Below are 144,179 nucleotides of genomic sequence, written 5' to 3' on the forward strand. Positions count from 1 at the left end.
CAAGCTGGATGAATCAGGTAATGTTGTAAGAAACAAGGCAAGTCTAGTGGCTCAAAGATACAATCAGGAGGAATGTATTGCCTTTGATAAAACATTTGCTCCTGTTGCTAGACTTGAATCTATATGAATGTTTTTGGCATATGCAAGCTATATGGATTTTAAACTATATCAAATGGATGTTAAAAGTGCTTTTCTAAATGGTTTTATAAATGAAGAAGTATATGTAAAACAACCTCTAGGTTTTGAAAATGAACATTTTTCTGATCATGTTTTTAAACTAAAATGTGCTTTATACAGATTAAAACAAGCACCTCGTGCTTGGTATGATAGACTTAAAACTTTTTTATTAAAAACTGGATTTTCTGTAGGCAAAGCAAACTTAACTTTATTTATAAAAATAGTGGATGCTCATACCTTAATCGTTCAAATATATGTGGATGATATCATCTTTGAATCTACTAACAATAGTCTTTGTCAAGATTTTTCTAAGTCTATGCAGAAAGAATTTGAAATGAGTATAATGAGAGAACTCACCTACTTTCTTGGATTGCATATTAAGCAAACCAAGGATGAAGTCTTCATCAATCAGTCAAAATATGCTTATGAGCTTTTAAAGAGGTTCAACATGAACTCAACTGCTTCAAAGAATACACCTATGAGCACAACCACTGTATTGGACAAAGATAAAGATGGTAAGACTGTTGATACAAAATTATTCAGAGGTATGATAGGATCACTACTATATTTAACTGCTAGCCGTCCAGATGTCATGTTCAGTGTTTTCTTGTGTGCTAGATTTCAATCAAATCCAAAAGAATCATATCTTAAAGCTATAAAAAGAATAATGAGATATCTAAAAGGAACTGTTGATTTTGGGTTATTTTATTCAAAATCATCTATATTTGATTTAGTCTCATACAGTGATGCTGATTTTGCTGGTAGTAAATCTGATAGAAAAAGCACAAGTGAAACATGTCATATGCTCGAGCACTCACTAGTTTCATGGTTCAGTAAGAAACAAAATTGTGTATCATTATCAACTATTGAAGCTGAATATATTGCTGCAATCCTGGCATGTACACAAGTCATCTGGATGAATCAAACCTTAAATGATTTTATTTTAAAATTCAAAAATACAACTTTTTTATGTGATAACACAAGTGCAATCAGTTTATCTAAAAATCCTATTCTTCACTCACGAACAAAGCACATACAAATTCGATACCACTTCTTAAGAGAACAAGTTTTAAACAATATAATTAAACTTGAATTTATACCCACTAATCAATAATTAACAGACATTTTCACTAAACCTTTAAAACATGAAGACTTTATATGAATTAGAAGAGCATTAGGAATATGTAAATTAAGTGATTTATAAGCTATCATTAATTTAATTAAATTCATCTAATCTAATATATGACTAATTGGGATATAGTAAAACCATTCTACACGAGTTCAGTTTTTCAAATATTAAACTATAATTTTACTATAAACCTCCCTTTACGAAATTTCTGTTGCCTCTCTAGTAAATAATAATTGAAATTTGACACATAAGCATGACAAAACACTTTATGTCAAATCACCTTATGTCTTCCTTCACTCATTTACGAAATGTATTTTAGACTATCATACATTTAAATCATATTTTATATTCTTGTATTTACATTTATATTATAATCTTGTCACTCATGTCACTCACTTTGGTTCATTCATGCATTGTGTCCTTTTAAAACCAATTATTTTTTTTGCTTTTCTCGCCACTTTTGGTATACTCTCTCTCTCTCAAAATACTCTACTTTATGTCTCATCATTTTTACACTCCATTTTTTTAACATCTCTCCACACTATTCAATGACATAATATATGTCAAATACACTATGTCTCTTTCTAATTTACGTATACACATATAAGCTACAAATATTAACTCACTTTAATCATGACAAACTCTTTATGTCATTCATCTCTTTCAAGTACACATCACATGATTACCCCATGTCCTATCTCCTTTCACACCTATCTATAAGGTCTATCCACATTAAAATAAGACAATCATGACTTTCCTTTATGTCATTCATCTCATGTCACTCTTGTCTTCTTCTCAAAACATCTCTCACGTGAATTTAGCCTATCGTCTTTATTTTGCCTCAAATCAAATGTATCGACCCATGCCTATATTCTAAATTTCAACTTGTTGTTTGTTTTATTAGGCCATTATTGAACATCTTCCTTCACGCCCAAATTTAATCCTTCTGTGTCACATATCTCTTGCCACAAAATTACAAAAATTCACTCTTCATAAATAGTCATTCACGAATAATGTACCTTGCTACGAAATTCCAAATCCTATCTATTCCACTTGTCATTCATAAGCTATCAAGTTGCTATTAAAATACACATCATCCTTCTATTTAAAGAGATAGATCATCAAGCTTTTCATCACACGAAATTGCTTTCTTTCCTCTCAATTTAGTCAACTCCACTCTAAGTTTTCTATCCTATTCTTAGTCACTCGAAATGGCCTCCTCTTCTAAATCCTACTCTAATGACTCTGACATGATTGATTCTTCAGATCTGCGATATCTAGATCTAATTCACCACTACAACTACGTAAGTTCACTTCCCATCCAACCAGGTAGGTTAGTGCACTTTGAGGACTTCACCTTATTCGACCTCGAGACCTCTCTTTCCGACTTCACTCACATTCTAGGATCATCAAATCAAGCCTCCTACCATCCAGATCTTATCCAACTATTCTATACTAATCTTTCAGTAGATGACAATCATCAGAATATCTCTACCATGATCCGTGGTCATCGCATCTCGTTCGACTATCACGCTCTAGGGCTTATTCTCAATCTACCCTCTTATGGCCTAGAACTTTCCAACATAGTACCTATAGACTTAACAGTTCTTTCAAAAATTCTGAACTCCACTCGTACGACCAAATTTCTATGGCACTCAAACAATCTGAAACCACATGCGAGACTTCTCGCAAAGATCCTCTCCCACAACATTTTTCCCAAACAAAACTCAAGAGGCTTCGTGGCAAATGAGATCTTTCTTCTCTTGTATGCCATCTTTTGTACTCTTCCTATAAATTGGTCATCAGTTATTTTTGAAAATTTAATCAATTTTAGAGTCTTTCGCATTCTTCCTTTTGGCTATTACATATCATGTATTTTTACCTATTTCAACAATGCTCTACACAATGAGAACGTGGCCTTCTCCACTCAAGTCATCAATGTCTCCACCATCTCTCATGTTTGCAATCCCCAACAACCAGCGGACGATCAATAATTTGATGAAGATGTTGATAGCACATCTCAGACCAACCTGTTCTCTGTTCTGGTAGATGTCCAAGCTACGCAAGATCTTCTAATGCAGAATCAAGCCTCACTTATGTCGGCATTTCAATCTCTGAAGATTGGCCAAGATGCTCTCCTTCGACAACTGCATTCCTCCTCCAATTCAGACAAATTTATTTTTTTTGGTCTGTAATATTTAACTTACCTACTTTGATCCCTCCTTTTTGTCAATGACAAAGGGGGAGAGAAACCCTACCACCTCTCCTATGTAGGAGAAAAACCGATACACACACTGTTTATTATTGTGTTTTCTTTTATGATTGCTATTTTTTTCATAAAATGCATTTTTTTGTTTTGATATCATATTTAAAACATTATATATATGGCTTATTGACAAGGAGAGCATATATTGTCATCATAAAAAAAGGGGAGAATGTTGAGAAACTATGTTTTGATGATACATGATAAATATGATATGCTTTCATGATGTATATACATGATATATGATAAATATATGATATGCTTTCATGAGATATGATAAATATGATATGCTTTCATAGTTGAAACTGGATATATTATTTTATGACTAGATAAGATGTGCTATGTATTTAACATGTATTTGATGCAAGGTTATTTCACTTAAGAAGAGTGAAGACAACTTGATCAAGTGCAACAATTTGATGCAATCATACTACTCTAAAGAAAAAGCTTGATGAGCCAAAGAGATGCATTAAAGATTATCCAAGAAGATTAGCTACTTCAAGATGAAGTATTTTTTTCTTTAGAGTCATATGTAACAAAACCTTCAGAAGCATGCATATTTCATATTAGACTATATGCTTTGAAATCATACAAGCCATTCATTTACAAAAAGTCAAGCTTTCATAAAAAGATACGTTATGTATATTGTAGTATTTCAAAAACACCTTTTTGAAACAAATCATTGTACTTCCTACAAGCATTTATGAAAAAGCCATTTTGACAAGATATAAAAGCTCATGATATCGAAAGCATTAATTACAAATATTTATAAAAATGACATTTTGACAAGATATAAAAGCTCATGATTTCAAAAGCATTTATGTAAGAAAAGACAAAAAGCATTGGCTCATAATACATAAACATTTATGTTAGAAATTTTGGTTCATAATATATAAACATTTATATAAGAAAAGACAAATTGTGAAAAGATGTATTGGTTCATAATATACAATCATTTATTTGAGAAATGACTATTTAAAATATAAGTATTACTCAAGCATTTATTGTACTTCAAATCATTCATTTGAGAAATGACGATTTGAGAAAATAAATATTATTTTATACACAAATATTTATTGTTGAACAAAACAATTAGTTTAAGAAATGACCATTTATTTCTTTAAGCATTAAATACAATTTCAAAAACACTCACTCAAAAAGTGACGACTTATATTTGAAGTCATAATTCTTTTAGTAAGCATTAAATGGCACTTCAAAAGCATTTACTCAAGAGATGACCATTTGTAAAATAAAGTACTAAACAAGCATTTATTGTATTTACATACATTTAACAAAGAAGTGACAATTTGTAATAAAACAATTAATGTACTATAAATCATTTAATTGAGTAAAGACAAATTACAAAATAAATTACATTTCTAAATACTTAAACATTCAATGTAGTACAAAACATTTATTTGAGAAAAGACCCATTACAAATTAAATCTCATTTTTAATTACACCAATATATATTGTACCTCAAAATATTTAATTTAGAAATGACGACTTGAAGAAACCATCATTATTTTAATACACCAAAAATTTATTACTTAACAGTTATTTAAATTATGGAATGATGATTTTTTGAAAAAGCAATATAGTACACATTATTTCACACCTTTCTTATAAAAGTTGTTTTTGAGATGTCCTGGCATCTCACATCACTAAAGGATAATTATTTCAAAGCATTTCAAAAAGCAACGACTACTTTTTGAAGGTCTATATATATACAAACAAAATAATATTTCAAATAATATACTTGTGAGCTTTCAAAGAGAAATATTCCTACTCGACACACTGAAAAAGAGCTTAGAAAAAGAAAGAGAAAAAGAAAGAGAAAAAGAAAGAGAAAAAGAAAGAGAAAAGCTCTCTGACAAAAGAATCAAGTCTGTGAAAAAAAAGGAACATTTTGTTCTCCTGAAAGATTATTCTGCCTATTTTCAAAAGAGAGAATATTTTGAGAGAATCTTGATACGTGCATTCATACTCTGCATATCATTCTGAAGGTTCCATAGGAAAGTATTGTAACTTTCTGTTTACTGTTGTATCCCTTCTCTGTTGAGAGAAGTAGACCTCTGAGGAAGAGGGTGTTTCCCTTCTCTGGTGAGAGAAGTAGACCTCTGAGGAAGAGGGTGTTTCCCTTCTCTGTTGAGAGAAGTAGATCTTTGAGGAAGAAGGTGTTTTCCCTTCTCTGTTGAGAGAAGTAGACTTCTGAGGAAGAGGGTGTTGTACTATTTATCCCGTAACACGGATTTTATAGTGAAAGGCTCAAGTGTTTTACTTGGAGACTGGATGTAGGTTAGTAACGCAGCCGAACCAGTATAAATCATGTGTTTATTGTGTTGTGCCTAATTGTCTTATTTCTTATATATTATCGATTTGCAATGAATTTTATTATTCACCCCCCCTCTAGTGGAATTTCAAAAGATTGAAATTTAAAAGCATATTTCATTCTTTAATAGAATTGAAATAAGATTAGAATTATAATACATTCATGACTATGGTCACAAATGTATTATAATACAATCTATATTTAAACTCCAATAAAGAATAAAATAAATTTTTGGTGTCTTTATAGGACTTGAAATAAAATTAACCTTCAATATATCCTAACTATGACCATGAATATATTTTAATTTAATCCACATATCAAATTCTGATAAAGGAAGAAAATTTTAGAGAAATATGATGATTTTCAAAAGAGACCTAAGTGAAGGTCAAATGTTATTTCATAAACGATAAAAACCCTAAGTATTGTTCACATTTTGACTATGGCCATAAATGTGAATCGTTTACTTAGGATTAATTACCTCTTATTAGAAATGTGCACCTACCATTCGTGTTTCACCATTGTAGATTTTTGAAAATAAAAGGAAAATAATATGAAACGGGCAATTTGTGATATCTACATGCTCATGCATTCTATTCTAAGCTAGAAATATAAAAATCTCATTGATATCTATCTATTACAACATTGAAATTGAAATTAAAATTACAAAAACCCCTAATTTAGGGTGGAAAGTAGCATTTTCAAGATATTTCCTGCAAAAAAAGTGAGTTAGTACAAATATAAAGAGATGACAATATCACATGGGATCAAGAAGGCAAATGATGAAATGGATTTAAAATGCATATGAGATGCATATGTTCAATGATAACATGCACATGAACATGTATAGGGAAGGTTGATATTGATGGAAATGTGTAATGTGAAATATAGGTGTAACAGTGTGTTATGCAACTAGAATAGATGCAAGGGAAAGTGCAGGGAACAAAAAGCGTATGTTTACAGCAAGGGTGTTGGGATGTTGTATTGAATTGCAGCAGGGCAGCAATGTGAGTAAGGTGCCTATGGGTGAAGTAGTGAAGATGTGGAGTGTAATGTTAATGTATTACAAATGCAGGGAAAATGTGTGTAACAGGGTGTAGGTGGAGGTAAATGAGGTGAGGTGAGAAGAAGCTATAGATATCCTAGTGTAAATGGTAGCTGTGTTGAACGTGCAAGTGCAGTGGTAACTAATGCTGGGGCTGGAAGTGAAGATTCAGTAGGAGATGCATACAGTGGTGGAAGTTCATATTGTGTTGTGGATGGAAGGAAAAAAAATATATGCCTAGATGTCGTGGCTGAAGTGATAATGTGCTAGGTGAGCTACAACGAGTAGGTGGTGCTAGAGTATGAATGTGCTGCAAGTGGAAATGATGTGAAAGTTGTGCTTATAAAACACAGGAAAACCACAACAAGGATGTTGTAAAGGTGAGGTGATGGAGATGGTGAAGAGGGTGCTGCTGTGTTGCAGGAGTATGGTGTGGTTGAAGGAACTATAACAATGCCCTGCATTGCTGTGAGTATTTGAATGAGAAACCTCGGTAGTGCCTTGGCACTGGTGTGGTGAAGCATTACAACAATGCCTCAGCACTGCTATAAGTTTTGTGAGAAGCTACAACAGTGCTAAGCACTGCTGTAGGTGAAGGTGGTAAATGAGAAAGGCGAACCTGGTGAATGCAGTAGGATGAGGAAATGAATGTTGTGCATTTGATGGAATGTTGGGCAACAGGTGGTACAAAGGTGGAATGGAGAGGCAATGTGTTGCAGCAGATTGGTGTTGTGGAGATAGCAACAACAAAATAACAGTGGGTGTAATGTTGTGAATGGGGATACAATGATGTGGTTGCTGTATGACAGAAATAGGCTGGAGGAGCGTAGTGTGGAAAGTGGGAAGTGTATATATAAAGGTGAGTGAATGTACTGTAGGTAAATATGATGTGTGATAATGAATGCAGGAGGCTACAAGGTGGGTTGGGCTCGGGAGTGGGGATGAAATAATGAGTGTGGGTCTTGAACTCTAACAAAGAAAAGAATTATATATATGCTTCAATTGAAAACTTCAAATGTAACGATCTAACCACTCCACCAGTGGAATGTTATCATTGCAAATTTTTTCCCGTCCCTGCGGGAGAGAGGGGAAAATGTTTCTGCGAGTCAAACTTGACCAGAGTTTGAAAATTGTTTTGAAATACTCACCTCCATTTTGAAATTGCGGGAAATATTCTGTGGAATGGGACTCGACCTGTCGGTACGAGGTTCGACCGTTCCTAGCGCCTTTACCAGGGGTAATCAAACCAAGGACCAAATGTGTGCTTGACTTAGCTAAATTATCAAAATCGTGTTCTATCCAAAATGCACAGAGAATTCCGGCATGTGCTATGAAATTTTGTAAAATGTAGGTAGGAAAACATAATGTATGCTTGGAAAATGCTTTGGAGTTGGAAAATGTTTCTAAGACAAAGATGGGAATCAATTTCTCAAAAAAGCCCTCATAAAAGGATTTTGAAAATCTTAAGAAAGTTTTTGGAGATTTTGAGAAAATTATGAATGGATGGAAATTCTCAGAAAATAGAAAGAATTCTTGGGAAAAGATAAGCATTTGAATGAAAAATATTCCAACTTTGAAAATCGTCTTTGGAAAATGATTGAAGATTTGTAGGAAAACGATTTTGAGAAAGGAAATCAAATCCTAGGAAATTGAAATTCTGGGAATCCGAGCCTTGAAGATTTTGAAGTCAATTTGACTCTGGAAAATGATGGAAAGTTTTCATTTGAAAAATTGGAAATGAATTCTAAGACAATTTTTTTTTTCAGGAAAATCAAGGAAAACATAGCTTGGGAAAATCAATCTTTGAAAACATTTTTAGAGCATCTTGAGAAATCGATTACCTTGAAATAGAGTTTTTACAAAAATACACATGATTTCGTGATATGAACTATCCTGAATGAATGAATGTCTTTTTATGAAAACATCTTTTCAGGAAAATATGCAATTTTAAAATTAAACTAAGGTAATATTACCACATATTCTGACTATGGTCGTAAATATGCTTGTAATTTACTTAGTTAATTCTAAAATATTTAGTAAAATTGAAGATATGCAGTGAATTTTGGGAGATAGCCTAAGAGTGTAGGCTCGGTGTGACTAGTAGAAAGATGCTGAATCTGGGTCTCGTCCATATTCCGACTAGGGCCGTAAATATGGACTCCACCGAGTTCATCAATTCCCTAAGAGTTGGTACACGTGTCATTCGTGTTCATACACAGTGATTTTCTAAATAAAATGCATGAATCACATAATCAGGATATTGCAGAAAATTAAACTATATGATATGCATCCTAATCTAAGCAGAAAAGTAAATCTCTTATTCCAAAGTTACATTATTACATCACTAAATAAAATGAAAGAAAGAAAATTGCAGATTTTAGCTCCCTCCTTTGAATGTCCCTGCCAAGCTTGAAATGGGCTTAGCTCAAATATGTGGGGTTTTCCAAGGTTTTCAATAATATTCTGAGATTATTGGATTGAGTTGGATATAAACCCAATTTTCATACTTTCTTGATATTTGAAATGATGCAAATGCAAGAAAATCAAGTAATACATGATTTGAAATTCGGAATTGTGGTCAAAATGACCAAAATACCCCTAATATTGAGGTTATACCTTTAAAATCAGGGTTTTTGAAGGAATTTTGATAAAATTTGAGATTTTTGAAATTTGAATTAAACCTAATGATGATAAAATGCATGATGAGACATGATGATATGCTGCTAAACTTATTAGGACTGTAAAAATCAGAATTGATGTTTGAAACTTGGCCAAAAAAATGAATTTCGCTTATTTTTTGCCTGGATCAAGGTCCCGCGGAAACCCTAATTTGATGATACGGCTAAACCGATCATCAAACGGTTCTGCAATCATGCCAAATTCGACAAAGAGTATCCCTCTACCCTTAGGAACAGTATAAGATAATAAAATACATGAAATTGTATGACCTAGATGCAAAATTTCAAAGAAAACTCTAAAATAAGCAAATTCCGCCTATGGGTACGAACCAACCTTAGAATTTAACGCAATAATGCTGAAATCCACTATAGAAATGTTTGATATTTTGCAAACTGCTAGAGGACATTGAAATGAACACATTTGGATTTTACAACCACGGAATTTGACCTACGGTGAGTTTGGTAGTAGAGATTTGATTCTGACAGGACTGAAATCAATAGGATCTGCTGTGAAAATAGATAAAAAATAATAATTTACCACCAAAATTTCCTAAAATTAAACAGAGGACTACTGACATGCATATGAACAACTTTCATTTGTATGGGCTTGGCATTTGAGCAACTGATAGAGAAAAAAAATATGATTATGCATGCATAAATCAGAAGAGTAGGTGTAAGTACCAAGACAATAGACTGAAATAAAAAATACAAAAAAGGGATGAAAACTATCCTTAAAATTACAAAATTTTGGAATCAAAGAGAGGACATTTATAAAACAAAGTTCTTATTTTACAGATCTGGATTTGGAGATATATTCAGAGATAACCAGTTAACTCAAATCGATCCTCAGTCTTAGAGGCTCAAATTGGGCTCTGACACATGTCCCAAGCTTTCAAATTTGTTTTAGGTATCAATGAATTTAAAAAACTCTGATAAAATCAGATTAAATACTAGACTCAATCCTGAGTTCAAGGATTTTTTTTGGATTAGGAATCGGCTCTTCCATGAGGGAGATCTTGATTTTACAAGTTGAGACCCAATGTTCTGAATGTTTCCTGGATTTTAAAACCCGACTTGGAATTTTGAATTTTGAACAAAACATATGAACTTAAACGATTCTTATTTTTTTTGCAGATTATCAGTGACAGCTATAGCACATAATATGATTTTTTTGGTATTTTTGAAGAAAAATAAAAACATAAAATAATGTGTGGACTGACTGCTAAAAACTGAGAATTACAAAAACTAGACAAAATTGAAATAAACACTAAATACAACCTAATTAACTTCTAAAATATGCTAAATTATCAAAATAAAATATGAATTAAATCTAATTAATGCACGAATGCTGAAAAATCATCAAGGAAGCATGATCATACTTAATATATGTTGTTTTATGGGAATAGTTCGATCCACCATTCGGATGAACCCTTTCTTTAAAACAAAAAATCCATGGGATTCAGTATGTAAATTGAAACAAGAACATTATTTCAATAGAACCAATTCGAACGGGAGCTCACCTTGTGTTTTTCTGGTATTTCTGAAGCTTTAGATGCAAAGTTTCAGATGGGACCAAAAGGGGTGCGTAGACTTAGAGAAGAAAATGGGAATTTAAAACTCAGGTTGAAATTCAGATCCAAAGAGAAAAGCCTCTCCCAGACTGGGCGTGGGATAGGGTATTTATAGATTTCTGGAAAAATTTTTAAATTCAAACAAAATGAATCTGGACCCTCCATGTGGCGCCATCTCAGAGGATGCCACTTTGGATTTTTTTGAAATAAAATAAATGCCAATTGTATAAATAAGACACCTAAGGAGAATTCAAAATTTTTTGAAAAGGAGTTGGCTTGATTTTCTCTACAGGAGCTTCTTATGTGGCGCCACCTATGTGTGGGCCCACTTTGGGATTTTGTAAAATAAATAAAGTAGAAAATAAAATTGCAAATTATGGATTTGCGCCACCTCAGTGTAGAATTTAAAATTTTGAACTTTTGCTTTTTCTGGAGGAAGCAGAGATAGACATGTGGCGCCACCTCAGGGAGGCTCCACACTGACATGTGTCAGAGAGAAGAAGCAGAGGAAGCATATGGCGCCACCTCAGAAGCCTTTTGAATTTTGATTTTGCCTTTTCCTAAACGCAAGCTGCAAAGCTATTTTTAAGGAGAGCACTTTTCAGAAATGGCGCCACCTCAAGGGGGGCAATTTTGCTTTTTCTGGAGAAGGGAGAGCTGGACATGTGGCGCCACCTCTTGGTGGTTCCACACATGACAAGTGTCAGCTGCAGAAGGAGGCATCTCAGATGGTGCCACCTTAGGCTCATTTTGAAATTTGAACTTGGTTGGTTCTTTAGGAATGGAGGATGGCCATGTGGCACCACCTCAGGGTGGGCCCACATTGCCATGTGGCAAGTGAATAAGAGAGAAAGAGAATGACATGTAGTGTCACCTCAGAGTAACCCCACACTGACACGTGGCATGAAATAAAGAAGGAGACTGAATACATATGGCGCCATCCCAGAGGAGGCCCCACATTGACACATGTGAGAAGGTAAAAAGAGGAAGATGTAGGGAGGACAAGTGGTGACTAATGGAGGTGCAAGGAGGAGGACATGTGGCATCACCTCAAGGTGACCCCACACTGACATATGGTAGAGAAATGGAAGGTGAGAGAAAGTGACATGTGGTGCCACCTCTGGGTGAACCCCCCACTGACACATAACAGAGGATGGTAGGAGAGAGAAAGTGACATGTGGCACCATTTCTGAGTAAACTCCACACTAACACATGGCAGAAAAATGGAAGGAGAGAGAAAGTGCCAAGTGGTGCCAATTCACGAACAAAGCTACTATTTCTAAGGGATTTCACTTTTCTGAAGAAGGACACATGTGGCACCACCTCAGAGTGGCCCCACCTTGACAAATGGCAAAATGATAGGATGAGAGAGAAAGAGACATGTGGCGTCACCTTAGGGTGATCCCACATCTAGCTCTTTATTGATTGAAAATCGGAATTGAAGGTAAAAGGTAAAAGGTAAAACTAAAAAAAAAAATCTCTTTTTGGAATTTTTATAAAAACCTAAATTAACTAGCAGATAAAAACTTGGCCTAATTATGAAAATCTTGAAAAGAGGTGGCCCCTGTAGGGAAATTTTATAAAAGAATGATATTTGAAATTGCTGACAAAAGGGCAAAATCTGAGATAAAATTGTTAAATTCAAAGCTTCGTCCCCTTCTTCAGGGCAGAGCCAATCCAATTGATAAAATTTAAAAATCCATATTGAAAACTATCCAGATCATTTTCCTGAAAAAATCTTCTGAGATTCAGAGTCCTGGGGGTAAAATGAGAAGGGTTAGCAATTTTGAAGACCCAGGGGGTTTAAAATCAGTTTTGAAAAGTTAAAAACTCGAATTTGGATTGAGAGTTTTTAAAATCAGGAGTTCTGGACCTCGAAATGACATGTTGTGCCGTGCAGTGATATAAAATACTCATGCGATGATATGCAATGACATGTCTCAGGGGATTTCATATTGCCTGAAGAACTGGAGATTTCAATCTCTTGATGTGAATAAGACTTTAAGATTTTGTGACTGGAGATGATTCTGAGCAAAACAATAGAAAAATTTTAAGAATCAGGGATGAAATTGGAGTTTTGTAGGATTCAAGCTCAGAAAATGACTATTTTGCCCTCCGATGATCCTGAAGGATGGTTCATAATGGTTGGTGGAGATGTGATGGAGGTGAGTGAAAATTTGGGGTGTTTACAAATGCCCCTCTTTGCTACTAAGCCGACTTGTGGCCGAGCTTAGTGGCAAAGAAAAATACACCAAATTTGGGCTATATAAAATGCCCCAGTTAGAAGGATCTGACCGGGTATGAGAAAATTGACCCTGATGAAGATGATAGTTATGAAATGGAGAATGAAGAAGAAAGATTCACTCTATGATAGTGAAGTTCAGGTTTTGCCCTTATCCTGGATGGGACGAAAATACCTCATATGGAACAAAGCTCAGGTTTTAACCCTTGACCTGATTGAGGAATGAAATACCTCATCACATGGGGCTCAGGTTTGTACCCTTAACCTGATTAGGCAGAAAAATAAAATACCTCATCAAAATAAGACTCAGATTTATACCCTTAACCTGATCGGGTGGAAAATGAAATACCTCACCAAATGAGGCTCAGGTTTATGCCCTTAACCTGATCAGACGAAAAATGAAATACCTCATCAAATGAGGCTCAGGTTTGTGCCCTTAACCTGATCGGACAGAAATGAATTACCTCATCAAAGGAGGCTCAGGTTTGTACCCTTAACCTGATCAGGCAGAAATGAATGGAATTCTCGAAGGAAGATACCATGATGAAACCTTCGAATTTTGCACCATAAATCTGATAGGGGTTTTGCAAAAGGAAGGAAAATGAGGTCCCTAAAGCTTGAAAATGGGTTGATCTTGGGCTCCTCATTGCTAAGACTAAATCAACTTTTAAAATTGCCTTTTGTGATAAAATGATTGGGGGTTCGACCTCGAACCAAAATTGGACTGTCTATGGCAGGACAGTGGGAACACAGAGAAGTGTGCGAATCTGAGAACCCAAGTGCTCAGATTATAAAAAAGAAGGGTAGGAAACTTGAAAACTCTCGTAATCATGTCCTAAATAGGGATAAAAATTGGTGTCAAGATGTGTAAAAAATGGACATCAATCTCTCACTTCACATCAGGATAGCTAGAAAATATTGTCAAGATGTTGAAAATTTTATTGTTGATTCAAAGTATTTGAAAATGATGCACATTGTTGTGAAAATGTTTCTTCTTTTTCACCTGAAGTATTACCTCCAAACAGAATTGACTTCATAGAATCAAGATTTGGAATTCAAATTGCTCATGATTGACCTTCTTCAAGGAAGCTATCAATTTCTCTGATATGAGCGGGAAAGAGAGACTTTAATATTATGAAAGCAATTGATGAAAGAATATTGATAATAGAATTTCACAAAATTAAAGAAGATTCTTGATAGATTTGGCAGTTTGATATCCTGGGATGCTTCTCTCATGATAATCTTCCTGCACTCTTTTGAGCTCTTTTGGGCTTCAGGGGAGTTTATTACATCATCCTTCATTTTGAAGATGTTCTGACTTTTCTCTCTTTCTTTTCCCTCTCTCTCTCTCTTTCTCTCTCTTTTTGGAAGGGTACGTCACAAACTCCTTCAACTTGGAGATGTTTTGATCCTTCTTTGCCTCAGGGATTATATTGATGATATTGGCTCATGGGTTGGAGATCTTTTGATGATAGCGGAAATTAAATATCTTTTAGGGATTGTCGGGAGGTTCATCGCATCCGCCTTCAACTTGACGGTGCTTTGAACTTTCCCTGGAAGGATCCGTCACAAACTCCTTCATCTTGGAGATGATTAAATCTTCTTTGGCCCGGGGATCTAACTCGCATAATTCGTGTACATCTTGATGACAATTGAGAGATCCCTTTTGCAGATATTTAATTGCAGCTTAGATGATTTGAGGAGATAGGGCTTGGGTGAATTCTCTCTTTTCCTAGCGCTAAGGATATTTCCACTGCCTCATCTTTACAAGAATGGTCTTTAAAGATGTGTCATAACTGCAATCAATATCGATCATTTATGGCTTTGCAATAACATTGACTTTTCCTTGCTGGCCATATCGAGGATTTATCCTTCATCCTTTTGGTTAGCCAATAGAAAGAATTTTAATTTTGAATCCTTCTTTGCAAAAGCTTCGCTCTTTTGGAAGTAATGCTGAAGGTAAACTAAGGTAAAGAATTGTGCAATGAAGATTTTGAAATCAACAGGTAATTGATTGACAAATTGGCAAAATGTTCTTGAAATCCTTAGTGAAAGAGAGCATTTGAAATCCGTCTTAACGCATCCATGACAAAAATTTATCATCTCCTTTCCCTAAAGGAGGAGATTTATGCTAGACTAACAAAGGATTTAGTATTTGATACAAGATCAACTCAAACATTCAATAAGGATTCAGCCTCAGAACATTATCAGTTCAATTAAGAACAACCATCGATTCGCTGGGAACAATATCAGTTCAATTAAGAACTACCATCGGTTCACTGGGAACAATATCAGTTCAATTAAGAACGACCATCGGTTCACTGAGAACAATATCAGTTCAATTAAGAACGACCATCAGTTCGCTGAGAACAATATTAGTTCAATTAAGAACGACCATCGGTTCGCTGAGAATAATATTAGTTCAATTAAGAACGATCATCGATTCGCTGAGAACAATATCAGTTCAATTAAGAACGACCATCGGTTCGCTGGGAACAATATCAGTTCAATAGGGATTCAACCTAAGAACATGTAAAGAATATTTGATTATTGCAGAAAAGTTAGAATTAAAAGGGAAGTCTGAGTTGGAACTCAGATCTTCGAAGTAGAAATAATTCTTGAGGAAAGGCCTGAATCAGAACTCGGATCTACAAAGGAAAAATGAACTATCATAGTTAGCTGTATGTGGTCTTATTTCAGGATTATCCCCTTATCTTGAACAGGGAGGGTTGATGTAAATTGAATGCAAATTTAATGCAAGTGGGTGCATATACATGCAAAATGAGAGATTGGTTTATCCTGCCTGCATACAACTTCTTTTGAAATAATAAAAGCAAGATGAGAAATGGGAAAGTGTTAACATTGTCAGCTTCTGAATGATTGAAAGAAAAAGCTTAGTCAGGATGACTGGTCCTCCTTTTCATCTTCAACGAGGAGCTTCTTGTCAATGCAGTCTTGAACAATGTTCTTAAGGACAAAGCAGTTTTCTGTATCGTGCCCTACTGCTCGATGAAACTTACAAAACTGTTCTTTGAATCTGCCCATAATTGCAGGGGGATCAACGACTTTTGGCAAACAGACAATGTCTTTCTTAAGCATATATTCTAGGATACTCTCGAGTGTCTGATCCAGAGGAGTGAATTCTCGATCAGTGCTCCAATCCTTGCGCTTTGGTTTTTCCTGATCTTTTTCCTTATTCTGAGGGCTAGATTGAAGAGGTTTATCATTGTTGATGTCCTTCCCTTTTTTCCTTTTGAATCTCTCCAAACTGCTACCATGATTATTCTTGTTGCCTTTGCTATTATTGATCGAAAAAATGGAGTGAGCCTTCTTCTTGGCATTTTGACTGCTTCTTGCAATGGTAATGCCATCATAGACCCCATTCTCCATTCTCATCTCGAGCCATTCGGCTCGTTCAATGAGTTCAATGAGAGACTTGGAGGGTGAGGTAGAGATGAGACTCCTCAAAGGCTGTGAAAAGTTGTTCAGGATAATTTGGAGTGCATGCTCCTCTGAAATTGGGCTCCTCATTTTATTGCATGTCTCTCTTTATCTGCGAATGAAGTCCCTTGCTTTTTCATTTTCATTCTGCTTTAGATTGCAAAGATGTCTCAAAGTTGGGAGCGCTTCCGTGTTGAACATAAAGCGTTCAATAAACAAATTTACAACTTTATCAAATTCCTTGAGCTCGATGGGATTGATATTCTCAGCATACCATTTAGCGGCAACTCCTTCCAAGCTGCGGGGGAAGCATAAAAATAGTGCTCTGTTGTCCCTCTTGAACCTTGAGCATTCGGCAAAAAACATGGTGAGATGTGCTTTGGGGTCGCCAGAACCATCGAACTTGATGATTTTTTTGAGGAGGTTCTCCAGATTATCATCTCCTTCTAAGCCGCCGTAGAAATCTTCACTTGTGAAGACTTTCTTACCCTTGTCGCGAGCTTGCAAATCCTTGACTACCCTAGCCATTTCCTTCAATTGATTTTGCAGTGGGTCTTTTATTACTTGGACCTTTGGTTTGCGAGTTGCTTCCTCAATGAACTCACATTCTTCCTTGGCATCATCGACTGATTCTTCTTTGTCTGAAGTATCTTGAACATACTTCTCAGAAGACTTGGTTGCTTTCTTGGCCACATGATCTCTGATTCTCTGGCTGAATGGATTTTTGTCTGAGTTGGTGCCAGCCTGCTCACTCATCATCTTCTTCATCATTTTCTGGAACATAACATACATCTGGGGATCTATGCCGTCATTTTCTTGTTGGCCCTGACTCCTGACTGATCTTGGCGAATCCATTTCTTCTTCTGAAGCTGAGGAGTAGATAATATGCTGAATTGGTGCGGTCTTCTTTCCTGACCTTGTTTGAACCATCAAATGCTGCGAAGGCTCTCTGTAGGGCAAAGATCTAATCAGATTCTGAAGGAATTTATTATTTGGAAGAAATATGATAGACAATTAAAAAAGCATCCCATTACTAGGGATTGAGTCATCGCGGGAATCACAACAATTATGTTGTCATTCTTTGCAAGAGAAATAAATAACTGAAAATGTGCCTTGTTACCTAGGCGAGGTCGTCAACCACAAAGAAAACACCAATTTTGAAGGAAAAAGATATCTCTTGGCGAAACAATCTGCAAACGAATTTAGAATAAGGAGAAGGCAAAATGGAAGGTGGATAAACAATTTCCACCGCAATAATCAAGGTATGCACGAGGAAAATAAGGTAAAGAATTTTGCAAATAGACGAAAGGATTGAAAATCCAAGGAAAAAAAAAGAATAGGAGAAAAAAATATATGATTTTAGAAAATCGCAGGCAGGATAAAAATGAAGCTAGAAATTTGAGGTCCAGTAGAACGGAAGAATGGAAAATCACCTAGAGTTTTGAGAGAAATTAGATGGTTTGGAAAAATCGTCCAGGGTTTGGATAAAATAAGAGAAATATTTTATGAAAATAGAAAAATAAGGATATTTGGAAAATGGTCTAATAGTTTGGAAAAAATGAGAAATATGAGGAATTGAGAAAGGTAAAGTACATACAATCACATCCTGCACATACATTTATACACATACAACACTCCCTAAAAGGCTGACTCTAGATGCATCATTTTGAAAAGCAGTTGTAGGACCCTAATCCTAACTCTAGGTTTAAATCATCTTTGTTCAATCCAGTTATGCCGATATACTAGAGTTGAGACCCGAAGTACGTGGCATAGAATTTCAACTCCGGTTCTAGGCTTGAGTTTCCCATCCTTGAGCGCCTACCAATATACTTCGGGCTGTGGCTCTTGGTACGTGGTGGGGGGGCGTTAACCGAAATAAGTGACCCAATTGTGAGGCTCTGTCCTGAACTAGGGTTTTGGAAGAGAGCCCAACAACGTGAAGACCGGGTAAAAATAGGTAAGGGGGTTTGAAAAAAAATGATCACATGCAAGAAATAGAGGGCTCTAAGTCCTAGAGAGATAGATTTTGAATTTTTTTGAAGAAGCATACATTGTTTGCATTCAGATCCTAAATTGAGGAGAGTTATGTTTAGACCTAAGTCTATGTGAGCATGAAAATATCTCCTCAATATAGTCCCACCAAACTATGCCTAAGCTATATGCAATCAATGTCAGTTAGGTCAGAATCTAGGCTCCCAGATTCGCATGATATCAGAAATTAAAAGAGTTGACATTTTGAGAACACAGTTTCGATAATTGAACTAAGTCAAACACACTTTTGATTAGACAAGGACAGGTCCCATCACGGTCGCCAAACCTGTTATCATCGTAAAATTTTTCCCTTCCTTGCGGGAGAGAGGGGAAAACGTTTCCGCGAGTTAAACTTGACCAGAGTTTGAAAATTGTTTTGAAATACTCACCTCTGTTTTGAAATTGCCGGAAATATTTCATGGAATGGGACTCGACCTGTCGATACGAGGTTCGACCGTTCCTGGCGCATTTACCAGGGGTAATCAAACCAATGACCAAATGTGTGCTTGACTTAGCTAAATTATCAAAATCGTGTTCTATCCTAAATGCACAGAGAATTCAGGCATGTGCTATGAAATTTTGTAAAATGCAGGTAGGAAAACATGATGTATGCTTGGAAAATGTTTTGGAGATGGAAAATGTTTCTAAGACAAAGATGAGAATCGATTTCTCAAGGAAGCCCTGATAAAAGGATTTTAAAAATCTTAAGAAAGTTTCTGGAGATTTTGAGAAAATTATGAATGGATGGAAATTCTCAGAAAATAGAAAGAATTCTTGGGAAAAGATAAGCATTTGAATGGAAAATATTCCAACTTTGAAAATCGTCTTTGGAAAATGATTGAAGATTTATAGGAAAACGATTTTGAGAAAGGAAATCAAATCCTAGGAAATTAAAATTCTGGAAATTTGGGCCTTGAGGAATTTGAAGTCGATTTGACTCTGGAAAATGATGGAAAGTTTTCATTTGAAAAATTGGAAATGAATTCTAAAACAAGAAATATTTTTTGGAAAAATCAGGGAAAACTTAGCTTGGGAAAATCGATCTTTGAAAACATTTTCAGAGCATCTTGAGAAATCAATTGCCTTGAAATGGAGTTTTTACAGAAATGCACATGATTTCGTGATATGAACTATCCTGAATGAATGAATGTCTTTTTATGAAAACATCTTTTCAGGAAAATATGCAATTTTAAAATTAAACTAAGGTAATATTACCACATATTACGACTATGGCCGTAAATATGCTTGTAATTTACTTAGTTAATTCTAAAATATTTAGTAAAATTGAAGATATGCAGTGAATTTTGGAAGATAGCCTAAGAGTGTAGGCTCGGTGTGATTAGTAGAAAGATGCTGAATTTGGGTCTCGTTCATATTCCGACTAGGGTCGTAAATATGGACTCTAACGAGTTCATCAACTCCCTAAGAGTTGGTGCACGTGCCATTCGTGTTCATACACAGTGATTTTCTAAATAAAATGCATGAATCACATAATCAGGATATTGCAGAAATTCAAACTATATGATATGCATCCTAATCTAAGCAGAAAAATCTCTTATTCCAAAGTTACATTATTACATCACTAAATAAAATGAAAGAAAGAAAATTGCAGTCCCTCCTTTGAATTCCCCCGCCAAGCTTGAAATGGGGTTGGCTCAAATATGTGGGTTTTTCCAAGGTTTCCAATAATATACTTAGATTATTGGAATGAGTTGGATATAAACCCAATTTTCATACTTCCTTGATATTTGAAATGATGCAAATGCAAGAAAATCAAGTAATACATGATTTGAAATTCGGAATTGTAGTCAAAATGACTAAAATACCCGTAATATTGAGGTTATACCTTTAAAATCAAGGTTTTTAAAGGAATTTTGATAAAATTTGAGATTTTTGAAATTTGAATTGAACCAAATGATGATGAAATGCATGATGAGACATGATGATATGCTGTTAAACATATTAGGACTGTAAAAATCAGAATTGATATTTGAAACTAGGACAAAATAATGAATTTCGCTTGTTTTTCGCCTGGATCAAGGTCTTGCGGAAACCCTGATTTGATGATAAGGCTAAACCGATCATCAAACGGTTCTACAATCATGCCAAATTTGGCAGAGAGCATCCCTCTACCCTTAGAAACAGTATAGGATAATAAAATGCATGAAATTGTATGACCTAGATGCAAAATTTCAAAGAAAACTCTAAAATAAGCAAATTCCGCCTATGGGTACGAACCAACCTTAGAATTTAACGCAATAATGCTGAAATCCACTATAGAAATGTCTGATATTTTGCAGACTGCTAGAGGACATTGAAATGAACACATTTGGATTTTACAGCCACGGAATTTGACCTACGGTGAGTTCGGTAGTAGAGATTTGATTATGACAGGACTGAAATCAATAGGATCTGCTGTGAAAATAGATAAAAAATAATAATTTACCACCAAAATTTCCTAAAATTAAATGGAGGACTACTGACATGCATTTGAACAACTTTGATTTGTATGGGCTTGGCATTTGAGCAACCGATAGAGAAAAAAAATATGATTATGCATGCATAAATCAGAAGAGTAGGTGTAAGTACCAAGACAGTAGACTGAAATAAAAAATATGAAAATGGGATGCAGACTATTCTAAAAATTACAAAATTTTGGAATCAAATAGAGGACATTTAGAACACAAAGTTATATTTTTACAGATTTGGATTTGAAGCTATATTTGGAGAGAACCAGTTGACTCAAATCGATCCTGAGTCTTAGAGGCTCAAATTGGACTCTGACACGTGTCCCAAGCTATCAGATTTGTTTTAGGTAGCAAATAATTCAAAAAACTATGATAAAATCAGATTAAATACTAGACTCAATTCTAAGTTTAGATCATTTTTTGGGTCAGGAATCAGATCTCCCATGAGGGAGATCCTGATTTTACAAATTGAGACCCAATGTTCTGAACGTTTCCCAGGTTTTAAAACCGGACTTGGTATTTTGCATTTTGAACAAAGCATATGAACTCAAACGATTCCGATTTTTGTGAAAATTATCAGAGACAGCTATACTCATATAATATGTTTTTTTTTTTGTATTTTTGAAGAAAAATAAAAACATAAAATAACATATGGACTGACTGCTAAAAACAAAGAACTACAAAAACTAGACAAAATTGAAATAAACACTAAATACAACCTAATTAACTTCTAAAATATGCTAAATTAATGAAATAAAATATGAATTAAATCTAATTAATGCATGAATGCTGGAAAATCATCAAGGAAGCATGATCATACTTAATATATGTTGTTTTATGGGAATGGTTCGATCCACCATTCGGACGAACATTTTCGTTAAAATAAAAAATCCATGGGATTTAGTATGTAAGTTGAAACAAGAACATTATTTCAATAGAACCAATTCAAACGAGAGCTCACCTTGTGTTCTTCTGGTATTTCTGGAGCTTCAGATGCAAAGTTTCAGATGGGACCAAAAGGGGGGCGTGGACTCAAAGAAGAAAATGAGAATTTAAAACTCAAGTTGAAATTCAGATCCAAAGAGAAAAGCCTCTCCCAGATTGGGCGTAAGCTAGGGTATTTATAAATTTCTGGGAAGATTTTGAAATTCAAACAGAATGAATCTGGACCCTCCATGTGGTGCCATCTCAGAGGATGCCACTTTGGATTTTTTTGAAATAAAATAAATGCAAATTTTATAAATAAGATACCTCAGCAGAATTCGAATTTTTTTGAAAAGGAATTGGCTTGATTTTCTCTGCAGGAGCTTCTCATGTGGCGCCACCTATTTGTGGGCCCACTTTGGGATTTTGTAAAATAAATAAAGTAGAAAATAAAATTGCAAATTCTGGATTTGCACCACCTCAGTGTAGAATTTGAAATTTTGAACTTTTGCTTTTTCTGGAGGAAGCAGAGATGAACATGTGGCGCCACCTCAGGGTGGCTCCACACTGACATGTGTCAGAGGAAAGGAGCAGAGGAAGCATATGGCGCAACCTCAGAAGCCTTTTGAATTTTGGTTTTGCCTTTTCCTAAAAGCAAGCTGTAAAGCTATTTTTTAGGAGAGCGCTTTTCAGAAATGGCGCCACCTCAAGGGGGCAATTTTGTTTTTTCTGAAGAAGGGAGAGCTGGACATGTGGCGCCACCTCATGGTGGCTCCACACATGACAAGTGTCAGTTGCAGAAGGAGGCATCTCAGATGGCGCCACCTCAGGCTCATTTTGAAATTTGAACTTGGTTGGTTCTTTAGGAATGGAGGATGGCCATGTGGCGCCACCTCAGGGTGGGCCCACATTGCCATGTGGCAAGTGAATAAGAGAAAAAGAGAATGACATGTAGTGTCACCTCAGAGTGACCCCACACTGACACGTGGCATGAAATAAAAAAGGAGACTGAAGACATGTGGCGCCATCCCAGAGGAGGCCCCACATTGACACATGTGAGAAGGTAAAAAGAGGAAGATGTAGGGAGGACAAGTGGTGACTAATGGAGGTGCAAGGAGGAGGACATGTGGCATCACCTCAGGGTGACCTCACACTGACACATGGTAGAGAAATGGAAGGTGAGAGAAAGTGACATGTGGTGCTGTTATCATCGCAAAATTTTTCCCCTCCCTTGCGAGAGAGAAACGAATTTCGCGAGTCAAACTTGACCAAAGTTTTGAAAATGGATTTTGAAATTTGCGAGAAAATTCCGTGGAATGGGATCCGCCTGTCGGTACGAGGTTCAACCGTTCCTGGTGCCTTTACCAGAGGTAATTGAACCAATGACCAATTATGTGTTTTAACTCGACTCAAATAGCTAAATTATGATCTATTTTTTCTAGAATGCAAAAAGAATCATGCTTGTGCTATGAAATTTTGAAAATAATGCAAGTTTGAGAAAATATGATGTTTGCTTTGGAAAATTGAAATATGCTTGAAAATTGATTGGAAAAGTACTTGAAAATTGAATTCCTGGGAAAATCATTGAAGTTCATTGAAAATCAGAAATTTGCATTGGAAAATGAATACTCAAGAAAACTTGTACTTTGGAAAATTGATTTTGAGATTTAGATTGCTTTTATGAGGAAATGGATTTGAGAATTCTGAGAAACTCAAGAAATTCATTGGAAAAGGATTTCTAAAAAGGAAAATGAATTCTCAGGAAACGGGAATTCTGAGAAAATGGATTTATGAAAACTTGGGATTTTGAAATTTGAGAATGTTAAAACATAGGAAAATCTTGATTTGAACTTGGGAAATACTTTGAAATCTCATTTGAAAATTTAGAATTCTGGGAAAATCCAATCCTGAGAAAGACTTGGTAAATCCTTGAGAAAATTGATTTTTCTGAAATTGAAATTGGAAAATGAATTTGAAAATAATGCAATTTGAATGATATGAATGAATGAATATGAATTTGAAAAGGGAATTTCATTGAGGAATTGGGAAATCCTTTTAAAACTTTGAGAAATGCAGGGCATTTTGAAGTTAGCCTAAGAGTGTAGGCTGAATGTGGCTGATATAAAGATCATAAATCTTGGTTTTCTTCGTATTCTGACTATGGCCATAAATACGAATCCCAACGAGTTTATAAACTCCATAAAAGCTTGTGCACGTGCCATTCGTGTAAATCATAGTGGATTTGAAATAAATGCACATGGATCATACATCAGATATTGGAATTTTGCAGAAATTAAACTATATGCAATGCAACCCTATTCTAAGCAGAAAAGTAACTCTTATTCCAAATATTACATTGATTTTTACATTCAATTGAAATAAAAGAAATAAAAGCTAAATCTTCTTCTTGAATGTTCCTGTAAAACTAGAAAACAAGGTTAGCACAAAAATGTAGGTTTTTCTGAATTTATCCGAAAATATGGGAAATTATCGGATATTATTCAGATATAAACCCAAAATCATACCCCCTTTGATATAAACATGATAAATAATGAATAAATTTCTAAAATAAACTTGAAAAATCGAAATTTGGGTCAAAATGACCAAAATACCCCTGATGACCTTGAAATCAGGGTTTTCTGAAAGATTTTTTGTAAATTTTGGAATTTTGAAAATCAAATGAAATAAATCAAACATAATATGATAAAATATGATGATATGCATGAAATTTTGGAGAATTAGAAATTGAAATTTCGAAATTTAGGTCAAAATGACCAAAATACCCCTGATAACAAGACTATGGCCTTGAAACTAGGGTTTTCTGAAATAAATTTTGCAAAAATGGAAAATGTGAAATGCCAATGACATTGAAATTAACCCTAATATGATTCTACATGCTCATGTACATGATAAAAACCCTAAAAAGGCGAAAATATCATAAAATATCAAATTTAACCTGATTTTCGCTTCTAAATTTAAAGATAAAACAACACATGGAGCAAATGAACTTAGAATTAATCCAAATTTGGCATGGACACCTAAAATAACCCTAAAAACAGAATGAAGCTCGAAAATCTATATTTTTGTATTTTTAAATATAGAAATTCAAATAAAACCCTAAATTTTATGATTTTTGCCTAAAATGTTGATTCTAAAGGGGATTTAAGATATAAAACTTCCAAATTTTATGGGGTGATAAAGGACAGTTAGGCAAAGATTTTTGAATTTTACACTTTCTGGTTTTGACCTATGATCGGAGTTGTGCCACTCCGGCAAGTCAGATCAGAATCTGGCGACTCTAGGATTTGGGGGAAACAGAAAGGTTTCGGTAGAAAATGTGGGAAAACAGTAAACCGATGGGAAAAAGGCTGAAATTGTGGAAAAATGTCCCAAACAAATAGGGGAAAATTTTGTTTTTTTACACCACTGGGATTCAGGTTACGGTTTGGAAAAGGGCACACTGTTATCAGAGACCCAAATCTCTGAAATTTTGGGATATGGAAATCTGTCAGACATAAAATAAAATTTCGGAAAAAATAATGAAACAGTTTCAAAAATTCCCATATTTTGGAAAATGACATGAAATCATATTAGAAACAACTTTCATGTTGAAAGTTTTTATAGACGAGCTACGGATTGGATAGACTTGATGCATTAAGGTCTATCTATACCCTGACGAAGAAAAATCGAGATTTTCCCAGGGGTCTGGGAAATTGGATTTTTGACAAAGGTCAAAACTACTTGGAAAAAACTCAAATTTTCCAGATCATTAGTAGATTCAATTATAAATCCACTGTGATTTTTTGAGGATGATCCGAATCTCCCATGAGGGTGGTGCCAAAGGTTCTTGTCTGCTAAAGCATAAATTGAAAGTTCAGAGAAGTCCAAAACCCGAATCGAGATTTGATTTTTTTAATAGAGTTGAAAAACCCAAATTAATTCAAGATTTTGGCAGAAAATCAATGACAAATAGAGGCATTTACAAATGAAATTTTCAGTATTTTTGAGTGAAAGATCTTATATAAAATCATAACTGGACTCTACACCTAGATTAAAAGCTATAAACTAATAAGTAAACATGGATGAAATTAAGTAAAATACCTACTAAGCAATAACATAAATTAAATGTAATGCATCTACTCAATGAAATCTACATGTAACCAAGAATAAAATCAAAATGATAAGGGAGGTATGATCTTTTGTTTAATATTGCTCTCGAAATGAGAGATCCAATCTATTGAACGAATGGATCTCTTCATTCACATAGCCCCCGCATATGGGACGTAGGTTTTCTTATTCCCTACTATTCAAAACCACAAAAGAGAACCCCTGCATCATTATAGATCTGGCTGCACATCATTCTTATGAAAATAAGACTTGCATGTTCCCTTTTAATCATACGACCCTAGTGAAATTTAATGAAGAACTTAGTAAAATAGAATGACTCACCTTGGCACCTTGCTAGAATAAGTTGCAGCAAAGGAGATGGTTGAAGCAAAGTAGCTGGACGTCCAAGGGAGTTGTTGGTGATATTGTGGTGGCTCGAAGGTGCCTTCAAGGTTGGTGGCTCAGCTGCAAGCAATGATGGTGGCTGGATCAATAATGGAGGCTGCTGCACCGTGGGAGGTCTTGAAGGTAGCACGAGTTGCTGCCAAGGTGAAGAAGGTGAGCTGTGTTGATGTGGCTGCAATGGAGGACCTTGGTTGGAGATGGCTGAAGGAGATGCTGAACCCGATTTGAAGGAGTTTGTTGCAGCTGTAATGGCTGCTGTAGTTGCTACCAAGGTGTGGCTGGAGCAGTGAGAGCTAGAGCCAATGGAGATGCTGCAATAGTGGAGGACGACTAGAGGGGCTGCACCTTGTTGATGGGCTGGAGCCAAGAGCTGATGGGCTGGAGCCAAGAGCTGATGGGCTGGTGTTGTCTCAAGTCTGGAGAGGCTGCAGCCAAGGAGAGGAAGATGATGGCTGTGTGTAAAGAGAGTAAGAGAGAGAGAATGAAAGAGGCTTAGGGGCTGAATGGGAGAGTGATGAGAGAGACGTTGAATGGGGGATGGATAGGGCAGCCGTTGTTTTCCTTTTTTTCTTTTTATCAAAACTTAGGGTCTAATAATCTCCTAACCTAAGTTTCCTAATAGGAGATAACCTTGATGAACAACCATCTACGTGAATGGCTGGAGGCTAGGGAAAGGGAGGAAGGAAGGGAAGAAGGAAAGAAGGAAGGGAAGGAAAAGGAAAGAAGAGGGGAAGAAGGAAAAGGAAAGAAAGGGGAAAAAAGGAGAGAAAGAAAGGAAGAGAAGAAGAAGAGGAAAGGCTGTACGTGAGTGGCTAGGAGAGTAAAGAAAGGAGGAAAGAAAGAAAGAAAAGAAAAAGGAAGAAGAAAGAAAGAAAAGAAAGAAAGAAGGAAAGAAAAGAAAATAAAAGAAAAGAAAAAAAAAGAAAATGGAGGAAGAAAGAAAGGAAATGGGCTGGATTGAGGGCTAGGGTGGTCGACCCCCTTGTGGGTCCCACCTTATGAAAATAAAATAATAAAATAAAATAAAAAAATAAAAAAACAAAAAAATAAAGAAAAAGGTATTTTTTTTTATAAATTAAAACAAAAAATGCAAATGGATGGACCATCTCAGAGCGGGTCCAAATTTCACTTTTGAAATTCATTTTGATGATTAAAAGGGTAAAATAGTCTTTTCAAAAAATTTCTAGACGAAATGAGCTATTTTTGGCAGTTTTTGAAACGAGCTCGGATTTTGAAGTTCAATACCTCGTTGCGAAGCAAATCCAATGTAGAATTTAAAATTTTGAGTTTGAAATAAATCCAGATTATTTTTCTTGATAAAATATTTCCAAATTTAGACTCCCGGGGGTAAAAATGTCAATTTTGAAAACCCGGGGTTTGAAATTGATTTATGAAAACTTTTAAAACTCAATCTGGATTGAAATTTATAAAACTGGAGTTCTGGACTTCGAAAATGGAATGAAATGTGATGAAATGTTATGAAATGCTGAAAAATGATATGAAATAATGAGAAATGACATGCAAAATGCAGACCCTGAATGAAGAATTTTGGATGTTAGACCTCGATTGTTACTTGTACCAGTTCAAAAAGTGTTAAAATTGACAAAATTTGCAAAAATGGTTGAAGAAATGATTTTCGAGCTCTGCCAAAGTAGAGTGACACTGGAAATTAGGGTTTGAGCCAGATTAAACTGAAATGAACTAGATTGAGTTGGGTTTTAGAGTTTTAGAACTCAAATAAACTGACCAGACATTGACTCAACTGACCTTTCCGACTAAATTTTCAAGAAAAGCTGTCATTTTAGAGAAATGGTATGGAATGGTCATTGGAGTGAAGTGAATTACGAACCTGAATTGGATTTGAGCTGAAATAAAGGTTACTAATACTGAGATGAACTAAAATCAAAGCTCGAACACTAGCTCAATCGACTGAACTCAGCTCAATTTTAGTTCAAAGAGCTGAAATGAACTAAAATGGACTCCTGGACACTTGGAAATGGTTTTGAACTGAAACTGGAGCGCTTGAACTCTTGGTGAGCTCAGGCTAGACTCAGAGAAACATGACTGACTGTGAATGTTTGACTTGGAGACAATTGGCTTAGATTAGAGTAAGAAATGAGCTCATTTCTGAAGAAATGATCCCATTTTGGCAGGAATGGTCAGAAATGAAAATGGTCTATTCATTGTGAGCTCGGGTGAGCTTGAAATGACTGATATTCTAACTATTCTGAACTGACCATTAAGCTTTGTTGACTCCCACTGACTGGGGTCCGGGATGACCTTGGGGTAAACTGGTAATTTTCCTAGTAAAAATAGGTAAAGTGGTGATTTTCTGAAACAGACTCGGGGTTTGACTCCTACACTGTCCTAACAGGGTTGGCACTGCACGAGGAGGGTTGTTTGAGAATGGATGAGGAAAATTTGGGGTGTTTACAGGTGCCACCTCTGGGTGATCCCCCCACTGACACATGGCAGAGGATGGAAGGAGAGAGAAAGTGACATGTGGCACCACTTCTGAGTGAACTCCACACTAACACATGGCAGAAAAATGAAAGGAGAGAGAAAGTGCCATGTGGTGCCAATTCACAAACAAAGCTACTATTTCTAAGGGATTTCACTTTTCTGAAGATGGACACATGTGGCGCCACCTCAGAGTGGCCCCACCTTGACAAATGGCAAAATGATAGGATGAGAGAGAATGAGACATGTGGCATCACCTCAGGGTGATCCCACATCTAGCTCTTTATTGATTGAAAATTGGAATTGAAAGTAAAAGGTAAAACTAAAAAAAAAAAATCTCTTTTTGGAATTTTTATAAAAACCTAAACTAACTAGCAGATAAAAACTTGGCCTAATTATGAAAATCTTGAAAAGAAGTGGCCTCTGTAGGGCAATTTTGTAAAAGAATGATATTTGAAATTGACGGTGACCTTAATGGACATGTAGGCATTAGTAGAGATGAATTTGAGAGTATCCATGAAGGCTATGGTATAGGAGAAAGAAATGAAAGTGGAGAAAGCATTTTAGATTTTTGTTTGTCCTATGATATGATCTTAGCAAACACTTGGTTTAGGAAGAGGAAGTCTCACCTAGTAACATTTAAAAGTGGGGTTAATACGAGTCAGATAGATTTTTTCCTACTTAGAAAGAGAGATAGGGGTTGTTGCATCGATTGTAAGGTTATACCGGGTGAAGGTGTAACTACACAACATAGAGTCTTAATTTTATATCTTAGAATTAGACAATGCCGCAAAAGGGATAGACATAGGATTGATCCTAAAATTAAGTGGTGGGCACTGAAAGGAGCTAAACAAGGAATGTTTGTAGAGCAGGTAGTTAAGGAAGCTGATTGGTGTCTCGAGGAGGATTCAGAATCAATGTGGAATAAGATAGCGGGTGGCATGAGAAAAGTGGCTAAGGAGGTATTGGGTGAGTCTAAAGGCGGTGCACCACTAGGTAAGGATACATCATGGTGGAACGAGGATGTCAAATTAGCTATTAAGGTTAAAAGAGAGTGTTATAGAAATCTCAATAAGAGTCGTGATAATTAGAATTTGGAGAAGTATATGATAGCAAAGAAGGAAGCTAAAAAAGTAGTTCGAAACGCGAAGGCTAAGGTATATCAGGAGGTTTATGACAAGTTGGATACCAAAGAAGGCGAGAAGGATATTTATAGGCTTGCAAAGATGAGAGATAGGAAATCGAGGGATTTGGGTATGGTTAGATGTATCAAAGATGAAACACAAAGGATTTTAGTCAAAGATGAGGAGATTAAAGAGAGATGGAAAGATTATTTTGATAAGCTATTTAATGATAGTCATGCTCAAGATCTTGGAGACTTCTCCATTCCTTTTCATGAGATAAATCGTGACTTCATGCGCAAGATTCAAAAGAAAGAAATTGCAGAGGCTTTGAAGAAAATGACATCAAGAAGGGCAGTTGGCCCAGATGGTATACCTATCGAGGCTTGGAAATGCTTGGGAGAGAAATGTTTAGAATGGTTGACAAATCTTTTTAACATGATTTGGCGAACAAATAAGATGCCTAATGAGTGGAGGAAGAGTACTTTGGTGCCTTTATATAAGAATAAGGGTGATATACAAGATTGCACAAACTATCGTGGTATAAAACACATGAGTCATACTATGAAACTTTGGGAGAGGGTGATTGAGTCTAGGTTGAGGAAGGTTGTTATGATATCGGAGAATCAATTTGGTTTTATGCCTGGAAGATCAACTATGGAAGCTATACATCTTCTTAGACAACTTATTGAAAGATATAGAGAGAGGAACAAAGATTTGCATATGGTTTTAATTGATTTAGAGAAGGCATACGATAGAGTACCTAGGGACGTTCTCTGGTGGACAATGATGAAGAAAGGTGTTTCTCTCAAGTACATTAGTATAATTAAAGATATGTATAAAGGAGTAGTAACCAATGTCCGCACTTGTGGAGGGGTGACAACCAATTTTCCGATAACGGTTGGGTTATATCAAGGATCTGCTTTAAGCCCTTTCCTATTTGCGATAGTGATGGATGAGCTTACGAGATCAATTCAAGAAAATGTACCGTGGTGTATGTTGTTTGTTGATGATATTGTTTTGATTGATGAGTCTAGAGCTGAGGTTAATGCTAAGTTAGAATTATGGAGACAGACATTGGAAGCTAGCGGTTTTAAGTTGAGTAAGAGTAAGACTGAATATATGGAATGTCGGTTTAGTAAGCAACAAAGTAATGATGGGAGTGTAGTGAATCTTGGTGAGCAAGAAATACCGGTGAATGATTATTTCAAATATTTGGGATCCATCATTCAAAAGTATGGAGAAATTGATGGAGATGTAAATCATAGGATAAAGGTTGGGTGGATGAAATGGAAAAGTGCAACTGGAGTGTTGTGCGATCGTAGAATGCCATTGCGGTTGAAGGGAAAGTTTTATAGGACGACTATTAGACCCGCTTTACTATATGGTATGGAATGTTGGGCTGCCAAGAGACATCATATTCAAAAAATGAGTGTAGCTGAGATGCGGATGCTTAGATGGTTGTGTGGAAATACAATGAAAGATAAAATTCGGAACGAGGAGATACGTAAGAAGATAGGCATTGCACCCATTGAAAATAAGATGAGAGAGAATCATTTACGGTGGTTTGGACATATTCGGCGAAGGCCTAATGATGCTCCAGTTGGAAGGTTGGAGAAATGGGAAAATATATTAGTTAAAAGAGGTCGGGGTAGGCCTAGGAAGACTTGGATGGAGATGATAGGAAAGGATATGAATGCTTTGAACCTCACCGAGGACATGGCATTGGATAGAAATGATTGGAGGAAAAGGATTCATGTGGAAGACCCAAAATGAATTTCTTTTTTGGTTCATATCGCTGACCCCAATTGTTTTGGGATGAAGGCGTAGTTGTTGTTGTTGTTGTTTGTTATTGTAATGATATTTGAAATTGCTGACAAAAGAGAAAAATCTGAGATAAAATTGCTAAATTCAAAGCTTTGTCCCCTTCTTCAGGGCAGAGCCAATCCAATTGATAAAATTTAAAAATCCATATTGAAAACTATTCATATCGTTTTCCTGAAAAAATCTTTTGAGATTCAGAGTCCTGGGGGTAAAATGAGAAGAGTTAGCAATTTTGAAGACTCAGGGGGTTTAAAATCAATTTTAAAAAGTTAAAAACTCGAATATGGATTGAGAGTTTTTAAAATCAGGAGTTCTGGACCTCGAAATGGCATGCTGTGCCGTGCAGTGATATGAAATGATCATGCAATGATATGCAATGACATGTCTCAGGGGATTTCATATTGCCTGAAGAGCTGGAGATTTCAATTTCTTGATGTGAATAAGACTTTGAGATTTTGTGACTGGAGATGATTTTGAGCAAAACAATAGAAAAATTTTGAGAATCGGGGATGAAATTTGGAGTTTTGCAGGATTCAAGTTCAGAAAATGACCATTTTGCCCTCCGATGATCCTAAAGGATGGTTCACAATGGTTGGTGGAGATGTCAGGGAAGTGAGTGAAAATTTGGGGTGTTTACGTGGAATAACATCTGAAAAGATAGTATGTTCACAGAATTCAAACGAGTGTTCAATAATAAAATGCCTTCACAACAATATTGTAACACAAAATCACTCTGCTACACTAACCGTTCTTGATGAGCATAATGTGGCAGCCTATCACCAAATCCTTCTGGTTGAACTGGTTCTAAATAAGATGAAATTCCACAGGATGTAAATAAGCCGATTCAAGCGGATGTATCTAGATCTGCGCCCAAACCCAACTAGGCTGAAGAGTATAAATGAGTTTTCATGGGGTTCAGTTTTCTTATTGTATGACCTTAACAATACGGTGACGCTACCTTCTTCAATACCCAAAAGGGAAGCATCAATCAGAATCTCCCCATTGACCCTGCTAGTCGTCCCATTGTCAAGATCCATTAAGCACAAAACATATGCTCTTCCTAGGTATGCATGCAAAAACTCCCCGGGCTTATGATCGATTACAGGAAAACCGAGGATGCTACTTTGAATTGTGAGCACATAGAGGAACTCAAAGCAGCTGCAAACATGATGCTATGATAATATGACACAAATTAAAGTCTTGCTAACATAAAGAGATACGATGATCTAAAACATGGGCCAAGCAGAGGTTATGGAGAACCGGATGAATGTTACCTTGCGATCGATGATAAAATAACAACACATCAATCGAAAAGAGTATTTTAATCCAAAATGTGGTCCAAACGACTCTTGTGGTAATGACTTTCCCTCAAAGATAAAAAAAACACAACACCAATCATCAACAAATGGGTATGACAAGCAACATCAATTCGATAAAATGAATCAGATGCCATGATGCAGATGAAGCTCAATGAATTTAGCCGAATGTGATGAAGCTATGTGAATATGATGCAGATGGATCACAAATGGTAATATAATGAAGATGAAGAGAATATAATGCCGATCAGATCGATGAGACAATGTGATGCAGATATACGGATGAAGCAACCGAAAATACCAATAAAACAACAATAATAAACCATACCGAAAACAATATCAGACACCATAAAACAAAATGAAGCAAAGGATGGTCGAATGGAGGGGCTACAATCAACCATGAAATGCTATTAGGGAGATAATGAGCAAAGGGATTTACGGAATATAACAAAACACTTAAACAAAAATACAGAAAGAAAACCAATTCAATGCATTAAAATAGAGAATGGAGATGTAGCCTCAAATGCCGTAAGCATTGAAACAGAGGCATGGTTATTGTTGCAGTATGTGCCATCAATACTACGATAGACAAGTTGATGATATAGGAATGCATTAGGTGAATAGTGAAAATAAGAAAGAGAGAAGAAAATAAATTGTGAAGAATCAAAGCAAATGCGATAAAGGAATAGAAGGGAAAATAATGTAGAAGAAAAGGGGAGGAGACAGGGAATGGAAAATCATAAGGGAAATCAAAACTGAAAAAGAGAAATTAAAACAGGCTGAGATGCAGATTGAAATTCAAAACCCAGGTGAATCGATGATATCATTATGAGGCATCGCTGGCTACCAGCATATAAGGCAATGTACCAAAGCAAAACTGAGAATCTGATATAACTTGGAAATAAAAAAGCATAAGAAATTATGATGCAGATAAGATACAAAAGAAAACAAAAAATTGAATATAGATATGGGGATTAAAATTAGTATAAAAAAAAAGAAATTAGATCTAAATGCAGGGAAATATTGAACTAGTTAACATTCAACTTGCTAAAACATACAAAAATTAAATTAAAAGAAAAACATGGCAAATGTTGGAGTCAGATCACTCCATTAATATTGCATATTGGTAAATCGATGTTGCTATAAGCAACTCAATGCTACCAAGGATGCTTTGATGAAGAAGGTGGAAAAAACCAGAAAAACAAAGGGAAAGGAGTGAAGATCAAGGGCACTCACCATGATCCTGCTGCAGAAATAGTCTCCTTTCCTCGGCTAACTCTAAGAAATCAAGAGGAGGCTTGAAGCTCTGCTGTAGGACTTCTTTCAGAAAAGTGAAGAATAAGGAGGCAGTGTAGAAGGAGAAGGATCGAGGGAAAGAGGCGATGACGGGGTGAAAAACAGATCGTGAAGGAGAAGGGAGCACATGGAGGGGTAGAAGATGGATGATCCTCGACGCCCTCCCATGGCCCTTCTTATAACAGAAGGCTATTGGGGGGTTTCATAAATTGAGTCCTTAAATTTTTTAAAGTTTTCAAAATGGTGGTCCTTTTCAAAAAAAATCTCAAAAAGAGTTTTTTAACTACGAAAAGTGTTTTAAAAAAGAGGGTCTTAAGCTATATTTTTCTGAATTTCCTTTTCTTTTTTTCTTTTTTTTTGTTCTTTTCCTTATGTTTTTCTATTTTTTTGTGTTTTTGAAAGAAAATTTTCTAAAACTATGGGGAAAACAAAGGATTTTTGAAATATTTTTATAAAACTTAAGATTTTTACAAAGGAGGGGTTTTCTGAGAATACAGGGTTAAACTTCGAGAATTTTTTCACAAAATGGATCTGGATCCAATGTTTTGAGAAAGTGTTCAAGTTTTTGATATCGAATTGAGGAATAAAGAACATTAGATCTAAATGGATAACGGATGAACTGTCTGAGTCATTCAGAACATTATTTTATATTTTTATTTTTTCTTTAAAAATTGGGTAAGAGGGTTCAGAATTGGATTTTCGATGTCAGATCTGGATCTGAAATTGGGTCAGATATAGAAAATAGATTTGGATTCCGGTGAATCCAAGAAATAAATGAAATTTTGATCAAAACTGACTCAATTATTCAAAAAATGAGGGCCAGGGGTAAAAAGAGAAATTTTATAATTTTTTAAAAAATTTGGGGGGTTCACAGATGCCCCTCTTTGCTACTAAGACGGTTGAAAGCCGAGCTTAGTGGCAAAGAAAATACTCCAAATTTTGAAAATGCCCCAGTCAAAGAACCTGAACTAAGTGTGGAAGAATTATTTTGAAATCATTATTCTCAGGCTTAACACCTTATCCTGAATGGCTTTGGGGAGACAAAATCCTCGAAAATGATATAACTGGATAACAAAAAAATGAGGAAATCGTGATGGGACTTTGGGATGAAGATCTCGAAATAGTGAAAATAGGAATTTTGATCAGGTCTTATGGCTGAGACACAATAAGCCTTTTGGAATGATTTAGGTTTAGCCCTTAACCTGGATGGGACAAAGATATCTCAAGATGAATTATCAGGTTTTATCCTTACCTGAATGGGGAGGGAATACTTGAAGACCTTGATCGGACATTTTTGAGAAAAATGCCTCGTGAGATGAAGCTCAAGTACAATCCTTTCCTGGATGGATATGATGGGCATGGATTCCTCGATGGAGAAAACCATGATAGGACTGGAGGGAATACCTCATCGGAACGAGGAACCTCGTCGAAACGAGGCTCAGGTTTAACCCTAACCTAAACGGATGATACCTCATGGAAAAACGAGGTTCAAGCTTAACCCTTAACCTGAAAGAGACGATACCTCATGAAAAAATGAGGTTCAGGCTTAACCCTTAACCTGAAAGGGATGCATGGAAAAATGAGGTTTAGGCTTGACCCTTAACCTAAAAGGGACGATACCTCATGGAAAAACGAGGTTCAGGCTTAACCCTTAGCCTAAAAGAGATGATACCTCATGAAAAAATGAGGTTCAGGCTTAACCCTTAACCTGAAAGGGACAACCATACGGAATCCTCGAATGAAGAAACCATAATGAGACCTTCAGAGATTGGACAACAAATTCGAGAGGGGCTTGCAAATGGAAGAAAGGGGTTTCCCTAAAGCTTGAAAAGGGATGATCTTGGGCATCTCATTGCTGAGACTAAATTAGCTTTTAAAACAGATGACCTTTTGCAGAAAATTTAAATTTAACCCTTATCCTGAGCGGGTGAAACCTCAAAGAGCGAGGCACAAGTTTAATCCTTAGCCTGAATGGATAAAAATACAGAATCTTTAAGAGAGAAAACTATAATGGGACCTCTGGATTTTGCACAACAAATGTGAGAGAAGTTTGCAAAAGAAAGAAAATGAGGTTCCCTAAAGCTTGAAAAGGGATGATCTTGGGCGTCTCATTGCTGAGACTAAATCAACTTTTAAAACAGATGACCTTTTGCAAAAAAAATCAGGTTTAACCCTTATCCTAAATGGATAAAAATATAGAATCCTCGAGAGAGAAAACTATGATGAGACCTCTAGATTTTGCGCAACAAATCCGAGAGGGGTTTGCAAAAGGAAGAAAATGGGGTTCCCTAAAGCTTGAAAAGGGATGATCTTGGGCGTCTCATTGCTGAGACTAAATCAACTTTTAAAACAGATGACCTTTTGCAGAAAATTTCAGGTTTAACCCTTATCCTGAATGGGAACTGTGTATGGCGGGACAGTGGAGAATATAGGGAAGTGTGCAGATCCGAGAGCCTAGGCGCTCAGATCAAAACAGAAGGGAAGAACTTTCAAGTCCTAATGAGGGACAACGTCAGAATATTTCAAAATGGACATAAAGTTCTTGCTTCATGTTGGGATAGCTAAAAAATTTTGCTTCAGGCTAACTCCGTAGAATCAAGAATCAAAATCAAATTTATTGTTGTTGAGTTTCTTCAAGGAAGATATCAATTTCCTTGATATGAAAAGAGAAAAAATATTCTTAGTTTCATAAAAACATTTGAATGAAAAGATATTGATAGAAGAATTTCACATAGATAAAGATGATTATTGGCAGTTTGATATCTAAGTTTTATCCATGATGATCTTTTGACACTCTTTTTGAGATATTGAGCTTTTCTCGGGTTTTGGGGAGAAGTTTATTATATCATCCTTCATTTTGGTGGTCCTGACTTTTATTTTTTTTTGAGAAGGGTACGTTACAAACTCCTTCAACTTAGAGATGTTCCGATCTTTCTTTGTCTCAGGAATTATACTGATGATATTGGCTCATTGGTCAAAAATTTCTTGTTGATAGCAGAAATCAAATATCTTTTAGGGTTTGTCGGGAAGTTCATCGCATTTGCCTTCAACTTGGCAGTGATCTGAACTTTCCCTAGAAGGATCTGTCACAAACTTCTTCATCTTAGAGATGATCCAAATCTTCTTTGGTCCCGGGGGTCTGACTCATTCACCGTTCTTCAACTTGACGATGATTGAGAGATCCCTTTTGCAGATATTTGATTGCAGCTTAAATGACTGAGGAAATATGGATTGAGTGAATTCTTTTATTGCTTAGGATATTTCCACTGCCTTACTGCCAGAAGAATGGTCTTTAAGAATATGTCATAGCTGTGATCAACATCAATTCACTTATGGCTATTCAACATCATTGAATTTTTCTTCGCCGGTCATATCGAAATTTTTTCTTCCTCCTCTTGGTTGACCAATAAAAAAAGCTTGAATTTTGTTCTTTCCTCGCCAAAGCTTCACTCTTTTAGAGGGAATATTGAAGGTAGTTTGAAGTAAGATTTTATACAATAAAATTTTGAGATCAATAATTGTTTTTGTGACAAATTGGCAAAATATTCTAGAAATCTTTGATAAAAGGAATTGCTTGACATCGAGTTGACACATCCATGACAAAAGCCTTCTCTCTTTTCCCCAAAAGCGAGACTCTGGCTTGACCCTTACTTGAATGGAAAATAGAAAATACTTCTCTCTTTCTTGAAGAGGAGGTGTTTGCAAAACGGAACTTTCAAAGAGAAATTAAGTTTTTGTCAAAACTCTCTATCTCTAGGCTTCTCTTATGGAAAGGTGACCAAAAATAAAGATTGAGAAAAGTATCATAGAGGAGAGAGTCCATCACACTCTCTCTAGAAGAGGATCCTCTATGAAGGGGAGGCCAAAATGAGAAATTGGGGGCCACAAAAAAAAATGGGCTTCCATCGAAGCTCAACCTGGAAAAAGGGTTCTTTTGTGTAAAAATTGGGTTGTTGTTTTGCAAACAGTTCGCGAAGAAATGAGGCCCTTCAAACTCTCCCTGGAAAAAAAGTTCTTGCGAATGATAAAAATGATTGCATGCGAAAGGAACGAGCTCCCTCAAACTCTCCCTAGAAAAAGGGTCCTTCACAAGAGAAAATGATTGATTTTTGATAAAATTGTAACCCGAGGGTTGAAAAATGATTGACATTGGTAAAATGCAACCCGCAGGTTTGAAAATGATTGGTTGACCTGGAGATCTATTGGTAAAAATTTGCCATTGAGCACGAGATTGAACCATTATAGAGCACTGTGTGACTTCTATGAATGGTCTCATGATTATCCCTTATCTTGAATGGGAAAGAAATACCTTAAAGAATGAGGTTCAAGTTTATCCCTTAACCTGAGAGGGAAAGAAAAACCAGAGTTGGAACCTCGATCTTCAAAAGAAAAATTAGTCCAACTCGAGCATTGGATTTAAAAGAGGCAGTCCGAGTCTGAACTCGAAACTCTAACAAAAGAGATTTGAAAGGAAAACCCAAGTTCGGAACTCGAATTTTCAAAAAAACGATTGGTCCAAAATGAGCATTGGATTCAAAAGGAAGTCCAAGTCGAAACCCGAAACCTCAAATGAAAAGATAAAAAGGAAAACCCAAGTTTAGAACTCGAATTCTCAAAGAAACGATTGGTCCAATACGAGCATTGGATCCAAAAGGAAGTCCGAGTCAGAACCTAAAACTTCAAACGAAAAGATGAAAAGGAAAACCTGAGTTTAGAACTCGAATTCTCAAAGAAACAATTGGTCCAACACGAGCATTGGATCCAACAGAAAGTCTGAGTCGGAACCCGAAACATCAAATGAAAAGATGAAAGAGGAAAACTCCAGTTTAGAACTCAAATTTTCAAAGAAACGATTGGTCCAATACGAGCATTGGATCCAAAAGGAAGTTCGAGTCGGAACTCGAAGCTTCAAAAATCGAAGATAAAAAAGAGACCCGAGTCGAAACTCAGATCTTTAAAAGAAAAGATACAAGGAAAACCTGAGTTTTGGAACTCGAATCTCAAAAGCAACGATTGGTCCAATACGGGTATTGGATCCAAAAGAAAGTTCGAGTCGGAACTTGGAGCTTAAAAAATCAAAGATAAAAAGGAGACCCGAGTCAAAACTCAGATCTTTAAAAGAAAAGATACAAGGAAAACCCGAGTTTTGGAACTCGAATCTCTAAATCAACGATTGGTCCAATACGGGCATTGGATCCAAAAGGAAGTCCGATTTGGAACTTGGAGCTTCAAAAATCGAAGATAAAAAAGGAGACCCAAGTCAAAACTCGGATCTTTAAAAGAAAAAATACAAGGAAAACCCGAGTTTTGGAACTCGAATTTCCAAAGCAACGATTGGTCCAATACAAGCATTGAATCCAAATAGGAGTTCGAGTCAGAACTTGAAGCTTCAAAAATAGAAGATAAAAAGGAGACCCCAGTCGAAACTTGGATCTTTAAAAGAAAAGATACAAGGAAAACCCGAGTTTTGGAACTCGAATTTCTAAAGCAACGATTGGTCCAATATGGGCATTGAATCCAAAAGGAAGTCCAAGTCAGAACTTGGAGCTTCAAAAATAGAAGATAAAAAGGAGACCCAAGTCAGAACTCAGATCTTTAAAAGAAAAGATACACGGAAAACCCGAGTTTTGGAACTCAAATTTTCAAAGCAATGATTGGTCCAATACGAGCATTGGATCCAAAAGGAAGTCCGAGTCGGAACTCAGAGCTTAAAAAATAGAAGATAAAAAAGAAGACCCAAGTCAGAACTCGGATCTTTAAAAGAAAAGATACAAGGAAAACCCGAGTTTTGGAACTCGAATTTCCAAAGCAACGATTGGTCCAATACGAGCATTGGATCCAAAAAGAAGTTCGAGTCGGAACTCAGAGCTTCAAAAATAGAAGATAAAAAAGGAGACCCAAGTCGGAACTTGGATCTTTAAAAGAAAAGATACAAGGAAAACTCGAGTTTTGGAACTCGAATTTCCAAAGCAACGATTGGTCCAATACGGGCATTGGATCCAAAAGGAAGTCGGAGTCAGAACTCAGAGCTTAAAAAATGGAAGATAAAAAGGAGACCCGAGTCAAAACTTGGATCTTTAAAAGAAAAGATAAAAGGAAAACCCGAGTTTTAGAACTGAAATTTCCAAAGCAACATTTGGTCCAATACGGGCATTGGATCCAAAAGGAAGTCGGAGTCAGAACTCGGAGCTTAAAAAATGGAAGATAAAAAGGAGACCCGAGTCGAAACTTGGATCTTTAAAAGAAAAGATAAAAGGAAAATCCGAGTTTTAGAACTAAAATTTCCAAAGCAACATTTGGTCCAATACGGGCATTGGATCCAAAAGGAAGTCCGAGTCGAAACTCAGTGCTTCAAAAATAGAAGATAAAAAGGAGACTTGAGTCAAAACTCGAATCTTTAAAAGAAAAGATACAAGGAAAACCTGAGTTTTGGAACTCAAATTTCCAAAGCAACGATTGGTCCAATACGAGCATTGGATCCAAATAAAAGTCCGAGTCAGAACTCAGAGCTTCTAAAATAGAAGATAAAAATGGAGACCAGAGTCAAAACTCAGATCTTTAAAAGAAAAGATACAAGGAAAACCCAAGTTTTGGAACTCAAATTTCCAAAGCAAAGATTGGTCCAATATGGGCATTGGATCCAAAAAGAAGTCTGAGTTGGAACTCAAAGCTTCAAAAATAGAAGATAAAACGGAGACCCAAGTCGGAACTCAAATTTTTAAAAGAAAAGATAAAAGAAAAAACAAAAACCTGAGTCAGAACTCAGATGGGGAAAAAAAGATAATTCCAACTTGAAAGTCGAATTTTGGAGGGATCGACAAATAGTTATGAACTGACTCAAACGATCATAAAGAAGATGAGATATTCATTCAAAATTCTTGACCCAAGCTGGTCTAAGATTTGAATTGTTTATGATGGTTTCAGGATTATCCCTTATCGTGAATAGGAAGTTGAATAGAAATTGATGGGAATTGAGGAAATTATGGAAAATGATTCAGGTTTATCCCTTAACCTGAGCGAAAAATACCTCGGTCAACGAGGTTCAGGTTTATCCCTTAACCTAAAGGAGGAATGAATAAAAAATGATAAAAAGTTGATGAAGAATCAATAAAAATTGATAAAAATTGAAGAAGAATAAATAAAAATTGATAAAGATTGACGAAAGTCTGGTAAAAATTGATAAAATTGGTGAAAAATTGATGACGCTTGAAAGATGAAAGATTTCAGGATTATCCCTTATCTTGAATGGAAAATGAAGAGATACCTCATTAGGAGGTTCAGGTTTATCCCTTAACCTGAAAGGGAATACCTCGAGCAATGAGGTTCAGGTTTATCCCTTAACCTGAAAGAAAAATGAAGATTAATGAGAATTATTGAAAATCATAAAAAAATGATTCAGGTTTATCCCTTAACCTGAGAGGGAAGTTCAGATTTATCCCTTAACCTAAGTAGGAAAATTTTGACAAAAATTAATGACGAAAGATTTTGTTTGATCCTGCCTGCATACAGGGTTTTTTGAAAAATGAATTTTCATAAAAATAATAAAAAAATACCCCAGTATAATTGGGAAGGATGAATAATATTTGAAGAAGGTTATTTGAGAAAAATAGGAGAACTTGAAAATGGGATGTTTAGAAAAAAAAATTGGAAGAAATTTTGACAAAAGAAAAAATCAGGTTGGTAAAAAATGATATCCCATTACCAGGGATTGGGTCATCACAAAATTTGCGATAATTGCGTTGTTCCTCCGTGGGGAAGAATAAACAATTAGAATATGAAGGAAAATGCTATTTTGAAAAGGATATCTCTTGACTAAAGAGATTTTATGTGAGAAAATGGAAACTTTGAATAGAATTCGAAGATATACTAGAAGATATGAAGAAGAACTTGAAAATAGATGGCAAGATTTGAATATTTTAAAAAAAAAATTACAGGCAAGATCAGAGAAATTTGAATAAATCAAAAGAAGAAAAGAAAATACACCTGGACTTTGAAAAATAGAAGAAGATTTCAAAACAAATATCTAGGGTTTTTAGAAAAAAAAAATAATTCTGAAGAAATAGGGAAAGAGAAATATATACCTAGATTTTGAGAAATACAGGAAAATCTTAAAAGAATATCTAGGGTTTAGAAATTATTCTGAAGGAATAAAGGAAAAGAAATATATACGTAGATTTTGAGAAATACAGAGAAATCTTAAAAAAAAATCCAGGGTTTAAGAAAATTATGAAGCAATAAAGAAATAGGAATATACAACCTGGATTTTGAGAAATAGAGAAAATTTTGGAATAAACATCTAGGGTTTTGAAAAAGGTGAAGTAAATGAAGATTGACAAGATAATATCCATAAAAAGAAGCAAATATATACAAGCAATGATGCACAAAACAACATTCCCTAAGGGCTGACTCTAAATGCAATATTTGAAAAGGCTTCTAGGACCTTAATCTTGACTCTAGGGTTTAGATCATTTGATTTCAATCAATATATGCCGATATACTCATGCCGAAGCTTGAAGTACGTGGAATAGAAATTTTCTTCGGTTCTAAGGCAATGACTTCCCAACATCCTTGAGCGCCTACCGATATACTTTGAACTATGGCCCTTAGTACGTGGTAGGGGAATGTTAACCCAAATAAGTGGTCCAGTTGTGAGGCTCTCTCCCAAACTATGGTTCAGTGAGACAACCCATCAACGTGAAGACTGGGACAATATAGTTAGGGATGTTTTTAGAAAACATGTTCAACATGCAATAAATCAGATGACTTTAATGCAAAGTCCTAAAGAAATATAATTTTAAAAGATAAAGAAGCATACACTTGTATATATTGTCTGGATTCAATTCCTAGAATTGAGGAGAGTTGTATTTCAGACCTAAGTCTAAGTGAGCATGCAATAATCTCCTCAATATAGTCCTACCAAACCATACTTAAATCCTATATGCTTTACGTCAGCTAGGACAGAGTCTAGGCTCCTAAGGTTTGCATGAAAAATGAAGCTCACATTTGTAGAATAATGACTTAGACAAAATCAAAGCAAAGCAAAGGCATGAATTCGACCGGATGAAGACGGATTCCATCATGGTCGCCAAACCTGTGATCGTTGCAAAATTTTTCTTTTGTTCCTTTTCCTCTTCCTTCTCTTTCCTTTCTAGCCTCTTTTCCCTTTTTGAAAGGGAAATAAAAGATAGAAAAAAAGAGAGAAGAGAAAAGAAAAGAAAGAAGAGAGAAACTCTTTTGCAAGGTCTCACTTGACCTTTATTTGAAAAGATTTTGAAATTACTCGCCTCTGTTTTTGAAAATTTATGGGAAAAAATAGAGAGACGGGATTCGCTCGTCAGTATGAGGTTCAACCGTTCCTGGCGCCTTTACCTGGGGTAATTGAACTAAGGATCGAATAAATGCCTTTTGCTTTGCCTAAATTTTGTCTAAATGATTATTCTAAGATCCTAGAATGCACAAAGAATCATGCTTGTGCAATGAGAATGCAAAGACGTATGCTTTTTGAGGAAGTCTTTCAGAAATTTTTGAATCTTTTCAAGTGATTTTGAAATAAGTTTTGAAATTAGGATTGAATTAGAGAAAATCAATTTTGAGACTTAGAGTCAATTTCAAAACTTGATTTTGAATTTCAAAGTGAATTGAATTTGAGAATCAAACTCAGAATTTAGATATAAATTGGAGGTTTTGGAGTTTGAAATGGAAATGGAGAATAAAACTTGAATTCAAACTTGAAATTTGAATCAGAAGGGAATTTCAAAGTTGAATTAAACTTTGAAATTGAAATATTGAATTGATTTTGAAATTGAATTTTGGACTTGGAAATGAATTTGGAATTTCAAAGTTTGAATTTTGAAATAAGATAGAATTTCAAAGTTTGAATTTTAAAAATAAGAAGTATCCTTGAAAATTTATCTCAAAATTCACTTGGAATTTGGAAAATAATTTGAAAATGATTTGACGAGAGATACAATTCTATCCTAAATGATAAATGACTTTAAAGAATTTAAAGATTGAAATTTAAAAGCATATTTCACTCTTTAATAGAATTGAAATAAGATTAGAATTATAATACATTCATGACTGTGGGCACAAATGTATTATAATACAATCTATATTTAAACTCTAATAAAGAATAAAATAAATTTTTGTTGCCTTTATAGGACTTGAAATGAAATTAACCTTCAATATATCCTGACTATGGCCATGAATATATTTTAAGTTAATCCACATATCAAATTCTGATAAAGGAAGAAAATTTTAGATAAATATGATGATTTATCAAATTCTGATAAAGGAAGAAAATTTTAGATAAATATGATGATTTTCAAAAGAGACCTAAGTGAAGGTCAAATGTTATTCCATAAACGATAAAAACCCAAAGTATTGTTCACATTTTGACTATGGCCATAAATGTGAATCGTTTACTTAGGATTAATTATCTCTTATTAGAAATGTGCACATACCATTCGTGTTTCATCATTGTAGATTTTTGGAAAAAAAGGAAAATAATATGAAACGGGCAATTTGTGATATCTACATGCTTATGCATTCTATTCTAAGCTAGAAATATAAAAATCCCATTGATATCTAGCTATTACAACATTGAAATTGAATTTGAAATTAAAATTACAAAAATCCCTAATTTAGGGTAAAAAGTAGCATTTTCCAGGTATTTTCTGCAAAAAAGTGAGTTAGTACAAATATAAAGAGAGATGACAATATCACATGGGATCAAGAAGGCAAATGATAAAATGGATTTAAAATGCATATGAGATGCATATGTTCAATGATAACATGCACATGAACATGTATAGGCAAGGTTGATATTGATGGAAATGTGTAATGTGAAATATAGGTGTAATTGTGTTATGAAACTAGAATAGATGCAGGGGAAAGTGCAGGGAACTACATGTGTATGTTTACAGCAAGGGTGTTGGCATGTTGTATTGAATTACAGAAGGGCCACAATGTGAGTAAGGTGCCTTTGGGTGAAGATGTGGAGTGTAATGTTAATGTATTACAAATGCAGGGAAATGTGCGTAACAAGGTGCAGGTGAGAAGAAGTTGTAGATATCCTAGTGTAAGTGGTGGTTGTGCGGAACGTGCAAGTGCAGTGGTAACTAATGCTGGGGCTGGAAGTGAAGATTTAGCAGGAGATGCATACACTGGTGGAAGTTCATGTTTGTGTTGTGGATGGAAGAAAAAAAAATATGCCTAGATGTCGTGGCTGAAGTGATAATGTGCTAGGTGAGCTACAACGAGTAGGTGGTGCTACAGTATGAATGTGCTGCAAGTGGAAATGATGTGGAAGTTGTGCTTATAAAACACAGAAAAACCACGACAAGGATGTTGTAAAGGTGAGGTGATGGAGATGGTGAGGAGGTTGCTGCTGTGTTGCAGGAGTATGGTGTGGTTGAAGGAACTATAGCAATGCCCTGCATTGCTGTGAGTATTTGAATGAGAAACCACGGTAGTGCCTTGGCACTGCTGTGGTGAAGCATTACAATAATGCCTTAGCATTGCTGTAAGTTTTGTGAGAAGCTACAACAGTGCTAAGCACTGCTGTAGGTGAAGGTGGTAAATGAGAAAGGCGAACCTGGTGAATGCAGTAGGATGAGGAAATGAATGTTGTGCATTTGATGGAATGTTGGGCAACAGGTGGTACAAAGGTGAAATGGAGAGGCAATGTGTTGCGGCAGATTAGTGTTGTGGAGACAACAACAGTAAAATAACAGTGGGTGTAATGTTGTGAATGGGGATACAATGATGTGGTTGTTGTATGATAGAAATAGGCTAGAGGAGCATAGTGTGGAAAGTGGGAAGTGTATATATAAAGGTGAGTGAATGTACTATAGGTAAATATGCTGTGTGATAATGAATGTAGGAGGCTACAAGGTAGGTTGTGCTGAAGAGTGGGGATGCAATAATGACTGTGGGTCTTGAACTCTAACAAAGAAAAGAATTATATATATGCTTTAATTGAAAACTTCAAATATAACGATCTAACCACTCCATCAGTGGAATAACATATGAAAAGATACTATGTTCACAGAATTCAAACGAGTGTTTAATAATAAAATGCCTTAACAACAATATTGCAACACGAAATCAATCTGCTACACTAACCATTCTTGATGAGCATAATGTGGCAGTCTATCACCAAATCCTTCGGGTTGATCTGGTTCTAATTAAGATGAAATTCCACAGGATGTAAATAAGCAGATTCAAGCGGATGTATTTAGATCTGCGCCCAGACCCAACTAGGCTGAAGAGTATATATGAGTTTTCATGGGGTTCAGTTTTCTTATTATATGACCTTAACAATAAGGTCACGCTACCTTCTTCAATACCCAAAAGTGAAGCATCAATCAGAATCTCCCCATCGACCCTGCTAGTCGTCCCATTGTCAAGATCCATTAAGCACAAAACATATGCTCTTCCCAGGTATGCACGCAAAAAACTCCCTAGGCTTATGATCGATTACAGAAAAACCGAGGATGCTACTTTGAATTGTGAGCACACAGATGAACTCAAAGCAGCTGCAAACATGATGCTATGATAATATGACACAGACTAAAGTCTTGCTAACATAAAGAGATACGATGATCTAAAACATGGAGCAAGCAGAGGTTATGGAGAACCGAATGGATGTTACCTTGTGATCGATGATAAAATAACAGCAGATCAATCAAAAAGAGTATTTTAATCCAAAATGTGGTCCAAACGACTCTTATGGTAATGACTTTCCCTCAAAGATAAAAAAAAGACAACATCAATCATCAACAAATGGGTAGGACAAGCAACATCAATTCGATAAAATGAATCAGATGCCATGATGCAAATGAAGCTCAATAAATATAGCCGAATGTGATGAATCTCTGTGAATATGATACAGATGGATCACAAATGGTAATATAATGAAGATAAAGAGAATATAATGCCGATCAGATCGATGAAACAATGTGATGCAGATATACGAATGAAGCAACCAAAAATACCAATAAAACAATGACAATAAACCATACCGAAAACAATATCAGACACCAAAAAACAAAATAAAGCAAAGGATGGTTGAATGGAGGGGCTATAGTCAACCATGAAATGCTATTAGGGAGATAATGAGCAAAGATATTTACGGAATATAACAGAACACTTAAACAAAAATACCGAAAGAAAACCAGATCAATGCATTAAAACAGAGAATGGAGATGTAGCCTCAAATGCCGTAAGCATTGAAACAAAGGCATGGTTATTGTTGCAATATGTGCCATCGATACTGCGATAGACAGGTCGATGATACATGAATGCATTAGGTGAATAGTGAAAATAAGAAAGAGAGAAGAAAATAAATTGTGAAGAATCAAAGCAAATGCGATAAAGGAATAGAAGGGAAAATAATGTAGAAGAAAAGGGGAGGAGACAGGGAATTGAAAATCATAAGGGAAATCAAAACTAAAAAAGGGAAATTAAAACAGGCTCAGATGCAGATTGAAATTCAAAACCCAGGTGAATCGATGATACCATTGTGAGGCATCGACGGCTACCAGCATATAAGGCAATGTACCAAAGCAAAACTGAGAATCTGATATAACTTGGAAATAAAAAAAACATAAGAAATTATGATGCAGATAAGATACAAAAGAAAACCAAAAATCGAATGTAGATATGGGGATCAAAATTAGTATAAACAAAAAGAAATTAGATCTAAATGCAGGGAAATATCAAACCAGTTAACATTCAACTTGCTAAAACATACAAAAGTTAAATTAAAAGAAAAACAAGGCAAATGTTGGAGTCAGGTCACTCCATTAATATTGCATATTGGTAAATTGATGTTGCTATAGGCAACTCGATGCTACCAAGGATGCTTTGATGAAGAAGGTGGGAAAAATCAGAAAAATGAAGGGAAAGGAGTGAAGATTGATCATGCATATCACTACAAGAAAATTGTTAATTAGCGACGGAAATTAGCGACGGATTTTTCCCGTCGCTACTTAGCGACAGATTAGCTAGAGATAGAATCTGTCGCTAATTTGCGACGGATTAGCGAGGAAACGACTTTTATCGCTAATCTGTCGCTACTTAGCGACGGATTAGCGATTGCATGTTTTTGTCGCTACTTTTGATTACAAGAACACCATTTTAGCGACGGATTTAGAGAGGGAACTCTGTCGTCGCTACTCCGTCGCTAATTAGCGACGGAGTAGCGACAGAATATATTCCGTCGCTTTTTTGGTATTTGGGTTTCGCGACGGCTTCGCGACAGAATTTTTCCGTCGCTAAGCCGTCGCTAAATGTCGCGTAAATCCCTAATCCCATCCCTCTTTCTCTTTTCCCTGTTTCGCTGTACTGCACCCTCCCGCCGCCCGTCGGCCCTCGCCACCGTCCGGCCACCGCCGCTCCCCGTCCACCGCTCGCCAGCCGGCGCTCGCCAGCTGCCGCTCCCCGTCAACCTCCCGCCACCGTCCGACGAAGCACAGGTTCTTCTTCTTCTTCTTCTTCTTCTTCTTCTTCTTCTTCTTCTTCTTCTAAACGCAGGGGGTACGCCCCTTCCCTGCCGGAAACGGAGGGGGTTTAACCCCCTGCCGTGCTTTCCGGCAGGGGGGGTCGACCCCCTGCGTTTCCGGCAAGGGGGGTCGACCCCCTGTCGGAAAGGCATGGGGGGTCGACCCCCTGCCGGAAACGCATGGGGGGTCGACCCCCTGCCGGAAACGCATGGGGGGTCGACCCCCCTGCCGTAAAGGCACGGCAGGGGGTCAACCCCCCATGCCGGAACTGCCTTTCCGGCAGGGGGTTTAACCCCCTTTCCTATTTTGAAAAGAATTTTTGTCGGCTGGGCCGGCTGGGCCGGCTATGGCCCTGTCATAGGCTCGCCTAGCACCCAGCCGACTGGGTGCTGGGCCTGGCGCACCTGCCAGCATGCTGGCAGTCAGCCGAGTGCTACTCGGCTGGCTGCCAGCCAGCCAACAGCCACCAACGTGAATAAAAAGATTTTTTTTTTGAAATAAAGGGATCATACCCAGCCGATCACTCGGCTGGGCCAACAACGAGGGTTCACGGCTTGACTTCGGCTGGTCTGTCAGCCGACACCCATACCACATCGATCGTGCCATGGATTTCTTTTTGAAAAAAAAAATGAAAAACAAGGAAAAATATCAATATAACATAGTGGATTCGTAGATCCACTGATTCGCCATGGATTTCCATCAAAACATGCATGGAAATCCTACCTCTACCCGATTTCTCAAACGTTTCACATAAGAAAATGCCCGTACCTTGAGAGAAATACCCGATTTTTTTAGTTAGTGTTTCATATTGTTTCATGATTAGTTAGTTTGTTACTTAATTTGTTTTGTTTTTGTGCAGATTTTTCAACGGAACCAACTCGTGCTCGGCCACCTGTGGTAAGTAAATGACAAAAACAATGCAAATCGGGTAAATACCCGTGGTGAGTAAGTGATGCAAACGTATCACATGTTATTTAATTTATTGAATGCAGCACTTTATTGTTCACACACTCACTTAGTTGTTGATATCTAGGACTGCTTTGTTGGAGTTCGGAGATCATGCTGAGCATGATTTTAATGTAGAAATATGGAAGTGTTCTTATTTTTGGAGTACGAAGTCCATGCTAAGCATGGTAGTAGTTAGTGAGATATTGAAGTGTGTTTGCTGCAGGTACATGTTTGCCATTTATTTGATATGAATGATTATGATGTATTACAATGTTTGATGTAATTGTATCCATGCTTGCATGTAGTTACTTTCAATTTGATTTTGACTTCCATGTGAAATTTTATAATAAAAGCATGCTTCAAATGATTGTATCATGTCATTAATAGTTTGCACATGAAAATATTAAGTTATCAATGCATGCATCAAAATTCTTGTTATTGTTTGACATAGTATATTGCATGATAAATTTGATATTTTCTTCATCGTCGCATTCTGATTGTTTTTTTCTTAATTCGTTAGGATACTATTCGTAACATCATACGACAGAATGACTGCAAACCGTGAATGGATGTACCGTAGGATAGTGGACAATGAGTTATCGCATGAATATATGGATGGTGTCGATAGTTTTATTGAATTTGCAACGGCGAGTGTCAGTACGGTAGATCCCACAGGTCGGATTAGGTGTCCCTGCAAGATTTGTAAGAATAATCGATTTGTAGAACCTCATGGCGTTAGACATCACCTATACAGGAAGGGTTTTGTGAGTGATTATCAGAACTGGGCGTTTCATGGAGAAGAATTTAGAAACGATTTTGATGCACGGGTGAATGTGGTGCACGATAATCCATATACGAATTTGATATTTGATGCTGCAGGAACAGAACTGGGTTCTGCTATGAGTTCTAGTGATGTAAGAACTGTCGTAGATGAAGAATCACCAAACGATGCAGCTAGTAGATTTTATGATTTACTTAAAGATGCTGATGAGCCACTTTGAAACGGTTGTGAGAGTCACACTATCTTGTCTGCAGTTCTTCAACTAATGAATTTGAAGTCCGAGTATAATTTGAGTCAATCATGTTTTGACCGTTTGTGCATGATTGTGAAGAGTATGTTGCCTAAAGATGAGAAATTGCCACAAAATTTCTATCGTGCGAAAGTTATGGTCAACGCTCTAGGTATGGGTTACAAAAAGATTGATGCTTGTCCAAATCACTGCATGTTGTATTTCAAGGAGCAGGAAAACGACATATCATGCCCGTCATGTGGGCATCCTCGGTTCAAGCCAAAGACAAGAGGCAATGGTAGCACGAGATCAAAGGAAGTTTCATACAAGTCGCTCCGCTACTTTCCTATCACTCCTAGATTGCAGCGATTGTATATGTCTTCAAAGACAGCTAAACACATGAGATGGCATGCAAATAAAGTTCGACACGATGAAAACAAGATCACGCATCCTGTTGACGCTGAAGCTTGGAAGCACTTTGATCGTACTCATCAGAACTTCGCAATGGAAGTGCGAAATGTTAGACTCGGTCTATGTACAGATGGATTTAATCCATTTGGGGGTAGATCAACTCCATACTCATGCTGGCCAGTATTTGTAACTCCATACAACCTTCCACCAAGCTTGTGTATGAAACGTCCAAATCTTTTCTTGTCTCTGTTGATCCCTGGTCCGACCTCACCTGGCCAAAATCTTGATGTATATCTAAGGCCATTGATTGATGAATTAAAAGTACTGTGGGATGACGGTGTTACCACGTATGATGCCCACAAAAAACAAAATTTCAACATGAAGGCCGCTGTTCTATGGACAATCAGTGACTTCCCTGCATATGGTATGTTATCTGGTTGGAGCACACATGGGAGGTTGGCTTGTTCGTACTGCATGGAGGATTCCAAAGCTTTTAGATTGAGGCATGGAAGGAAGCCTTGCTGGTTTGATTGCCATCGTCGATTTCTACCCAGCGATCATCCGTTCCGACGTCAAAAGAATGCATTTACAGCAGGCACAACTGAAATGGAAGGTCCATCCTCAAGATTGTCTGGCATAGAGATTTTAAGAAGATTGCGATACTTTCCAAATGTATTAACAGATGCCCGCAGTCCTACACCCTTCCGTGGATTTGGGAAGGAACACAATTGGACGAAAAAATCTATTTTTTGGGAACTACCGTATTGGCCGACCCTATTGATACGACATAATTTGGATGTGATGCATGTAGAGAAAAATGTGTTTGATAATGTGTTCAATACAGTAATGAATATTAAAGGAAAAACGAAGGATAATCCGAAGGCCCGTATGGATTTAAAATTAATATGTAAAAGACCAGAATTGGAACTCAAAGAGTATAATGGCAAAGTACTGAAACCAAAGGCGAAGTACGTGCTCGGACCTGATCAAATAAAACATGTATGTCAATGGTTGAGACAACTGAGATTTCCAGATGGATATGTCTCTACATTGCTCGGGCTGTGAAGATTGACGATGGACAGTTATATGGGTTGAAGAGCCATGATTGTCATATCTTTATGCAACGATTGATACCCCTAGCATTCCATGATATGTTAGACAAACCTATATGGGGGGTATTGTCTGAGTTGAGCGGATTTTTCAGAACATTGTGCGCATCGGAGGTCATTGTATCAGATGTAAAGAATCTCGAGGACTCTGTCATCACCACTGTTTGTCTGTTAGAAAAGATATTTACGCCAGCATTTTTCGATGTTATGGAACATTTGATCATACATCTGCCATATGAACTAAGGGTTGGTGGCCCTGTGCAATATCGATGGATGTACCCATTTGAAAGGTATATGTTTTTTTATATTTGTCTCTTTAATGACAGATATTTAAAATTTGAAATGTATATTCTTGTCAGATGCATGTTCGACCTAAAAAAAAAGGTTCGTAATAAAGCAAGAGTAGAAGGCTCTATTTGTGAGGCGTACACTTTAGAAGAGATTTCAAATTTCTCATCTATGTACTTCGAACCTCATATTTCAACACGTTACACATGCCCGCCCCGTAACGATGATGGAGAACAAGTAACTGTAGCTGACAAGCTGTCGATATTTCAACGACTTGGGCATGCATTTGGTAGTTGCCGATCAAGGCTATTGACAGATCGAGAGCAAGATGCAGCACACATCTATATTCTTTTTAATTGTTCAGCGATCGACCCATACATCGAGTAAGTATATGTATATGCAACTCAATTATAAATCCTTTTATGTTCTATATGTGGATACATGGCTCGGTAATATAAGTATTTGTGGTTTGCAGACGATTTGATCTGGAGTTGCAAAGCAAAGTTTCACATCTCACTAATGCAGAAGTACAAAAAGAACGTGAAACTAAGTTTGTGGAGTGGTTGAAACAGTTGGTAAAGAAGCTAACATAAATTTTGTACTTATAAACAACACTAAGTTACTTAATTGATCGTGATCACAATAATTGTTTATGTCTGTGCGTAGGTTCGCCATGGTGATGTTAAAGATCAAGGAATATGTGATTTAGAAAATGGTCCGACCAAAGTTGTGCAATGCTACAACGGGTATATCGTAAATGGTTATCGATTCCATACAAAAGACTACGGTATAAACAAATCAACGATAAATAGTGGCGTGTGTGTCAAGGGTAGCAGCTACGGTGAAAATGAACATGATTACTACGGTGTTATAGAGGAAATAATGGAGTTGACTTACTTAGGCATGAATAACAGGGTTACGGTATTCAAGTGTCATTGGTTTGATCCAACTGCAACAAGACTCGACAAAGCTTCAGGCATTGTGGAGGTGAATCATAAATCCAGGTTTGGAACATATGAACCATTCATATTAGCCTCGCAAGCTCAACAAGTTTATTATACTTCATATCCGAGTATAAAAAAGTCAGATAGAAATGAATGGTGGGCAGTTTGCAAGGTGAAATCCAAACTATACCATGAGTATGATCAGTTACAAGAAGATGAGTTAGCTGAAGACAGTGATTACTATCAATCAGATGATGTCTGTGACTTCGCTTATGGTCACGATGTTGCGCATGATATGCATGTCATATCTCCATTGGCTGATGAAACATTCATAGAGGAATGTGATCCAAATGATGTACCAAGTGGATGGGCAAACAATGAAGAAGAAGAAGAAGAAGAAGAAGAAGAAGAAGAAGAAGAAAGTCAAACTAGTGACGAGGAAGAATTCTCAAGCTAGTGAAAAAAATCTTATACTTCAAACCTCTATTTAAATGCATTGTAATACTTGATGTGAGTTGTATTGCAATACTTGGTGTGAATGATTAAAAATTTTATTTCAATGTATTGTAATACTTGATACGAATGATTCGAATGCATTGTAATTTATCTGAATGTATTATAATTTATGCAATTAACGAATGATTTGAATTAGTGCAATACTTGATGTCAATGATTTGAATTATTTGAATGCATTGCAATGCTTGATGTGAATGACTTGAATGCATTGTAATACTTGATGTGAATTATTTGAATGTATTGTATGACATATGTTATTTGTTAGAATATGGTTCGTGGAGGTTATAGTGGTCGCTCATCCAGTAGTAGCCAGGCTCAACCTTCATCTTCACGGGCTCCTGTGATAGGTATATCATATAACTAATTAGATGCTTGATTAGTTCAAATGCACATTCTGAGAACTTGGTGTGTATTTTTTTACAGATGATGTTGCGCCTGTATACGACCCACCTACACCAGTTGATCGCACAAGTCAACAGCCAACACAGGAAACAGGGTCTTCACAGGCTGGCACAAGAAGACTCATTCGAATAGTGTATATCGATAATCGACCGTAAGTATTTTGTTTTCAATTATTGCATATCTTTTAAATATTTTATATTGATATTTACTGTGTAACAATTCATGTGCAGCACGAGGTTTGAGCCACAAGAAGTAGTACGGGAGATTAGGAATTCACTTCTTCAACATCTACCAGGACCAGTTGCTCAATGGAAAGAGTACCCAAAGGAGGTATTAGACAGATTGTGGTCCTCATTCATGGTATACAGTTGTTCCTCATAGTTAATGTGTTTCATATTTAATTTATTTAAGCAATGTCTACTAACTTTCTGAAAATATTTGTAGGCTTCGAATCGCTTTGCAACTACGGTGGAAGAAAATGATGCAAGGAAGGTGTGGCAGAAGGTGGCTGTCAATCGATTTGCAGACATGCTGCACACTATGAAGACTGCAGCAAAAAAAGCATCTGGCGTAGTAGATGATCCATTACTGTGGAAGGGCCATGGTCCTATTACTATCAGGAGAGATTACTGGGATGAAATGTGCGATATGTGGGCGGGAGATGCATTTAAAAATCGCTCTGCGAAGGCTTCACAAAATCGATCGAAGATGCCCGAAGCCCATCTACACACAGGTGGATCTAAGACATTTGGGAGCCACCTAAAGAAAATGGTAACTCATCAATATATAATATTAATTTTATAAGTATAGTTGCAAATTTGTGTACTAAATCTTTTGTCATTTAACTTCGCAGGAAGCAGAAAAAGGAGGCAGTGTACCATATAAGGATGTGTTTGTAGAAACACATAAACGGAAGACCACGGGAGTCTTCGTATCAGAGAAGGCGAGAACGACAACGGTATGTATTAATTCTATTAATAATCATTGCAATATATATGCAAGTCATCATAATGTTATCATTAATTATTAATGAATACTTTAAACATTATTTTGTAGGAGGCATATGAGCAACAAATGGTAGAGCGATATGGTGAAGACGCTACTCAGCATCCATCATTTGATCCTACAGCATGGGTGACTGCAGCAGGTGAACCCAAAAAAGGTCGCGTGTTCGGGTTTGGGAGTAATATGAACACTTCACCAGTTATTGGTTCTTCCAGTTACGGCTCACCAACTTCTTGCGCCGACATAAGCTCCAAGCAGCCGACTATTCTTTCCGGTGATGATGTACGCGAGATCATTAATGAATCACTGAATAACTACTTCTAATACACCGTCGCCCCCTTTCTCCGAAATGAGATCAAGGCCGCTGTTCAGGATAGGGGATCTTCGATTCCAGGTCCCTCTCAGGTATAATCACATATATAGTTTTTTTGACTATCTTAAAGCACATCTGAGCATGGTAGAATCACATATAGAGTTTTTCTAGATGCCTTAGAACACATATGAACATGCTATAATCACATATTCAATTTTTTTACTGCCTTAGCACACATATGAGCATGATAGAATCACATATATATATATATTTAACTTTTTGTCTGTCTTAGAGCACATATGAGCATCATAGAATCACATATAAAGTTTTTTTGATTGCATTAGAACACATAAGCATGCTATAATCACATATTCAGTTTTTTTACTGCCTAAGAACACATATGAGCATATTATAATCACATATTCTGTTTTTTGACTGCCTTAGCACACATATGAACATGCTATAATAACATATAGAGTTTTTTAACTGCCTTAGAACACATATGAACATGTTATATATCATTTATGATAGAATCACATATAAAATTTTTGGCTTTGCCTGCCTTAGAGCACATATGAGCATGCTATATTCACATATTCAATTTTTTTACTGCCTTAGCACACATACGAGCATGATCGAATCACATATATAGTTTTTTGCTTGCCTTAAAGCACATCTGAGCATGGTAGAATCACATATAGAGTTTTTTTATATGCCTTAGAACACATATGAACATGCTATAATCACATATTCAATTTTTTGACTGCCTTAGCACACATATGAGCATGATAGAATCACATATAGAGTTTTTTTATTGCCTTAGATCACACATGAGCACATGATAGAATCACATATAGTGTGTAATTTATTTCATTATATTTTGTTTATCAATACTGACTGTTCTTTTCTTGTGTAGGCTGCTAGCGATAATCAGGGTAGTGGAGCTGAAGGGACAGATAAAGACAATGAACAAGAAGACGCACAAAATCTTGGCGATGATTAGAGGACTGTGTTGAAGAAGTTCTATTTTTTTTTATTTTTCCTAATTGTAATTGTTGAATTGTAAATAATTAAACTTCTTAGTTTTAAGGTGGAACGATTAATTATTATAGATACTTGTTATATGAATTTTTTTGTGTGGTTTGTTTTTTATTTACAGGAAATATAAATTGTACAGGAAATATAAATTGTACAGTTCTCCGTAATTAATTTTTAAATAATTTTTTTTTGATTTTTTTTCGTTTTTGCGACGGATTAGCAACGGATGATTCCGTCGCTATTCATATTAATCTAGCGACGGCTTAGCGACGGAATTAAATCCGTCGCCACGCCGTGGTCGCCGTTTAGTACCGGCGGATTGGCGACGGAATATAGCGCTCGTTATTCCGTCGCAATTAGCGACGGACTTGGCGACAGAATTATTCCGTCGCCAGTTAGCGTCGAAATATTCGCGACGTAAGCATACTGTCGCCGCGTTGTCGCTAATCCGTCGCTAACATGGTTAGCGACGGATTAGCGACGGATTAGCGACGAAAGGTGGTCGTCGCTAATCTACTGCTCTGTTGTAGTGTATAATTCAGGGTTTATTAACATATAAATATGCATGATTTTATGAAATAATGTTTCAAAAACCCAATTTTATGTTAGTTTTTGAGTAAATGTGCTAAAATGATTTAAAAATAGAAAATGCATGAAAAATAGTTTTATTTTTACATTTTTATACATATTTTAGTTTTTGTTATAAGTAGTTTAGTTTTAGTTTGCAATTAAAAATGAAATAAAAAATAATAATATAGAAAAATATTTTTTCATTTTAAGTGTTTGTTTTGTTTAGAAAAGAAAAATTAGTAGAATAGTTTTTTTTAGTTTCTTTATAAATAAGTTTTGATTTTTGAAAACTTTATAATAAACTAGTTTACATAGTTTTTGTTTTTTTTTTTTTTAATTGAAAAAAAAATAAAATAACCAACCCGTTTACACGGTTTGGGTTTTCTTGGAAAAAATTGAGATAATAATAAACTGGCTGAACCGGTTTGAATTTTAAAAAAATAAATAAACAAACCGGCTTGAACCGGTTTGCATCTATTACAAACCGGTTCAAACCGGTATGTTGTTTTTAAAAACCCCAAAAGCAGAAAAAATCGGGTGCCGCCTTCACCCGGCTGAAGCTTCCCCTTTTCCCCTCTTTCCCTCTATTCTCTTTCTTCACTCCTTCTTCCACCATCGCCGGTGGCTACACTCCATCCCTTTCTTCCTCTTTCTCAGTCAATGTCCGGCAGCCGGCGGTGGTGCAGATTTCTGTCCGGTGACAGCACGGTGGAGGTCGCCGCCAACACCTCTTCCCTCAGGTTCACGGTGAGTGCTGAGTTCTCCTTCTTCTCCTACTTCTTCTTCTTCTTCTTCTGATTCTACTGATTTCTTCTTCTTCTCCTTCAGATTCTTCTTCTTCTTCTTCTTCTTCCTCCGATTTTTCTTCATCCTTTGTATCTTCTTCTTTCTCTTCTTCCTCCGATTCTTCTTCTTCTTCTTCTTCTTCTTCTTTCAACTTGTCCGATTTTATTGTTTTCGTCTGAAAAAGAAAAAAAATAGAAATAAAACGAACAAAAATTTAACCGATCATTGATGTTTCTGAAATTTTTTTTTCATCTGTTAATCAATTTCATGCTGTCGTTGATTTTCTGTTTATTATTTTTTTCTCATTTCTAAAAATTCTGTTCATAGTGTGATTTAGTTCCAGAATTTTTTCATTAATTTCTGTGTTGATTTCACTTGATCGGATAGCTGGATTCCTCTTATTGCTGTGTTTTTTTTTATCATCGTATATCTGTATTGAGTTCCATCCGATGGCATGAGTTTTATTGCAAATCCGGAGATGGATTTTTGTTTAATGGTTTCTCCAGCAAGGGATTGAAGTACCACCTGAAAATTCTGGTTGATTATGTGATTCCTGTAGAAGGCTTGTTTAATGAAAGAGAAATGTGTTCAACCATTTTGTTGATTTTGAATTACTGGATCAAATGTTTGATTTTGATTTACTGGATCAAAAGTGACGATCATTGTTGTTCTCTGAATTAATTTGATCCCTGAATCAGTTTGAATGATCAATGTAATTTCAAATTTTTGAAGATCTATCTTATTTTCATTGATTTGAAGTATATTTTACTGAGTTTTCTTTACAGTGTTGTTTTTAACTCATTTTCCAGTGGTGGCTGTTTAGAATTTAAATCAGTATTTTGGAAGGAGTGATCAGATGGCTGGATTGCATTGTTAGTTCATTGAATTGTTAGCTATTAGTTGTTAGCATATTTGATTGATACAAGTAATTTGTATTTTTAATTACTTAGTTAATTGTCATTAGGTTTATCTAGTTATTGTCATTTAGATTTCGTTTATTTTACATTCCATTGTTTTAGTATTTTCCTTTTTAGCTATTGTCTACTTCTTTCTCTTGTACTGCTCGTGTCCTTTTGACTTGTGCAGGATAGCACCAGACTGGAGCGGAAGCGATTACGTGACACGAAGTGCAAGAATAGAAGAATTTTTACTTTTCAGTTTAGAATTAGGAATTTGATTTTGGGTTTGTAAATATTGCACTTTACGCCCTCTGCGAAGGGTATTCATTTGTTGTAATAGCTAGTTTTTACTTTTCTAAACATTTTATATTTCAATAATTCGGCAATAAAGATTAGTTTAGACTTGTGTACTTGAATACGATATATTCCCGTTCCCTGAGTTCGACCCGGTCTCATCCACTAGTGAGAACCGGTTTTTATTATTTGATGTCTGGTTTTCATATGTTTTTCATATAAAAATCTTTTCAAAATTACAACGATTTAAAAGAAGACATCAATTTTTTGGCGCCGTTGCCGGGGAACGGCGTAATATTAGTATTCACTTTATTGCCTAGTATTTGTGTGTGCATTTAGGTTTAGAACCACGTATGTGCATATCTTAGAGACGAGCTTACTTTTCTGCACAGGCCACCTATTAGGATCCCCTTAGAGGTGACTGTGTATGATTGGTACCGTACACATAGATTTCATATTTCTTATGCATAATCTCTGTTATGTGTAACTGCGTGGTGTTTGTTTAGTTTTTGTTGTTTTTAGTTCACTCGCTTTGTGGTTTGCGTGGTTTGGCCGCTTAGTGCGTTAGTTAGGTAGAAAAACCAAAGTTAGGACGTGTGCTACACCGGTCTACTCTAAGGTGTAAGCAATGGCTGACGATCATCAATTGATCCGTCCTTTGAGGGAGTACTTCATGCCAAATACGTATACTCCCACCTCCTGCATCACGAGACCTGATATAGGAGCGAGCCATTTTGAGATTAAGGCCAGTGTGATTCAAATGTTACCTTCGTTTTATGGCCTTAGCAATAAGGACCCATATCGTCATCTCGACGAATTCCTTGAGATTTGCTCGACTGTGCGAATCAATAATTTTGGAGATGATGCTATGCGGTTGACTTTGTTTCCGTTTTCTCTCAAAGATAAAGCCAAGCACTGGCTAAAATCTCTTGAGACGGTTCGTATTACTACTTGGGAAGGAATGCAAAGAGAATTTTTAAAAAAATATTTCCCAATTGGTAAGACGAACCAGTTTCGTAAAGCTATAACCAGTTTTTCTCAAATTGAGGGAGAACAGTTTCACGAGTCTTGGGAGAGATTGAAAGATCTTCTCCGCAAGTGTCCCCATCACCAGGTGCCTCGTTGGCAGTTGGTGCAGTATTTTTATGACGGTCTTACTGAAAAGCATCGTCAAATGGTTGATTCGTCTTGTGGGGGCACTTTTATGCTCAAGAGTGAGGACGAGGCGTGGTCTCTATTTGAGACCTTGAGTGAAAACACGATGCATCATAATTTGTCTTCACGGCTCGATAGGACTACATCTCTGCCTAGTGGTCCTAGGAAGGTTGGGATTTCCGAAGTTGGGTCCGAATTAGAATTGCGTACCAAGGTTGACCAATTGACTAGGAAGTTAGATCAATTCCTAGCCAATTCTTCGAGAAATCCAATAGAAAGAGTGTGCAAGATATGTGCTAGCCCTGCACACTGTGTTGCGGATTGTCCGACAGCGCCATTATATCCTGAATTCGTTCAGGAGCAGGTGAATGCTGCCCAAAGTTTTGCTAGACCCATGCCTGATTCGTTTACATCATCATATAACCCAGGTTGGCGAAACCAGTTTATTTCCCCATCCTATCAGCCCTCCCAGACACAGTATAGACCCAGTAACCCTTCACAAGGTTACTCGCATCCTATATTTCCACAGGTTCATCCCCAGTATTGTCTACCTTCTCCTCAGGAGCCCATTCCAAGTTCATCATTTCAAGAGAAGATGTTAGAAGCCTTTTCTGATATCAATGCCACTCTTTGTTCCCATACGCAGTCAATAACCAAGCTAGAAACTCAAATGGGACAATTAGCTCAGACATTGAGTAGGCAAAACCAGGGAAACCTTCATAGTCAGTCTGTTGTCTCAAAGGGAGAGGATTCTATGTCATTCGACTTGCAAACCTCCGATTCACATCATGAGCAAGTCAAATCTGTTACATCCCTTCAGTATGGGAAGGTGTGTCACCCCACTCAGGAATCGACTCATTAACCCCACATCATTTCTACTGACGAGTCGATCTCCATGATACCTCAGCAGAAGGGGCCTTACTCACAGCATACATTTTCATCATATAAAGCCCCATTTTCTCAGCCTTTAGGATCACCAATCGTTTGGAGTAAGCAAGAGATGCAGATGCAGAAGGTGCTTGACCAAGTCAAGCCTGATCATATTCACCACTTGTCTGAAGTAGCATTCATTGATACTCGGTCGGTCCTAGACTCTCGATTCTTGACCAGTCTCTCAGATGAGACTAATCTCTGTTCTTCATGTCGAGAGAGTTATGATCATACAGTTAGAGGTAGACGGGATGGAAACACAGTGTGTAGTGTTACAGATGACACTCTTTTCTTCATAGAGCCCGGTTGAGTCTGACTTCATGTCCATTGATCTCATGGACGATGAAGGTTTTTTCCAGGGATCCGTCTGGCTGGGGACATGAAACTTAGCGCTTTATGGGAGGCAACCCATATCTTGTACATTATTGGGTTTACTTAGAATTTATAGATTTTATTTTGTTTTTACTTTTTAGTTTTCTTCATGAGTTTTTCATATTCTTTTTGTTTCATTCATGAGTTTTATGTTTTGTCATGTATACATTGCATTCATTACATTCATAGAACATATATTTTTCCATGTCAGGTCATTCTACTCTTTTCCCTCATTTATTTCTCTCATGTGCATTCACTTAGTTTCATTCAAGCATGGGGGAGTGCCACTGGGACAGTGTCATATAAGCATGGGGGAGGGTGTAGAATACACACCTTGATATTTCTGTTTACGTTCTTGCACATGTTTACACATTTCTCATGAAAAGTAGATTTTTAAAGAAAGAGTTTGAACTTATATGAATGGTATTTCAAATCTGATGTTTTTAGAGGATTTTTAAGCACCACGAATTTTTTTTTTCTGACATAGATCTAAAAATTATGGTTGTTTATGCGGATTTCGAGGAAATAATGATAGATACATGTTAGAGTTTATTTTGAATCATAAATATGAATATGCACAATTGTATTTTTGAAAAACTAAGCAAATGAACAAAAGCATAAAAATGAGCTCAAAAAGTGAGAAAAAGCATGCGTTAGGTTGTTTGGATAATTCCACAATCCTTAGTAGATGGAAATTAGATGTAAGTTGAAACTTTTAATTCCATTTCGAAAAGGAGAGTGGAAAACTTTGTGATCCTACGTAACTGAGAACAAATACAAGTTGAAATATTTGACTCTCAAGTTATAAAGGTGAATGAAGGAAGTCACTTTTATGTCTTAGTTGATATCTTTTGGTATGTATTGAAAAAGTATAGAAGATATTGACATTGCACAAGGTATAAAAGCAGACCACACGCAGGCTATATGAGAAAAATAAGTGTGCAAAAAGAAAAAGCGTGAAAAGAAAAAAAGAGAGAAAAGAGCTTAAAAAGAAAGAAAAGTTCAATGCTTAGAAGTGTAATTGAGAAAACCTGTGCAGAAAACATATGAGTGAAGATAAGTAAATAATAATATGTTTTTATTGGATTTTCTAAGAATAAAACATAAATAATTGTGGTATTTAGAAAAGTGAAAGAATTTTTTTTTCTGTGGTGGTATATAAAAGATTCTAATTATATTGTGATTTTGAAATAACAGGAAATATTTGTGAAAATAAAGTCTTTGATTATCTACTGATTGTGAGGATGTGTAATATTATGCATACATGACAGAGATGTTTGTGGGTAGCATCACTGCAAACCCTCACGAGACCTTACTCGTCCACTGGGGTAACCCAAGGGTTGAAAGGGCTTGTTGCATGAGCTAAATGCAACCGTGATTCCTACGAAAGTGAGTTAGGTGATAGTTTGATTTCTTGCATTTTTCTAGTTTGCTCGAGGACTAGCAAAACATAAGCATGGGGGTATTTGATCATGCATATAATTCAGGGTTTATTAACATTTAAATATGCATGATTTTATGAAATAATGTTTCAAAAACCCAATTTTATGTTAGTTTTTGAGTAAATGTGCTAAAATGATTTAAAAATAGAAAATGCATGAAAAATAGTTTTATTTTTACATTTTTATACATATTTTAGTTTTTGTTATAAGTAGTTTAGTTTTAGTTTGCAATTAAAAATGAAATAAAAAAAAATAATATAGAAAAATATTTTTTCATTTTAAGTGTTTGTTTTGTTTAGAAAAGAAAAATTAGTAGAATAGTTTTTTTTAGTTTTTTTATAAATAAGTTTTGATTTTTGAAAACTTTATAATAAACTAGTTTACATAGTTTTTTTTTTTTTTAATTGAAAAAAAATATAAAATAACCAACCCGTTTACACGGTTTGGGTTTTCTTGGAAAAATTGAGATAATAATAAACTGGCTGAACCGGTTTGAATTTTAAAAAAATAAATAAACAAACCGGCTTGAACCGGTTTGCATCTGTTACAAACCGGTTCAAACCGGTATGTTGTTTTTAAAAACCCCAAAAGCAGAAAAAATCGGGCGCCTCCTTCACTCGGCTGAAGCTTCCCCTTTTCCCCTCTTTCCCTCTATTCTCTTTCTTCACTCCTTCTTCCACCATCGCCGGTGGCTACACTCCTTCCCTTTCTTCCTCTTTCTCAGTCAATGTCCGGCAGCCGGCGGTGGTGCAGATTTTTGTCCGGTGACAGCACGGTGGAGGTCGCCGCCAACACCTCTTCCCTCAGGTTCACGGTGAGTGCTGAGTTCTCCTTCTTCTCCTACTTCTTCTTCTTCTGATTCTACCGATTTCTTCTTCTTCTCCTTCAGATTCTTCTTCTTCTTCTTCTTCCTCCGATTTTTCTTCATCCTCTGTATCTTCTTCTTTCTCTTCTTCCTCCGATTCTTCTTCTTCTTCTTCTTCTTCTTCTTCTTTCAACTTGTCCGATTTTATTATTTTCGTCTGAAAAAGAAAAAAAATAGAAATAAAACGAAAAAAAATTAAACCGATCATTGATGTTTCTGAATTTTTTTTTCATCTGTTAATCAATTTTATGCTGTCGTTGATTTTCTGTTTATTATTTTTTTCTCATTTCTAAAAATTCTATTCATAGTGTGATTTAGTTCCAAAATTTTTTCATTAATTTCTGTGTTGATTTCACTTGATCGGATAGCTGGATTCCTCTTATTGCTATGTTTTTTTTTATCATCGTATATCTGTATTGAGTTCCATCCGATGGCATGAGTTTTACTGCAAATCCGGAGATGGTTTTTTGTTTAATGGTTTATCCAGCAAGGGATTGAAGTACCACCTGAAAATTCTGGTTGATTATGTGATTCCTGTAGAAGGCTTGTTTAATGAAAGAGAAATGTGTTCAACCATTTTGTTGATTTTGAATTACTGGATCAAATGTTTGATTTTGAATTACTGGATCAAAAGTGACGATCATTGTTGTTCTCTGAATTAATTTGATCCCTGAATCAGTTTGAATGATCAATGTAATTTCAAATTTTTGAAGATCTATCTTATTTTCATTGATCTGAAGTATATTTTACTGAGTTTTGTTTACAGTGTTGTTTTTAACTCATTTTTCAGTGGTGGCTGTTTAGAATTTAAATCAGTATTTTGGAAGGAGTGATCAGATGGCTGGATTGCATTGTTAGTTCATTGAATTGTTAGCTATTAGTTGTTAGCATATTTGATTGATACAAGTAATTTGTATTTTTAATTACTTAGTTAATTGTCATTAGGTTTATCTAGTTATTGTCATTTAGATTTCGTTTATTTTACGTTCCATTGTTTTAGTATTTTCCTTTTTAGCTATTGTCTACTTCTTTCTCTTGTACTGCTCGTGTCCTTTTGACTTGTGCAGGATAGCACCAGACTGGAGCGGAAGCGATTACGTGACACGAAGTGCAAGAATAGAAGAATTTTTACTTTTCAGTTTAGAATTAGGAATTTGATTTTGGGTTTGTAAATATTGCACTTTACGCCCTCTGCGAAGGGTATTCATTTGTTGTAATAGCTAGTTTTTACTTTTCTGAACATTTTATATTTCAATAATTCGGCAATAAAGATTAGTTTAGACTTGTGTACTTGAATACGATATATTCCCGTTCCCTGAGTTCGACCCGGTCTCATCCACTAGTGAGAACCGGTTTTTATTATTTGATGTCTGGTTTTCACATGTTTTTCATATAAAAATCTTTTCAAAATTACAACGATTTAAAAGAAGACATCAAAGATCAAGGGCACTCACCATGATCCTGTTGCAGAAATAGTCTCATTTCCTTGACTAACTCTGGGAAATCAAGAGGAGGGCTGGAGCTCTACTGTAGGACTTCTTTCAAAAAAGTGAAGAAGACGGAGGCAGTGGAGAAGGAGAAGGATCGAGAGAAAGAGGCGATGATGGGGTGAAAAACGAATCATGAAGGAGAAGGGAGCACATGTAGAGGTAAAAGATGGATGATCCTCGACACCCCCCACGACCCTTCTTATAACAAAAGGCCGTTGGGGAGTTTCACCAATTGAGTCCTTAAATTTTTGAAAGTTTTCAAAATGGTGGTCCTTTTCAAAAAAAATCTCAAAAAGAGGTTTTTAACTATGAAAAGTGTTTTAAAAAGGAGGGTCTTCAGCTATATTTTTCTGAATTTCTTTTTCTTTTCTTTTTTTCTTTTTCTTTTTTTTTGTTCTTTTCCTTGTGTTTTTGAAAGAAATTTTTTTAAATCTATGGGGAAAACAAATGGTTTTTGAAATATTTTTATAAAACTTATGATTTTTACAAAAGAGGGATTTTCTGAGAATACAGGGCTAAACTTCAAGAATTTTTTTGGAAAATGGATCTGGATCCGAAGTTTTGATAAAGTGTTCAAGTTTTTGATCTCGAATCGAGGAATAAAGAACAGTGGATCCAAATGGATACCAGATGAAGTGTCTGAGCCATTCAAAAAATTATTTTATATTTTTATAATTTTCGCTTTGAAAATTGGGTAACAAGGCTCAAAATTGGATTTTTGATGTCAGATTTAGATCTGAAATTGGGTCAGATATAGAAAATAGATTTGGATTCTAGTGAATCCAAGAAATAAATAGAATTTTGATCAAAACTGACTTAATTATTCAAAAAATGGGGGCTAGAGGCAAAAGGAAAATTTCATAATTTTTTTAAAAATTTGGGGTGTTCACACACAGTTATGAATTTTATGTTATGAGCATGATATGACATAAAAATATCGATGTTATAGCACAAATGGAAACTTGTCACTTGCACATCATGTCACATAACTCAAATGGATTGATTGAATCGTGCTTATAGTCAAGTGCCTTATGCCTATAATTGAGCTATTAATGTGCAACGTTACTGCTTGTATAAATGTCTCGAATAATCTCTTGTATGTTTCACATCACATGGATGTATCTGCACAATTGACTCATCCCAAATTACAAGGGGACATGAGCATCACGGTAGGAATATGACACATGTTTGCAAATCTGGGTGTACTTTTGAACTCCATGGTGAGTTGTGATGGGTGTTGGGCCCTTTTTGTGAGTAGAGCTAACTCATGATTGTTGTGCCATAAACCTCTGAATAATAAATGTGTGATGGTCACCTTTATAGGCAAAGTGCTCTTTATGGCCGTGTGAGGCTTGAGCACGTGAATGGGCGGGCTAGACCTTCGTGTGTTGTCCATGTAATGGTTCGCCATGTTGATAGTTGCACATCATGCCAGCAATGTTTATGTTTTTCATAAAATGGAAAGTATAGATTGTATCTCACCAACTCACAAGACTACTGTTATCATTGCAAAATTTTACTTTTGCAAGTCAAACTGACCTTTGAAAAAGATTTTGAAAATAACTCGCCTCCATTTTAAAATGCTAGAAAATTTTGAGGAATGGGACTCGCCTATCAGTACGAGGTTCAATCATTCCTGGTGCCATAACCAGGGGTAATCGAACCAAGGATCAATCATGTGCTTTGCTTTGCTCAACTTGTCTAAATAGATGTTTTATTCCTAAATACACAAAGAATCAGGCATGTGCTATGAATTTTAGAAAATGCAGATTGAAAACATGATGTATGCTTCAAATATTTGGAAAATACTTGGAAAAGGGATGATTGGAAATCGTGAATCACATTTGAGAAGTCCTTTTGAAGAAAGAAAATTGGATTTCTGAGGAAAAGGAGATCTTTTGATAAAATCGAATTCTGGAGAAAGACTTAGAGAAAATCGATTTTTGTTGAGATTGAATTGGAAAACATCAAAAGGTATGGGCATGTGGCCCTGTGAAAGTCTTTTCATGATGCAGTCTAACTTAAATGAATGAATGAATGCAATTCTGAGAAAATATTTTCTGAAGAATTTGAGGAGAATCTTTAAAAAAAAGATTTTTGTGCCTTATAGAATTTAGATGAAATAAATTCTTTACATATCCCTGACTATGGCCACGAATGTGTATTGCATATATCTCATTTGATTCTAAAAGAGGTAAATATTTAGAAAAGTTTGAAAAATATGCCATAATTTTTTAAAATGTCTAAGAGTGTAGGCCATTTGTGGCTTAGAAAAAGATGATAAATCTGAGTTTTGTTCGTATTTTGACTATGGTCACAAATACAAAACCCACCAAGTTTATCAACTCCTTAGAAGCTAGTGCACGTTCCATTCGTGTAGACCATGGTGGAGTTTGAATATGCATGAATCATCATTCATCACACGAATCATATTATAAAAGAATAAACTATATGTAATGCAACCCTATCCTAAGCAGAAAAAGTAAATTCTTATTCCAAATTTATATTTAATTTACATCACTAATTAAATTGAAATAAAGAAAAATAAAAGAAAATACAATCTTGAATATCCCTACAAAAATAGAAAACTTGTTAGTGAAGATATGTCGGCTTTTCTGGATTTGTCCAATAATATCTAAAAATTACTGGATTTATCCAGATATAAGCATTTTTCTATATTTTCCTGAGATAAATATAATAAAATATTATGTAAAATTGAATAAATAATAAAAATAAATAGCTTTAAAATTTAGAATTTTGGGAAAAATGACAAAAATGCCCCTAAAACAAGACTATGGCCTTGAAAACAGAGTTTTGAGAAAAGATTTTTGTAAAACTTTGGATTTAGGGCTCAAATGGATTCAAATAAACACCAAATTGGGTGTGGATCACCCTAGCATGATTATAAACATGATCAAACCCTAAACATATAAAATGTTTTATAAAAAAATTGAAATATCACAAAAAAGTGATTTTTGCTAGTGTTTTACTCGAACCGGGACTCCGCGGGCACCCTATTTTTATGACTTAATCAAATCATATATCAAATAAATTCAAAAATCTATAAAAATTAACATGGATAGTTATGATAACCCTAAAATTAAATTGCAATAAAAAAATATGTTTTTGACATTATTTTAATATGAAAATTGAATAAAATCCTAAAATATGCTATTTTGCCAACGGGCACGTTCCTGTCATAGTGTCAGACTCAAATCAGGTACAAACCATCATAGAAATTCATAAGAATTTATAGAGAACTTTTCTCTTTTACAGATTGGAAAAATCATCTTCGGTTAGGGAGATATCGCTCCGGCAACATACGCTTGATTCCGACGAATATATAATGAGTTGAAATAAAAACATCCGGTTTCGGGTACTAAGAAATATAGCAAATCATGTTAAAAAATTATAAAATTTTAGCATATGACAGTATATACACATATAAAAACACTCCTTATTACGGATCATCGATCAGATTATTGGTTAGAGAGATACAATCTGCCCAAGTTGATCTAGGGTTTAAACAAGGTATAACGGGCTCTATGAAACTGATTCTAATTTTTGTTAGAGGAAAAATAGAAAACAGATATATAGAAATCTACAAAATTTTACAGAAAATACTAGACATGATAACTAAGACATTGCAACTTACGGATCATCGATCGGATCTTCGATGAGGGAGATATTGCCTCGACAAGTCGCTCCTAAATCCACATAACGATTTCACAGTTCAAAAAGCAGGGTTCAATTTTTTTTTTTTGATAGGGTTACAAAACCCAAAATAATCTAATTTTTTTTATAGGAAATTACTGACAAACACATGGATCAACCCTAAAAAAATTGTATTTTTTTGACAGAAAATCAAATATAAAATAATGTAGTTCCTGCATGCCCAAGATCGAGAATCACCTATTATCAATAAAACAATGAAAACCCTAATCTAAGCATGGGAAATAAAAAAAATTGCAAATAACACCACAAATTTGAATTTGATGTTTTAATGAATAAAATAAACATGAATATGGTAAAAATAAAAAAAATCTGGGAATACATGGTTAGAACTTGATTTAGCCTTCGAAAAGAGGGATTTGACCCATTGAATGGGTGAATCTCATCTTTTATTTGGCTTAAACATAAAAAATGATGGTTCAAACGATTTCAACGGTTTGAAATCATAAAAAACACCTTCATACAATATTAGATTGCTTTCTTGAACCGATTTCATGGTTCTTTAATGAAAGCTTGGCTTGAATCTCACAACCAAGGGGCGATAATGGTGAAATCAATTAAATAAAGCAATAAAAAGGATTAAAATAATTTAAATAAAACCTTACCTTGGGGGATGAAACAATGGAGAACGTGCTGGAGCTTGGAGGAGGCTGAAGGAGGAGAGAGAAGAAGCAAGAAATAGAAGGAGAACTAATGAGGGTCGACCCCCCATTTTGCCCTCTTTTTATAGAAACTTTTGGATTTGGTCAACAAAGACTTTTAATCATTTTGGACTCTTCCTAATTAATTTGGATAAACCACATGGGGGACGACTTTTCTAAAGTTTTCTAACTTAACTAAAACCCTAATTAATATCCTAATTGAGTCTTAATTGTGTAAAATAAATCTCAAATGTGGCACCACCCCCCGTGGGCCCACATTTGGTTTTTAAAACCCTACATTTTAAAAGTTAAAAACGAGATTTAAAATACTAAAGTAAAAATGCACTTTTAAAAACCAATTTTGCCTCTTGTAGAATTCTAACTTAATTAAGATATTGACTAATCCAAAATACCCTCAAATGTGGTGCCATTTGAGTGGGCCCCATTTGGTTTTTCAGAAAGCGATTTTAAAACTTTAAAGACAAAGGGGTTAAAAATGATTTTCTTTTAGAAACTTTAGAAGGACATCTAAACTAACTAATATATTTTTTGTATTTTTGAAATATGAAGGATGTAAAATGAAATGAAATTGAAAATTAGGGTTTTGCACCCCTATAGGGTGGGCCCCGCTTGAAGAAAGTTTGAAAATTGATTTGAAGATCAAGTTTTTGAAATAAAGGGTTTTAAAAAGAAAAGTTTTTAAAAGAAAGTTTGAAAAAAAAACCAAGGTTCTAAATCAACCAGAGTCCTAAATGGATTGAAACTCTTCCAAATGTGGCGCCAACTATGTGGGCCCTACACCAGGGTTTTGAAAAAGTTGAAATAAAGACTGAAAAAGGTTTTGAAATGGAGTTGAAATCACCAGATGAGAATTAGAAGTTTTGAAAATAGAGTCCTAAACTAACTGAAACTCTGGACTAGAGTCCTAAAATTTTAAAACTCTTGAAATTTGGGGTTTTTGAAAGAAACACAAAGATATTTTGAATGATCTTTTCAAAAAATGGTGTAAATGAGCAAAATACGAGACCAGGGTCAGAGTCTTAATCAACTGGGACTCTAGGATAGAGTCCCAGAATTTTGAAACACTTAGAACTGAATCTATTTTTAGAAAATAAGTAAAATAAAAGTAAAAAGATGAAGTCAGAGTAGAGTTCTGGACCGATTAAAGCTCTTGAACAAAGTCCTAAAATTTTGAAACTCTACAATGAAGTCCTGAAATTTAAAATTTGATTGTTTAAAAGATAAATAAAAAAGTTTTTGAAAGATTTTCTAAAAAAATAAAGTCAGGATTAGAGTCCTAATCCAACTAAAACTCTGAAACAGAGTCTTGATTCGACTGAAACTCTAAAGTTTTGGCTTCTTTTAAAAGATTTTAAAATATTTTCATGAAAACAGGTGAAAATAGCAACAAAAGATAGAGTCCTGATTCAACTAAAACTCTGAAGTAGAGTCCCAGTCCAACTAAAACTCTAGAATTTTGACCAAAAATAGAAGATATTAACAAAGTTTACTAAAAACAAGTAAAAATAGAGATGAAAGACAGAGTCCTAGCCCGACTGAAACTCTGTGATAGAGTCGTAGTTCAACTGAAACTCTAAGATTTTTATCTTTTTGAAAGTCTGATGAGAAAGTTTTCAAAAACAAGTGAAAAACAAGAATAAATGATGAAATCGAGATAGAGTCCTAGTCCCACTAAAACTCTGAGACATAGTCCTAGTCCAACTAAAACTCTAAAATTTTGGCCAAAATGAAAGATTTTGAAATATTTTCTCGAAAAGCGATAAAAATAGAAGTGAAAGGTAGAGTCCTGATCTGACTGAAACTCTGAAAAAGAGTCCTAGTCCAACTGGGACTCTGAGATTTTGGCCAAAATGAAAGGGATGGACAAAGGGGTAAGTCTACTTCTAGTTTAAAACAGAAATGATATTTTAAAAAAGGCTTAAAAAGGTGAAAAGACAGAGTCCTGATTCAACTAGGACTCTAAAAAATTGAGAAATTTAAGAAACAAAGGAATCCAGAAGTGACACCACCTAGATGGGTCTCATCTGAGAATCAAGATCAATTAAAAATTGAGTTTAAAATGAATCCAGACCGCTTTCTAAAGAAAAAGTTTTGAAATAAAGGAATATAAGATCCCGGGGGGTTGACAAAAGGAAAATATTGATCTAAAACCTAGATTTTTGAAATTGATTTTGAAAGAAAAGTTTTAAAACTCAAATTTGGATTGAATATTTTAAAAAACAGGAGTACTGGATCTCAAAATGACATGCAATGTGATGCAATGACATGAAAATGTCATGAAATGGTATGAAAAAATATAAAATGATATGAAATAATACAAAATGATATGAAATGAGATGCAAAGGGCAAACTATGGATGAGGGATTTGAAGTCCCGAACCCTTGGAAAAAACAAAGAATTGAACATTTATGTTTGAAGGTAAAGATTAATGATTAAAATTGAACCATAATGGAGATTGTCTTTTGGAATATTTGAATTTGGGGCAAAATTCAAGCTCTAAATGACCCTAGCTTAGATATCAACCAACTGGTTTCCTGAAGAATTTAGAGGGCGGGTCCCAGTGGCAAGAAGAAAGGGGTTGTGAGCAAAGGTGGCAAATTTGGGGTGTTTACAGATGCTCCTCTTTGCTACTAAGCCGGTTGAAAGCCGAGCTTAGTGGAAAATAAAAACACACCAAATTTGGATTATAAAAATGCCCCAGTTAGAAGAATATGACTGGGTGTGAAAGAATTGGCTCTGGTGATTATGGTAGGTATGAAATGGAGAATAAAGAAGAAAATTTACCTCATCGAAATGAAGCTCAGGCTTAGCCCTTAACTTGGATGGGACGAAAAATACCTCATAGGAGAACAAGGTTCAGGCTTAACCCTTAACTTGAAAGGGATAAAAAAATAGAATCCTCAAATGAAGAAACCATGATGAAACCTTCAAATTTTGCATAATAAATCTGAGAGGGATTTGCAAAAGAAAAAATAGGGTTCCCTAAAACTTGAAAAGGGATTGATCTTGGGTATTTCATTGCTGAGACTAAATGGCTTTTAAAACAGATGACCTTTTGCAGAAACAATTCAAGTTTAACCCTTACCCTGAACGAGAACTATCTATGGTGGGACAGCGGAGAACTCAGTGAAGTGTGTAAATCTGAGAGCCTAGGCACTCAGATTAAAACAAGAAGGGAAGGATCTTGAAAACTTCTGTTATCAAGTCCTAAAGAGGGATAATAACAATGTCAAGATATATCAAAATGAACATCAAGCTCTCACTTCATGTCGGGATGACTCAAAAATATTGTCAATAGGATAAAAATTATAGTTAATTCAATATAATTGAAATGTAAGCACATTTGTTTGAAAGATATTCCCTCTTCTATCTAAAGTATTACTTCCAACTGGGCTAACTTCGTAGAATCCAGAATCAAAATCAACTTTATTTTTGTTGAGTTTCTTCAAGGAAGCTATCTATTTCCTTGATATGAAAAGAAAAAAATTTGTTCTCAGTATCATAAAAGTAATTTATGAAAAGGTATTGATAAAAAAAATTCACATAAATAAAGAGGATTCTTGGCAGTTTGACAGTTTGATATCTGGAGTTTACCCATGATGATCTTTTTGCACTCTTTTGAGACATAGGGATTGAACTTTTCTTAGGGTTTGACGAGAATTTCATCTCATCAGCCTTCAACTCGGCTATGTTATGATTTTCCTTGGAAGGACACGTCACATGCTCCTTCAACTTGAAGATGATATGAGTCTTCTTTGGTCCCAAGAATTATATTAATTTTGTCTCTTTAATTGAAATCTCTTGATGATCTTTTAAACTCTTTTGAGACATGAAAAGTAAGTTCTCTTAGGATTTGACGAGAATTTTACCACATCAACCTTCATCTTAGCGATGTTATGATTTTCTCTAGAAGGACACGACACACACTCCTTCAACTTGGAGATGATCTGTGTCTTCTTTAGTCCCAAGAATTATATTGATAAAATTGTCTCATTGGATTGAAAATCTCTTTATGATAACAGTGATCAAATATCTTTTAGGGATTGGCGGGAGGTTCATCGCATCAGACTTCAACTTGGTGATGCTTTAAACTTTCCCTGAAAGAACATGTCACATACTCCTTCAACTTGGAGATGATCCGAGTCTCCTTTGGCCCTGGAGATCTAACTCATCCATCAGTCTTCAACTTGACGATGATTGAGAGATCCCTTTTGCAGATAGTTAATTATAGCCTGATTGATTGGAGAGATATTAAAATTGAGTGGATTCTTTTTCGCTCAGGATATTTCCACTGCCTTATTACTAGAAGAATGGTCTTTAAAAATGTGTCATAGCTATGATTAATATCAATTCACTTATGACTTTTCAACATCATTAAATTTTCCTTTATCGATCATATCGAGGACTTTTCTTCATCGTTTTGGTTGACCAACAGACAAAGCTTAAATTTTCTTCTTTCTTCGCAAAAGTCTTGTTCTTTTGGAAGGAATACTGAAGGTAATTGAGGTAATTTTTTGTACAATAAAAGTTTGAGATCAACAACTATTTTTTATGATGAATTGGCAAAATATTCTTAAAATCCTTGGTGAAAGAAATCGTTTGAGGTCTAATTGACACATCTGTGACTAAATTCTCCTCTCCTTTCTTCAAGAGAGAGACTCAGACTTGATCCTTACCTGAACGGGTAATAAAAATACTTCTCGCTTCTCTGAAGATGAGGTGTTTGCAAGATGAACTTTTGAAGAGAAATAAAGTTTTCGTCAAAACTCCCTATCTCTAGGCTTCTCTTATGGAAAGGTGGCCGATAACAAAGGTCGAGAAAAATATCATAGAAGAGTGAGTCCATCACACTCTCCCTGGAAAAGGGCCCTCGATGATGGGATGGCCTAACAAAGAATATTGGGGGGGGGGGGGGGGGCATAAGGTGAATGAGCTTCTGTCGAAGCTCTCCCTAGAAACAGGGTTCCTTGTGTGATAATAAAAAATACTTTGCAAACTGTTTGTGAAACACGAGTCCCTTCAAACTCTCTCTGAAAAAGTGTTCAACGAACCAACAAAATTGCATGCGAAAAGAAAGAGCTCCCTCGAACTCTCCCTATAAGAAAGGGTCCCTCACAAGAGAAATGATTGATAATTTATTTTGAGCCAATTGGCAAACGCGTTCGACACAAAGGTCAAATCTTGGATGACCATGATTGGCGGATGCAACCCGAAGGTTGGAAAATGATTGACTTTGATAGAATTGGTAACCAAAGGGTTTGCTTGATAAAAATTGATGACCAGAGGTCTGACTGTCAAAATTGATAAAATGGGCGACCCGAAGGTCTGATTGATAAAAATTGATTGACCCAGAGGTCTAAAAATGATTGATTTTGATAAAATTGGTAACCCAGAGTTTTGCTTGATAAAAATTGGTGACCTGAAGGTCGATTGATTATTTGAGCTAGGATCTTAGTGAAAGACCGGATCATAATGGATGGTTCAAAAGGGGATTCACATTGGTTCCAAAGGAACAACATTGGTTCCATAAGAACAATATTGGTTCACTTGAGAACAACATCAGTTCAACTTAAGAACAACATTGATTCATTTGGAATGACATCGGTTCAATTAAGAACAACATCGGTTCAATTGAGAACAACATAAGTTCGCTTAGAACAACATCAGTTCAACTAAGAACAACATTAGTTCAATTGAGAATAACATAGGTTCGCTTGGAACAATATCAGTTCAATTAAGAACAACATCGGTTTAATTAAGAACAACATAGGTTCTCTTAGAACAATATCGATTCAACTAAGAACAACATCGGTTCAATTGAGAACAATATAGGTTCGCTTGGAACAACATCGGTTCAACTAAGAACAACATCGATTCAATTGAGAAGAACATAGGTTCGCTTGGAACAACATCGATTCAACTAAGAACAACATCGGTTCAATTGAGAACAACATAGGATCACTTGGAACAACATCAGTTCAATTAAGAACAACATAGGTTCGGTTGAAACAACATCGGTTCAATTAAGAACAACATTGGTTCGACTAAGAACAACATTGATTCACTTAAGAACAACATCGGTTCAATTAAGAACAACATAAGTTCACTAGGAACAATAATTTTGAGAAAAGGAAATGGTATAAGGCTTGAATTTGAAAGAGTGACCAGTACAATAATTGGATTCGGTAAAAGAACCAACACAAAGATGAATTTTGGTGAAATGACCAATTCGAAAATTGGATTTGACAGGACTAGTGTAAAAACTGGGTTTGGCAGAAAATTTTGAGTCGGAACTCGAATCTTCAAAGGAAAACTAGACAAATTGGATTTGAAAAAAAAATCGAGTCGAAACTCGGACCTTCTAGACCAATTCTTGAATTTGAAAGAAGGTTCGAGTAGGGACTCGAATCTTCAAAGGAAAACTAGACCAATTGGATTTGGAAGAAAATTCGAGTCGAAACTCAGATCTTCTAGACCAATTCTTGAATTTAAAAGAAGGCTCGAGTAGGGACTTAAATCTTCAAAGGAAAACTAGATGAATTAGATTTGGAAGAAAATTTGAGTCGAAATTGGGATCTTTTAGACCAATTTTTGAATTTAAAAGAAAGAAAATTAGATGAATTGGATTTGGAGGAAGATTCGAGTCGAAACTTGTATTTTCTAGACCAATTCTTGAATTTAAAAGAAGGTTCAAGTAGAAAGTTGAATTTTTAAAGAAAGACTAAATGAATTGGATTTGGAAGAAAATTTGAGTCGGAACACGGATTTTCTAGACCAATTCTAGAATTTGAATAAAAGAAAGAAAAATTGAGTCAAAACTCGAATCTTCAAAGAAAAATTAGACCAACTAAGATTTAAAGGAAAGAAAATTTGAGTCAGAACTCGAATCTCAAAGGAAAGACTAAACCGAATTAAGGTTTTAAGGAAAGAAAATTCGAGTCAGAACTCGAATCCCAAAGGAAAATCAAACCAATTAGGTTTTAAAAAGATTTGAGTTAGAACTCGAATTCCAAAGGAAAACCAATTCAGATTTAAAGGAAAGAAAATTTGATTCGGAACTCGAATCCCGAAGGAAAATTAAATCAATTAGGATTTAAAGGAAAGAAAATTTGAGTTGAAACTCAAATCCCGAAGGCAACTATAAAATTTGAGTCAGAACTCGAATCTTTGAAGGAAAACTAGATTAGTGTGGACTGGGTTAAAAACATTGACCAGTAAAGATCGGGTTTAGAGAGTTCAACCAGTAAAATTGGATTTAGGAGAGTTCGACCAGTAAAAACTGAATTTAGGAAGTTCAACCCGTAAAAACTGGATTTTGAGAGTTCGACCAATAAGAACTGAATTTTAGAAAAGGCTGAACGCGAAGGTTGATTTTGGCAAGATTGGTAAAAATGGTTTTGATAAAAGACTCGACCCAAAGGTCGAATTTGGAAAAGATTGGTATTTTAAGAAGTGCTTGTTGATTGTGATGGGAGATTTTCAATCTTCACCCTCACGATGACTTGGACAACTGCCGGGGTCTCAGGATTTATCCCTTATCCTGAATGGGTAAATACATTTGATGCAAATGAATGCAGACAAATGCAAATGAATGCAAATAGATGCAAATCAATGTAAATAAATGCAAATGAATGGTAAAAGATTTTGTTTGATTTTGCCTGCATACAAAACATTTTGAAGAAAAAACAAATTTTTAAAAGATGCCCCGGTGTAACTAGGGGGTAAGATATTGGATAAAAGGATAAATAATTGACATTTGAAGAGCGCTCTCTGAAGGTAACAGGGCGACAAACTTCTTGATTGATTTGAGAGGCACTCTAAAAGAGGTCACTCCTAGCGAGAAGATATTTGGCAAAGAAGGAGAAAGTGAGGAAAAATGATATTTTATTGTTGTATTTGAAGAAAGAATGATAAATTGAGGAAAGAAACGAGACTAAATTGTTCCTTCAAAAGCAAAATGAAAGGAAGGATAAAACATTGGCATTGTCAGTTTCAAGGAAAGCTCGATCAGGACAGCTGATTAGTGTCTTCTTCATCTTCGACAAGGAGATTTTTGTCAATACAATCTTGAACGATGTTATTAAGGATGAAGCAGTTCTCTATGTCATGCCCTACTACTTGATGAAATTTGCAGAACTGTTCTTTAAATCTGCCCATAATTGCTGGGGGATCAGCGACTTTAGGCAAACAGATCATATCTCTTGCGATCATGTATTCCAGAACACTCTCGAGTGTCTGGTCCAGAGGGGTAAACTTCTTATCAGTACTCTAGTCCTTGCGCTTTGGTTTATCCTAATCTTTCTTTTTATGTTAGGGACTAGATTGAAGAGGCTTATCATTATTGAGGAACTTTACTTTTGGGCCTTTGAATCCCTTCGAATTGTTATTACGATTATTCTTGTTGCCTTTGTTATTGTTGAAAGAATTGGCAGAAAGAGTGAAGTGAGTTTTATTCTTAGTATCTTGATTGCTTTATTAGAGCGTGGGGCTCTCATATACACCATTCTTCATCCCCATTTCGAGTCATTCTGCTCATTCTGTTAATTCAATGAAAGATCGTGATGGGAAGGTACAAATGAGGCCCCTTAGAGGTTGAGAGAAATTATTTAGGATCACTGACAATACATGTTGTTTTGATATCGGATCCCTCATTCGATTGCAAGTGGATCTCCATCTGTGAATAAAATCTTTGGCCTTTTTGCCTTCTTTTTGTCTCAGGTTGCAGAGATGCTTCAATGTGGGCAAGGTTTCAGTATTGAACAGAAATTGCTCAATAAATAAATTAACCACCTTGTCAAATTCCTTCAATTAAATAGGATCGATATGCTCTGAGTACCATTCGGCAGCAGCGCCCTCCAAACTGCATAGAAAACAAAGGAATAGAGCTTGATTGTCTGGGCTTGCAGATCTTTGACTATCTTGGCCATTTCCTTCAATTGTGCCTGAACTGAGCCATTGACAGACTGATCTTTAGATTTGTTGTTCGGCCCTTGCCCCTGAGTTGACTTCTAAAATTCCTGCTAATCCTCACACTCTTCATCGGTGTCATTCACTGACTCAGATTCATCAGAGGTATCTTCGTGGTGACTCTGCTTTTTTTAGATTTTCATATGCTTTTTCAATGTCGACCCTTAGCCTTCTTCTTGGCTTTGTCTGAACTAGCCTCTGCTTGCTCAGTTAACATCTTTTTTATTATCTTTTGGAACAATGCATACATCTGAGGGTCAACATCATCATTGTTTTGCTGGCTCTATTCCCTGAGAAATTATAGAGACGACATTCCTTGTTCAGTTGCGAAGGATTGATCAATATGCTGGATGGATGTGGTTTTCTTGCCGAACCTTGTCTGAACCATGTAGGATTGCAAATGCTCTCTACAGAATAAAATGGGCAATTAGATTTGAAGAATAGTTTTAGGATAAAACAAATAAGGGAAAAATATTTGATGAGAGTTAGGTTGACAATTTGAAGGATATCCCATTATCAGGGATTGGGTCATCGTTGGAATCACAATAATTGCGTTGTTATTCTTGTAAAGGAAATAAACAACTAAAATATGCCTTGTTACCTAGGCGAGATCATCAAATCATAGGAAAAAGATTAATGGTTGAAGAAGAATAATTTTATTAATAATAGACTTGACAGAGAGGAGGCAGAAAAACAATGTGCCACCACTCACGGTAATTAGAAGACACTCGAGAACTAGAAAAAACAGTAAGAGTGACAAAAGAATCCCAACTATGCTTGGCAGAATAGTATGCTCCGGACCACTGAGTAGACTTCAGATCGAATTCTGACACAATAATTGACAATAGTCGAGCTTCAACATGCTTCTGCCTATGTAAGAACTGCCTGACACATCGCTCTAGTTGGTAATAAATGAAGAAGAAAGGTTCGAGTAACTTCAATCTTTTGCCATATGCATAGGTGTATCAAGGGAGTGACTCCTGACGGTCGAAGTAGTCCCACACGATTTTCTCTTCATGAAGGTTCTCGATTAAGAATCTGTAACGAGAAGTGGGTAATGGCTTCTTGCTGTTATATCTAAGTGAGTTGGCTTGAGTTGGTACGTGCCGAAGGAACCAAGAGTATAGTGCGTAGACACACTCTTATACTAAGATAGAATCTTTAAGCACAAAACATGTCAATCTATGGTATAAGAAGGCAAGCGCGGCCATGGCGATCGAGAGACGGTTGGTCTGCCGACTTTCCCATCTTCGCAAAAGTTGTACTATTCTGATATCAACATAGTTCTGTCCATCCTGGAAGAAGGCTAGTCCTATTGTGCACAAGACCATCGCATGTTGAATCCTTTCTTGCACTGCTCAGGATAAGGAGCCGACTTCTTCAAATGCTCCATACTATTGGTATAGCTCAAACAAGTTGATATATTGGCTCTCATATGCCGCTATCAGTGGCCAGGATCTGTGTCCATTCATACGGGCTAACGCATCTCGGGGGTCAAGTCCCTTGACGTTGATAAGAAATTGCTGCTTTAATGGGTCCTCTGGCTGACCAGCTGGCTCAGGTAGACCCATGATGTCTGAAAATTTGTCCAGTAGTAGAGTCATCTCTCTCCATGGGAACCAAAAGGTGCAGGTGCGCGGGTTCTACCGCACTGCTAATGCTTGAATCAAATTGTCGTTGATAATCTAGTCTCCCACTGATGATGCTAGTTCCAATTCGTAGTCACTCAGATGGTTCAGGAACATACGAGAGAAGTTCTTGAGCCAAGAATAGTACCACCGGGGAATGAAAGATCCGGTGTTGAGAATTTGATGATCAGAGAGACCTTGCGGCACCTCATAAGAGATATGGCTCTCATAAAAGACTGAATCAAGTTGACTAGATGATATCAGGATAGGCTGGAAAATAAAAAAGAAGGACAAGACTTGAAAAGTATACATAATTTTTGGAAAATTTGTAGATAGGATAAAAACAAAGCTGGAAATTCGAGATCCAGAAGAAAGAAAGGATAGAAAATCGCCTGGAGTTTTGAAGAAAATAGAGGTTTTAGGAAAATTGTCCAGGGTTTGAGAAAATAAAAGAGAATGTATGAAAATAAGTGGAAAATAGGGTATTTTGAAAATCGTTCAGTATTTTTAAAAAAATTATAGAAAATCTTAAGAAAATAAAGAGAATAAAGGGAAATAACCAAAGTGCATTCAATCACATCATGTACAAACAAGTATTCACATGCAACATTCGCTAAAGGCTGACTCTAGATGCATAAATTTTAAAATAGTTGTAGGACTCTAATCCTAACTCTAAGGCTTAGATCATCTGTGTCCAATCATGCTATGCCGATATACTCAAGCTAAGGCTTGATATACGTAGCATAAATAAATTTTCTCTAGTTCTAGGCTCATGTTTTCCAACATCCTTGAGCGCTTGCCTATATACTTTGGATTATGGCCCTTGGTACGTGGTAGGGGGGGTCAACCCAAATAGGTGGCCCAGTTGTGAGGCTTTATCCTGAACTATGGTTCTAGAAGAAAGCCCAGCAACGTGGTGGCCAGGTAAAAGTAGGTGGGGTTGTTTTTGAAATATGATCAACATGCAAGAAAACAGAAGGCTCTAATGACCTAAAGAAGTAGAATTTTTGAAAAATTTATAAGAACCAAACATTGTTTTCAATCAGATCCTAGATTGAGGAGGATTCTATTTGACCTAAGTCTATGTGAGCATAAATAATGCCTCCTCAATCGGTCCTACCAAACTATGCCTAAGTCTACATGTAATCCATGTCAGTTGAGTTTGATTCTGGGCTCCTAGGTTCACAAGATATAAAGCTGACATTGTAGAACATGATTTTGACAAGTTAAATAAAGCAAAGCAGAAGATTGATCAAACGATGACAGGTACCATCACGGTCGCCAAACCTATTATCATTACAAAATTTTACTTTTGCAAGTCAAACTGACCTTTGAAAAAGATTTTGAAAACAACTCGCCTCCATTTTAAAATACAGGAAAATTCTGAGGAATGGGACTCACCTGTCGGTACGAGGTTCAACCGTTCCTGGTGTAAGACCCAAGATTTTTCAGAGAAAATGCAATGTATGTTGTGATTCAGTGATGGTAAGTGACTTCTGTTAATTACGAGATTTTCGCATATAGTTATGCATTATACATATGTATATGTATATAAGTATGGATATACGAGACCCTAAATCACGTAAGTAAGATGTACGACAATGATTGAAGGCAATCTATAATGCATTAATTTCTAAAAATCCTAAGGTAAATTCATAATGTATATATTTAGTTTATCCCCGAATTTGGGACCCAAACAAGAAAAAAACCTTGTTATTTCATGCGAATTACTGGAAAGCATATATCGATAAGATGTGGGTCATAACGAGAGTGATTTTTGCAAGAGATGAAAATTTAAATTTCTGAGAACCTTACAGTAAATTCATAATATATTAGATTAGCCAATCCTCAAATTTGAGACCCAAACGAGGAAAAAAACTTGTTATTTCATGTGAATTACTGAAAAACCTATATTGATAGTATATGAGTCATAACGAGAGCAATTTTTGCAAACAACGAAAAAGCTTACGAAGGAGCTTTGAAAATTTAATGGTAATTGAGAATTTTTAAAATGGACATATGTCGTGATATTTTTCTTTAGTTTTGAATAAAGAATTAAAAATGCATTATATATATATATATTTAAAAGAAATCATCTTTGAGCTAGGTCCGACCGGGAGCAACCCAAGCCCTTGGCCGACCCCCATTTAGGATGTTTGTGGCCTTGGTGGACCAGCTGGTCAAGGGTTGACCAGCTGGGCGGTGGCATGGGTGTAAAAACCCATCTTCCTATTTGAATGCTAGCCATGGGTTGGCCAAGTGGGCGACAACCCATGGCATTCTTGAAAGAAATCAAGTGCAGCCAAAATGACACACTCCCAGTGGTTGGAAAGGGGCGGCAGCCTTGGAGCTCCCCTTGTAAAATTTTCCAAGTTTTAATGGTCTTTTAATACCTCAAAGGATGACATTTTTTAAAACCTTTTTGAAGCTTTTGAATAGAGGAAAACGTATGGTGGAGTGGGCGGCTATGGGGGGGCGTGAATCACCCCAGCCCTCCATCTTTCCTCAATGCATCCTAGCCATCCATTATGTTTAACCTACATACATAAGCCTTGAAGAAAGAGAGAGAACCCTATGGGCAATTTCCCCTCTCTCTCTCTCTTTCCCTCATTCTCCTCTCCTTCCCCAAAATCGTGGGGTGTGTGTATGGGAGTTAAGCACCATTTTCATGGAAGCGCCTAAGCTTTTCATCCGAAGCTTCCTCTCCATCGTTTTGAAAGCCTTCGAGGGTGAGCTGCCATTTAGCATTTTTCCATGTTGTGGGTTTGTGTAGCTAATCTCTTATGTGCTCCCCATCGTTTTTGTGAGAAACTTATTTTTCATGATCTCCCCCCCCCCTCTTTTTCTTTGAGAAAAACCATATACTTCTCCATGAAGGCTATACTCCCATGGTAGGCGTTGCCATGAGTGGGAAGTGGCTGGATTAGATGTGGTTTCTACTCCAAAAATTTGCTATCTTCACTTTGCCTTTGATGCACAAATATGCTCACTCACGCATGGCACCATGCTGTAAACACCCCAAATTTCCCTCATTCATTTTCAAACACACCCCTCGTGCAGTGCCAACCCTGGTAGGTCAGTGTAGGAGTCAAACCCCAAGTTTGTGTAAAAAAATTACCATTTTGCCCACTTTTATTAGAAAAATTACCATTTTACCCCTAGGTCATCACAAACCCCAGTCACTCAAAGTCAACCAAGCTCGTTGATCAATTCAGAACAGTTAGAATGTCAGTCATTTCAAGCTCATCTGAGCTCACAATGAACAAACCATTTTCATTTCTGACCATTCCTGCCAAAATGGGATCATTTCTTAAGAAATGACCTCATTTTTCACTCAAATCCAAGCCAATTGTCTCTGAGTCAGTCATTCCCAATTAGTCATATTCCCTTGAGTCTAGCTTGAGCTCACAAGGAGTTCAAGTGCTCCAGTTTCAGTTCAAAACCATTTTCAAGTGTCTAGGAGCCCATTTTAGTCCGTTTCAGCTGAAATTGAGCTGAGTTCAGTCAGTTGAGCTAGTGTTCGAGCTTCAATTTTAGTTTATCTCAGTATTACTGACCTTTGTTCCAGCTCAAACTCAGCTCTGGTCTGCAATTCAGTTCACTCCAGTAACCATTTCTCTAAAAATGACAGCTTTTCTTGACAATTCAGTCTGGGAGTTCAATCGAGTCAGTGTCTGGTCAGTCTAGTTGAGTTCTGAAACCCTAAAACCTAGCTTAATCCAGTTCATTTCAATTCAATCCAGCTTAAACTCTAATTTTTAGTGTCACTCTGGTCCGGTAGAACCCGAAAACCATTTCTTGAATCATTTTGCAAATTTTATCAATTTTAACACTTTTTGAACTGGTACAAGTGTCAATCAAAGTCCAATATCCAAAATTCTTCATTCAGGGTTAACATTTTGCATAGCATTTCGTGTCATTTCTCAACATTTCATTTCATTTTCGAAGTCCAGAACTCCAGTTTTATAAATTTCGATCCAGATTGAGTTTTAAAAGCTTTTAGAAACCAATTTCAAACCCTGGGTTTCCAAAATTAACATTTTTACCCTCAGGATTCTAAATTTGGAAATATTTTCCTGAGAAAAATAATTTGGATTTATTTCAAACTCAAATTTTCAAATTCTACACTAGATTTTCTTCACAACGGGGTATGAAACTTCAAATTCTGAGCTCGTTTCAAAAACTACCAAAAATAGCTCATTTCGTCCAAAAATTTCTTGAAAAGACTATCCTACCCCTATGATCCTCAAAACGAATTTCAAATTTGGAAAGTGAGTCCACTCTGAGATGGCTTATGTACTTGTATTTTCTTTTTTAGAAAAAAATATATAAACATTTCGTTTGCTTTATTTTATCATTATTTTATTTATTTTTATTTTTTTATTATTTCTTTTTTAGAGGTGGGACCCGCAAGAGGGGTCGACCAGCCCCCTCTTCCTTCCTCTTCTTTCCTTTCTTTCTTCCTCTCCTTTCCTTCTTCTTCTTTCTTTTCTTTCCTTTTTTCTTTCTTCTTTTCATTCTTTCTTCCTTTCTTCCTCTTTTCTTCTTTTCTTTCTTTCTTCCTTTCTCTCCTTGGTTCAGCCCACTCACGTATCACCCTTCTCTTCCTCCTTTTCTTCTTTCCTTCATCCTTTCTCTTCTCCCTCTTCTTTCCCTTTTCTTTCTTTCCTTTTCTTTCCTTCTTCTTTTCCCTCCTTTCTTTCTTTCCCTTTCTCTATTATCCAGCCACCTTATTACCCCTTGGCTCCTTTCTAAATCCAAATACACCCATACATAAACCTCATTCCCCTTCTCATTAACCCCTCTCAACCTTAGCCCCAATTCATTAAAACCTAAGTTTTCACTTTTATTTTTTTTAACAAGACTCCCATACGTGAACCTCTCCCAACAGCCCTTGGCAACTCTCTCTCTCTCTCCCTCTCAGCCCTATCCCTCATACCATCTCTCTCGCTCTTGATTACCCTCTCACACTCTCCCTTCCTCTTCTCTCCCAAGCAATAGACACCTACCTCTCTCTTTGGCTATTGCTCTCATCAACGGCAGCCATTACTTGGCCAATACTTCTAGCAAGCTTTGGAGCAGACTTTCAGTTAGTTCAATCATCAACCATTGCTGCAACGTCTACAACAGCTTCTCCATATCAAGGCAACCTCTACAACACCACCATTACCTCTAGCTCCTTTGCTCCCTTGGTACCGACGCCACCCAAGTTGCAGTCCATCCGTTGGTGTAGCAAATCATCTCCAACCAGCACCACCTTCCAAAGCCATCACCCACAACTCCACAAAGTTTCAACCATCTCTTTCAACAATGACCCCCATCTTCAATCAGCTCTGGCATCCGATTGATCCAAGGTGAAGGTCCTCTTTTATCGTTTTATACTAAGTTGGCTAGAACCGTGGGATGGCCCTCCTTGCCGCCAATGGGAAGGAAATTTTCAAGCCTTGCCTTCATGAAAATGATGTGAAGCATATCCAAAGTATGGATTTGCAATGAAAGAGAGTCCTCTTTAAGATGTTTGAATGCTAGAAAATGATAGACCTATTCACTTGTTAGTGTTACATAAATGACGAGATCCATCCGTTCAATGGATTGGATCTCTCATTTTGAGAACCATATCAAGGGATGATCATGCCTCTCCAATTTATTTTCTTTGGTTTAGTCATATTTTCCATATAGATTTTGTGTTCTTAGGACGTGTCATTTAAGTCTATATCATTGCTCTAAATTTCATTTTGTGCATTTAAGCTAGTCCATTTAGGTTTCTTTATTGTTTTACAAGCTCAATTCATATGCCCAGTCCAGTTACCATTTCATGTACATATTTTCATTCATAAATCACAAAAAAATTAGTTTAATTAGGTCCACTTGCTATTGATGTCATGCTAAAAATTCAAACCGATTTGATTCCTGGGCTCCATTAAAAAAATAAAAACCTAAATCGGGTTTTGAACCTTCCCAAAATTTCAAGTTTTGTTTTAGCAGACAAGAGTCTCGAAGATCTCCTAGATGGATGATTCAAATGCTTCTTAAAAAAATACATTGGATCCATGTTGAAATCTAATGTTCTTCAGTGATTTTTTAGATTTTTCCAATAAGTTTTGATCCCTACTAAAATCAATTTTTCCAAACCCCTGAGAAAATCTCACTTTTTCCTTGTTAGGGTCTAGACTGACCCTAATACACTATGTCCATTCAACCCATAGGCTGAATGTCAAAACTTCCAACATAGACATTGTTCCTAACCCTTTATTCTATCGTTTCCCAAAATTTGGGAATTTTTAGAACAGCTTGAATATTTTTATCTGAATTAATTTATCTGCCTATCAGATTCCTATGTCTGAAAATTTCAGAGACCCAGGTCTCTGATAACCCTCTGCTCTCTCCCAAACCATAACCTGAATTCCAGTACTATAAAAAAAGGAAATCTTCCTCTATTTGTCAAAGACATTCTCCCAGAATTTCAGACATTTTCTCATCTGTCTGCTATTTTTTCCATAGTTTTTCCCGAAACCTGTTTGCCTTCCCTAAATCCTAGAGCCGCCAGTTTTCGATCCGACTTGTCGGAGCTGTCCAGCTTCGACCATAGGTTAAAACCAGAAGCTGTAAAAGAAAAAACTCTTTGCCTAACTATCCTATGTCACCCCATAAAATTTGGGAAATGTTTATGGAAGTTTAGTACCCGAAATTCAATTTGGAATTAACATTTTAGGCAAAATTTTGATTTTTAGGATTTTTAGTTATTTTCCACATTAAAAAAATAACAAAAAAATAGATTTTCGAGCTTTATTATGTTTTTAAGATTAGTCTAGGAGCCCATGCCAAATTTGGCTCAATTCCAAGTTTATTTGTTTTGTATGTTAGTTTACCTTTAAATTCAGAAGCGAAAAATCAAGCAAAAATCAAGTCAAATTTGATATTTTGTGATATTTTTGCCATTTTAGGGTTTTAATCATGTGAATAAGAATATAGAATCATATTAGGATTAATTTCCATGTCATTTCCATTTCACATTTCCCATTTTTGCAAAATTTATTTCAGAAAACCCTGGTTTCAAGGCCATAGTCTTGTTATCAAGGGCATTTTGGTTATTTTGACCTCAATTTCAAAATTTCAAACTTCAAATTTCCAAATTTTCATGCATATCATCATATTGCATCATCTTATGTTTAATTTTATTTTATTTGATTTTCAAATTTTACAAAAATTCTTTTAGAAAACCCTGATTTCAAGGTCATCAGGGGTATTTTGGTTATTTTTACTCTAATTTCAAATTTTCAAGCTTATTTTTGAATTTTATTACTTATTTCTCATGTTTATATCAAAGGAAGTATGAATTTGGGTTCATATCTGAATAATATCTGATAATTTTTAATATTTTCGGATAAATTCAGATAAACCTATATTTTTGTGCTAACATGTTTTCTAGTTTTGCAGAAATATTCAAGAAGAAGATTTTTATTTGCTTATTTTATTTCAATTCAATGTAATATCAAGTTGTAATAATTTGGAATAAGAGTTACTTTTCATTTTAGAATAAGATTGCATTGCATATAGTTTAATTTCTAAAAAATTCAATATCTGATGTATGATACATATGCACATTTTTCAAAATCACTATGGTTGACACGAATGACACGTGCACAAGCTCTTAGGGAGTTCACAAATTTGGTAGGATTCGTATTTATGGTCATAGTCAGAATACGAAGAAAACCAAGATTTATGATCTTCGTATTAGCCACATTCAGCCTACACTCTTAGGCTAACTTCAAAAATGTACTGCATTTCTTAAAACTCAAAAGGATTTTCTTAATTCCTCAATGAAATATCTTTCAAATTCATATCCATTCATCCAATTTGCATTATTTTCAAACTCTTTTCCCAATTCTATTTCAGAAAAATCAATTTTCCCAAAAATTTCCTAGTCTTTCTCAAGATTTGATTTTCTCATAACTCTGAATTTTTAAATGAGATTTCAAAGTATTTTACAAGTTCAAATCATGATTTTCCAATATTTCTACATTCTCAATTTCATTTTAAAATCCCAAAATCGATTTTCTCAAAAACTTTGAATTATTTCTGAAATTGATTTTCGTAGAATTCTCAAATCCTATTCAGGAATCAATTTTCTTATAAAAAGCTATTCCAATCTCAAAAATCGATTTTCTCAGAGTTTCCACTTTCCTCAGAATCCATTTTCCATTCCAAAAATCATTTTCCAATAAACTTCCTAATTTTCTCAAGATTCTCAAATCCATTTCCTCAGAAAAGCAATCCAAATCTCAAAATCGATTTTCCCAAAGTTCAAGTTTTCCTGAGAATTCATTTTCCAATGCAAATTTATGATTTCCAATGAAGTTCAATGATTTTCCAGGAATTTCATTTTCAAAGCACTTTTCCAATCATTTTCCAAGCATATCTCAATTTTTCAAAGCAAATATCACATTTCTCAAACTTGCATCTTTTCAAAATTCCATAACACATGCCTGATTCTTTGTGCATTTTAAGAAAATAGAGCATAATTTAGATAATTTAACTTAGTTAAAGCTCACATTTGATCCTTGGTTCGATTACCTTTGGTAAAGGCGCCAAGAACGGTTGAACCTCGTACCGACTGGCGGATCCCATTCCACAGAATTTTCCCGCAAATTTTCAAAACAGAGGTGAGTAATTTTCAAAACCATTTTCAAAACTTTGGTCGAGTTTGACTCGCAAAATCGTTTCTCTTCTCTCTCGCAGAGGGAGGGGGAAATTTTTTGCAATGATAACACACGTCGACCATTTTATGTTGTTTTGATGCAAACTGTGTGGTTGTATAAGTGTGTCCTTGCGGTAGCATGAGGAAATCTTTTCATTTCTTGCATTTTCTCTTTGTTTTCCTTTCATTGTTGTTTTTTTTTGTTGTTCCATGGTAGCCTATGGTTTTGCCCTATTATGGCAGCGAATCTAGGCTGCCATGGTGTGTTTGGTTGGAACAGTCCAGGCTGCTGGACGTGTCCAGCAAATGGGAGTCCAGGCCGACCACAACCGGGTCGGCCCGTGTCCACTCTCTCCCTTTTGTCTTGCGTGACCCACGGCAGCGCCCCCAATTCGGGTGGCTGTGGGTTTGGTTTCTTTTGTCCTAACACGGTCTGGATCAAATCTGGTCCAAGCCTGTCAGGGGCCCTTGGCCGAACTGGGGTTCGGTTAAGGGCATTTCGCCCTTTTCGCTAGGCTAAGGCTAGCATTCATGTGCCTGCTGCAACCAGGTTGCGGCTGGTGGGCTGCAATCGGGTGCAGGCAGGTGGGCCTACACCCCTTCCTTCGGTGGTGACTGAGCCACACTCGAGTCTGGACGCCCAGTCCAGACCGTGCTCAGGCCTGAGCAAGCCCAACATGGGTCTGGATCAGTCGGTTCAGACCTGAGCTATTCACTGTTGCCGAGACCCACTCTTGTGGTCTTTCCCCAGACCAAACTCACTTGGTCTAGGTGGTTCGGTCCTTGCAGCATAGTCTGCTGCCCCTTTTCGGTTCAGCAGTGCCGCCCAAATCGAGCCCTGGTGTGTGTGTGTGTGGTGCCCCCTGGTACCGTGTGGCTCGTGAGCTGGCGAGCTTGATCTGGCCAGACTCGCGCTTAGCCCACTGGGTTTTTCCCTCTCTCGGAGGAAGCTACTCTTCGCGCTTTCTAGCCTCGTTAGCGGGCCTCAAGGCTGCAACTTTTTTTAGGGATGCATGTGAGCATAGGGCACGGGTTCCCATTGCCCTGACAAATCCTATAGGTTTTGACTCTTCACATCGTAGATGATGTGCGTGATTACCAAAGCAAAGATATATATATATATATATATATATATATATATATATATATATATATATATATATATATATATATATATATAATGGAGTGTAACAAGTAAATGCGCATAGTGTGGTTTCACACTCTTGCTCACATTACCACCCTTAAGAAATAGAATGCATAGTGTTTGCGAATGACACCTTATCAAGTGCGCAACAAAATGATATAAGGTTATTGCATGAATAAGAGGCTTATTGTGTATGTTGAATCATAACACTTTGCTTGAAATGATGTAAATGTGGCGCTATTCTTATCGCACACTCTAGCACGAAAGCAAGTGCACAAATGAATGCTAGCATACTTTAGTATTTGTTATTGTAGACACACGAATCATTTTGGGTACTCAATGCGTCCCGTGAGTACAAGGAGACTCGAGGCACATGGTGAGGTTATAATGGTTTTATGAGACTTCTTGAATGTTGGAACTCCGTGGTGAGTTATATGTGGGCGATGAACCCACCTTGTGAGTCGAGCTCACTTATGCTAGAGAGGCATGGTCACACATACTCTCTCTTTTAGTACAGAGCTGGTTATAACTTTTTAGACATGACTTTGGTTAAGTGTTTTCAATTGTCTCATAGCGATGCATGTAACTTTGTATCATTTACTTACATAATTCGCTTAATTGCATTGACTTATGTTTTAAAAGCATGTTATTATTAGTTGTTATCACTTATTGCTCCGCTTTCAGTTTGCTTACTGTCTTTATACTTGCTTATGTTATACCTGTGAAATCATGGTGAATGAATGATAATGTTATATGTTGCATAATAGCTTTGCTTCTGATTTTCACAACCGGTATTTTGTGATTGGTTCATCTCACCAGCTCGTAAGAGTACTGATCCCGTTTTATGGGGATACAGGTGTTTGCTTGCTTCCCGTGGTGCGATGGAGCTCGATGTGCAGCGGAGGACTGAACCCACACTCTAGAACATTAAAGATCGTGGCAGTTGTCTTTTGTAAAGGAAAATGTTGTATCATTTTGTAAACAGTATTAATAAAATGTTTCTTCTTGTTGCTCACTCTGTAACCCGCTCAGAGTTTTCACTTGTTTTTCCCATGTGGTTTCTCCGCTTTACGCAATGTATTTAAAAAAAAATTACTCTAAACATCTAAAGGATTTTCCAAGTTGAGATTCTGGGGCGTTGCACCTAGCGCCATAACCAGGAGTAATCGAACCAAGGATCAATCATGTGCTTTGCTTTGCTCAATTTTGATGATGCATAATTACTATGTTTTATTAACATGTTTTCACTACATAAATGCATCATCTATAGGTTAAGGGCATACATTTAGGTGCATAATGTTATTATAAAGCTATGGTTCAAATTTCATCAAAATCAGACTTAGTTTGAGGAAATTAATGCATTTACAGTGTAGCGGGCCAAATATCGGAGCCGATTTGAGAGATTTGGATCCAGACACCCATTTGGATCTTGGATTTGAGTCAAAACACATGGAATCAATCCAGCTCCAACCCAATTCAAGTTTTCATAAATTATTTTCTGAAAACCCCCTGCAGAAAGAGGCGCCCAACAATTATTTTCTTTTTAACACTGTTTTTGTAAAAAACGCCCAAATGGCAAAATCGTGTATAGGGGTGAGAGACATCCAGCATTCTCTTGTCTTTGCTTTGGTTTTTGTGCCCTAGGGGCACGAATCTAACTCCAGCCCCCTTCTCAACCCTCACCTCCTTCCATCTCCATTGAAGACATGAAGAAAAGCTTGAAAATCCAAGCATTATTCTTGCCTCCCTTTCAAGTCTTTTCAGTTCTTAATCTCCCTTGTTGGTTTATCACTTTGTTGCTGTGTTTTGCAGGTGCAGCAGAGGTGGGAAACACTTTTCTCATGTGGAAGTGCGAAACACTCCAACGAGAAGGACCGACTCTACCTCCATCCGGTCTTCTACGCCCCCAGATCGAGAATCGGTTTATCCTCCATCTTCAGTGGATTTCCAACGTGTTGCAGCTGTAGGACATGGTTCCATGGTGTATTTCCAGCATCAACGAGGTTCCGAACGCTGCGAACCCAAGCAAAGTTCGCTCTTTTCTCCTCCTCAGTCGTCGGATCGCCCTGGAGGTTGGTTCTCTCATCCCTTTCTTCTAGATAGAACCTAATCATGTGCCTGAGTTGTGTGTGTTGTGTTTTATGTATTTTCGTCCAGCTTTAGCGTATATTTGTCATGCATAAACCAGCACGTAGGGTGTTTAGGTTTTGTGTTATTGAAAATAATCTTTTTACGCCAACGTTGGATGTTTTTGGGTTTTCTGATGCATGTGCGTGTGATGTGGTTTTCGGTTGTGTGTTGCTTGCTTGATTGCATTATTTCTTCAGCTATAGTTAGGTCTGAACGTGTGGGTATCAGCATTAGGTAGTTTATTTGTTAGTTTCATTTGATCCTTTTTGATATAAATTGTTTCATGTAAATTTCGTTTTAGGTAAATGTTCTAATGTAGTTAGTTTACATTCTGTTTAGTTTTAGCGTTTTCTGTAGTTGTATAGGTTGTTAATTTAATTTCATTTAGTTAATTAGATGTGTAGGATCAAGTAGTTTAATTTGATAGTAGATTTAGTGTTTGATATAATTTCCGTTTTGTTCTTATTCTAGTCGAGTGTAGGGATATGTTAGAATGCATTTTGTGTTTTGATTTTCTGTACAACATAGTAATTAGCGTCTCTTCATGTTTTTAGTTTTAATATTATAGTTTTAACGTGAATTAATGTAGAGTAGAATTTAGATATTGATTATAATTAGTCTTTTCATATATCTTAGTTGTTATCTTAGTATTAGAATCAATGTAGTTTTATGGGTTTATGTTTTGTAGTTTAATGCAATGTTTGTAATTTCTTAGTTTATGTAATTTCGGTATATTATATCTTGTTAGTTAATGCATATAGGTTAGTTAAAATTATAAGTTAAGTAGTTTATTCAGATGTAATGAATTTAGTTTAGCCATATTAGGATTAATTCATTTATATAGGTCGATTTTCATGTAATAATTAACTTAGCTAGTTAGTTTGTAGTTGATTTACCCATTTTGTCCCTTGAAGTCATTGGTATTTAGGATAATGTAGTTAGGATAATATTAGGTTAGACTAATTACCTAAGTAAATTAGATGAAGGGTATTTAGGTATTTAAAGTTGAAGAATCATTTTTTGGTAGAAGATCTACTCTTCCCAATTCGTTAATCTCAGTTAAGGAAAGTCTTACTAAAGGTTATCCAGCCAATTGGCCATGAGTTGCATCTTCAAATTTCAAATGAATTTCTCTACAATGCTTTTATACAATTTTCGAAAGTGGTGCCATGTCTTTTAAAGCTAACCAAATAGTGTGCAAGGTTTAGAGAAGGATTTCTAAAAAGGGATCAATGCTTTTAATGAGAAGCCAAAATCGTGTATTGCATTTTAAGGAAAGGTTTTCAAATGATCTTTATTGCTTTTAATGAAAATATTTAAAAATGCATGATCCAAAAAGGCTGGACGGTTTTTGAAATAAAAAACTTTCCTAAAGAGCTATTAATACAAGAATGGAAGAGGAAGTCCCCTACCAAATGCGTGTTCTACCTTTTATAAGCCCTAGTTACGACTTGCTTAGTTAAAAGTTAGCATTAATTAGGTGTTAATGAATTAATTTAGTAAGGTTAGTATTAGATTAGATAAAATCGTGTATGCTTAGGTGTTAACATTAGATTACATTTAATTTAGGAATTGATGTAGATTGACATTAGTGTTTTAGGAATAACCATTAACTATTAGCAATTAACTTAGTTAGCTAACATAGGTGGCGTGGTCCCTAGTCAATGTTTTATCTTAAAACCGCCCCTTACTAACCCTAACCACCCTTAGCCTAACCTTAGGTGTCTAACTGTAATTAGTTATTTATCCTTAGTTGACCTTAGCCGACCCTAGTGATTAATTAATTGTAGCAACCCTAGTTAGCTAAACCTAGGTATTAGTGCTAGTTAGAATAACCCTATTTAACCTTAACCGACCCCTACTAACTTTAGTCGACCCTAGTTTAAACATAGTTAGTAGCTAGTTTAGTTAGTATTTAATCCTAGATATTAACCTTAGTTAGTAGTAGTTCTAATTAGATCCTAACTCTAGTTAGATAAAAGTTGAGTTAGTTAGTTAAAGAGTCTAGGTTAGATTAGATTTAATAAGTAGTTTAGATTAGAATTCATATTAGTTGTTTATTGATTTTTCTTAATTTTGTAAATTAGTTTAATTGTTGTCCTTTATTATAGTTTAACCGTAGTTTAGCTTAGGCTAAGACTGCTTTTCAGTAGTGTTTAATGTGAAATGTCAATGGTGGATTCAAAGAAATGAATAGTGCACTGAAATTCCAAACTGATTTTTGTCATGTCGAGCACTCGTCATTTCATGTAGATTTTTATTGAGTTTTATGAAAATTATTTTTCTATTCTATACATTGGTGTGTTAACTGTCTGCAGATCAAGATTCAGCTTGATCCGAGTTGATTTGGTCTGTGTTTTAAGCATTTTATGAAAACAGTTTTTTCAGATTTTGAAATTTCGGGTCTTGCAATTTCCTAGATTATCCTGATTTTGAAACGCTTAGATCTGGAGATCCAGAACGTATTTTTCAAATCTGTAAAATGTGTCAGTTTTTTGGACCTGTCTTTTACAGTATAGAAGTGGTTTCATGAATTTTGTAAATCGTTTGATCCCTCAAATCTATGTTTTGCGAAAAGCTATCAGAGTCCATTTTTGCCTTCTTTAGGGACAAAACAGTCTTTTATGTAATTGTTTGATTTCGTGTAGTTTTTGTGTTTTCTAGTAATGTAGTTAGTGAATTAGAGTTAATTAGATTAATTTGAGTTGTTTTGCTTAGTTAGATTAGTAAGATACTGTAATTGCAGTTTCTTTAGTTGTTTAATTGTAATTTAATTTCTGTATTAGTTTAGAACTAATTGTAGATGTAAGTTAATTTTAATTTTTAATTGTGTACTGACTTTATGTTTTTATTGTGTAGGTTGATAAGTTAGAACAGGTTCACAGGTGTAATTCAATTATGAAGTGCACTATGCACATGTGGTGAAAAGACAGTTTTGCCCCTGGAGATCTGCAGAAGACTTAGCCTCCTACTTTAGTTTATTTTCATAGTTTAGATTGTTATTTGATTTAAGTTGTAATATTGACATAGATTGTAAAATTTGTTATATTAATAAAGTGTTGTTTTAGAATTAATTCAGAAATATCCCGTTCCCTGTGGATTCGACCCGTACTCGCCACTCTATGGAAAGTCGGATTTTTATATCTTTGGTTGACGATTTTCCCTTGATTTCATTGAAATTATCTTTTAAGAATTCCATCTCCAAAAAGTCAAACCAAATTTTGGCGCCGTTGCCTGGGAACGGTGATATATTCTGATTATTTTTGAGATATCATTTTATTAATATGTGTTTAGTTTAGTTTAGTTTATTTAATTTTTTTAGTTTGTAGAATTAACATAGTTAGAAAAATATAGGATGCACATGCTGTTTTTCTTAGGATTCACTGAATTCCATGTTTTAATGATTATTTAAACAAGTGAGTCTTAGATAAAAGAGTAGTGTTTTCCTGTATTTACTAATATTGTGTTTTAGATTAGAATTGTTTTCAAAGATTAATTAGATTGTTTTAACATAGTTTAAAATAGTTTAGTTATTTAACTTTCTGATGTAGATTAGAATTGTTTTTATTTCATAGAGTAATTAGATTATTCTAACATAGTCTAACATAGAGTAATTGCTAACTTGATGATTTAGATTAGACTGATTATCATAGTTTAATTCTAACATAGGTTAGCTGCTATGTTGTTTATTGTTTTACTGATTTAGATCTAGATTTAGGTTTACTATTTGCATTGATAGAATAATTCTGACATAGTGTAGTTGTTTTATGTGTTAGAGTCTTTATGTTATTAAGTGTAATTTAGGATGTATCATATGTACATTAAAAATAAAGTAGGATTTGTTTATGTATTTTGTTTTGTTCTGAATTTTATTTTGATTTCATTTGAATTTCATGATTGACATGTATGAACATTCGATCCATCAATGTATGAGTTCAAGTAACCGGATATGAAGAATACCTTCAGAAGTAGAACATTGACCAGATGTGCAGAAAACTATGCATTTGTACATGCATAGTGGTGGTGCAGAGTCCAGTCAATCGACAGCTTCAGAGGTTCGAGCATGCCAGGTTGTATCAATCCTTTCTCCTTATTCATTTTATTGTTCTGTAGTGTGCATCTGCATTGCATGATTGCATTATTCTGTATGCCACTAGGGACAGTGTCATTCAAGCATGGGGGGATGGTTTAGATGCACAAATTTTAAAAAATTTTCTTTATGTCTGATAGCTTAAAACTCATAAAAGTAGGTCTTTATTTTTTATAGCATTTATGAATGTTTATCTGCATATTTTGACAATTTAGACATTTATAAGTTCCATGTGATTTTTTTTTTCTAATCTGATTTAAATAGAGTAGTTGTTTATGAAATAATTAAAGAAAAGATAGTATTTGATATGTTAGAAAGTTTTGAATCACTGTAGTATAAGTATACACAGTGTGTTTTGTGAAAAGAAATGATGTAATTGAATGATGTTTTGAAAAAATGAGCTTAATAGAATAGAGCTATGTTTAGTGGTTGATTTCTTTGTGAATCCTAGTAGTAGAACTCAGACACGAGTTGAAATGTTTGAGTCTCTTACGAAAAGGATAACGAAGGAGATCATCCTCTGATCTAGTCAATATATGAGGCCTTTGTGGTTCGAGTAAGTAGAATCTGAAGGGTGTTTTACACCTGGTGCCCTAAATCCATCTGGTTTGGGAGCCACCGATTCGAAAACTTGTTACATGGACTGCATAGAAAGCCTAAGAGATAGAGACATTGCACATGATGAGAGGAAAACTATACGTAAATTATTAGAATAGAAGGTTGAGTGACTCGAGCAATTAAGTCTGAGGGATACTTTGTATCTGGTGCCCTAAGGCTGTCTGACCTGGGAGTCACTGACCTAAAGCTCGCTACACGGGTCATGAGACTTGATATTCGAAATAGTGCTCAAGTTAGAAGAATGAAAAAGAGTGAAAAAGTGAAAATCAAAAGAATAAGAATGAGCTGAAGAAGAGAAAGTTTCATTGCTTAAGAATATGGATTACTGTGCATAAAATATACAGGTGAGGATAAATGAGTAAAACATGATAATACTTGACTTTATGAGAAAATTCATAGATAATTACAAGTTTAGATAAGTGAAAGAAAAATGATTTTTACTGTGGTGGCATGAAAATTTCTGAATTTGTTTTGAGAATGTAGATTACATGAAATATTTGTTTACAATGAGTTCTTAATTGCCTATTATTTCTGAAAACTTATTCATGCATGATATTGATGTTTGTGGGTAGCATCTCTGCAAACCCTCACGAGACCTTACTCGTCCACTGGAGTAACCCAGGGGTTTAAAGGGCTTGTTGCATAAGCTAAATGCAACCGTGATTCCTACGAAAGTGAGTTAGTTTTATTTTTTTATAAAAGCTTCCATGTTATTGGGTAGTCCATATTTTCATTTCATGTTAGAGTGTATTGCTAGGGACTAGCAATTATTCTAGCATGGGGGTATTTGATGATGCATAATTACTATATTTTATTAACATGTTTTCACTGCATAAATGCATCATCTATAGATTAAGGGCATACATTTAGGTACATAATGTTATTATAGAGCTATGGTTCGAATTTCATCAACATCAGACTTAATTTGAGGAAATTAATGCATTTACAGTGTAGCGAGTCAAATATCGGAGCCGATTTGAGAGATTTGGATCCAGACGCCCATTTGGATCTTGGATTTGGGAAAAAACACATGGAATCAATCCAGCTCTAACCCAATTCGAGTTTTCATAAATTATTTTCTGAAAACCCCTTGCAGAAAGAGGCGCCCAACAATTATTTGCTTTTTAACACTGTTTTTGTAAAAAATGCCCAAATGGCAAAATCGTGTATAGGGGTGAGGGACGTCCAGCATTCTCTTGTCTTTGCTTTGGTTTTCGTGTCCTAGGGGCACGAATCTAACTCCAGCCCCCTTCTCAACCCTCACCTCCTTCCATCTCCATTGAAGACATGAAGAAAAGCTTGAAAATCCAAGCATTATTCTTGCCTCCCTTTCAAGTCTTTTCAGTTCTTAATCTCCCCTGTTGGTTAATCACTTTGTTGATGTGTTTTGCAAGTGCAGTAGAGGTGGGAAACACTTTTCTCGTGTGGAAGTGCAAAACACTCCAACGAGAAGGACCGGCTCTACCTCCATCAGGTCTTCTATGCCCCCCGATCGAGAATCGGTTCATCCTCCATCTTCGGTGGATTTCCAACATGTTGCAGCTGTAGAACATGGTTCCATGGTGTATTTCCAGCATCAACGAGGTTCCGAACGGTGTGAAGCCAAGCAAAGTTTGCTCTTTTCTCCCCCTCAGTTGTCGGATCGCCCTGGAGGTTGGTTCTCTCATCCCTTTCTTCTAAATAGAACCTAATCATGTGCGTGAGTTGTGTGTGTTGTGTTTTCTGTATTTTCTTCCAGCTTTAGCATAGATTTGTCATGCATAAACCAGCACGTAGGGTGTTTAGGTTTTGTGTGATTGAAAATAATCTTTTTAAGCCAACGTTGGATGTTTTTGGTTTTTTGGATGCATGTGCGTCTGATGTGGTTTTCGGTTGTGTGTTGCTTGCTTGATTGCATTATTTCTTCAGCTGTAGTTAGGTCTGAACGTGTGGGTACCAGCATTAGGTAGTTTATTTGTTAGTTTCATTTGATCCTTTTTTATATAAATTGTTTCATGTAAATTTCGTTTTAGGTAAGTGTTCTAATGTAGTTAGTTTACATTCTGTTTAGTTTTAGCGTTATCTGTAGTTGTATAGGTTGTTAATTTAATTTCATTTAGTGAATTAGATGTGTAGGATCAAGTAGTTTAATTTGATAGTAGATTTAGTGTTTGATATAATTTCCGTTTTGTTCTTGGTCTAGTCGAGTGTAGCGATATGTTAGAATGCATTTTGTGTTTTGATTTTCTGTACAACATAGTAATTAGCGTCTCTTCATGTTTTTAGTTTTAATATTATAGTTTTAACGTGAATTAATGTAGAGCAGAATTTAAATATTGATTATAATTAGTCTTTTCATATATCTTAGTTGTTATCTTAGTATTAGAATTGATGTAGTTTTATGGGTTTATGTTTTGTAGTTTAATGCAATGTTTGTAATTTCTTAGTTTATGTAATTTCGGTATATTATATATTGTTAGTTAATGCATATAGGTTAGTTAAAATTATAAGTTAAGTAGTTTATTCAGATTTAATGAATTTAGTTTAGCCATATTAGGATTAATTCATTTATATAGGTTGATTTTCATGTAATAATTAACTTAGCTAGTTAGTTTGTAGTTGATTTACCCATTTTGCCCCTTGAAGTCATTGGTATTTAGGATAATGTAGTTAGGTTAATATTAGGTTAGATTAATTACCTAAGTAAATTAGATGAAGGGTATTTAGGTATTTAAAGTTGAAGAATCGTTTTTGGTAGAAGATCTACTCTTCCCAATTCATTAATCTCAGTTAAGGAAAGTCTTACTAAAGGTTATCCAGCCAATTGGCCATGGGTTGCATCTTCAAATTTCAAATGAATTTCTCTACAATGCTTTTATACGATTTTGGAAAGTGGTGCCATGTCTTTTAAAGCTAACCAAATCGTGTGCAAGGTTTAGAGAAGGATTTCTAAAAAGAGATCAATGCTTTTAATGAGAAGCCAAAATCGTGTATTGCATTTTAAGGAAAGGTTTTCAAATGAGCTTTATTGCTTTTAATGAAAATATGTAAAAACGCATGATCCAAAAAGGCTGGATAGATTTTGAAATCAAAAACTTTCCTAAAGAGCTATTAATACAAGAATGGAAGAGGAAGTCCCCTACCAAATGCGTGTTCTACCTTTTATAAGTCCTAGTTATGACTTGCTTAGTAGGAGTTAGCATTAATTAGGTGTTAATGAATTAATTTAGTAAGGTTAGTATTAGATTAGATAAAATCGTGTATGCTTAGGTGTTAACATTAGACTACATTTAATTTAGGAATTGATGTAGATTGACATTAGTGTTTTAGGAATAACCATTAACTATTAACGATTAACCTAGTTAGCTAACATAGGTGGCGTGGACCCTAGTCAATGTTTTATCTTAAAACCGCCCCTTACTAACCCTAACCACCCTTAGCCTAACCTTAGGTGTCTAACTGTAATTAGTTATTTATCCTTAGTTGACCTTAGCCGACCCTATTGATTAATTAATTGTAGCAACCCTAGTTAGCTAAACCTAGGTATTAGTGCTAGTTAGAATAACCCTATTTAACCTTAACCAACCCCTACTAACTTTAGTCGACCCTAGTTTAAACATAGTTAGTAGCTAGATTAGTTAGTATTTAATCCTAGGTATTAACCTTAGTTAGTAGTAGTTCTAATTAGATCCTAACTTATGTTAGATAAAAGTTGAGTTAGTTAGTTAATGAGTCTAGGTTAGATTAGATTTAATAAGTAGTTTAGATTAGAATTCATATTAGTTGTTTATTGATTTTTCTTAATTTTGTAAATTAGTTTAATTGTTGTCCTTTATTATAGTTTAACAGTAGTTTAGCTTAGGCTAAGACTGTTTTGCTGTAGTGTTTAATGTGAAATGTCAATGGTGGATTCAAAGAAATGAATAGTGCACTGAAATTCCAAACTGATTTTTGTCATGTCGAGCACTCATCATTTCATGTAGATTTTTTTTGAGTTTTATGAAAATTATTTTTCTATTCTTTACATTGGTGTGTTAACTGTCTGCAGATCAAATTTCAGCTCTATCCGAGTTGATTTGGCATGTGTTTTAAGCGTTTTATGAAAACAGTTTTTTCGGATTTTGAAATTTCGGGTCTTGCGATTTCCCAGATTATCCTGATTTAGAAACGCTTAGATCTGGAGATCCAGAACGTATTTTTCAAATCTGTAAAATGTGTCAGTTTCTTGGATATGTATTTTACAGTATAGAAGTGGTTTCATGAATTTTGGAAATCGTTTGATCCCTCAAATCTGTGTTTTGCGAAAAGCTATCAGAGTCCATTTTTGCCTTCTTTAGGGACAAAACAGTCTTTTATGTAATTGTTTGATTTCGTGTAGTTTTAGTGTTTTCTAGTAATGTAGTTAGTAAATTAGAGTTAATTAGATTAATTTGAGTTATTTTGCTTAGTTAGATTAGTAAGATACTGTAATTGCAGTTTCTTTAGTTGTTTAATTGTAATTTAATTTCTGTATTAGTTTAGAACTAATTGTAGATGTAAGTTAATTTTAATTTTTAATTGTGTACTGACTTTATGTTTTTATTGTGTAGGTTGATAAGTTAGAATAGGTTCACAGGTGTAATTCAATTATGAAGTGCACTATGCACATGTGGTGAAAAGACAGTTTTGCCCCTGGAGATCTGCAGAAGACTTAGCCTCCTACTTTAGTTTATTTTCATAGTTTAGATTGTTATTTGATTTAAGTTGTAATATTGACATAGATTGTAAAATTTGTTATATTAATAAAGTGTTATTTTATAATTAATTCAGAAATATCCCGTTCCCTATGGATTCGACCCGTACTCGCCACTCTGTGGAAAGTCGGATTTTTATATCTTTGGTTGACGATTTTCCCTTGATTTCATTGCAAATATCTTTTAAAAATACCATCTTCAAAAGAACCAACCAAACTTGTCTAAATCGATGTTCTATTCCTAATTGCACAAAGAATCAGGCATGTGCTATGAATTTCAGAAAATGCAGATTTAAAACATGATGTATGCTTCAAATATTTGAAAAATACTTGGAAAATAGATGATTAAAAATCGTGAATCACATTTGAGAAGTCCTTTTGAAGAAAGGAAAATTGATTTCTAAGGAAAAGGAGATCTTTTGAGAAAATCGAATTCTGGAGAAAGACTTAAAGAAAATCAATTTTCGTTGAGTTTGAATTGGAAAACATCAAAAGGTATGAGCATGTGGCCCTGTGAAAGTCTTTTCATGATGCAGTCTAACTTAAATGAATGAATGAATGCAATTCTGAGAAAATATTTTTTGAAGAATTTGAGGAGAATCTTTGAAAAAGAGATTTTTGTGCCTTATAGAATTTAGATGAAATAAATTCTTTACATATCCCTGACTATGGACACGAATGTGTATTGAATATATCTCATTTGATTCTAAAAGAGGTAAATATTTAGAAAAGTTTGGAAAATATGCTATGATTTTTTAAAATGCCTAAGAGTGTAGGCCATTTGTGGCTTAGAAAAAGATGATAAATCTGAGTTTTGTTTGTATTTTGACTATGACCACAAATACGAAACCCACCGAGTTTATCAACTCCTTACAAGCTAGTGCATGTGCCATTTGTGTAGGCCATGGTGGAGTTTGAATATGCATGAATCATCATTCATCACATGAATCATATTATAGAAGAATAAACTATATGCAATGCAACTCTATCCTAAGTAGAAATAGTAATATCTTATTTCAAATTTACATTTAATTTATATTACTAATTGAATTAAAAAATAAAAAAAATAAAAGGAAATACAATCTTGAATATCCCTGCAAAACTAGAAAACTTGTTAGTGAAGATATGTTGGCTTTTCTGGATTTACCTAATAATATATGGGAATTACTGGATTTATCCGTATATAAGCCTTTTTCCATATTTTCTTGAGATAAACATAATAAAAGATGATGTAAAATTGAATAAATAATAAAAATAAATAGCTTTGAAATCCAGAATTTTGGGGAAAATGGCAAAAATGCCACTGAAAACAAGACCATGGCCTTGAAATCAAGGTTTTCAAAAAAGATTTTTGTAAAACTTTGGATTTAGAGCTCAAATGGATTCAAATAAACACCAATTCAGGTGTGGATCACCCTAGCATGATTATAAACATGATCAAATCCTAAAAATACAAAACTTTTTTATAAAAAAATCAAAATATCACAAGAATATTGATTTTCGCCAGTGTTTTACTCGAACCGGGACTCTGCGGGCACCTTGTTTTCATGATTTAATCAAATCATATATTAAATGAATTTACAAATCTGTAAAAATTAACATGAACAGTTCTGATAAGCCTAAAATTAAACTTTAATAAAAAAAATATGTTTTTGTCATTATTTTAATATGAAAATTGAATAAAACCCTAAAATATGCGATTGTGCACATGGGCACATACCTATCACAGTGTCAAACCCAAATCAGGTATCAAACCACTATATAAATTCATAAAATTTATAGATAGATACTAGACAAATAAACAAAACTTTTCTTTTTTACAGATTGTAAAAATCATCTCTAGTTAGGGGGATATCGCTTCGACAATATACGTTTGATTCTAGCGAATACATAACGAGTTAAAATAAACACATCCAATTTTAGGTACTAAGAAATATAGCAAATCATATTCAAAAATTATAAAATTTTAGCAAATGAAAGTAGATACACATATGAAAACACTCCTTATTATGAATCGTCGATCGGATCTTTGGTTAGGGAGATACAATCTGCCCAAGTTGATCTAGGGTTTAAATAAGGTATAACGGGCTTTGTGAAACCGATTCTTATTTATGTCAGAGGAAAAATAGCAAACAGACATATAAAAATCTGAACATTTTACAAGAAATACTAGACATGATAAAAAAGACACTGGAACTTACGGATCGTCGATCAGATCTCCGATGAGGGAGATATTGCCTTGACAAGTCGCTCCTAAATCCATATAACGATTTCACAGTTCAAAAAGTAGGGTTCAGTTTTTTATTTTTTTTGACAGGGTTACAGAACCCAAAATAATCTGATTTTTTATAGGAAATTACTGACAAAATCATGGATCAACCCTAAAAAAATTGTATTTTTTTGACAGAAAATTGAATATAAAATAACATAGTTCCTGCATGCTCAGGATCGAGAAACACCTATTATCAATAAAACAATGAAAACCCTAATCTAAGCATGGGAAATAGAAATACAAATTTGCAAATAACACCACAAATTTGGATTTGATGTTTTAATGAATAAAATAAACATCAATATGGTAAAAAGATAAAAAAAATCAGGGAATACAAGGTTAAAACTTGATTTAGCCTTTGAAAAGAGAGATTTGACCCATTGAACGGGTGAATCTCAACTTTTATTTGGCTTAAACATAAAAAATGATGGTTCAAACGATTTCAACGGTTTGAAATCATGAAAAACACCTTCACACAACATTAGATTGCTTTCTTGAACCGATTTCATGGTTCTTGAATGAAAGCTTGGCTTGAATTTCACAACCAAGGGGCGATAATGGTGAAATCAATGAAATAAAGCAATAAAAGGGATTAAAATAATAAAATAATTTAAATAAAACCTTACCTTGGGGGATGAAACAATGGAGAATGTGCTGGAGCTTGGAGGAGGCTGAAGGAGGAGAGAGAAAAAGCAAGAAATAGAAGGAGAATTAATGAGGGTCGACCCCCCATTTTGGCCTCTTTTTATAGAAACTTTTGGATTTGGTCAACAAAGACTTTTAATCATTTTGAACTCTTCCTAATTAATTTGGATAAACCACATGGGGGACAACTTTTCTAAAGTTTTCTAACTTAACTAAAACCCTAATTAATATCCTAATTGAGTCCTAATTGTGTAAAATAAATCTCAAATGTGGTACCACCCCCTGTGGGCCCACATTTGATTTTTAAAACCCTACATTTTAAAAGTTAAAAACGAGTTTTAAAATACTGAAATAAAAATACACTTTTAAAAACCAATTTTGCTACTTGTAGAATTCTAACTTAATTAAGATATTGACTAATCCAAAATATCCTCAAATGTGGCGCCATTTGAGTGGGCCCCACTTGGTTTTTCAGAAAGCGATTTTAAAACTTTAAAGACAAAGGGGTTAAAAACGATTTTCTTTTATAAACTTTAGAAGGACATCTAAACTAACTAATATATTTTTTATATTTTTGAAATATGAAGGATGTAAAATAAAATGAAATTGAAAATTAGGGTTTTGCACCCCTGTAGGGTGGGCCCCGCTTGAAGAAAGTTTGAAAATTGATTTTGAAATAAAGGGTTTTAAAAAGGAAAGTTTTTAAAAGAAAGTTTTAAAAAAAAAACCAAGGTTCTAAATCAATCAGAGTCCTAAATGGATTGAAACTCTTCCAGATGTGGCACCAACTATGTGGGCCCTACACCAAGGCTTTAAAAAAGTTGAAATAAAGACTGAAAAGGGTTTTGAAACAGAGTTAAAATCACCAGATGAGAATCAAAACTTTTGAAAACAAAGTCCTAAACTAACTGAAACTCTGGACTAGAGTCCTAAAATTTTGAAACTCTTGAAATTTGGGTTTTTTAAAAGAAACACGAAGATATTTTGAAAGATCTTTTCAGAAATTGGTGAAAATGAGCAAAATACGAGACCAGGATCAAATTCTTAATCAACTGGGACACTAGGATAGAATCCCAGAATTTTGAAACTCTTAGATATGAATCTATTTTTGAAAAATAAGTAAAATAAAAGTAAAAAGATGAAATCAGAGTAGAGTTCTAGACCGATTAAAACTCTGGGACAGAGTCCTAAAATTTTGAAACTCAATAATGAAGTCTTGAAATTTAAAATTTGATTGTTTAAAAGATAAATAAAGAAGTTTTTGAAAGTTTTTCTAAAAAAATGAAGTCAGAGTTAGAGTCATAATCCAACTAAAACTCTAGAACAGAGTCTTTATTTGACTAAAACTCTAAAATTTTGACTTCTTTCGAAAGATTTTAAAAGATTTTCATGAAAACAGGTGAAAATAGCAACAAAAGATAGAGTCCTGATTCAACTGAAACTCTAAAGTAGAGTCCCAGTCCAACTAAACTCTAGAATTTTGACCCAAAATAGAAGATTTTGACAAATTTTACTAAAAACAAGTAAAAATAGATATGAAAGACAGAGTCCTAGCACGATTGAAACTCTATGATAGAGTCCTAGTTTGACTGAAACTCTAAGATTTTTATCTTTTTGAAAGTTAGATAAGAAGGTGTAAACACCCCAAATTTTTCACCTTCGCTCACAAACCCTTTCCTCTTGCCATTGGAACCCGCTTTCTAAATCCTTCAGGAAACCAATTGGTCGACATCTGATCCAGGGCTATTCAAAGACCAAGTTTTACATCAAAATTCAAATATTTCATCCTACAATCAAGATTCATTCTCTATTTTGTCCCAATTTCAATCATCAATCTTTGCCTTTAAACAGAAATGTTCAATTCTTTGTTTCTGCCAGGGGTCCGGGATTTCAAATCCCTTGTCTAGGGTTTACCTTTTGCATCTCATTTCATATCATTTTGCAATCATCTCACATCATTTTATGTCATTCCATGTCATTTCATTGCATCGCATGGCATTGCATCTCATTTTCGAGATCCAGCACTCCTGTTTTTTAAAATCTTTTAATTCTGATTCGAATTTTAAAACTTTTCTTTCGAAATCAATTTCAAAACCTGGGTTTTTAAATCGACATTTTGCCATTTGTTAACCCCCAGGATCTTATATTTCAAAATATTTTTCTTAGAAAACGGTATGGATTCATTTTAAATTCAATTTTAACTGATCTTAATTCTCGGATGAGATCCATCTAGGTGGTGTCGCTTTCAGATTACTTCTTTCATCTAGATTTCTCAAAATTTCAGAGTCCTAGTTGGATCGGGACTTTGTCTTTTCACCCTTTTAAGCCTTTTCTAAAATCCCATTTCTGTTTTAAACTAGAAGTAATCCTACCCCTTATCTATTCCTTTTATTTTGGCCAAAATCTCAGAGTCCCAGTTGGATTAGGACTCTTTTTCAGAGTCCTAGTCAGATCATGACTCTATCTTCTTACTTTTTAAACCTTTTTCAAAATTTTATTTTGGTTTTAAATCATATGTAGTCTTGTCCCTTGTCCATTCCTGTCATTTTGGCTAAAATATCAGAGTTCCAATCGGATTAGGACTCTTTTCTAGAGTTTCAGTCGGATCAGGACTCTACTTTTCACATCTATTTTTATCTATTTTTTAGAAAACCTTTCCAAACCTTTCATTTTGGCCAAAATTTTAGAGTTTCAGTTGGACTAGGACTTTGCCCCAGAGTCCTGATCGAATCAGGACTATATCCTGATTTCATTTTTTATTTAATTTATACTTATTTTCAAAAGTCCTTTTTAAAATCTCGTCATTTGCTTCTCAGAAAACCAAAAAATTCTCAAAGTTCTAGTTGAATTTGGACTCTTCCCCCAGAGTCCTAGTCGGATCAAGACTCTGAACCTGACTACAATTTCTATCTCATTTTCACCTATTTTCTAAAACCCTCTTATTTGTTTTCTAGAAAACTCTAAATTTTAAGAGTTTTGGTAGAATTAGGACTCTGTCCTAGAGTTTCAGTTGGATCAGGACTCTAATTCTAATTTCAGTTTTTACCTTGTTTTCATCTATTTTTGCGAAAAAAACTTTTAAAACCTCCTTGTTTATTGAAAATTCTGAGAGTTTTAGTCAAATTAGAACTCTATCCTAGAGTCTCAGTTTGATAAGGACTCTAACCCTAACTTCGTTTTTCTGCTCATTTTATCAAATTCTGAGAAAACCTTTTAAAAACTCCTTTATTCATCTTTCAAAAATAGCAAAATTCTAGAGTTCTAGTCAAATTAGCACTTTGTCCCTACAGTTTCGGAGAGTTTCAGTTCAGTTAGGACTCTATTTTTAAAACTTCTGATTTTCATTCAGTGATTTTTACTCTATTTTAAAACCATTTTTAGTCTTTATTTTAACTTTTTCAAAACCCTGATGTGGGGCCCACTCAAATGATGCCACATCCAAAAGAGTTTTGATCTAGTCAGAACTCTATTTGGTTCAAAAACTTTCAAATTCAATTCCAAATTCTAAACCTCTTTTTGAAAACTTTCATTTTCAAGCTTTTAAAAGTCGCTTTTGAAAATCAAGTGGGGTCGACTCTGGATGGCGCCACATTTGAAAGAGTCAGGGTTAGATTAGGATTAGTCAGTGTCCTAATTAGGTTAGGAGTTTGAAAAGGTCAAAATTGATTTTAAAATTTCATTTTACTTTAGTATTTTCAAAACACATTTTTTAACTTTTAAATTTAAACCTTTAAAAACCAAATATGGGCCCACAGAGGGTGGCGCCACATTTGGACTCATTTTAATAGATATAGGATTCTTAGGTTAGTTAGGGCCTAATTAGGAAGGTTGAATAGTCAAACCTAATCTACCCCCCCCCCCCCCCCTAATTAAGTTAATTAAGAAAAAATCAAAACAATTAGGACTCTCCCTAATTAATGCTTGAAAACCTATAAATAGGGACTCTAGGGGGAGAGTCAAGAAGGCTTTTCTCACCTCTTTCTCTCTCCCAAAATTCATGGCTTCATCCTCCCAAGCTTTCCTACATTGCAACAGCCTCCAAGGTAAGAGTTCTTCTAGTTTTCTTTGCTATTTTATTAGTTTCTCTTATTTTTTTAGGGTTTTTAGCCATTGTCGCCGCTATGCATGAATTTCTTTCTTATTTTTTTCGTTTAGGGAGCCCTAAAATGATTTAATATGATGATTTACAGATCATCCATAGCTGATTGCATGTTTCTAATCCATTGAAATCGTTGGTTATGAGTTTATTATATCAAACACACAAAAAGATCGATATTTGACCGTTTGATGGTCGAATCCTTCTTTTAGCGGCTAAATCAAATTTCAACCATGCTTTCCTTGATTTTTTTGCTTATTTTATCATGTTAATGCTTATTTTACATATTCAAGCATTAAAATATGATTCATTGCATATTTTATATTTTTTTATGGTTCTTGCATGTTTAAATTAGGTTTGTTCATGTGGTTTTTAGATAATAGGTGTTTTTTATTCCGGGCACGTGGGAAGCATGTTATCTTATGCTTGATTTTCTTTCCAAAAAATATGTTTTTTTTAGGGTTAAACCGTGAATATGTTAATGATTTTTTGTAAAAAAAATGGATTATTTTGGGTTTTGTATCTCTGCCAAAAAAATAGAAAACCGAACCTTACTTTTTAAACTGTGAAATCGCTATATGGATTTGGGAACAACTTGATGAGGCGATATCTCCCTTGTCAGAGATCTGATCGATGATCCGTAAGTTGCAGTGTCTTTTTTATTCTATCTAGTATTTTTTGTAAAAATTTTAGATTTTTATGCATCAGTTTTTTATTTTTACTATGTTAGAAAGTAAAATCAATTTTACAGAGCCTGTTATGCATTGTCTAAACCCTAGATCGACTTGCATCAATTGTATCTCCCTCGTCAAAGATCCGATCAATGATCCGTAAAAAGAAAAATCTTTCTATGTGTGTCATCTGATAAAATTTTATATTTTTTGAACAAGATTTGATATATTTATCTGTACCCTAAACTGGATGTATTTATTTCAACTCGTTATATATTTGTCAAAATCTAGCGTATATTGACGAAACGATATCTCCCTAACCAAAGATGATTTTTCCGATCTGTAAAAAGTAAAATCTCTGTTTTTATGTATAGTATGTCTCTGTAAATGTTTATGAATTTATATAGTGGTTTAATACTCGATTCGGGTTTGACACTGTGATAGGTACATGCTTGAAGGCAAAATTGTGTATTTTAGGGTTTTATTCAATTTTTACCTTAAAATAATATCAAAAATATATTTTTTTTAATGTAATTTAATTTTAGGGTTATCATAACTATTCATGTTGATTTTTACAGATTTGTGAATTCATTTGATATATTATTTGATTAAATCATGAAAACAAGGTGCCCGTAGAGTCCCAGTTCGAGTAAAACACTGGCAAAAATTACTATTTTTATGATGTTTCGATTTTTTTTATAAAAAGTTGATATTTTTAGGGTTTGATCATGTTTATAATTATGCTAGGGTGCTTCATACCCGATTTGGTTTTTATTTGAATCCATTGGAGTCCTAAATCCAAAGTTTTACAAAAACCTTTTCTAAAAACCCTGATTTCAAGGCCAAACTTGTTTTAGGGGTATTTTTGTCATTTTATCAAAATTTTGATTTTTAAAGTTGTTTATATTTATTATTTATTCAATTTTAAATCATCTTTTATTATGTTTATCTCAGAAAAATATGGAAAAAGGCTTATATTTGGATAAATCCAGTAATTTCCAGATATTATTGGATAAATCCAGAACAACTGGCATATTTTCACTGACAAGCTTTCTAGTTTTGTAGGGATATTCAAGATTGTATTTACTTTTATTTTCTTTTATTTCATATCAATTAGTGATATAAATTAATTATAAATTTGCAATAAGAATTTACAAATCATTTTGCAAATTTTATCAATTTTAACACTTTTTGAACTGGTACAAGTGTTAATCGGGGTTTAATATCCAAATTTCTTCATTCAGGGTTTGCATTTCTTATAGCATTTCATGTCATTTCTCATCATTTCATATCATTTCATATCATTTCTCAGCATTTCATAACATTCCATTCCAATTTCGAAATTCCAAACTTCAATTTTCCAAATTTCATGCATATCATCATATTACATCATATTATGTTTGATTTATTTTATTTGATCTTCAAATTTATAAAATTTACAAAATTTCTTTCAGAAAACCCTGATTTCAAGGTCATCAGGGGCATTTTGGTCATTTGGACCCCAATTTCGAATTTCCAAGTTTAATTTTGAAATTTATTCATTATTTCTCATGTTTATATCAAAGGGGGTATGATTCTGGGTTTATATCTGAATAATATCTGATAATTGTCAATATTTTTGGATAAATTCAGAAAAACCAACATTTCTATGCTAATATGTTTTCTAGTTTTGCAGGAACATCCAAGAAGAAGACTTAGCTTTTATTCTTTTATTTCAATTCAATGTAATATCAAGTTGTAATAATTTAGAATAAGAGTTACTTTTTAGCTTAGAATAGGATTGCATTGCATATAGTTTGATTTCTGAAAAATTTGATATCTGGTGTATGTTGCATATGTACATTTTCCAAAATCACTATGGTTGACACGAATGACACGTGCACAAGCTCTTATCGAGTATAAAAACTTGGTGGAATTTGTATTTTTGGCCATAGTCAGAATACGAATGAAACCTAGATTTATGATCTTCATATTAGCCACATTCAGCCTACACTCTTAGGCTAACTTCAAAAATGCAATGCATTTCTCAAAATTTCAAAAGAATTTCTCAATTCCTCAATGAAATATCTTTCAAATTCATTCATTCATTCAATTTGCATTATTTTCAAATTCATTTTCCAATTCTATTTCAAAAAAATCTGTTTTCCCAAAAATTTCTAAGTCTTTCTCAGGATTTGATTTTCCCAGAACTCTGAATTTTCAAACGAGATTTCAAAATATTTCCCAAGTTCAAACCATGATTTTCCAAGATTTTCACATTCCCAATTTCATTTTCAAATCCCAAAATCAATTTTTCCAAAGTTCCTTAAATTATTTCAGAAATTTATTTTCTCAGAATCCTTAATTCCAATCTCAAAAATCGATTTCTCAGATTTCCCATTTTCCTGAGAATCCATTTTCCATTTCAAAAATCATTTTCTAATGAACTTCCTGACTTTCTCAAGATTCTCAAATCCATTTCCTCAGAAAAGCAATTCAAAGCTCAAAATCGATTTTCCCAAAGTTGAAGTTTTCCTGAGAATTCATTTTCCAATCCAAATTTCTGATTTCCATTAAAATTCAATGATTTTCCCAGAAATTTCATTTTCAAGCACTTTTTTAATCATTTTCCAAGTACATCTCAATTTTCCAAATCAAACATCATGTTTCTCAAACTTGCATCTTTTCAAAATTCCATAGCACATGCCTGATTCTTTGTGCATTCTAGGAAAATAGAGCATAATTTAGATAATTTAACTTAGTCAAAGCGTATAATTGATCCTTGGTTCGATTACCCCTGGTAAAGGCGCCAGAAATAATTGAACCTCATACCGACAGGCAGATCCCATTCCACAGAATTTTCTCACAAATTTTCAAAACGAAGGTAAATAATTTTTAAAACCATTTTCAAAACTTTGGTTGAGTTTGACTCACGAAATTGTTTCTCTCACTCTCGTAGAGGGAGAGGGGAAAATTTTTGCGATGATAACAGGTTTGGCGACCGAGATGGGACCTGTCTTCATCTGATCAATTTTGTGCTTTGACTTAGCTCTATTATCAAAATCATGTTCTATGAACTGTCAGCTTTTACTTTCTGATATCATGTGAACCTAGGAGCCTAGACTTGAACCCAGATAACATGGATTGCATGTAGACTAGGCATGGTTTGGTAGGACCATATTGAGGAGAATTATTCATGCTCACTTAGACTTAGGTCTGAAATACAACACTCCTCAGTCTAGGATTTGTATGAAAACAATGCTTGCTTCTTCAAAATATTTCAAAATTCTATCTCTTTAGGACTTAGAGCCCTTTGTTTGCTTGCATGTGCTCATGTTTTCAAAAACTACCCCACCTATATCTACCCGGTCTTCATGTTGTTGGGCTCTCTTCCGGAACCATAGTTCGAGACAGAGCCTTACAATTGGGCCACTTATTTGGGCTAACGCCCCTCTGCCACGTACCAAGGGCCATAATCCAACGTATATCAGCAGGTGCTCAAGGATGTTGGGAAAACACAAGCCTAGAACCGAAGATGATTTTTTATGCCATGTACATCGAGCCTCGGCTTGAGTATATCGACATAGCATGATTGGACACAGTTGATCTGAGCCTAGAGTAAGGATTAGGCTCCTAAAGCTCTTTCAAAATTGATGCATTTAAAGTCAGCTTCTTAGGGAATGCTGTATGTGCATAATTTTTTTGTGCAAGATGTGATTAAATGCATTCTTCTTTTATTTCTCAATTCTCTTTTATTTTCCTTTTATATCATTTTCCAAATTTCATCTATTTTTTCAATAATTTTATCAAAACCTTGGACGATTTTCAAAACCTCATATTTTTCCCCAAAAAGTCCAGGCGATTTCCCTTTTCTTGCCTTTCCTCTGAATCTCAAATTTTCAACCTTATTTTGATCCTGCCTGCAATTTTTCAAATGCTCAAATTTTGTCTTTCAAATTCTATCCAAAATTTCTCTCTCTTTCATCATCCTCAATATCTCCTTCATCATCTCTATTTATCTCAAAAATCCTTCAGTCTAATCCATTCCTTTATTCTGCAGAAAGCATTGGGATTTCACCATAGTTCAAACAAAGTCAGGAAAGAGAACAATACCAAGTAGAGTCAAAGGGATGAGTTCACATTGATCCAGTCATGTACAGGATGTTTCAAAAGATGATGACAAAGATGCATTGGAGCTACCTCAGTCAAACACTAGAAAGGAGCCAGCCAAGCGGAATGATCGACCTCTCCAGTCGAGTCCCCAGCATAAAGGGAAAGAGCAGGAAAAACCAAAACACAAAGACTGGAGCACTGATCGAAAGTTCACCCCTTTGGATCAGAAGCTCGAGACTATTTTAGAAAATTTGCTTGCAAAAGGCATGGTTCATTTACCAAAGGTCGTCGATCCCCCGACAATCATGGGCAGATTCAAAGAACAATTTTGCAAGTTTCACTGTGCAATAGGACACGATACAAAAAGTTGTTTCGTCCTCAAGAATATCGTTCAGGATTGCATAGATAAGGATATTCTGGGAGAAAACAAAATAGCAGACCAATCGGCTGTCCTTGTCAAACCCCTTCAATCCTGCTTTCAGAAGAAAACAAGCAGTCAAAAGAAGCCAAAGCATGAAGGTTGGGAGCGTGACCGCAAGCTCACTCCTCTAGATCAACCCCTCAAAAAGATCCATGAATACATGTTGAGCAATGGAATGGTTAAACTTTCAAGAATTGCTAATCCTTCGGTCGCCCTAAAGAAATGGAAAGATCGCTTCTGCAAATTCCATCGAGCCACGAACATGATATTGAGCGATGCCTCATCTTTAAAAATATCATTCAAGACTGTGTTGACAAAAATCTCTCTGTTAAAGAGGAAGACCAGTCGGTCGTTCTGACCGAGGCTTTCCCTGATCATTCATGAAGATGACAAATGCCAATGCTTTCTCATTTCCATTATTTTTGCTTTTGCTTCTCTGAAAAAATGTAGTCTCCAGTTGCTTTTTTTAAATTTGTCATCCTTCCTCCAAGACATCAATAAAATCATCAGTTTTCCTTATATTTGGAGGTCATTTTCTTCATAATGTTATTTTCTGAACTCTCATGCAATATGCCCTTTGTGATGAATGCTTTTCCCTGAAAAAATTCTTTCTGCCTTCCTTCTCAGATAATCTACCAAGTTCACAGGGAAGCTCATTTCCAATTATGCATTACTTTGTTATATTCCTTCAAAAATGTCTTTTTCTTCATGGTTGACGACCTCGCCTAGGTAACAAGGCATATCTCGGTTGTTTATTTCCTCTCATAGAATAACAATGCAATTGTCACAATCCCAACAATAATCCCATCCCTGGTAAAGGGATATCCTTCAAATTGTCAACCCAATTTTAGATCTTCATCCATTATTTTCCTTCTATTCTATAAGTCATTGCCTTCAAGAATTTTCCCTCATTCTAATTATCACAACCCAATTTTAGATCTTCATCCATTATTTTCCTTCTATTCTATAAGTCATTGCCTTCAAGAATTTTCCCTCATTCTAATCATCACATTTGTCTTATAGAGAGTTTCAACATCGTGGAATGGTTCAGACTAGATCCGGGAAGAAAACAGCAGTGCAGCAGTGCCCTAACAGTAGCAGTGAGCAAGAGATGGATTCTCCGCGATCTGTTAGGAACCAGAGTCGACAAGCCAATGATGATGTTGATCCCCAGATGTATGCCATGTTTCAAAAGATGATGAATAAGATGATGGCAGAGCAAGCAAGGGCCAGTTTCGACAAGATTCCTACCAAGAAAAAGATCAAGGGCCGAACATTGAAGAAACAACTAAAGATATCCAAGAAGTGCATCCAACATGAGGATACATCTGATGAAGCAGAATCAGGAGGTGACACCAATGAAGAGTGTGAGGCTTAGCAAGCTTTTCAAAAGATGACTCAGGGGCAGGGGTCAGACAATAAGCTAAAAGATCAGTCTGCTAATAACTTTGACCAGTCACAACTCAGAGACGTGGTCTAAATGGTTAAGGATCTGCAAGCCGGCGACAAGGGCAAAAGGATTTTCACAAACGAAGATTTCTATGATGGTTTAGATAGAGATGACAGCCTAGAATATCTCCCTTGTAAATTTATCAAATTTGATGAGACTGGCGATCCCAAGGCTCACCTGGCTATGTTCTTTGCGAAGTGCAATTGATTTAAGAGAGATAATCGTGCTTTGTTCAGATGTTTTCCTCACAGTCTGGAGGGCACCGCCGCCAAGTGGTACTCAAAACACATCAATCCCATCGAGTTGAAGGAATTCGATAAAGTGGTCAATCTGTTCATTGAACGATTCATTTTCAACACCGAAGCGCTGCCAACGCTAAACCATCTCTATAATACAAAACAAAGAGATAATGAGAAAGCTAGAAACTTCATTCGCAGATGAAGGGGCACTTGCAATAAAATGAGAAATCCCATCTCAGAGGAGCACACACTCCAGATTATTCTAAACAATTTTGCACAACCTTTGAGAGATTTTATCTCCACCTCACCTTTCAAATCTTTCATTGAGCTTATTGAACGGGCCGAGTGGCTTGAGATGGGAATAGAGAACGGGGTATATGATGGCATCACCCTCGTCAAGAATAATCAAGATTCAAAGAAGAAGGAAATTTTCACCTTCTCTGCCAATGTCGGCCGCAGCGACTACAAAAATAGCAAGAGTAATCATGCAGGTCAAAAAGAAAAGTCTTCAATGAAGAATGAAAAATTGAGTCAGCAGAAAGAAAAGATAAAATGGGATGGTTGGGGTGACGATCGTCAGTTTACTCCGCTTGAGCAACCTCTCGATGAAATCCTCAAATATATATTGACCTAAGAAAGGGTAAAGCTCCCAAGAGCCACAGATCCTCCCACGATCATGGGAAGGTTCATGAACTAGTTCTGCAAATTCCATCGGGTAGTAGGGCACAATACTGACCACTGTTTCGTCTTCAAGAACATCGTTCAGGATTGCATTGATAAGAATATCCTCGTTGAAGATGAAAAAAAGGACTAGCCATCTTTCCTCGATTACTCAAAAAGCCGACAATACTAGCATTTTCCTATTTCTCATTTTTCCTTCAAAGGATGATGTAATCTTGTCTATCTTTCCTTGATTTATCATTTTTCCTTCAATGCATCAATAAAATTATCAATTTTTCTCATAAGCTTGTTCTCCTTCTCTGCAAAATGTCCTTTCATGAGGAATGACCCTCTTCAGAGTCCCTCTTGAATCGATCAAAAGTCAGTTTCTTTGTTACTTTTAAAGAGCATTCTTCAAACATCAATTTTCTTCCTTTTATCCAAAATGTGTTTCCCCTATTACACTGGGGCATTATTTTGAAAATTATCTTTAAAACATCTTGTATGCAGGCAGGATCAAACAAATCTCTCATTTTTCACTCATGTGCATTCATTTATATCATTTTGAATTCATTTGCATACATTTGCATTCATTTGCATCCATACGCATTGAATTCATTTCTCCTTCAGGTTAAGAGATAAACCTGAGTTTCCCATTCAGGATAAGGGATAAATCCTGAGACTGTGACAGTTGTCCAAGTTGTCATGAGGGTGAAGACTGAAAATCTTCTATCAGAATTAATTGGTAATTTTTTAAAAAAACCCAGTGTTTGTGCTGGTAATTTTTTAAAAAACGCAGTGTTCATGCTGGTAAATTTCCAAAACCTAGTGTTCGTGCTGGTAATTTTTCAAAAATCCAGTGTTCGTGCTGGTAATTTTTCAAAAACCCAGTGTTCGTGCTGGTAACTTTTCAAAAATCCAGTGTTCATGCTGATAATTTTTCAAAACTTCAGTGTTCGTGCTAGTAAAATTTCAAAAACTCAGTGTTCGTGTTGGTAATTTTTCAAAAACCCAGTGTTCGTGCTGGTAATTTTCCAAAACCCAGTATTTGTATTGGTAATTTTTCAAAACATAATGCTTGTACTGGTTCATTTTCAAAATCCGGTATTCACACTCGTACACTTTAAAATTCAGTGTCCATATTGGTGTAGTTTTCCTTAGGGATTCGAGTTCTGACTCGAATCTCCTTTCCTTCTAATTGATATAGTTTTCCTTCGAGATTCGAGTTCCGACTCGAATTTTCTTTCCTTCTAATTGATCTAGTTTTTCTTCAGGATTCGAGTTCCAACTCGAATTTTCTTTCCTTCCAATTGATCTAGTTTTCCTTTGGGGTTCGAGTTCCGACTCGAATTTCCTTTCCTTCTAACCGATCTAGTTTTTCTTTGGGATTCAAGGTCCGACTCGAATTTCCTTTCCTTCTAATTGGTTTGGTTTTCCTTCAGGATTCGAGTTCCGACTCAAATTTTCTTTCCTTCTAATTAATCTAGTTTTCCTTCAGCATTCGAGTTCCGACTTGAATTTTCTTTCCTTCTAATAGATCTAGTTTTCCTTCAGGATTCGAGTTCCGACTCAAATTTGTTTTCCTTCCAAATTGATCTACTTTTCCTTCAGGATTTGAGTTCCGACTCAAATTTCTTTTCCTTTAAATCCAAATTGGTTTAAGTTTTTCCTTTAGGATTCGAGTTCTGACTCGAATTTCCTTTCCTTCTGAACTTTCCAGTTTTTCTTTAGGATTCGAGTTCCGACTTGAATTTCCTTTCCTTTAAATCCAAATGGGTCTAGTTTTTCCTTCGAAGATTTGAGTTCCGACTTGAATTTTTTTTCCTTCAAAACCAAATTTTCTAGTTTTCCTTTAAAGACTTGGGTTTCAACTCAAATTTTCCAGTTTTCCTTACAAGATCCGAGTTTTGACTCGGTCGCTCTTTCAAAACCAACTTCTGAGTTGGACTTACCTTCAAAATCCAGCATTGTGCTAGGACTTACCTTCAAGATTCCAATTTCGTATTGGATTTACCTTTAGAGTTCAAGTTCGTCTTGGACCTTCATCCAGAATCCCACTGATATGTCAACTCGGATATCAAACAATTTTTTTCACCAAAGATTCCAAAACTATTTTGCAATTTGTCATTAAATATTTGTTGATTTCAAAATCTTTATAGCACAAAAACTTTACCTCAGAATACCTTCAGTATAGTTTTCGAAAGGACAAAGCTTTCGCAAAAAAGGATTCAAAATCCAAAATCCTTCTATTGGCCAACCAAAAGGATGAAAAATACATACTCGCTATGGCCAACAAAGGAAATTCAATGTTGTCACAAAGTCATAAGTGATAAATATTGATTGCAGTCAGTGACACATTTTTAAAGATCATTCTTGAAAAATATGGCAGTCGAAATATCTTGGGTGATACACAAAAATCCATTCAATTTCCATATCTCCTCCATCACTTAAGCTGCAATTAAATATCTGCAAAAGGGATCTCTCAATTGTCGTCAAGATGAAGACAAATTATGCGAGTTAGACCCCCGGAGCCAAAGAAGATTTGGATCATCTCCAAGATTTAGGAGTTTGTGACGGATCCTTCCAGGGAAAGTTCAGATCACCGTCAAGATGAAGGTGACTGCGATGAGCCCCCCGATAAACCCTAAAGGATATTTAATTTCTGCTGTCATCAAGAGATTTCCAACCAAAGAGCCAATAACCGTCAATATAATCCTTGAAAGAAAAGAAGGATCGGAACATCTCTAAGATGAAGGAGTTTGTGACGTACCCTTCCCCCCCTCCCAAAAAAAGTCAAGACATCTCCAAAATGAAGTATGATGTAATCCTCAAAAACCCAAGAGAGCTCTAATTCTGCCAAAAAGAGAGAGAGAGAGAGAGAGAAAAGAAAGTGCAAAAAGATCATCATGAGAAAAGAATCCCAGGATATCAGACTGCCAAATCTGCCAAAGAATCCTCTTTAAATTTTGTAAAATTCTGCTATCAGTATTCTTTCACCAATTGCTTTCACAATATCAAGAATACTCTCTTTTCTGTTCATATCAAAGAAATTGATAGCTTCCTTGAAAGAAAGCCAATCGCAAGCAATTTGAATTTGAATCTTGATTCTACAGAGTTAGCCCAATTGGAGGTAATACTTTGGGTAGAAAAGATGAAAGATTTTTATACCAATATACATCAATTTCGAGCATTTGAATCAATAAACAATTTTTAACATTTTGGCAATATTTTCTTACTATCTTGACATAAAGTGAAGAGCTCGATGTCCATCTTGACACATCCTGGTATCACCTTTTACATCCTTGAGAGAGTAACCTTTATCGTCTTTCGCGTTGTTGAAAGATTTGCCTTTTCTCTAAAATGATAGCCTTTGTCATCTTTCGCGTTATCGAAAGAATTCATCTTTTGCGTTGACAAAAGAATTGCCTTGCTCCTTTGGACCGCCTTGTCATCTTTTGCGTTGTTGAAAGAATCACCTTGCTCCTTTGGATCGCCTTGTCATCTTTTGCGTTGTCGAAAGAATTCATCTTTCACATTGTTGAAAGAATCGCCTTTGTCATCTTTTGCATTGTCGAAAGAATTCATCGTTTGTGTTGTCAAAAGAATCGCCTTGCTCCTTTGGATCTCCTTGTCATCTTTTACGTTGTTGAAAAAATCGCCTTGTTCCTTCGGATCGCCTTTGTCATCTTTCGCGTTGTCGAAAGAATTCATCTTTTGCGTTGTCAAAAGAATTGCCTTGCTCCTTTGGATCCCCTTGTCATCTTTCGCGTTGTTGAAAGAATCGCCTTGTTCCTTCGGATCGCCTTTGTCATCTTTCACGTTGTCGAAAGAATTCATCTCTCACGTTGTCGAAAGAGTCGCCTTATTCTTCTTAAAAAAAGTTGTCTTATTCGCCATCCAACTCATCATTTTCATTTCCCGGTCAGGTTAAGGGTTAAACCTGAGCTTCATTTTGATGAGGTATTTCATTCTTCCCGGTTAGGTTAAGGGTTAAACCTGAGCCTCATTTTGATGAGGTATTTCATTTCCCGGTCAGGTTAAGGGTTAAACCTGAGCCTCATTTTGATGAGGTATTTCATTTCCCAATCAGGTTAAGGGTTAAACCTGAGCCTCATTTTGATGAGGTATTTCATTTCCCGGTCAGGTTAAGGGTTAAACCTAAGCCACATTTTTACACGAGGTATTTTCCTTCCCATCCAGGTTAAGGGCAAAAACCTGAATCTCACTTCTCTGAAGTAAAATCTTTCTTCTTTATTCTCTATTTCATATCTACCATTTTCATCAGGGCCAATCTCTTTATATCTAGTCAGATCCTTCTAACTGGGGCATTTTTATAGCCCAAATTTGGTGTGTTTTTCTTTGCCACTAAGCTCGTCCTCAAGTCAACTTAGTAGCAAAGAGGGGCATCTGTAAACACCCCAAATTTTCCTCATCCATGCTCAGACAACCCTCCTCGTGCAGTGCCAACCCTGTTAGGTCAGTGTAGGAGTCAAACCCCGAGTCTGTGTTAGAAAATCACCACTTAACCCATTTTTACTAGGAAAATTATCATTTTATCCTTAGGTCATCCCGGACCCCAGTCAGTCGAAGGCAACCAAGCTCATTGGTTAGTTCAAAACAGTTAAAATATCAGTCATTTCAAGCTCATCTAAGCTCACAGTGAGAAGGCCATTTTCATTTCTGACAATTCCTGCCAAAATGGGATCATTTCTTCATAAATGAGCTCATTTCTCACTCAAATCCAAGCCAATTGTCTCCGAGTCAGTCATTCTCAGTCAGTCATATTCCCCTGAGTCTAGTCTGAGCTCACCAGGAGTTCAAGCGCTCTAGTTTCTGTTCAAAACTACTTCCAAGTGTCTAGGAGCCCATTTTAGCCCATTTCAACTCGTTTAGCTGAAATTAAGCTTAGTCCAGTCAGTTGAGCTAGTGTTCAAGGTTCGATTTTAGTTCATGTCAGTATTACTGACCTTTGTTTTAGCTCAAACCCAGCTCACGTTTGTAATTCACTTCATTCCAGTGACCATTCCACACCATTTCTCTAAAAATGGCAGCTTTTCTTGAAAATTTAGTCGGAAAGGTTAGCTGAGTCAGTGCCTTGTCAGTCCAGTCGAGTTCTGAAACTCTAAAACCCAGCTCAATCCAGTGTATTTCAGTTCAATCCAGCTTAAACCCCAATTGTCAGTGTCACTCTAGTCCGGTAGAGCCCGAAAAATTATTTCTTGAATCATTTTGCAAAATTTATCAATTTTAACACTTTTTGAACTAGTATATGTGTCAATCGAGGTTTAATATCCAAATTTCTTCATTCAGGGTTTGCATTTCGCATAGCATTTCATGTCATTTCTTATCATTTCATATCATTTTTCAGCATTTCATAACATTTCATCGCATTTCAATGCAATTTCGAAATTCCAAAATTCAATTTTCCAAATTTTCATGCATATCATCATATTGCATCATATTATGCTTGATTTATTTCATTTGATCTTCAAATTTTTAAAATTTACAAAATTTCTTTCAGAAAACTCTGATTTCAAGGTCATCAGGGGCATTTTGGTCATTTGGACCCCAATTTCAAATTTCCAAGTTTAATTTTGAATTTTCTTCATTATTTCTCATGTTTATATCAAAGGGGGTATGATTCTGGGTTTATATCTGAATAATATCTGATAATTTCTAATATTTTTGGATAAATTCATAAAAAACCTACATTTCTGTAATAATATGTTTTCTAGTTTTACAGGAACATCCACGAAGAAGACTTAGCTTTTATTCTTTTATTTCAATTCAATGTAATATCAAGTTGTGATAATTTAGAATAAGAGTTACTTTTCAGCTTAGAATAGGATTGTATTGCATATAGTTTGATTTATGAAAATTTTGATATCTGATGTATGTTGCATATGTACATTTTCTAAAATCACTATGGTTGACATGAATGGCACGTGCACAAGCTCTTATGGAGTTTATAAACTTGGTGGAATTGGTATTTTTGGCCATAGTCAGAATACAAATGAAACCTAGATTTATGATCTTCATATTAGCCACATTCAGCCTACACCCTTAGGCTAACTTCAAAAATGCACTGCATTTCTCAAAATTTCAAAAGGATTTCTCAATTCCTGAATGAAATATTTTTCAAATTCATTCATTCATTCAATTTGCATTATTTTCAAATTCATTTTCCAATTCTATTTAAAAAAAAACAATTTTCCCAAAAATTTCTAAGTCTTTCTCAGGATTTGATTTTCCCAGAACTCTGAATTTTCAAACGAGATTTCAAAATATTTCTCAAGTTCAAACCATGATTTTCCAAGATTTTCACATTCCCAATTTCATTTTCAAATCCCAAAATGGATTTATCCAAAGTTCCTTAAATTATTTCAGAAATTGATTTTCTCAGAATCCTTAATTCCAATCTCAAAAATCAATTTTTTTAGATTTTCTATTTTCTTGAGAATCCATTTTCCATTTAAAAAATCATTTTCCAATGAACTTCTTGACTTTCTCAAGATTCTCAAATCCATTTCCTCAGAAAAGCGATTCAAAGCTCAAAATCGATTTTCCCAAAGTTCAAGTTTTTCTGAGAATTCATTTTCCAATGCAAATTTCTGATTTCCAATGAAATTCAATGATTTTCCTAGGAATTCCATTTTCAAACACTTTTCCAATCATTTTCCAAGTACATCTCAATTTTCCAAAGCAAACATCATGTTTCTTAAACTTGCATCTTTTCAAAATTTCATAGCACATGCCTGATTCTTTGTGCATTCTAGGTAAATAGAGCATAATTTAGATAATTTAACTTAGTCAAAGCGCACAATTGATTCTTGGTTCAATTACCCCTGGCAAAGGCACCAGGAACGGTTGAACCTTGTACCGACAGGCAGATCCCATTTCACGGAATTTTCCCACAAATTTTCAAAACGGGGGTGAGTAATTTTCAAAACCATTTTCAAAACTTTGGTCGAGTTTGACTCGCAAAATCGTTTCTCTCACTCTCGCAGAGGGAGAGGGGAAAAATTTTGCGATGATAACAGGATGCAGGTGATGATTGCTAGTGGTGTGATGGCATCTGATGTGTAGCGGAGGATTAAACCCACACTTTGAACTTCTGCGATCTTGGTAGTTGGTTTTGGAAAATCCCCCATTTTGCTTTGGGAGACATTTTTATAAATGAAATGATGTACATCTTCTTTTTATCTCATTTTGTAAACCAACAGTAATAGAATGTTTCTTCTTGTTGTTCATTCTGTAACCCGCTCAGAATTTTCAACTGATTTTTCTTATGGTTTTCCACTTACTCAATGTTTTAATATTTAAAAAAAAAATTACTCTAAAATTCTAAGGATTTTCCAAGTTGGGATTTTGGGGCGTTACATCTATTGATGATGCAAATTTTAGATGCAATAATACGAGGAAGATTGAAGGAAAAAGATAATTTGATGCCCTCAAGATGAAAATGTGAAGAAGTGGTGACAATGGCATAATGAGAAGTCTCAATTGTAAGAGGCGATGATGAGGAATGAGAATGTTCATGTGCTGCTCTAGAATTCAACTGTTTATTTCATTGATTTTAATGATAGTGATAATGTGTTTTAGACTTGTATATGTCCAGATTGTATCAATTTATAGTGTGGAGTCCCAAGCTACGTTTCACACCCAACATTAATAAATAGGGTTATCCTTACCCCATGTTACAAAGAATAGGAGTGGGTATTCATATATAACCAAAAACTTTATATTTATATTTGAAAATCTTTATCCACAGCTTCTCGCCCTTACCAATGTGCCACTAATTAGGGCCCTCTACGTCCCAATATCATGAATTCCAAACCCTCTATGAGAAAGAGGGAAGGATAATTGTTCCTAATGGACCAAAGCAATCTTAGCTTATAAGTTCCCTCGATTCTGAAGAAAATCCCTACAAAATATGATGTGTCATCTCAGTCTTCTTTGGAATATAAATATTGCTCAAGAAATGTATTAGATATTGGGCTAATACATGATAAATAAAGAGTAGCTCCAAGCACAAGCATAATATTAAATGAAGTCATTTTTTTGTCAGATCTCACAACAGGTTTGTAAGCGAATTCACATCAATGTCTGGATGCTTGTAACTTCCATGAGTGATGTGTTCTCAAAACTTCAAGGATGGGGAACTAATTTCTTTTTAGACAAAAAAAATGAAAAAAGACTCACCAAAGTTGGTTGCTGGCAATTCAAATTATGATCAAAACTTGATGGAGATTACACATGTTGCGTTATAGTGGCCATAAGGATCGTTTGAGGGAATGCCACCCCCTTAGCGGTTATCTCATTCACCCAAGAAAATAAGCATGTAATGATTTAACTAAGAAATATAAGAAACTAAATGAATTAAGATAATAATACATGCTCAACCAATAGTTACATGCCTGTTCACAAATTAAAGGGTACAATTTTTAGATGAAGGGGTGTTTCTCCATGAAACACAACTATTCTGATCTCTGAAATGCATGCATACTATACTGTCCAAATTCTAGAGGACCCTAATCCAAATCCATTGTCCAAGTCAAGCAATACAGATCCCAGTATAGAAGACCTCGACCCGTAATCATTGGCTCGAATAGATCAAAGTATGGAGTACTCAGATCCAAATTCGTTATACCAAGAAATTTGGGTGGATCCAAGCATTACTACGAAGCCAATTGTCGAAGACCCGATTCTCATTATGGAAGATCTGAATCCAAGCTTTGTGGTCCAAGCAATTGATGAAGACCCATTCTCTATAGATCCAGGTCCAAGAACTATCCTGCAGTGGGATCCACCCCTAAGATAACAAGTTTGCATTTGCAGCATCTTTAACCAAGAAAGACATTTCATTTGGGACATCACTTTATTCTGTATTTGGGACTTGGATCCATTTCGGTGTTGGACAAGATAGAGCAAGAAGGAACCAGTCCTGTTTGGACAAACCCAAATCCAACAAGCAATAAAGGATCAACCAGCTATGTGGGGCCCACTAAGGAGGTCAACCTCTCTTCTTAAAGAAGTCTAGATAGACGTGAAATGGTGATTATGAGAGGTCCCTAGATGTTATCTTAAGATAACGAAGGTTTTACCTATTTTAGAGTTGAGACTCCAAGGAGCTTCTTAGGATTTTTTATTTTACATTTATAATTTTTGTATTTAGTGAAGCTTTTATGTCTCTCTCTTGAGCCTATATATAGAGGCTCTCTTGTAGTTCAAGAGAATATATGAAAAAATCTTATATGAACTTAAAAGTTCTTCACTCACTCACTCTCTCTCTCTCCCTAACTCATCTCCTCTAAGGTACGTCTCTCTCTCCTTCACCATCCCCCTTGGCCCCTAGTCCTTCCTCACCTTTATTCCTTGGCCCTTAGGCCCTCGTCTATTCTCGAGTAGGCTTCCACTTTCAAGCCTAGGCCTCATATAGTTCAGCCCAATCGGATTTGGTGCAAACCTAAGTATGGACCGTGTAACAACATCAAGTAATTCAGTTGAACCAGCCTGTGTCAACGAAGTCAATTTTTCTGGACCATCTCTCAGTTGTGAACCCTTAAATGACCTTATAATCTAACCTCTCAAAACCCCGGTAAGTCAACTAAGACCAAGACTTCACCTGAAACTCAGTCTTAGCCTCCCTTAGACCCATTAACCCAATCACAAGTTTAGCATTATGATGCTGTGATTTGCTGAATTTGATCCAACTTCACCCAAACGTTTATCCCAAACCTAACAGTCTAAGCCAACAAATTTAACCCTGGACTCATCTACTTATCCTTAGACTACCCACTAAAAATAGGACCTAAACTCATCCCAAGTGTTAAAAAATAAATCTGACACTGAAACCTATTTTTACCAAATCTCAATCCAGAATCAGTCAGACCCAACTCTGTTTTATGAGTTTCCCTATTTTTATCTCCCTAACATTAACGACCCTAAATCCCAAAATTTTAACCGAGCCTTTCTTAGACTATCTTAATCCTTTTTCTAATTTCTCATATTTTTATGATAAGCATTTTGGGAGGAATAAATTAATCTCTTAGAGCTTGTCAAAATCCAAACAGAATCTTGTCCCAAGAAAATATCAAAATTTTAAAAAATTCTATCTTCCAAACGACAAGCCCTAAAATCCTAAAATTTTTACCCAAGCTCCTCCTAAATTTTTGGTAATTTATCTACTATAATTTGGGAGAACCAAAATTTTTACTAAACTCTATCAAAACCCAAACTGAACCTCAACCTGTTTTAGCCTATTCGACCTAACCTAGACCTAGGTTCAAACCTACACCTACCCATGGGCCCAGGAATATAACACATATAATGATGGAAAGCATCGATCAAAATCGAGATCAAAGGCATTAGCATTCTTAAGAAAGAAGAGTACATAGGCCATGTTTAAAAATCATCTCTTGATATTTGCTTGCATAACTACTCACTCCCTTCATCTTAGATTCAGCCTCTTATGCTTTCTAGATCTTACAGTGGTATCATAGCCTAATGGTTCTATGCATGTGCTTGATCTCTATCAAGTTGTTGTGTATCAGTGCTTGATCAAAGTTGTAGTAGCTGTGTACAAAATCAGGCAAGCATCAAACTTCTACTTTGATTCTCTACACGAACCCCATAAAGATTTTTGGAATTAATGGTTGAGGTGGGCATCTAAATATCTGACTGGTTCTGGTTTTGGCCTCAAATTGACACTCTTAAATGTTGATATTCTGAAGAAAAAAAAACAAAGAGGAATACTTATCATCTACTGCAGGCCCCTTAATTTGAGTGTTGTATTAGAAGGAAATAGAACCATAACACAAGAGGTGTTCAGCCGTTCTCTACAAAGAAGAGATATAGATAGTGAAAAAGGAGGAAAATAATATATAGAGGGATTTTGTTTTTAGAATTTTTCCATAACCATCGATGTTGGAACCTGGCAGAGATTTGTTGGAAAAATCTGCCAAACCAGTTGTTTTTTTGCTCTTTTTGAAACCCCTTCACATCCCTATCTGAAGCAGAAGAGGGCAAACCCAAGATGTAGGGAGTGAACAATTATGCAAGCAAATATCAGAGATGATTTTTAGTCACAACCTCTATACTCTTCTCCTCCTTAGAATGCTAATGCTTTTGATTTTAGTTTCAATCAATGGTTGTGTAAGTTTTATGAAATAGATTTTTAAAGAGATATTTTTTATAAGAATGTTTTGTGAAATCTAGACACCAAATAATAAAAACCGGCTCACACTAGGGTGAGATCCGGGTCAAACTCAAAGAACGAGAAAAGAAACTTTGTATTCCACAGAATGACAAGCTTTATTGTCTTTAAAATAAAAATAAATAAAAATAACTAACTATTATAATATGTTACCCTCTTGCAGAGGACTCAAAAAGAACAATAAATGGTTTTATTACAAACCTAAATTAATGAATTAAATAAACCTAATCTAAAAGAAAAGAAAAAAGGGTCTTCAGTTGCTTGTGATTTAGTTCCTTTGAATGCTTTAGTTGAACCAGCATGCTGCTAGTATTTTCTTGAGGGCTCTCTTGAGGGCTTGAAGGGCCTTTTGAGGACTTATCGCACGTCCAATCGCTTTTCTATAAAACAAAAACACAAAATGAGCAAAACCAAGCAAAGAAACAATACCAAAATCTAATATTTCAAGCAAGAAACTAATCTAACAAACTATAACAAACTTGTAACAAATAATTAACATATAACAAATAAACTAAATAACAATAAAGAAACTAACTTATAACAACTAAATTAACAAACTAACTAATCTTGAAACCTATAACAAACTAACTAACATGTAAAGAAGAAACTAACATGGAACAAAATAACAAACTAAAAAACAACTAAGCAACAAACTATGTAACTAACTAATCAACTTGAAAAAAATACTAAGTAATTCAAAACAAATGACTTGAAACAACTACACTCAAGAAAATGTTAGATATAAAGTTAACTAATTTTAATAATCTTGTGAAATCTAATTAACGATAAGCTAAACTAAACTAAACTCAATAAACGTGATTGTTAATGAGCTAACAAGAAATTTTAATCTAACTACTTGAAATGAAAACTAACTATCTGGATCTAACTACACTAAGAGCACGCGGATTCAAAATAAACTAATCAAACTACACTATCATCAAAAAAGAGCTAATGTTGCATAAAATAACAAATCTAACCAAACCGGACACACTTGCTGGATTTGAATTTAATGTTAAATGTTGTCAACAACTTGTGTGTGTGCTCTGCATGAACCACCCAACCTGCAGTATATCACAAAATATGTTTCGATAAATATATATTGATTTCGGTAGCTTGCATTTTATCCAATTGATTAAAAATTTTGCAGATCAATGCCAATTGCTGGCTGGAATATGTGATGCACATCAAGATAGGCAGCTTAATGTTCACATAAAAAATCGGCATAAAGAAATGGGCTGCAACTTAATGTAAATCTTGTAGACCCGCAGGTTCACCCACGTCCGAACACACACATCAAGCAGGATCTGAGTGCCCACACAAGTTTGTGTGTTCAGCAGATCATGCAGATCTATGGATGGCTGCTGACGTAATCACACTATGCGTGTTCCAATCCAAACACGAAAAAAACTAAAAAAAAATAACTCAAACGCTGAGGCAAAATGACAAGTAATGATCTACTAATCAACTATTGCTAAAAATTAAATCTTATTCTATGCAAAATAAATTGACCAAATACAAAATGATTTACACTAGATGTTATGCACATGCAGAATATAAAATATGATGTATGCAATGCTTAAAAAAAAGTAAATCATGATATATGCATTCGATGAATGAAAACAAAATAAAGAATCTAATCTATGCACCTAATGTAAAGAGAAGAGGGAGAAGAAGCAAACCTCATGATCCAGTTCTGAGAGAGGGTTAAGAATAAATGGTCTCTCTCTAGGTTGCATGTACCTCTGACAATGAGGATAATAAGAACCAGTGCCAGAAGAGATTAGATGCAAGAAGAGAACGGGGGGAGAAAGAGGAAGAGCAAAAGGGAGAACTAGTTGGGAACGAGGAGGAGTAAGAGAAGAGGGGGAGAAAGACAGAGCCTGACGCGTTTTCTCAAGAGGGAGATGCCCCTCTCTTCTAAAAAAATAAGAATTTATAGCACACATTAGGTTACACGATTTTTTAGAAGTCCAATTAGTTTTTTTGGAAATTTTGAAAAGCCTACTTCTAAAAAATGCGTTTCCCTAAAGAGCACTTTTAAATAGACTAAAATGCTAGTTGAACACTTCTAAACTAATTAGACTAATAATTAAAAAGTCCTAAACTAATCAAAACACTGAAAAACGCAGGGAAAGGTTTAAAAATGTGATTTTACCTTTATTTTGAATTTCAAAGCAGTTTCTCAAAAACACTGATAAGAATGAGTTTTTAATGCAATTTTTCGATGGATCATGCATAAAAATATATGTATAAGATGCAAAATATATGCATGATCAAATGCTTTACACATTGTATGCATGCATTCAAATATATGTTGAAGAGAGGCCGAATAGTTGTGTCTTATAGAGAAACACCCCTTCATCCAAAGGTTGTACCCTTTGATTTGTGAACACACTATCTTAATTAATTTAGTTTCTTATATTTCCTAGTTAAACTATTACAGGTATATTTTCTTGGGAGAATAAGATAATCGTCGAGGGGGTGACCTTCCCTCAAATGATATCCTTATGGCCACCATGACCCAACATCTCTCACTTGGCCATAAGCGACATATAGTGTCAAAGCTTTACTCCCACTTTTGGGTTTAACAATTGTACACTATGTAAAACTATATATTATTCTCGCATAAACCATGTGGACTTTATACAATCTCCATTTTTATCAACCCATTCACTTGAGTGATTTAATTTACCATATATATACATATATATTTGAGTCTCATTTGGCTCACATATCTAGAAAAGACATCCTTAGTGACAACCTCGATTAATAGATCGGCTACCATATCTCCTGATGGTACATAGTCTACTTTGATCACATATTTTATAACCATATCATGCACGTATTCATATTTAACCTCAATATATTTACTTTTAGAGTTATCTGGTCTAGTATGAATTAGATGTTTAGCGTGCTTATTATTATAACATATTTGAACTAAATCTTTTGAAATATCTAATTCTAAATAATTCAAAAAGTGATTTATCTAAACTTCAAATGTTGCAGCCATGTTACAGGCTATTTATTCAGCTTCCTAAATATGTTGTGCTATACACTCTTGCTTCTTACATGACCATACAATTGCCCCACCTTTTAAAATAAACACATAACCAGAGGTGGATTTTGCTTTATCTTTATCACCAGCAAAATCTACATCTAAATAACCCATAAGCTTTAACCTATCTGCTTGATAGCATTATTTGAGATCTTTTATTCTCTAGACACTGAAATATTTTCTTCACTGCTTCCCAATAAGGAAGACTAGAATTGCTCTAATATCTACTTATTAGACTCACTGCAAAGCTTAATCAGGCCTAGTGCATAACATATCATACATTAGACTTCTAATTGTCTGTACATAGTGAATATCTAACTTCTCTTTCCCATCTTTTAGGCAATCATTTTTTCTTAATGTCAATCTTCTAATTACAAAAGTTGACTTTGCCTTGTTATTTTTCATTCTAAATTTTCTTAGAATGTGGGCAAGATAATTCTTGCTCTATAATCTTGATTTTTAATATCTTTAATTTTAATTCTAATTCGAATGATGTGTAATGTATCACACATATCCTTCATTTCAAATTGAGAATTCAATCCAGACACAGTTTCATTTATAATTTCTCTGTCAGTTTCTACAATTAGGATGTCATCAACATGGAGGGACAAAATTATAAATTTATTTTTACTTTTTTTGGCATATACACAATGTCCTAACTTGTTTGCTTCATAACTTAATTTGGTTATGATATTGTGAAATGTCAAGTAGCACTCTCTAAGTGACTACTTAAGCTCATATAAGGGCTTATTCAACTTGTATACTTTATCTTCTTGACCTTTAATTATAAAGCTTTCTAGTTGTTGCATATATCTTTTTTTTTTCAATTCACCTATTAAGAAAATTGTTCTCACATCCATTTGATATAGGTCAAGATCAAAATAATTCACGAATATCAAAAATATATGAATTAAAGCCAATTTAGCTATAAAAGAATATATATTTTTTATAATCTACTTCCTCATGTTGAAAATAACCTTTTGTGACCAATCTTGCCTTGAACTTATCAATAGTTCCATCAGTCTTATATTTCTTTTTAAAAACCCACTTACTACCAATTGCTTTACGATCCTTAGGCAATGTAGTCAATTCTTGAACTCTATTTCTTTCTATAGAGTCCAACTTATCTTTTATTACCTCTATCCATTCTTTGGACTCATTTAAGGCAATAACGTCATGAAAACTCAAATTATCTAATATTTCATCATGTCCATGGAATCACATAATTCTTCACTTAAATACAAATAATAATAATCTAAATAAGATAGAGAAATTCTAGTTCTTTTCTGACCAACTACAAGTTATGGAGATTGCTTGACATTCACAACTGGATCATGATGTTCACTAAATGAATTGGGTTCTCAAATTGGTACCTTGAGTCACTCAAAATATCAAGAGGGAAATAATCTTCTTTAGGATTAAAACCATATTATTTTTCTTCTAAAAATTTGACTTCTTTACCTCCTATAAAATAATACAGTCTATAACCTTTTGATGCTTTTGGGTACCCCATAAAAATATATCTGATAGTTTTATTATCTAGCTTATCCCTCAATTGATAGGAATTAACAATGTGTTGGTGACCTCACTTTTATAGATGACTAAGATCTGACTTCCTGCTAGTCTATAACTCATATAGTATTAGCTCTAATAAGTTAAATGAGACTCTATTGAGAATATACATGACAATGCTTATAGCTTTTCCTCAAAATTTTGTAGAAAGGTTTGCATGGGTCAACATGAATCTAATCATATACATTAGGGTCATGTTTCTTCTCTTTGATACACTATTTGTTGTGATGTATAAGTCATAGTTGTATAAGGAGTTATGTTGCTAACATATCAGTAGGATTCAAAATCTTTACAGTTATATTGTAAGACCCATAATTTTTTAGAGAAAATTCTAAATAAAACTAAGAGGTATTTTATGTAAAACTATCATATGAACCTGTTGTGATCATTGCAAAATTTTCCCTATTTTCCTTTTCCTCTTTCTTCTCTTTCCTTTCTAGCCTCTTTCCCTTTTTGAAGGGGATAAAAGATAGAAAGAAGAGAGAAGAGAAAGAAATAAGAGAGGAACTCTTTTGCAAGGTCTCACTTGAACTTTATTTGAAAACATTTTGAAATTACTTGCCTCATTTTTTTTGAAAATTTGCGGAAAAAATGGAGAGACAGGATTTGCTCATCGGTACGAGGTTCAACCATTCCTGGCGCCTTCACCAGGAGTAATTGAACCAAGGATTGAATAAATGCCTTTTGCTTTGCCTAAATAATGTCTAAGAATTTATTCTAAGTTTAAAATGCACAAAGAATCATGCTTATGCAATGCAAATGCAAAGATGTATGTTTTTTAGAAGAATAATTCAGAAATTTTGGGATTTTTCAAGTAATTATGAAATAAGTTTGAAAATATTTTGAAATGTTTTTTGAAAATTGATTTGGGAAAGTTAGATTTTGAATCTAACTTAGAACTTGAAATAGATTTGGAAGAAGAGACTTGAAGTTCTAAGTCTTGGAATAATCAGAGATTTGAAAATAGATCTTGAATTGAAGAATGAAGAGAAAAAAAAGAAAATTGGAATTGAGATGAAATTTGAAGTAAAATTGAAGTTTTAAAGTCAAAATGAACTTTAAATTTGAATTTGATTCTCAAAAATCGATTTTGAAAAGAAACTTCGATCTTAAGCTTAAATTCAGAACCTGAAACAGGAATTGAATTTGGAAATTGAATTTAGACTTGGGAAATAGATTTAAAGCATGAATTTTGAAAATGGAGTTGGAATTTGAATTAGGAATTGAAAACCAAGATGCGATTTGGAAATGAAATCGGATTTGAAAAATTCAGATGGAATTTAAAAATAGAATTGAATTTGAGAACTCTAGATGGAATTTGAAGGTGGAATTGGTTTTCAAAAATCTAGATGGAATTTAGAAATGGGATCGAATTGAGAAATCCAGATGGAATTTTAAAAATAGAATTGAATCTGGAATTGGATTTGAGAAATCTAGATTGAATTTAAAAATGGATTTTGGATTCAAGAATCCAGATGAAAATCGAAAATGGAATTGAGTCTGGAATTGGAATTAAGTTGGAAAATGGAATTGGATTTTGGAAATCCTGAATTGTTCTTGAAATCTGCCTTGGATTTAGAGAAAACCGATTTTTGAGATTCAAAATCAATCTCAAAACTTTGATTTTGGATGAATGAATTAGATTGATAATCGAGACTCAATCTTAGATAGAATTTGGAGATTGTAGAATTCGAAATAGAGAATGAAGAATAAAACTTAATTTTAAGCTTGAATTTTGAAATCAGTAGAAGAATCTCGGAATTTCAAAGTTGAATTGAACTTTAAAATTTGATTTGGAACATTGAATTGATTTTGGAATTTCAAAGTTTTAATTAAACTCTGAAATATGATCTGATTTGGAAGTTGAATTTTGAATTTAGAGATGAACTTGAAATTTCAAAGTTGAATTGAACATTGAAATTTGATTTTTGAACTTTGAATTTTAAAATAAGATAGAATTAAGAATAACAAGGTGAGTTTGAATTTATAAATAAGAATTGAAGATTGATTTTGAGAAATAAGAAAGATGTTTGAAAATTTTACCTCAAAATCATTTGGATGATTTGAAATAATACAAAAAAGAATGCAATTCTATCCTAAATGATGAAATGCTTTGAAAGAATTTTGAAAAGCATATTTCATTCTTTAAAAGAATTGAAATAAGATTAATATTATAATACATTCATGACTATGGTCACAGATGTATTATAACATAATCTGTATTTAAATTCCGATAAAGAATAAAATAAATTTTTGGTGCCTTTATAGGATTTAAAATGAGATTAACCCTCCATATATCGTGACTATAGCCCTGAATATATTTTAAGTTAATTTACAAGTCAAATTCTGATAAAGAAAGAAAATTTTAGAAAATATGATGGTTTTCGAAAGAGACCCAAGTGAGGATCAAATGTTATTCCATAAAAGATAAAAACCCTAAGTATTGTTCACATTTTGACTATAGCCATAAAAGCAAATCATTTACTTAGGATTAATTATCTCTTATTAGAATGGTGCATGTGTCATTCGTGTTTCCATTCGTGAATTTTTGAAATAAAAGAGAAAATAAGATGAATAAGATAACTTTAGGAAAAATACATGTTCATACATTCTATTCTAATACTGAAAGTAAAATTTCTCAATAATATCTAGCTATTACAACCTTGAAATTGAAATTAAAATTACAAAAGTTCCTAACTTAGGGTGGAAAGTAGCATTTTCCATGTATTTTCTACAAAATAGGGTTAGCACATAACAAAGATGCATATGGAAGAAAATCTCATATTGCATTTAGGATGCAAATGATGAGATGTTTATGCACATGAGAAAATGAATATATATGATATATTAGGTTAATGAGAACCCACATGTGAGAAGATATGTTGAGTGCCTTGGGCTGAACGAAAAATCTATAGGTATTTGCCTAATATATTGCATCTATGCAAATGAAGGAAACATGTATGACAATGCTCATATAATGTTTATTTGCTAATGATGAGGGGTATTGGTAATGCAGAGAGTGAGCTGGGATAAAGATGATGCAGGAAAATGGGTTGAAGGATGTGGCTAATAGCAAGTGCACAAGTATTGGTGGCAGTATGGGGGATGAGGAGATGAAGTTGTTGGGGTTAATTGGAAGTATAGGAAGCAATTATGAGTGAAAAGGGTAGCTGTAGAGTATATTGAAGTAGGGATGAATAGGTGTGAACCTGCTATAAGTACAACAGGTAGAAGAACATAGATGGTGGTTGGGCTGCGATGTGGTGAATGGAGGATAGCCACTGTGCTGTGAAAGTGGCAATATAGGTGCAGAGGGAAAGGTATACAATAGTGCTTAATATGGTGTTGTGTAGGTAACTATATGCTAGGACCTACAGGTAGTGAATAAGTGAGTAGGTGTTGGGATTGCAACAGTGAAAGGGGTTGTAACTAGGAGGTGCAAGTATGTGAGCTGAGTGAAGGTGGTACATGAGACTGTAATGTACAACAAGTCGGTAGATGCTGGTGAAATGTGTAGTTGTGATATGCAGGGAAGTAAAAATGCAACTGTGATGTGCAAGGCGAAACCGTGGTAGCAATGTAGCAGGGAGGATGAAGTGATGACAGTGGAATGGGTGTATGAATGTGCATAACAGACGAAAGCAATAAAGAAGGTGTATGAGGGTATGTGATAGCTGGAAATATCTTCTATAAGTGTTGAATATGTGGGTGATAAATGGTAATGTGCATAGGTAAGTGCAAAGGAAGATGAAGGTGCTATGACAGGTGCAATAGTGGCAGTGTGAGTATGAAGAAGATTGTGGGATGTGAATACAGATGCATAGTGTATGGATGCTACAACATGGCTGTGAAAGTGTGGCGTGGCAATATGAATGCTATTGTAGGTGGATGGTAAAGTGGAGTGATTGTGATAAGTGATCAGGGAAAAGTGTTGACAGCAAGGGCTAATGAAGGTACAACAACCTGAGTTGCTTGTGAAGGGAGTGCAGTGATAAATAGTATTGGGAATTGGCTGTTGTAGCAGGTATTAAAGGCTGGAGGTGGGCTACTATAGCAGGAACTTGAAGGTGATAAGTAAATGGGTGAAGAAATATGGTGATAGATGGAGGCATGTGCAAAGGGGAAGCTGACGTCCCTATATAAATGAAGAAGTGAAGGGGTGCTGGAGATGTACATGGTGCATAAAGCAGGCGAAAATGTTGTGTAAGTGTGCATGGGTGTTTGTACATATGTAGTGAATGCTAACATTTGAAGAATGATTTACAGCAGGTACCCACAAAATGCATTCACTAAGTAATTTACAACAAATATTTAATGAAACATGCCTGCAGAGAATTTTCAGCAAGTACTAACAAGAGGTATTTACAGCAGATGTTTATAGCATGTGCAGATGGTGGCAGCAATGCAATGCAGGTGAATGTTAACAGGAGGGGTGAGAGTGAGTGACAGGTGGAAGAGATGCTGGACGCTACAACATGGTGGATGGAGTATGACTAGGTATACCATTACAGGTGACAACACTATCCTTCAACCATTCATCGGTTGCACCCATCTAAAATGACACAAACAAGCCAATCGAGGATACATAAATCAAAATTGTAATAAACATATTGATCTCTAGTTTGGTGCATAATAATCCGAAAAAAACTGTCAACAAATTAAACAAACCAACCAGTGACATACAATGCAAATGCAACAGGAAAGAAAACAAAATGATTATTATCATCTAGTTGTGAAAACCTTTTAGAGGCTCAACTCTGCAAAAGAAAACTTGATTATGATCAGAATTATCACTTTCCTCAAATGTTAATGTTAGTTGAACATTAACCCTATATATATATCCAACTTTTATAGGTTGAGCTTGCAGGGGCTGGGGGGGTTAACCACAACATTTTGTAGTAAACCATGGCTCAAGTTTTTAAATTGGCACATCAAATAGCAGGTAAATATGTCGAGTGTGTTGCATCTGTGAAAGTAGGTGTAGAAGCTGTTACAGATACCAGGAGATCAAAAATCATCTTGAATAGACCAGAGTACCAAGGAACCAGATCCAAGAAATCAGGTTTCATTTATTTCTTCAAGTTTTCATGCTCAGATAGTGACATAGGATGAGTTGATGTCCAACAAATTGACTTCTCTGCCACCTAATTGATAATTAACGATCACAGAATCGTTAATCCAACCTCCTTCTTTATCAATAAAAGTATGCAGCCCATTGAACCAATCATGGTTTCCAGGGATAACAAAGCACTGTCTTTGGACCAGCCAACCTTCCATTCATAAAAATGACCACGGCTATCAGCCAATGGACCTCTTTGTCTGATCCATCAACAGGGAAACATCCCAACTTGAAGATGGATTTGTTAAGGACTTGAAACATCTAAAATGCAACAGAAGTGGATGAAGTGTTGTATAACAATGGAAGGTAAGTATGGGGTTAATGCACAGAGATGAACAGGTACCTTTCCTGCCATTCTTAAAAAAAATGAACAATCTGATTCGTTACTCCCAAACTTACCTGTAAGGTCATGCGTTAGAACCTCTGCATTTTGGAACGAGGCCACTGATTTTCAGAGGACCTATAACACAGTAGCAAGCAGGGGTCTCTCCAAAAGCAATGGCACTCCCACAAAAATTTCTTTCATCCCTTTGATCTCAGATTTATCTCTTAGCATACACAGGATTTTGATGCAATGTACAAAGGTGCATGAAATTTAAAGGGAGGGAAAACAAAGAACATAAACAAAAAGAAGAAAATGAAATTAAAAAACAAACAAGAAGAGATGAAAACAAATTACTCAAAGTGGATCTTAGATGATTATTCCTCAAGACAACTATAATAAAAGAAAGAAAGGAAAAGAACATGACAGGAAACAATGGCAATCAATTAAGCAAAACCAAAATGAATCGGATGGGGTGATGTCAAGGGATCATGGTGGAGGGGTATATGGCAGATGTTAGTAACAAAATGGATAAGGTACTATGCTGCATGAATATCAGATGAAGATGATATAGGGAGTGATTGTAATGGATCAAAATAATTGCAGAGAATACAATCCAATGAGGACAAAAGAATCTACACGATGCAAAATTACTAGAACTAATATTGCAAGTATGGAGTAAGAATGAATCTAAGGGATCTAATGATGATCTGTATGCAGAAATCACAACATATATGTAATCCGACTCCAAGGAATGAACCGATACATTGAAATCAGTATGAATGCTAAATTGAGATATAACAGAGGAAATGAATGATGATGAAGCTCAAACAGAAAACAAAAATATGCTGATGATGGTGATTAAGTAGATATGATGCAATAATCGATATGAAGCAGACTATCAAATGTCAGAAATCAAAATGCCAACGAAAATCAAAGTGCAATAACCAATAAAAAATAGGAAATCGAACGTCAAGAACAGGGATCACAATGTAAACAGAAAATTGAAAATTCATAGAAAAATTAAAATGGAAGCAAAGTTGAGAATCAGCAGGAAAATTGGATTGGGATTCAAATGATCTATATAGGATTATTGAATCTGATAGCATGAGCCGAACAGGAATAAATCGTAGATCGACAAAACAAACAAAGCAAAAGAAATGTTGAAACATGATCGTTCCTTTTGTTGTAGCACAGGGATGTGTTGAGATTGCTATAGGCAACTCAACACCATCCATGGTGCGTTAATGGGAACCCAAAACAGAAAAACCAAAAGAAAAAAAAATCCGAAAAGTAAAAGGGGAAGGAAGCTCAGAAAGGAATGCGGTAAAACATCAAAAAGAGATAATCAATACGAAAGAAAAGGGGAATTGAAAAATCATAAGGGAAATCAAAACTAAAAAAAGAAAAAGTAAAATAAACTCAGATATAAATTGAAATTCAAAGCTCGGATGAATCGGCGATGCCATTGCGAGGCATCGTCGGTTACTAGCATGTAAGGAAATGCATTAAACAAAACAGAGAATCCACTGTGAATTTGAAACAGAAATAAACACGGGAAATTAAAATACAGATGAGGAGTTATATGTAAACAGACAATGAAGGCGAAAATAGAAGAAATCGAGCTATAAACATGCGTTAAGAATAAAAAAAATTCATGGATAAATGATGAAAGGGAGGGGTTCTTACCTTGTTTGCAGGAATTCTAAAAGAGATTCCCTTTTGTTCTCTTCTTAATCTTCTTTTCTGATGGAGAAGAGGAAGAGGAGAGTGAGAGAAAAGGGAATCAGAGGGGAAGAAGGAGGTTGGTGAACATGCAAGGGTGAAGAAGCGATCCCTCAACATCGACCACTGCGGCTTCTTTTATAACAAAAAGCCGTTAGGGGTTTTACCAATTGAGTCCAAAAGGTTTTTGAAAGTTTTCAAAAGAGTGGTCCTTTTCAAAAAAATTCTCAAAAGAGGCTTTTAACCACGAAAGTATTTTCAAAAGGGAGATTTCTAGGCTATTTTTTGTATAAATTTTCTTCAAATGTAGTGCATTGATAGAATCTGACAATTCTACCCCATCTGCGTTGATTAGATGATCATGTATACGTTTTAGTGTTTAATTCATATTAAACTATGCATGATTCAGTATAAAATCGCATTAAAATCTTGAGTTTATGGTTAGTTTTGAGAAAATGTGTGAAAAGAATAAAATACGAAAAATGCTTGAAAAATGAGTTTATATTTGTGATTTGTTTAGAAATTAGTCACTTGTAAGTATTCCAGTAGAATAGGTTAAAAAAATAAAGAGAAAAATCTTAGAAATGGGTATAGCTTTAGTTTTTGTTAATTAGATTAGGATTTAACACATTAGCGTAAATATTTTTTCTTAGGGAGACTCATTTGGACTTTTTAAAGAAATGATGGGATTGTGGAAATTTTTGCAAAAAAAAACTCAATAACCCCTTTAAAGCATTCACGGAGAGGAGGAGAGAGGTGTCTCCTCCTCTACGTGCTACTCTGTTTCCTTCCCTCTCTTCTCAGAGACAAGCATGTATCTCTACAAGGTGCTTCAAGCCCCCTTTTGTACTTACGGTACGGATCTAGTGTCAAGGGTAAACCGTACAAAAAAATATTCAGGCTTTTAAGCAGTAAAGCAATTCAATAATGGAGCAATTACGATGATAGAAATCATCACATTCATTAATCATAGTTAACCTTAATTAGGCATATTTGGTCACAATTCCTCCTTCTGAGATACTTAGGGCCATCTAGCCTTATGTTCCCCGTAGGGCAACATGAGCAAAATGTTGAGGTCATACTCAACCTTTACGTGATCTAGCATAACAAGCACAGAGAAGTGTCTTGCCGATGAAGGCGATAACAATACATTAACAATCAAGGATGCGACATTCTTAAACAAGTGAGCTTGACTCACGAGATGGGTTCATCGCCCATGCTTAACTCACAACAGAGTTCAACAATATCGATTGGAAAATATTTACAAAAGAGGGGTTTTCTGAGAATTCAGGGTTAATCGTTGGGAATTTCTTTAAAAAATAGGTCTAGAAATGGAGCTTTTGAGAAAATATTTGAGTTTTGGATCTCGAATCGAGGAATATAGAGCGGTGGATCCAAATGGAGACCGGATGGACTGTCTAAGCCATTCAAAGATTATTTTTGTATTTTTATAATTTTGATTTGAAAATTGGATAACGAGGCTTAGAATTGGATTTTGATATCGGATCTGGAATTGAGTCAGATATAGAAAATGGATTTGGATTCCAGTGAATCCAAGAAATAACTAGAATTTTGATCAAAACTGACTCAATTATTCTGAAAATGGGGGTCGGGGGAAAAAAGGGAATTTTTATAATTTTTTTAAAAATTTGGGCGTTCATAGTTGCCCCTCTTTGCTACTAAGTTGGTTGAAAGTCGAGCTTAGTGGAAAAGAAAACACTCTAAATTTTGAAAAAAATGCCCTAGTTAGAAGACCTCAACTGGGTGTGGAATAATTGTTTTGAAAAACATGGTTTTTAGGTTCAACACTTCATCCTGAATGGCTTTGAAAAAGATGAAATCCTTGAAAATGAGATAATTGGATAACAGAAAATAAGGAAATCGTGATGAGACTTTGGATGAAGATCCCGGGATGGTAAAAATAGGAATTTTGATCAGGTGTCATGGCAGAGACAGAGTGAGCCTTTTGGAATGATTCAGGTTTATCCCTTAACCTGGATGGGACAAAGAGATGAATTTCAGGTTCTACCCTTACCTGAATGGAGAAGGAATACATGAAGACTCTGATGGAACATTTTTGAGAAAAATGTCTTATAAGATGAAGCGAAAGTATGATCCCTTCTTGGATGGATATGATAGGCATGGATTCCACGATGGGAAAAACCATGATGGGGCTGGGAGAAATACCTCATCGAAACGAGGCTCAGGTTTAACCCAAACCTGAACGGATGATATCTGATGGAAAAATGAGGTTCAAACTTAACCCTTAACCTGAAAGGGATGATACCTCAAGGGGCGAGGTTCAGGCTTAACCCTTAACCTGAAAGGGATGATACCTCATGGAAAAATGAGGTTCAGGCTTAACCTGAAAGGGACGATACCTCATAGAAAAATGAGGTTCAGACTTAACCCTTAACCTGAAAGGGATGATATCACGTGGAAAAATGAGGTTCAGACTTAACCCTTAACCTGAAAGGGATGATACCTCGTGGAAAAATGAGGTTTAGGCTTAACCCTTAACCTGAAAGGGACGATACCTCATGGAAAAATGAGGTTCAGGCTTAACTCTTAACCTGAAAGGGATGACAACTCAAGGAGCGAGGTTCAGGCTTAACCCTTAACCTGAAAGGGTTGATACCTCAAGGAGCGAGCTTCAGGCTTAACCCTTAACCTGAAAGGGATAATACCTCATGGAAAAATGATGTCCAGGCTTAACCCTTAACCTGAAAGGGATGACCATATGAAATCCTCGAACAAAGAAACCATGATGGGACCTTTGGAGTTGGACGACAAATCTGAGACAGGTTTGCAAAAGAAAGAAAGGGGGTTCCCTAAAGCTTTGAAAAGGGATGATCTTGGGCGTCTCATTGCTGAGACTAAATCAAATTTTAAAACAGATGACATTTTACAGAAAATTTAGGTTTAACCCTTATCTTGAGTGGGTGATACCTCAAGAAGTGAGGTTTAGGCTTAACCCTTAACCTGAAAGGGATGATACCTCGAGGAGCGAGGTTCAGGCTTAACCCATAACCTAAAAGGGACGACCATATGGAATCCTCAAAGGAAGAAACCATGAAGGGACCTTCGGAGTTTGGATGACAAATCCGAGAGGGGTTTGCAAAAGGAAGAAGGGGGTTCCCTAAAGCTTGAAAATGGATGATCTTGGGCATTTTATTGTGTGATCATCGAAAAAATTTTCCTCTCTTGGTTTCTCTCTCTTCTTTCTCTTTTCCTTTCCAGCCTCTATTTCCTCTTTTTTTTAAAGGGAAAAAATAAAAAGAAAGAAAAGAAGAGAGAAGAGAAAAGAAAGGAAAGAAGAGAGAGGAACTCTTTTGCGAAGGTCTCACTTGACCTTAATTTTGAAAAGATTTAAAAGATTACTCGCCTCCACTTTGAAATGTAAAATTGGGAGACGGGGCTCGCTCGTCGGTATGAGGTTCGACCGTTCCTTGCTCCTTTACTAGGGGTAATTGAACCAATGATCGAATTTATGCCTTTTTGTTTTGCCTTAAAGATTATCTAAGAATTTATTCTAAGTCTAAGGATGCACAAAGAATCATGCTTGTGCAATGTAAATGCAGAAATGTATGCTCTTTTGAAAAGAATGATTTTGGAAATCTGAGATTTTCCAAGTGAAAATGGAATGATGGAATGAAGAGATGATTTCTGAATGGTTGAATCTTACTTAGAACTTGAGATAGATCAGAAAAGATATTTTGAAGTTCTAAGTCTTTGAAAATAATCAGAGTTTGGGAGAATAAATTTAGATTTTGAAAAAAATGATTTGAGGTTTTGAGATAAAAGGAAAAGAAAGGAAGTTTCAAAGTCAGAAATTAGATTTTGAATCTGAATTTAGGAGAGAAGATGAGTTTCAGAATGAAATTGAATTCTAGATTTGAAGTTTGAAATCAGGATGGAATTTTGGATTTAAGAAATCAAAATGGAATTTAAAAATAGAAATGAATTTAAGAAGTCTGGATGGGATTTGAAAATGGAATTGGATTTGAAATCCGGAAATTGAGATAGAATTTGAATCCAAAGTCTGAATCCTAAAATGGAATTCTAAATGAAATTTGGATCCAAAGTCTGAGATCCAAGATGAAGTTGAATTCTGGATCCTAAAT

At 35.2% G+C, this 144,179-nt stretch overlaps 1 long non-coding RNA gene across 1 annotated transcript; it reads left to right on the forward strand.

Annotated features, from left to right (window-relative positions):
* The first annotated feature begins 56,135 nt into the window (after positions 1 to 56,135).
* On the forward strand, positions 56,136 to 57,773 carry LOC149830008 (uncharacterized). Its single transcript, XR_016433616.1, has 2 exons — positions 56,136 to 56,372; positions 57,197 to 57,773. It is a non-coding gene; the product is annotated as an uncharacterized LOC149830008 (long non-coding RNA).
* The last annotated feature ends 86,406 nt before the right edge of the window (positions 57,774 to 144,179 follow it).

This window comes from Nuphar pumila, chromosome 8 (genome assembly GCF_984573655.1).
Source record: "Nuphar pumila chromosome 8, dmNupPumi1.hap1.1, whole genome shotgun sequence".
NCBI classification, from domain to species: domain Eukaryota; kingdom Viridiplantae; phylum Streptophyta; class Magnoliopsida; order Nymphaeales; family Nymphaeaceae; genus Nuphar; species Nuphar pumila.